Here is a 144,179-nt window from a genome sequence, read left to right as displayed (position 1 = left end):
ATATTGTCTTTTAGCACCAGAGAGTGTCAGAATCAGAAAAATCTTATGGGTCATCTAGCCCATGTTTTTGTAGATGAGGAAAACAATTTGCTTTTGATGTCATTGATGTTTTTAACAGTTTAACAATTTAATTTTCTTTCCTCTCATGTTCTGCCTTTGATTTCAGAAAAATTTTGGCCTCTGTCAGATGAGACACATGTTTCCTAGAGGAATTCAAACATAAATAATGGGCATTTCTGTATATGCAGGTTGAGGGGGAGGCAAGTGAACATTTAGAAGCTTCATACTCTATCATATATCTAGCTACATACTTTAATGTTGAATCAAGTCAATTTTGCTGAAATCACATTACAAGTCAGCATATACAGAATTAGTAAAGTAATGTTTACATTTTGGTAGAAAACTATTTCAGGTGTCTGTGAAGAGTCATTGGATTAGACTGCAACCCCATATTAGCATGTGTTAGGAAGGAATACCATTAACCAGTAAGGGAAACTCAATCTCTCCTGAACTGGGAAAAATAATCCAAGAAAAAAGAATTCGGTTCTTAGTAATCTCTCTAAATCTCCCAGTATATGTTCAGTGCCTGCTCTGTGCAAGTCATGCTAGGTTTTGAGCCACATTGTCTCTTCACTCAGCTTACAGTTTGTTTTGAAATATAAATCATAAAAAGTGAGCTAACTACCAGATTGTGGTGCCAATACTTCTTTACTGTTATAACACGTTATGAAGCCTAATACTCTTATCAACATAAAGTCAGTTCTGTGATATTAGCCCATTTCCCTATTTTCCAGTTTCCAGCTTCTCATGGCCTTCATATTGCACAATTATGGGTTTCTCTTGTCCTCTGTAATTTTAACATGTTTTAGAATAAACAATGTAATTCTTAGAGCAAACAAGAATTCAACATTCTTTTGAAGTACACATGGAATATTTGGGTTTGCTTAAAAACAAACTTCAACAGAGACAAAATAAGTAAAATCAAACAATGTATATTCTCTGGCCATATTAAAATTAAACAAACAAACAAAAAATTACAGAAAGATCTCGAGAACATTCTCAAATACTTGAAATTAAAAAAAAAAAACTTCTAAATAACCTACAGTCCAAAGATAAAGTATTTGTGGAAATTAGAAAATACTTTTAAGTGAATAAAAATAAAAAACACAACATATGGAAAACAGAGATGTACTTAGAATTGTATAGCATTAAATATTTATATTAATAAAAATCAAGGTCTCACAATCTAAGATTCCACATTAATAAACTAGAAAAAGAAGAGAAAATTAAACCCAAATCAAGCAGAATAATAATACTAATAGTAGTAGTAATAGTGATAATAATAACAAATATTAAATAAGAAATATATTAAATAGAACACAGAAACCATAGAGAAAATCCATAAAACCAAGAGCTGATTCTTTCAAAAGAGCAGTAAGTTCTCCATTAAAGATGGCATAAAAGGAAAAGGCTGTACACACCTCCTCTAACAACCACATCAAAATTATAACAATACTACAGAGCAACCAGTACATGGAGTCACCAGAGGTCTGGCTGAACAGAAGCCCTACAACTGGGTCACCTCAAATAACAGGTCACATCGATACGGTAGGAGGGGCGGAGATGTGAAACGGAATGGTGCCACAACCACGATGGCAATCGAGAATCAGGAGGTCTGTCTTGGCTGCAGAGCCACCTCTCCTACCTGTGGAGTGAGGGGTCCCGGCCACACACTGGGCTCCTTAGTCCAGGGTTCCAGTGCTGGGAAGAAAAACCCCCACCACCTCTGGCGGTGAAAACCAGCGGAGGTTGCAGCTGAATAAAATGGAGGGCTGTAGGAAGCGAAGCCCTTCCTCTTAAAGGGCTCACGCCCGAACCTCCTTGCTGATGGATTCGCTTGCTCTAAGCTCCAGCTCTGGGGCAGCTGCTCAAGGGAAGCCAGGGACATATGGGGAGGTGCTGAGCTGTTGGGCTTCAGGGTGAGGGCTGGAGGGGTGGCTTACTCCGGGACAGAGGTGCAGGCAGAAGCCATCGTTCCTTTGTTGAGCCCAACCCCCTCCCAGCCTGCAGATGCAGGCACTGTCAACCTGATCGCTCCACCCAGGGGGTGCCCGGAGATTCTGCCTTTCTCAGCTTGCGGGCTCAGCCATGCTGTTTCCAGTGATTTATTCCATACAAATGGGCTATCTTGGCTCCTACTGCAAACTTTCATAAAATCTCTCAAAGGCTCACAAAACCCAGAGAAGTAGAATCTGACCTCCACATGCCAAATACCTCTTGCTGAGCAGTCCCAAGCCCCATACCAGTGGCAGCCAGCCCAGTTTCTGACTTTGCCCCTCGAGGCACCTATGAGCCCAGCACTGGTGTCAGCCATATGTGGATTGTTTGGTGACTCTTACTAGGTGGCTCCGGAGGTGCACAGGCTGTGGCTGAACTTGGCCTGAGGCTGGACCTTGGCCTCAGGTCTGTGCCAAGACCCCCAAAGCACACCTACTACATGAAACCACTCTACTAAGATGGGGAGACTTAGGAGCCTTACATAGAAACAGACATAGGTGGGCAGCCAAAATGGGGAGACAAAGAGCATGTCCTCCTGGAAAGAATAGAACAAAGCTCCAGAAAAAGAATCACCAGAGTGGAAACAAGCAATATATCGGATGCAGAATTCAAAACACTGGTTATAAGGATGCCCAAGGAACTTAGAGGAAGAGTAAGTGAACTCAGTGAGAACTTTAACAAAGAGATAAAAATCATAAAAATGGAAATAGAAAACATAATAGGGAGCCAGTCAGAAATAAAGAACACAATATCTGAGATAAAGAGTACATTAAAAGGAATCAACAGAGTGGATGAAATGGAACATCAAATCAGCAACATAGAGGATGGGGTAGCAGAGGACACTTAATCAGAACAGCAACAAGTAAAAAGAATCCCCTCCCCCAAATGAAGATAGTTTAGAAAGCATCTGGGACAATATCAAGCATAAAAACATTTGCATCATAGGGGTACCAGAAGGAGAAGAGAGAGTAAGGAACTGAAAACCTATTTCAAGAAATAAAGATGGAAAACTTCCCTAACCTGGTGAAGGAAATTGACATACAACACCAGAAAGTTCAGAGAGTCCAAACAAGATGAACCCAAAGAGGCCCATGCCAAGACACATCATAATTAAAATGCCAAAGGTTAAATTCAAAGAGAGAATCTTAAAAGCGTAAGAGAAAAGTAATCAGTTACATACAAGGGACTACCCATAAGACTGTCAATCGATTTCTCAACAGAAAATTTACAGGCAAGAACGGCTTGTCACAAATATTCAAAGCAATGAAAACCCAGGACCTACAATCAAGATTACTCAGCATAGTTGTCATTTAGAATCAAAGGACAGATAAAGAACTTCCCAGACAAAAAAAAAACCTCAAGGTAAAGGAATTCATCACTACCATGCCAGTATTACAGGAAATGCTGGAGAGACTTCTTTAAGAAGAAGAAAAAAATATGTATCAAAAGTCTAAATAAAGAATGGCAATAACTACACATCTATCAACAAGTACTTCAAATGAAAAAGAGTTAAATGGGCCAATCAAAATATAGAGTGGCTGAATGGATAAGAAAACAAGACCTTTACACATGCTGACTTTAAGAGACTCGCTTCAGATTAAAAGACACACATAGACTAAAAAATGGGATGGAAAATGATTTTTCATGATATACCTAGAGGATAGTGTGCTATGGAGTAAGTCAGATAGAGGAAGACAAATGCCATATGATTGAACATATATGCACCTAAAGAATAAAATAAACAAACAGAAACAAACTTATAGATACAGAGAACATTTTAAGGGTTACCAGATGGGGGTGTTGGGGAGGGTCGGTGAAAAAGGGAGAAGGGATTAAGAAGTACAAATTGATAGTTACAAAAAAGTCATAGAGATAGAAAGTAGAGCATAAAGAATATAGCCAATAATATTGTAATAACTATGTATGGTGTCAGAAGGGCATCAAATTTATTTTAATTTATTTAAAATTAAGAACCTCCAGCAAGAGTAGCCATGAAAACAATGAAAAGACACAAATTACCAATATTAGAAACAAAAAAAGTGACTACCATACACCACACAGACATTAACATAACAATAAGGGAATAAATAGTCTGAATAACATGATAATTACAAATTCAATAACCTAGATGAAATATACAAATTCCTTTAAAATCTCAAATTATCAAAGCACAGTTATAAAGAAATAGATAATTTTTTTTTATGTCTATGAAATAAATTTAATTGGTAGTAAAGAACTTTCCACAAAAAATTCTCCAGGCCCAGATTATTCCAATGATGAATCAGACAAGACATTTGAGGAAATAATACCTTAAATAATAAATTCCAGAAAGAGAAAAGGAGGGAACACTTTCCAACTCATTTTTGAGGTCAAGATTACCCTAACACCAAAGCAGATAATGAAAATAAAACTACAGACCAATGTCATTCTTAAACTCATATGTAAAAATCCTCAACAAATATAGTCAAATTAAATCCAGCAATGTAGAGAAATTAAAAACATCATGGCCAAATGGTCTCTATCCTAGGAATGTAAGTTACTTCAACATTCGTAAATCAAAAATACAATTTACCGTATTAATATACAAAAGAAGAAAAATCACATCAGGAAAAAGCAGAAAAGGCATTTTACAAAAGTCAGCATCCATGAAGAATTCATGAAAAAACTCTCAAGAAGCTAGGAATGCTATGCTGTAATACAGAATGCTTTCTTCCTAAGATTGGGAAGAGGACAAGGATGTCTATCCTCAATCCTTCTAGTCATCATCATTCTAGAAGCCATGACCAGTTCATTAAGGCAAGAAAAATAAATAAAAGGCATGCATATTGAAGAAGAAGAGATAAATCTGTCCTTTTTTTTTTTTTATTTTTTGCATGACATGATTGTCTAAGGCAAAAAAAGCCAAAAGAATTTAAAACACAACATTCTGAGAATGTATTTAATATTAATAAGAACACAAAAAGATGTTCGACACCATTTGGCCATTTGGAAATAAAGATTAAAATCACAATGAGATGCCACTACACATATATTAGAATGCCTCAAATTAAAAACAAAAAAATTATAATACCAATTTCTGGTGAAGATGAAGGCTAACTGGAACTTTCAGATATTGTTAGTAGGAATGCAAAATGAAACGTCCACTTCAAAAAACAGTTTAGCAGTTTTGGGTGAAGTGAAGGAAACTCAGAACTTAGTACTTACTTGAATGATGAAAGAGAAAAGTGAAAATATAAGGAAAACTGAGAAATTAAAAACTTAAAAATGTTTCAGTCACAAGCTACTGTTAAGATATAGCAAGATGTAATGGAGTGAATGTGAACTCCTGTCCCGAAGTCCCTCATCTACTGATTTGTGTCTTTGGCCATGCTCTCTATGCCTAAAATTAATGTCTGCGAAATAGAACTAGTAGTACAAGCCAGCCAAGAATGTTATAAGATATAAATCATTTAATAAATTTTAAATAATTTGTAGTTTTTTTCCGAATTAACCGTAGACTTATGATACTTTGACATTCATACTGAAAAAGTTGAAACTGGTTTTTCTATAATCTAAAGAGAGTCAATCTGTTCTCTACAATAAGAACATGATTTATTTTTAAAGGTACCAGTATGCTGAATGTATATGGGCTTTGCTTTCTCCAGAAATGTTACCTCATATCCATTTCAGTGGAAAAAATGAAAATAGGCCACCAAAAGGGGCATTATAGTATTGAAATGAGTTGAATGAAATGATCACTTTGTATGAAATGCCCATAGAACAAAGAGAAAAATATATATTTGCTCCCTAACAAATCTGGATAAAATCATTGCTGCTATTGCATCTTAGTTTTGATACTTTTTTTGGACATTAATATATAAAGAATTAAAACTGAGAAAAATACAGAGCTGTATGTTATAAAGAATTTCAGAGATTTTATAGAGACATTTTTATGCCATGTAATTACTTAACTTATCCAATTCCACATTATGTTTTTATTGGCTAAGTTTTGTTAACTTTGTGTACATGTGTGTTTGTGTTTTATGCGCACATGTGTATTTAAAGGCACCATTAATCATGACACCACTGCTGAAAAAAAATTAAGCAGCTAGACAAACTGTATGCTGTGAAACTATGAAACTGGATGTTCTTATAACTTCAATCTACTTATTGTGGAAATAAACAGATCTGTTATAATTTGGCTACAGAATAAAATGTAATAAAACCCAAAATGTTTATAGAAATGCAATTGATAAAATTGAGAGAATGAAAAATGTAATTAATATAGATCATGACAATGGCAAAGAAGAAGGAACATGAAGGTAAATAGTTGATAAGTCAAGAGAAGAAAGACATTTAGACAAAGTAATTTGTGAAAAGAAATTATTACATAAAATTAACAAAGAGAAAACTTTATTAAATTTTAATAGCTTTCTAACAAAGTATATGAAGAAGTAATATACTACTTGTAAAGAAGTCTAAATACTATAACAATAAGAAAACATAAAATATTGCACAATAATTGAAGATGAATCATGAAGACAAATCCTACCTTCAACTTCTATACGTTTTGGTAAGATCTCTTTAGTTAGAAAATCTAAGCTATAAGCTTTCTTCATCAATAGTTAAACTAACATGCATTCTTGATTGTAACTTTACTATAAATTAATAATGTCCTCCTGAAGCTTTCTTTTTTTTTTCTTAGCTAACCTCTTAGTGACCTCTGAGGTAAAATTACTATTTTGTTTCTCCTTTCACACTGAGAAATAGTTTTCTTATGGTTAAGCGGGTTTCTTGATTTCAAGATTGTTCTAGTTTATTTAATCCTAAAATAGTTTAAAATTAATCTGCAATAAAATGCAAATAAGATGAATTCTAATTAAAAGCAAATTCAACAAGTTCTCCAAGACTAATTTTTTATTAAAATCCTCAAGCTAAATTTCACGCCTTATAATACTATAAAATTGTTTTGTTCCTGTTGCAGAAGTAAAACTAAACTTCAGTGTTTCAAAAAAAAGGGAGGGGGGCAAAAATAAACCTACTTAGTATTAGAAAGTATTATAACTCCAAAGTATTTAGACACTAAATAAAAGTTCAAATTATTTTAATCCATATACATTTAATATCTCCACTCAAGTCCCTCAATCTTAATTTTTTTAGCAAATGCTATATATGTTTTCATTGTTATAGGAAAAATATGGGATATAAAGTAATAATATGCTTGATTTCTACCCTACAGGAGTTTACAAAATCTATTTGTGAGCTGAGACCTCATATAACAATTCAAATAACAAGAGTAGAATTAACACTTAAAGAATAGGAAAAGTGGTCCTTAATTGCCAAATAAGTGGTACAGGTAACAAACACATGTGAGTTTGAAGGAGGAGATACATCTGAGCTTGAAAGTTATAGTCACATCTACGTGATGCCAAGGATCGTGCTGTATAGTAGGAACTCACAAAGAGTACGGCATTTGAGCCTACTTGTTCACAAATCCTATCACAGGAGCAAATGTTCAGAAGGAAGTCCTTCATATGTTTTATGTGAGCAGAAAGTTAAGGCTCACCTCTCGTTGGGTACAGATCCATAATTGTAAAATCCTAAACCTCATATATTATTTCTGTATTAGGCTTTGTTTATTTGTTGAGATGTAAGAAATTACCACAAAATTTGCAATTTAAAACATACATTTATTATCTCACAGTTTCTGTGGGTCAGAAGTCTAGAACAGCTTAACTGGGTCCTCTGCTGCAGGTCTCCCTGGCTACAATCAAGGTCTGAAACAGAGCTGCATCCTTATCTGAGGCTTGGGCCTGCTTCCAAATCCATGATGTTGACAGAATTCATTTCCTTACAATTGTAGCACTGAGGCTGTCAGCTCCTAGAGGTCACTTTCAATTCCCTGACACATGGCCCTCTCCAGAGGCAGTTCGCATCTTAGCTGCTTGCTTCTTCAAGGCCAACAGGAGAGTTCGTTACTCAGTCTCCTTTTCAAGGGCTTTCACTTGATTTCACCTGTTAATCTCTCTACTGATTATTTCATAATCATTTATTTGGGACCTTGATTATACACCTTTGCCATATAACATAGCATAATCAAAAAGGTGACATCCCATCACTTTTGCCATATTTTACTGATTAGCAGCAAGTCACAGGTCCTGCACACAAATTATAAAAAAGCATGCAAGAGTAATGGTTGGGGGGATCACCTTAAGTTCTGTCTGCCACACCATCTGCTGCAACTTTGTACAGGTCTCCCTTCAATTTTTCTCTTTAGATTAAATACAGAAAGAAGAGTAGTAAAGGGTAATTTGGGGTATATAACTCCTGCTTATGAACCTCTAACTAGAGAGTAGATATGAGAGAAGAAAATAGAAAACATTTGGTAAGGGCAGATATCGGTTAAAAGCTGTGTCTTAATTTGTAAACTTGAGGCTTGGGCACTGAGCCAATACCAGACACCATTTTACAAACCTCTTGTCACACAAATACTGTAGCACATGAATTGAGCATAATTTGCTACACCAGAAGTTGATGCTATAGACACAATGTCATGTGGATTGCAGGAACAGTAATGGTAGAAAACAATTTGAACTTCCTGTGTCTACTAGAAGAGATAGCAAGTAAAAAGCCATTCTGTCGATGGTCTGTTTTCAGAAGAGCCTGTGGGAGAGAAGTTTGAAAAGGGTTGATTGATTTGGACAGAAAAATGCAGTAATGGATAATTGAGTCACATGACTCATATACTTTGTACAATGTTTGAATTTCTAGTTTGACTAATGAGGAAGCCTAGAGGAGATTTTCCAACATTCATTGGCTTAGTGTATGTTTATTGCTATAGCGTAAGGGAAGCCAAACAGATCATTGAGCCACTATATACAATCATGGAAGTGCTGTTTCATGGCAGTTCACAGACCTCAATCTAAAATGCATAACAAAGATCCATCCAAGTATAAGCCTGTCTTCATCTCCAAATCAAATAAAATTGGGACAACAATTATTCTCTGACATGTCCAGCATAGGCTTGGTTATCACTTTAGACCTAAGGATACCCACTTTGCTCCATATCCATATCATTCTTTGCTCTGATAAGTATCCCTAATCCAGACAACAAAGTGGCTATTGACTTTTACTTTCAACCACTCAGATAAGTTCATCCTCCTAGTGTAGGGAGAATGGAGAGTTTGCACTCATGAGGATCAAACGTTACTTAGAAAGCCAAATGTACCAAGGGATTCCGAGTCCTCTACATAGAGAATGAAAGCTGGAAGAGTTACTGCAATAACTCTAAACTACCTACTGGACCACAACACACCCATAAACTTCAGTTTTCTCTCCAGCCATGCATCTACTGCTGTAATGACATTCTGCCCCCAAAAGAGCCTAATCTCTACACAAATATTTTTTTAAGCAACAAACTTTAACTTTACAGTGTTCAGAGAATACTGTATCCAATTATCCTACAGGCTTTATAAAACCTAATTTATAACCCTAAAATTACATCGTATTCTCCACTTGCCCTTTTGGGCTTTCTAGATATACCTAATCCCCTGTTCAGTGGAATCCTCTTACTGAAGAATTACCAGGCTCATAAGCCTTTAAAAGAAATTTTACCAGAGGGAGTCATACTGCTATGATAGAGTTGTCCTGAAAAATGCTGTCTTTATGTATTTCACCATTCCTGAAATACTCTTCTTATAAATCACACTGAGTATATCACTGGCTCTTATTAGGGAACTGAAATGTACTGCTACCCTTCAGGCATAATAGAAAATAACCACCTTTTCCCATGTAAAATCCTTTAACAAATCAACTCAAAATTTTAAAATCTGGAAGCCATGACTTTCGTACTATGTCATGATCATAGACTCAATTTCAGAGAGAATTTTTTCTCAAAATACTCTGTTTCCTGAAGTTTGATTATCACAGATTTATAGATTCATACCATAGATTACTAAGTCAGTTTGACTTCTTGTCTTAAAAGTTTACAAAAGTCCTAGAAAAAATGCCAGAGAGATAAATAAAAAGTGACAAAACATCATATGTAAAAATAAAGCTGATGAGTCCTTAATTCATAAAGATACTATTACTGGAGGTTAATATTCCTAGAACAGTATCCACATCACATGAAAATCACCAATCAATTTTATTTAAAGAAAAATCGATCAAAACTTCTATAGCAAGGTAGTGTAGTGGCTATAGGTATATAAAAAAAAAAACCCTCCACATTAATACTATATAAAATAATAAAAACAATCTTTTTTCAATGCATGACTGAGTTTACTTTAAAATAAGGAATATCCTCAAAAGTAAGAAACAGCAAGGAAGAATTGAACCCAAAGAGTGATGCAGAACATCAAACTAGGCATTTTCCCTGGGCCTGAGTACCGGAGGCAAGAGATAAAGCTTTGAGACTAAGAAAGGTAGAAGACCAAGATGAACACTTCCACATAAAAGAAGAATCCCTAAAGGAAAGGGCAGTACGTTCACAAGGTCCACTAGGTAAACACTGGCCCACAGAAGAAAAGGGTAAATGGAAGGTCTATATCTTCACTCTGGGTGGAGCTAAAAAAATAACTTCAGCTTGCCCGTTCCAATTCTGGGTAAGAAGGAATAGGCACACTGCTACACCCTGTCTCACCCACTGAATGCAGCAATGAAGACTGGACAGAATGAATGGACTCTGAAGCGTAGATGATAGCAGCTGGATTGAAAAAGATGACCAATATTTGAAATACCAATAAATTTATGGTGAGTTCCTCCTTTTTGTCCCAAGGTATCACCAACCTGCAACCAAGACAGCTCAAAACACAGTAGTGCAAGTACCTGGGAGAACAGAGAGAGATCCAAAAATCCTCAAGTTCTGTACTGAAGAATGGGAAAGGAATCTCATAACACTCAGAGAAACTGGAGTTGGGTGTGGGGAGGAGGATCTTTCTATCGTTCTCTGTTCTCTCATACTCTAGTCATCAAGCAATCCTACTGCATGGGAGAAACAAGAGCACCACTGGAAATAGCCAGGGCCAGAGGTGCCTAAAATGTGAAAAAAGGGAACCTTTCTCTTCCATCAGAGTAGTGATGATCATAAGAGGATAAGGCAAGCAAGCCTCCTTTATCTGTCCTCCCATCGCTTGACCCCAGACACAGGCCTGTACAGGCATAAGCACAGTCACAGGAGGTGGGCAGCAGGGCAGGATAAGTAAAGCCTCAGCTCTGGGCCAGAAGACTGAAAAAAAGAGTACCAGAGAATCTTTAGGGAAACTAAGAATTAGGGAACTTCTTTAACCTGAGAAAGGAAATCTATGTTTAGAAAAAACAAAGGTAGTTGCAGAAAACATCACAGAAAATTGTGAAATGTTGAAAGCATTCTATGTAAGTAAAAAAAAAGTCAGGTATGTGGTTATCACTTGCCTTTTTTAAGGCTTAATAGTAGATATACTGGTGTTTGCTTTATTATTACTATTGCTATGTAAAATGTATATTATTTCGGACAATTTTATCTTTATAATGCATTTTAGGAAAAAGTAAGAAAAATTATAAAGCAAATAAAAATCTGTATACATTACTGTAAATATAAAGTCCAGATTGTACCTAGGGAATACACTACATCGAAAATTTGAAATCAAGGTTTCTAGCCTTCACCGTCACTATTTGCCTGATTTGTACTAATTATTTATTTAACACTTCAGAGCCTTGATTTATTTTCTAATAAATTACCTGATATTGCACTTAATATCTTTAAAAATGTAGTCACACCTTCTCCTATTCTTCTAAACTAACTGATCATCAGCTCTGGGTTTTCACTACTTTATTTGAATACTTTCACATATTTAGGGTACAACTCTGCATTCTTGACAAAGACTGACAAAACAAAATTAAATAAAATTCAAATTTCAATGTCTACAAATAAAGTTTTATAGAACCAACCATGCTCATTGTTTATGCTTTGTCTATGAGTGCCTTTGTGTTAGAACAGCAGAGCTGAGTACATGCAACAGAGACCATATGTGGTGTTACTCATTACTTTTCTCTGCTGTTCAGTGCACAAATCACAATAACATAGTTATAATTTGGCAGCTCTTCAAATGCCATTCATATTAGCAGGTTAGGACTTTTAAAAAAAATTTCCACTGCATACCCATCATGTAAAAACAAGAAAAGTGGACTTTGTACTTTAAAGGCACAGTGAAGTGTTTTGCCATTGAATTAGGTCACCAAGCATTGTATTTATCATGCAATGATACTATAGAAGTGCTAAAAGATTACAATATATGTTGATGTTACCAGATTAAGTACTAATCGCAATAGTGATTGCAACAGAAATGTGTTAAGAGAGAATAAACTTGTTTACAACTGTTAGCCTTTCTGTGAGAACAGTTGTTCAAAGAAATGAAGATATTAGGAGAAATTTCAAATAGTCAATTTCTTAAAAAGGAAAATGGTTCTGAGTGCTCTTCCATAGCTCTTGACAAATTAAGAAATGTTACCTTATACTACTCAGTTGTTTAAGGGGTCTATTCTGAGTTTAAAGTGACTGAAAAATTAACCTCTGTGAATAAAGTGGTTGGAACAACTACAGATGGGAATATTTTAAAGAAATTAAGAAAACACTAATTTGTAACAAACTAAAGTAGAATCTGCTAAGATGTGCTGCAGTTGATAGCAGTAAAAATAGGTTTGGAGGAGAAAAGTGTTTAGTTTGACAGATTTACAAAGCTTGTATAAATGTAAGATGTTTAAAGCCTATGGTTGTTCATTGTATTTTTTTCATCAAGTATTCTGCAGAAATATTTGAATTTGTCATATGTTACCGACCTAGCAGTGTCAACTGTGAACTTCACTCACTTTTGTGAACTGAACCATCATCAGTTCCATGAATTTTTGTTAGAAATAGAAGCTGAATATCCTAACTTGCCCCATTATACAATAATCTGATGGCTTGAAGTCTTACTGCAATTTTTTAAAACTTCATGCCATGAATAAATTTTTTCTAAATTAAAAGAACTACCCTCAACTTTCAGTACTGAAAACTGAATGGATTTGGAAACTAGTGTTTGCTATAGATTTCATCATTTTTCTTTATGAATTCAACCTAAAATTTCAAAGTAAACAACATTTATATACAAAATTTATTCTATGACAAAGCAATTACAATGACAACTAAGGAATCACATGTAATGTCAAGTTACTTTATATACTTCGAATGCTGTCAAATTTTAAAACAGAAAGTGAGATCACCATTTTTGTACAAAGTTGCAGTTGGCTTATTTTATGAGATCAAAATACAATTCTGGCAATGTTTTAGGAACCTTTATATAAGTGCAAAGAAAATGTTCACATTTCAAAATATACTTTACCGTGCAATTGAGGAGCTTTCACCTAACCGTCAATTAGCAATGATTAATCTGCAATGAAATGACATGCTAAAAGATAAATTCAAGAGAAGAATCTAATAGAAATACATAAATGCCTTGCAAGCATTCCATGTGCTCAATTAAAATCCATGCTCATGTATTTATATCAGTGTTCAGCAGTACCTATTTGTATGAAAAGACATTTTCAAAATGAAATATATAAAATCTTATTACAATTCAGCATTAACAGATAAACATTTGCAATCAATTCAGATAATGAGGACTACTAACTTTGAATACCAATTAAGCAAAATGTTATCCCCCCAAAATAAAACAGTATGCTACTTTTCTCATTACTAGACCTGTATTACAAAAAAATTATACTCCATTATTATCATATTTTTAATTTCGTTAGTAAAAACAGTATAGAAAATTTTCTCTATTATTGTATAAACACTTATCTAATACCTTTGATTTAGCCTCTTGGCCTGCAAAGCCTAAAATATTTTACTATTTTGTCTTTTACAGAAAAAATTTGCCAACTCTTAGATTAAATTAAAAAATTAATCATCCCCTATATAGCCTACATAGACTTTATTCATGTCTTCTTTTACACATTTGTTTAATCAACACACCTTGATATTTTGCTGGCTAGAAAATTTCTGCTTGGCTATCGCCCATGGGAACATAGGCTATCACCCATGGGAACATAACATTCTAACAATAAGCTTTCTGCTCCTGTATCCCCGCTTGCACACCTGACCTGTGGGTTGACAGGTAGTGAATAGGAGAAAAATAGACCTTTGTGTTTAAGATAGAATGAGGAATGGGATTTAGGGCTTAAAAACCCTGTACCTTTACATTTTGGGGCTACTTAATTTGGGGTCTGCATACCCCTGGCAGACCCAGCTGGCTGAATAAAGAGCACGTTTCCTATGACTCACTGATTTCTGGTGGTCCGTGTGTCTTTCAGGGGCTGGTGGCTACAACACTATGTCCTCCTTATCAGGGAGCTATCAACATGATGTCATCGATATATTTTATGATACGACAGAGGATGGGAAAGTTGCTCTAATCCTAAAACAAGATGAAGGTATACTGCTATGCCAAAAAGGTGAAAGCAAACTTATTAACTTATTAACTCAGATTTTTAAAAAAATTATATGCACTAGATCAAGTCCCATAGACTCCATTGTAATATTTATCTGCTTCACCTAATATACCATAGCTGGACTACCATCTGCAATTACAATCATCCTTTGATTAAGTTTATTATAATCCATTCTCCTCCTATAGGATCCATCTTCTGCCAATTTAAGTAGGTGTATAAAAGGATCCTCAACCTTGTATACACCTTTTAAGACTTTGACATTTCTACTAATACCTCTAACTCCTCAGGAATCAGGTATTAACTTTGATTTATTATTTAGGTAATAATAAGAAATTTCCAGAGCTTCCATATACCCCTTCTTACCATAAGAGCCTTCATTAGTTGGTCAGCTGGGGATTCAATTCTGTCAGTTGCTGAATATATTTATTCCTCTTATTAATTAAAAAACTGGAAAAAAAAAAGTTTTCCCAGACCTACTAGGCTCACTGTGAGACATGGATTTGGGCCAAAACTCCACTTACCTGAACATCTTAATTTCCCCACTCTGACTGGTGGTACTCAATAACATCCTGAATCTGTTACTTCAGGAAAAAAATGTTTTAAAATATCTTCAAAAGTCTTGGTATATCACTTTACTTAGTCTGTTACTACTTTAGTAAATGAACGCAGGTTTATGGGATGACAAGAGAAAGATTTGTAATACATATATGTAATGGGTCCTCCTCGAGGCATCTAGCCACTCTTCCATTAGAGAGATGAGGGTCTGTGAACTGGCTTTCATTTTAGTGTGAGGAGAGACCATAAGTCAGTTGTGATGACTCAAATCAGCTTAGAGTACTTCTGTCTAAACAGATCAAAGTAGGAACTTTATGGACTGTCCATAGTTTTCAGTTCTAGATATTGCATAATCAATTGACTATTTTGAAAAGTCAGGGAAAGTCAAACCCTTCTGATTCCTTGGGTCATACTCTTTTTGGTAACCATGTCCTCCTAGTCAGTAATAATTAACGGATCTTCTCTGTTTAAATTGGGTTGTTCATTTTACCGGCAGCATTTCATACCTTTTCCCCATTTCCAAGTCCAAGACAGCCACTAAAGAATTCTTCAGGAAAGGTGGTATTCTCCTCATCAATGTAGCTCTTGGTATTTTGGCAAAAGGGAAAGTCTTCTGGGTCTTCTCTTCCTAAACATTTGGATTCCATCCTCTACATTTCTGTAGGAACTTCTGACATCTCAAACTTCATTTATTGTAGGTTTCTCTTTAGTCCAGTTTTAGTTAACAAACCAAGCTTCCCTCATTTGCTCAAGCTAGAGCAGTGTCTCTTTTAAGAGCCTTAGATTAATAAATCCAGCCTTATCTAAAATCTGTTCCCCTCTCCCTGTTCTAGCACTCTCAGTATGCATTGCTTCATGAATCTTCCATATTTTAGTCTTAGAAATCCTTTCATGTGTAAATCTTTCCTCTAGGGTTTGAATTAACAATTGACCTTGTTCACCATAGGGCATTGTTGGAGGAGGTCATTGAGAGAACATGACCACTAGTTGACCCCTGAGCTGTACCCAAGCAATTAGAGGCTCCTCACCCCCGACCCAGTCCCTGGAATGTATATTCTGCCCACTTTTCCCACAGCCGAGCCATTTTCAAGATGCAGACGAGAGAGTAAATGACTTATTCAGACTATCTAGACTAAATTTGTGACTGAACCTAGTGAGGGCCTCTACATAAATTTTCAAGATTCCAGTGGGCAGGTGAGGAGACCTACTTGTCCTGCAGCCACCCAAGACAAGCCTCACATGTAAGTTCCCGTGCTTGTTAAAACTGCCACCTACCAGTCTGGAGTGGCCTGCCTCTCTCTTCTGTCTCTCCGTGCCCTCCCAGGGGCAGTTTGATAAACAAAAGGCATTCTGACTCTAGTTATAGGAGGAGGCAATGAGGAGTGACAGGGACTAGAAATGAGAATTGGCATCTGCTTGCCAGATAACAAGCTCACGTAAGTTTAATACGAGCAATGCAGACCAGGTCCTCAGACAAATGAAGGACAGCTTCTGCTGATATGGGAAGTTCCGTGAAATTTTAGAGTTTAAGTTATCCTCCAAAATACCCCTTCTGTATCTCAACGTCCCTCCCATCCAGTAAATCTTAACTTCCACAAGAGATAGGTTGAGACTAAAATTAATCTGTTTAAATTAATCTTTATTTAGGAAATGACAAAATCAGATTCTGCACCTGGAAATTACCTACATAAACCCTATGGCAATAAGAGATGAGACTTTTTTATTGTTGTCATAAAAAATCTTTTGATTATCTTAATACTGCCTTGAGTATAGAATTAAAATCCCTGAGTCTATCATTTTCTCTATAGCAATTTACAAAAACTATTTTACTCCATAGTCTGTATATAACTTATACCTATTATAATATGCTGTAGTAACCACCATTTGGTCTGTCTTTAATATTTTAAAGACATTTATGTCATGCATTAATATATAATAATTTCATGGTAACCTACTCCTCAATACCTTCAAATCCAACTAGGTCAAATAATAAATCCCTAATAACTAACTTGAGGTCTGTTACTTATAATGTCCTCTGGTACCAGATTCTGTATTGGTTCACTCTAACAGAGAATACTCTGGGTGTTTTAAAAAGCAAAATGTTTGATATAAGGAATTGGGTGTTTACAAAATTGTTGTGAGGATTAAAGAAGTTCTCTGTGGTATATTTTCAAAAATTCCTTCCAGGAAAATATCACAGAACCAGCTCCCTGAGGAGACACCTACTCTGTTACATTCAGGTAGCCTCTGACTCCACTTCTGGCTTCAAGATTAAACAATCTTGCTACAGTTGAAGATCAGAAAACTACTCCTACAACCATTTATTCATTGAATATTTGCGAAATGTCTATGAAGGAAAGATGCTTCTGTGGAGATCACTGAATAGCCAGAAAGTAGAAGAAATTATGAAATATGAAAATTATGAAATGTGAAATTATGAAATTATGGTATGATAGGAACCAAAAACAATTTAGGAAACAAAAGAATGAGAGAAACCCTGAACACAAACTTTATAAAATATTCTATTTTGTGAGGGAAAATTCTTATTCTGAGTATCTGGTTTACATGGCAGAAAATTGAGTGATAAACCATTAGGTGGGAATGCTTATACCTCTTAAATGAATATAATCACAGCAATTTACTTCATAGTTACCTTTTACTTTTTCATAAACATTGCTAGTAAAATTCTTAGATTAGATAAAATGGTAAATAGAAAAAAAAACAGAAAATAGTGAAGACTTTTTATTTTGTTTGCCTTCTTCATACGCATTTATCCAAGTTCTCAATTTTTTTTCCACTGAGTAGAAAATAAATACATAGACAAATATTACACTTAAAACCTGGGGCTCTAAAACCAAAGCAAAAAATTAATGTAACTAAATATTTCCAGTAAAAACAAAAACAAGCATAGTAGTCAGAAAGTTTTAAAAGTCAAAATAACTGAAATCAAATGGTATATTATGTTTTAAGTGGAGTTCTCCCATGACCAGACCCTGTGACAAGAATTTGAATGCAAGTGGCTTGCCTTGTTAGGTGATCTGAGGAAGCACCAGAATGAGAGAGGGAAAGTGAAACTGGAAAGAGAAGAGAACTAATCAAGGGGGTACTAACGAACCAGTTAACTGCTCTTGGCAGTAGAGCTTCAATTATCTTAGGGGCCTCTGAGAAAAGGTGTAAACTCATCTTGGAATTATCCCACCCAAGGAAGCTGGCATGTTTATCTTCCAACTCCTATCATCACTGATGGAGACTGATTCTCGGGGCATCACTGCCCAGAATTCCCAGCCTAAGTAGACTGAGCACAGAGAGAAAACGCCTGCTGCGGAGTCACAGGTGCTTTGAGTAAGGAGTCTAGGAACTTCTCCAGCACCTGTTACGCGCGCGTGTGTGTGTGTGTGTGTGTGTGTGTGTGTGTGAATTATTTCAAGAGCTAGTTCAGTCATTTATTTTCTTTTAATAACAGAGATTGTACCTCCAGCAAAAAGTCTTAATTGACTAGTTAGTTTGATGCTCTTAATTAAAAAGACACAAATAAATTAAATAGCTGTTGAGGGAGAGAGTAACTAAGTGGTTAATTTTATTTAATTCTCTGTTCCTTAGAAAATTTGATTTTCTATGTCATTACCTAGAAAAAAATTTTCTAGTGTAAAAAAATGGTATCCTCAAATATCAGTCTTTTTCCTTAGTTAAATATACTGCTCTTCGATATCGAGAAATGACTATGAAAAAAAAAAAGCTGTGAATTTAGATTACTTAAACACAAAGTAAATCAAAATTAACCTAATATGTCTTTTTCTTCTGCCTTTATCTCCTGCTGCACTTTATGTCTACTATTCCACTGTACTTTTAAATACCACTTCACTGAATAACAGCAAAACAATTCTAATGACTTTCTTTAAAAATGATTATCAACATTGTAATCTAGGGCTACAATGTCTGTCAGGACACATAAAACTTTTCCACTTAATTAGTAATAAACAAATTTTAGAATTATTTCAGTTGCAACATTTGTCTCTAGATTTGTTTGTTTGTTTGTTAAATAAGAATCAACAAAGCTGTATTTTTGGATTAGAAAATTCTATGAAAAAAACTTCCATTTGACTTTTTTTACATTTTCATCTGTGACAGAAGTTGATAGTGGCAGCAAACAAATATTGAATTTCTTTTCAAGTTGTCTCCTTCCTAGAGGAGTCTATTTTTTTTTTTTTATGAAATTGATCAATCTGGAAAGATTGTTCTTAGTACCTTTCCTCCAGAAAGAGAGTGCCAGTGAAATTTAGCAAGGAATTAAGTCATAAAAAGCAAGTCATTTTATTTCTAGTGAAGCCAGAGATATCACTTTTGTGATTGAACTACAAGGGAATTACAATTGCCATTACCAACCTGAGTATTATCAGGTACGAAAAAAAATACATTTCATTTGTTTTTAAAAACAGACATATAATCATATATGGTAAAGATGATATCTCTGGTCCAATAAAAATTTCATTTACATGGCATTAATCAAAAGGTGAGTTTTCAAAGTTAGTTAAGTAGAAATGCTGAATATAATGATTTTCTTAGTAGTGAATTATTAGTACACATTTGGTTACTATTAAGGAAATAATTTGGCAACCTTGTCACTAAAAATGACTCCGCTCATAAAAATGAGTACCCAGAGAGATTTTTGTGCACACTCTAATTCCATGTTATAAACAAAGAATTACTCTAGAGAAATATATTACTTTTTCGTGTAGGTAGACAATGGCATAAGTCAACAAAATCTAGCAATGGTAGGCATAGTTTGGAGAAGAAAATAAAATAGCAGTGAAAACCCATATTATTAGAACCACTGTTGGCCTACCTAATATCTACTCTCCCCTTCATTCTTACTTACAGACTTTGTACATAATGGTAATTTGCCAGCGAAAAATCAACATTTTGCAGCCTTTCTTGGTGCAATGATGGCCATGTGACACATTTCTGATCACTGAGATATAAGCTATAGTCTGCTAAGAGTTTCTAGAAATGCTTTGCATTACTGAGATAAGCAATTCTCCTACTCTTTCTTTTTCCTTCCTTTTTTATGCCTGGGATGTGGTGTAGAACTGAAGCAGTCATCATAAAACCATAAGTATAAGAACCACGTGCCAAGGATAATGGGGCATAAAGCTACACACTGGAAGACTAAAATTTGGGTGGTCTCATGGGGCTGCTACCTCAGAATTGAACTACTTGTGTCAATAATTCTTATATAATGCAAATAAATAAATAAATAAATAAATAAATAAATAAATAAATAAATAAGCTTCTTTTTAGCTAAGCCACTGTAGTCAGGTTTCTGTTATGTCATGCCAAATGCAACCTAGTAATTGATAACCATCCTCAGTGTAACTACTAAAAAAATTTTAGCGAATGCCTTGAATGAGGACAGCTACTCACGTGAGCATTTATCATGGGTCTTCAGTCATATTAGTGAAAGAAAACTGTCTACATAAGAAATCATGACCTTCTGAAATGGTCTTCTTTGATTTTTTTTGCAGAATGTTATAGAATCCATTATCCAATAAAGTGGGATAAGTTAACGTAAGATGAAAATGCCTCTCAGCAGATGCCTAAAGTTCATTTGCTACAGAACCAAAGAAAAGAGACATCCTGTTGAAGCATCTTTAATGGTCATGGCTTACATTCCTTCCATTTATCTTCATAAAATGCTTCTTCAGCTAATCATGTTCCTCTTTCTTCAGACACATGTGACTACCATCTCAGAAGCTCTAGAAGTCTGTCCTAATATGAATAATATACATGCTTCTCAGAAGTCCAGGGATGAGGCTTTACCACCACATCTGCTGGTAACTGGATGTGGGCTTCCCCCTCTCCCCGAGAGTGAAACTATCTCTGAGTGTGTCAGTTCCCACCAAAGAGGGTAGTTCTGAAGGAGGGAAGCAGCTGTGGTCCGTCAGCAGCCAACATTCCCGGTGGCTGGAGGAATGAGCGTCTTGACCGAAGGAGGACAGCGCATCTCAGAAACCTTTCTCATCAACATTTATTGGAGACATAGCTCTTATCATACTCTGTGCCCATAATATATATGTTTCACACCCAAACATCCTTGTTGTCAATTTTCTAATTTTTTTCTTTCCATGTCTTTGGATCATTTGACCAACACTAGTCTCTACCTTTGAATCACTGCACGTCTGTAGCTCAGGTCCTCTTACTTAAAATGACCAAACTCACAACCCAAAGTGTTAGCCATTGAAAGGATTATTTTCACTGCTTTTAGGACCAATTCTGCTAAGAGACTATATAGATATATATAAACATTAGTCCTTACTTTTCCACAGCTATAGATGGAGGAAGAAATGAAAAAGCAGTAGAAAGTAGTACAATTTGTGATTCTGAATCACCTGTTTTTACTTCTCTACCTTTAGAATTTGCTCAGATCCAATTCCATTATATTATATCCATTTTATACTGGAATACTGCTGTGCATGTTGAGCTGTATGGGTCTGTCAAACAGATAATCTCTAGTTCGATATGGACATAATCACTTGACTGTGTATCAAGTGAGGAGCAGTTTTTCAATTGGTTGGAGTGGATGAGAAAGAAAGAGAGGTTGAGAGTTACTTGAAACTCATAGGAGATGATGGTAACAACTGATATCAAACAACATGAATAGTGAAAGAAGACATTGGCTAAATAAGGTAAGTATTGGATTGCAAGTATGGGAATGAGGTTACTTTGAAAGGAGTCTTCATGCATCTTTGGCAGAAGACCAGGTTCTCTTTGGAAAGTCCCTACTTTTAAAAGGCCACACAGGGAAGGAAAAGGAGGGAGAGGCAACTGTATAGGGAAACAGAACAACCACTCAACTGTGATTAGCCACAGAGCAGAGGCAAAAAGAAAAAAAGTTAAAAAAAAAAAGCCCTTTTTTATCTAATGTTGGGTGACCTACATACTCTATCTCATCTAATGAACACAACATACTAGTTTTAATTAATCGCCCAGCAATTACCAATAAATGACAGATGAATTTGAAACACAGACCTGCTAGCTCTGAAGTTTACACTGCCCTTACCAGGTGGCTTGCTCAAACAATTTGGCTGATTTCATAATTTCATTTGGGGCAGAAATGCATTCAATCATTAAAGACATTCTGTAAGAATTCTTATTATCATGCAGTTGCCTTGGCAAACTTGGACTGTCATAATTTTAAGAGAGACTTGGAGAGTTCATTGAAGTAGGTATACTCTTAGTTAGAGAAAGTTAAATTGCATCCTTTGCTTTCTCTAGTTGAAATTTTCAAGGCTCCTTGACTTGAAAAGCATTGAGGTATGAGCCAGAAAAATTGTTCACAGAGATTAGTAACTTCGGTTGTTCTTCTTCTCACTCATGGCCTTTAGATATGTCAACATATGTCAACTATATAGTTTGGATTAGGTTTGGAAACAACAGAGAGGAATTCTTCCAGGCTGAGGAAACATTTGTGTTTTGAAAATACTTTCTTTCTAATTACTCTACAAAAACTATTCTACTTTTAAGTGTTAAGATGTCAATCAATTCATAAAGCAAAGCACTGTCATTTGAAACTTATTGAATTACGTTTCTGTAAAACAAAAAGGATTAAAATTATTTTTCAAAAAGTCATCAGTTTCATAGAATTTTACTGAAAGGGTAATCAATTCTTTTTCATAATTAATATGTCGGATCTTATACAGAGTACATAAGTATCACTGAAGTGTTTGTTTCATTATCATGCATGAAAATTAATGAAAATACAAGAAATCCCTTGTTATATGTTCTATTTTCCTTCTATTCTATTGACTGACTGTGATGCACAGCTGACCCTCAAGAGTATTAAAAATTCACCACATCCTAAGGTGTCAGAGGACGAAATTCTACCATCTCAATACTGAACAAGGAATTTTCATATTTGTGGGTCTAGCAGCCTATTCAAAGACCAGGCTCACCTTCTATATATGTGAGTTTGGATAGACAGCCAACTGGAATGATTTGGAAAACCAAGAACATTGGGGCCAAATATCTTTCCGCTGGAGATCTTTACATTAGCGAGCTCAAACTGGTGGACTCAGGGTCAAATCTGTGTTTTGTTTGGCTGTCACAGTGTTTCGATTTGAATTTGAATGTCTTTATGTAGGCTGAGGCCCCTCTATTTTGATATAATACCTATCACTTCTTATTGTCTTGTATATATCCTGATTCAAACAATGGTACTCCCTACTGGACTCTAAGAGCAATTAATTTTGTGCAGAAGATACTTCAGATTTCAGGAACTCTTTGTCAAAACTTTAAAGATTAATGATATCTAGTTTTGGCAAGTGTGCAGAAAAACAGCTCTCTTTGTACATTTTAACAAAGAGAAAGTGTTTTTGGAGAAGAATGCAAATTTTTAAAATTTGCACCATGAATCCAAGGAATTTTTTTCTAACGAAATAACGTATAGGCACAAAAACTTATGTGCAAGAATGTGTTTGGGTGCATTGTTCAAAGTAGCAAAATCTTGGAAACAATCTGGATGTGTATTTATAGGAGAATGTTATAGAAATTATAATATAGTCATTATATATGTATGCATATACCATACAACATATATGTCACATATATGAACATAATGCATACATGAAATAGATGACTATATGTACTATATGTGCTGGGAAGGAAAGCTGTCAAGATACACTGTTAAGTAAAAAAAGCAAGTTGCAGTTGAATGTGTATAGGAAGAACACATTTTGTAGAAAATAAAGTAAAAAGTTTATGTACATATGTATAAAATATATGAGAAAAATTCATAAAAATTTAACAATGATTACCTTTGGAAAGGTGATATAGTGATTTTCCAAATTTTAGTGTATATAATTCTAAATTGCTTGAGTCACTTATAATTAGAAAATTTTCATAAACCACTTGTATTATAATAATAAAGATAATTGAGGGGTCCTCAGTTAAAAGAAGGTCCTAGGAGGAATACATTATTTATTAACCACCAATATCTCAACATGCTTCTCAGCCCACTCTATTTGATCTCTCTGCTTGAAACATTCTTTTTGAATTGTTACCCCATGCCTACCTCCCCATCTAGTTATTATCTGCTAATTCTTTAGATTTCTCTCAAATACCATCTTTTCATGAAAGACTTCTCTAGCCATCCCAGTCATATACTCCCAAAGAAATCATGTTCCCCCATAGTTGTTATCATGGTTTATAATTATATTTCCATTTGAGAAATTATGTTTTATAACCATCTCCTCAACTAGACCGTGAACTTCATCAGGTCAGAGACTTTATCTATTTGGTTCTTCATTATATCTCTAACACCAAGAACAATGTCAGGTATATGGTAGAAACAAAAAATACTTTTGAATAAGTTAATCATGAGTGAATTTATCGTTCAGCTGTTGTTATCTGAAAGCTTAGAATAAATCTGATTTTAAAAGTCATGTAAAATGCATGAGAAGAAAATCAGATTTTGAAAAAAGGATAGAAAGATAGCCTAACAATTTCAACTAGTTTTAAATTTCACAGGCCTTGATAAACTAACCCTTCAGATATTTAAAATTATCTCTTTGTATAGAGATTTGGCATTAACTTATCCATTCAATTTATTCATTAATACTATTCGTTAAGCTTTCAGTCTTTTCAGACAGAGAAAATTAATCAGGCAGTCTTAGATTCTTTGTAGTGTTTCCTCCTTAGTTCATAATCGACTACCTAAGAAGAAAAAAAAATCCTCTTTTATTGTTTTCTCAGCTTTTAAAACCACTAATTCCAATGCTTATAAGCCTTATTTACATTTTCATCTTTTTGAGTTTTTCCACTAATAACTCTATTCAATCCAAAAGGTGTTTTAATCAGCACATCTCTGATTTTAATTTACTAATTTCTTCCTTTTTAAAGCTGTTTATTTCAAGATTTTATTTATCTATTTTCAAACTGACATTTTATTGCTATTTTCCTGGTCTCAGTCTATTTGAGGTTTTAAAATGGTTGTGTCATTAGATAATAGTTAAATACTTACTGATTTTTCTGTTTAATCTTAGAAAATCTAGTACCGTTTTACAATAACTACATCTCATGTCACTCAGGGTGGGTCAATGTATTAATTTAAGGTAAGGTCCCCAGGTTCTTTTGAGGCAGAATCCCCTACTTACACCCACCTCCCAAGTAGAACTTGCCCATATATCTGGAATGTTGAATAGCTTCCTTTATTAAAGATAATGTGGCTCAAGGGCCTTGTTTACAGAAAATTAGTTTGTGCCCAATGCTCTGAGTTACATCACTCTCTTTAATTTGTTAGGAACATGGAAAATGATAAATATCATTTTCTATTACTTTGTAGGTAAATTCTTTGCTAATAATAATCTTTTCTTTGACACGCTGCTAAACTGATTATGATGATATCTCATAACTGCAAAGCTCTTTATGATTGCAAAATATTTTTATATCTTACTTGTGTCATAACTTTTTACCTCTGATTCTAGTTTGGTAATTCAATTATATAAAACAATCATGCAATGAGGGACTCCTATATTTAAGCTTTATACCAACTCTTCAGAGTTAGCAAGAATGAGATATAGTCTCTTCCACTTGCAAACCCTTAGAAACTTGATATTGATGCATTTGAAACAAAGAGAAACTGTTATTGAAATATAGGATACTACAACTTAGTGAAATGAAGCAAAACTGTAATATTAATATTCAGTATCAAAAGTGATTAAGATGGACAGATTTATATTTGGCTGGAATTAATGGTAAAGGTGAAAAAAAAATTGAACTCTGACTGCTTTGCCTTGTGGCTGTAATCTCAGCTATCTTCTTGAATTACGTTTGTGATTGCTATACTTAATTCTTGTCTAATATTCTGCTTTCACTTGAACGTACTCCCTAGCTTGGATCATGATATCAATTCTTAATATCTACCTTTAATATCTAAATCCTAACTTTCTCATTTATCTCTTAATGCTCGATGTGTGATATGTATAATGATATAGCACAAGGCTGCGAAGACTCCGATATTTTTCCAGACAAAATCACTCATTTATCAACACTTTTTTTGGGCCATTCCAATGTGCCCAGGACTGTGCGAAACCTCTAGAGTTGTTATAGAGTCAACACTCTTAAGAAATTTATAGTCAATCAGAAGTTTACAAGTCTGGAGTTTGCAACCCAGACACAGTCAATTAGAAATTGTTTTCATCAATAAAGAAATATATTAGGATTTTAAAATATATTCAAATTTCCTTGGTAAACTTTCTGGCAGTCTTTAGTATGTAAAGGAAACTAATACTACCCTGTATTAGGTCATAATTTATGAAAATATCAGATTAGCCAGCTTACTAGATGTGTGGTAAATAAAAATCCAAATAAAAATATCTAACTTTGATGACGAAGGAAAAATGAATTTGAAGGTATAAAAAGGTAAAAATTTATATGACCCATAGATAAAATACACCATATGCCAATACTGGAAACACACTAATAGGAAAATTATTGAGCGCCAGCCACAAGATTGTCAGAAGGTTGATAAAATTGCTTTTCTTATGAAGTAACAGGAATTCTCACTCATTGCTGGTGGAACTGTAACATAAACTGTAATGTTTCTACATGCATATATCAATCCCAAGAACAACCATAAAATAGGACATAAATAAATAACAAGGTATAGTTAAAAAGTCAATGTAGAAATAAATAGAAAAATCATAAATATTTCACAATAATCCAGAATAAAAGAAGAAAGAAGAAAAAAATAGATATGACAACGAGAAAACAATTAGCAGTATGGTAAATTTAAAACCAACAATATAAGTAATTTCACTCAATTTAAAAGACCTAAACACTCCAAGTAAAAGGGAGATATTATCAAACTGGAAAAAAAAAAGCTAGAACAAATCAAATTCTGTTTAAAAGAGATATACTTTAAGTGTAAAGAAAGAAGTCAATTTTTTTTTAAAAAATGGAGAAAAATGCATATCATATAAATATCAAACATAAAAATGCTGAAGTGGCTATATATCAGACAATGTAGACTTCAAGAGAAGAAATATTATCAGATATAAGGGGAAATATTATGTAATAATAAAAGGTCATTTCATTAACAATACATAACTATTCTAAATAAGTATATATCTAATAACAGAGGTTTAAAAACATAAAATAATAACTATAAAACTAAAGAGAGAAACAAAAAATACAAATTATAATTAGCAATTTCAACACCCCAATTTGTAATTGATAGGACAAGTAGATACAAAATATGAAAGATTAAAAAACAATCTGAGCAAATGCTTCTAATTGAAATTTATAGAATGCCACATCTAATAACTGCAGAATGTACATTATTTTTGAGAGCTCGTTAACGGTCACCAGAATTATTATAAACTGGACTTTAAAAAAAATCAACAAATTTCAAAGTATTAAATTCATTATCAAATATGCTTTCTAACCACAATAAATTCAAATTATATATTAATAACAAAAAGATATTCATACAATTCTAAATCACTATAAATAGTTCAAAGAAAATAATCACAGTGGAAATTTTAAAATAATTCAAAATAAGTGATAATGAAAACATAACATATCAAATTTTGTGGGATACAGCTACAGAAGTACCTAGAGGGAAAGTAAGTCTTAAATGCTTATATTAGAAAAAAATATAATTAAAAATCAGTTTTATAACCTTTCATCTTATGAATGTAGACAAAGAGAAAATTAACACAAAGTTGAAGAAAAACATTAAGAAAAGTAATAAATGAAAAAATAATAGAGAAAAAATAATAAAACTTAATTTGTTTCTTTGAAAAGGCAATAAAATTTATAGCCCCTCTGGCTTGAAATAAGAAAGACAAAGTACAACCGATCAATATTACGAATGAAGGAGGAAAGACTGCTGTACATGTATGTATGTATACACTACTGTGTATGTATATGTATATATATATATATGTGTGTGTGTGTATATATACTCACGCACATATATATATACACACATACACACACACACATATATATGCACACACACATATATATGCACACACATATATATATCCTATGAAAGTTAAAAAATAACAAGAAATTATTATTTAAAAAAATTAAGCCAAATTTAACAAACTACCAGTAATATTTATTCACTGAAAGATCCAAATTAACTAAGTGTATAGTATACAATAAATAGAAAAATGCTAACAATCCTCTGTCAGAGAAATTGAATATGTAAATAAACACCTTCCCACAAAAATATTTCCAGCCCAGATACTTCACTGGTGAATTTTATCAAACATCTGGAAAAACCTATTTCAACCCTAAACAAGCACTTACAAAAAATAGAGGAGAAAAAATATTTCCCAACTCATTTTGTGAAGCCAGAATAATCCTGATACCAAACTTTAAGTGAATATTACAAGAAAAAGAAAATGAACAGTAATAGATCTCGTAACAAAATATTAGTAGTAATCTCCAGTAATTTATTTAAATCATAACTAATAGGGTTAACTTCAAGAAGTTAGAGCTGGTTTACATTTGAAAATCAATCTATGTAAATTATCATGTAACAGAACAAAGTATAAAATACTACCTTTGTCTCAATAGATATGAAAAAAGGCTTTTAGTCATATTCAAAATCCATTCATAATTGAAAAGAAACTTCAAAAAACTAGGAATAAAACATTTCTCAATCTGACAAAAAAAATCAAGTAACTTATAGCTAACATCATACTAAATGTAGAAATATTGAAATAATTCTCTCTAGCTTTAGGCATAAGACATGGATATCTATTTTCTCCACTTTTATTCAATAATGTGTTGGAGACCCAATTTACATTTTTTTCTTTTATGTTTCTAGGTTTTTGTGTTCTATCTAATAATAAATCTTTCCTTAATGTATGATCACAGATTTGTTTGTGTGCTTTCTTCTACAAGTTTGCTAATTTCGGATTTTACCTTAGGTTTATAATGTATTTGGGTAATTTTTTGTATGGTGTATGATATGAATTGAGTTAAACTTTTTGTTTGTTTTTATTTTATTTTATTTTTACATATGGATGTCCAATTATTCCAGCACCATTTGTATGAGTGGTTATTCTTTCTCCATTGAATTGTCTTGACACTTCTGTCAATAATTAATTGACCCTATATGTGTCAGTCTATTTCTTTATCCTGTTTTACTGATGCATGGTAAAGAGATAATTTTGTTAATACCACTGATTTATGAAATCGTTTTGCTAAAACCACATTTTATTGAATAATGTAGCATTATAGTAAATCTTGAAATGCAGAAATATGTTTTCCCCCTGGAATTGTTTTGATTTTTCTAGGTCCTATGCTTCTCATAACAAATTTTACAATCAGCTTAAAGATGTCTAGTAGAAATCCTTCTAGGATTATTATTTCCAATTTTTATGTCTTTAATAGCTTTTTTTTTTCCTTAGTGAATTAACTAAGACCCCATTATTTAATAAACGTGGTGAAAGTACTGGTCTTATTCCTGACCTTACAGAGGATTATTTCAATATTTTTACATTGAGTATGATGTTAGCTGTAAGTTATTTGCAGACTTAAAAAAAAAAATCAGAGAAATCAACTTCTTCTTTAATTAATGATATCATAAAAGTCAAACATAATACCCCGGAGATACTCCTAATGGCATAACTTTTAATTATTAAAAACAACAACAACAACTCCACAAAACCTGAGACTGCATTTGCATCCATGATGTTTGTTAATGCACTGCAACAAGGGTCCTCTCTCTTGTGATTCATTAGTTCTTTCACCACTGCTCAACCTCCTCTGATTGCTGTTTTATTCATGTCCCACTGGGATGCACTGCTGCCAAATGAAAGAGGATGTCAAAGGAAAGAAACAAGGTTCTGCCCCTAAAGATCGCCTGGGCCTTCATTAAAAAATGTGGAGACTGGCCCTAATAAATTATAATAGGAGAACCAAGTTGGACAGGCCCTGATGTCACCTAAGAACATCTCTCCCCAGGACAGGAATCTCTTCTACAACTTTCTCAAGTGCTAGTAGTTCAGCTCTCACCTGGATATAGCAGTGAGGGAGAACATACTTGCTTGCGATCTACATATTTTCTAAACATATTTTAAATGATAGCTTACTGTATATTTTATTTTATATTCCATTCATTTGCTTTAACTGCATGGAAATCAAAGAGGCTTCAAGTACTTCCCTTGTTTGCTATTTCTGGTCTTCAAAGTCCTTTAGAGTTATGTACCATACAATAGAATATTCTCTTTGATATTAAAAGCTTTCGTCTGTCAATCAGCATTTTCAACCAAAATATACTGAACCCCCACTGTGTTATGCACAGTCAGAGAAAGAAAAAGGGAATCAAAGGATCAGATTCTAGCTATTAAATAAGTTCCTAATCCAAACACAGGCCTAGAAGGATCCTTCATCAATAAGATAATGGCAAGCAAAGGGAATCCCAAAAGAGAACAAATGGAATTAGAGAAGGGAAGATTCTCTTCCATCTCCCACTATTAGATAAAGAGAGAAAGAATGGTTGCATTTATTAATAAAAATAAAAATGATGTGACAATATGTTACTTAAGGAAAGAGGAATAATTTGAAGCAACAGTTTGTCAAATACTTGAACAGTTCTATAAAAATAATTGGGAAAGTAAAAGATTAGAAAGTAAGCTATTCGAATTTAGTGTCTGAAATATCTCTGTTAATCAAAGCCAGGAAGGGGAATTATCTTCCCTTATCTCTTAATCCCGCTTTCTCCAAGTCATTTTTTCTTCCCTTCTCTCCTTCCCTCTTTCCCTCTCTCCCTTCCTTCCTTCTTTCTTTTTTTATTGTGGTAAGAACACTTAACATGAAATCCAACCACTTAACAAATACAGTATTGTTAACTATAGTCACTGTGTTGTATAAAGCAGATCTCTAGAATTTAATCATCTGCATCAACTGAAACTTTATATCCATTGAACAACAGCCTGGGTCATATAAATAAACCTGACATCTCAGATCTTGCTAGTGGGTTTCCTATCTATCATTTTTTAGCAGAACTTAAGCTGAACAGCAAAGAGAGAAGAGCCCTAATGAAAAAGGGAACCCTAATCCTTTGTCCCCACTGATTTGATTCCATCTGCCTTGACCTTCAAAAGAAGCACTCCCTGAAGCTTCTAGGAAAGTAGCACTGGGAACATGCAGTTTCAGCAAAGACCTCTGCACAAAACTACACGCCCTCTCTCCAGCTCACTCTTAACGGGAATCAGAGTGACTTTGCTGAAACTAGACACATCTAAAATATATATATATATATAAATAATGCTTGTAACTGAATAATATGCCCAAAAGATATGAAAATAATTTTCTTCACAGGAATCTAAATTCTCAAGAATCTAAATTAGATTAGAGACTCTAATCTCTCTGGGCATGTTTATATTATTAATTTTCTCTGTAAAAACTTTTTTGTATGGACTATGAAAAAGAAAACTTCAGTCCTATTAATGACTACATTAGTTTAGAATATAAGCCAGGGGAGTCAGTTGAGACTTTTTAAAACTGTAGATTAAAAAGGTTACATGTCCTTTCCACTGTGTTCTGTTTAAAGTGCTGTAGTGCTAAAGAATGTAGGGGTTGGGGGACAAAGAACAACTTTGTCCTATACTTAGTTTTTTCTGGCAAGGGTCCAGCAACACAGCAGATGTTAAAAGTAACATTTAGAGTTCTGGGAACCAAACCTGATGACACACTACCACAATGTGCCACAAAGAGATCCTGGCCAGAACTACTTCTGCAGTCAGAACACTGAATTCCCCCTGGATGCCTTGAAAAAGAAAAGAATTGCTAAAGTAGGGGATGAAAATAACTAAAATTCAGCATTTGGACCAAAAAAAAAAAAAAGGGTGTTTTAAAACTGTGGCTCTGGAAAGCAAGTCATAGTCCATTGTTGAGGGAAAAGCAAGGTGACAGAGTGCAGTATTTAATGTGAACCTCTCTTTTTTTTCTTTTTTATTTATAAATATATGATATACAGATACGGATATAATATATTTATGTAAATATAGCACACAAAAGAAAAATACCTAAAAATAAATTTCACAAGATGTCGATAGTGCTTAGAGTGAAGTATGACTTTCTTTTGCCTCTTTTTAATCATTATGTATAGTCCGATGAACCTTCACATGTACATAAAGGCTTGTGTTGTATATATAGCTTTGTAACACAGTTAACATTATACTGCCATCTCTCTTCTTCAGTAATCTCTGAGCAACTTGAGGCCAGGAATAGGGTCTTATATTTCTGCACGCCCAATTTGAAAAGAGAGGAGGCGGGGAGAGGGAGAGAGAGATAATTAATTGTATATACTTATCAAACTTAATTATTATAACAACTCTGTAATCACTACCATCCCCATTTTTATAAATGAGAAATTGAAGTTTAGCAATATTAACTAATATAGCTAATGATTTTCAGTTAAGAAGTGCTAGGGCTAAGATTCAGGTGCACATCTGTCTGACCCCAAACTAATGTTGGTGTTAAAATTGGAGGTCTATTAAATAGAAGAGAGGAAGGAAGAAGGGTAAGCCATATAGATCTGGGAAAAGTTTAAAGCTATAATGTAAATCAAATGAATAGAATATACAATAAAATATATAGTAAGCTATCATTTAAAATATGTTTAGAAAATATGTGGATCGCAAACAAGTATGTTCTCCCTCTCTGCTATATCTAGGTGAGAGCTGAACTACTAGCACTTGAGAAAGTTGTAGAAGAGATTCCTGTCCTGGGGAGAGATGTTCTTAGGTGACATCAGGGCCTGTCCAACTTGGTTCTCCTATTATAATTTATTAGGGCCAGTCTCCACATTTTTTAATGAAGGCCCGGGCGATCTTTAGGGGCAGAACCTTGTTTCTTTCCTTTGACATCCTCTTTCATTTGGCAGCAGTGCATCCCAGTGGTATGTGAATAAAACAGCAATCAGAGGAGGTTGAGCAGTGGTGAAAGAACTAATGAATCACAAGAGAGAGGACCCTTGTTGCAGTGCATTAACAAACATCATGGATGCAAATGCAGTCTCACAGGTTTTGTGGAGTTTCTTAATAATTAAAAGTTATGCCATTAGGAATATCTCTGGGCATTATGTTTGACTTTTATGATGTCGTTAATTAAAGAAGATATACCCATAGGTAAATGCTGGCGTATACTAAGAAAAAAGGCTCAGGTTATCCAACGTGCAGATGGAGTTATTGATTTCTTATCTAGGGCTTATATTTAGAATACGTTTGATAAAACCAGTTGTCAAGAAACTCAAAAATGTGAATATGAATTAGAGAGCTGTAATATTGCAATTTATAGCTAAGTATTGTCTGTCTAAGGACACAGTTCTAAGTTTGCCCTGACTTTGAGGTAACTCCAAGGTACGAAGGTTGGGATGAAAAATGGGAGAATCCAAGTTGTTCATTCTTTGAATGTTTCTCAGAAGCATGGCTAAAGAAAACTGTTCCATTCAAAGAATGGAACTTGATCTTTTTTCCTACATCATGAGTCACATGGAAGCTAATATTTGAAGTACTACCTATAGTATTTAATAAATAGAAATGTCATTATGTCATGACTGTTTGTAAATTTTGACATTCCTGAGTAAAACAAATATCTTGGATTCTCACAATATAAATCTATAGAAAGTAGTATATCTTTTGAATCTATAGAAAATGGTATGTTTTTTTAAAAACTATAGAATGTAGTATATCTTTTCACCTATTTAATTTTTACCTAATCTCTCATTTCTTATCTAGACCTTCAAAGCCTTTGATCTTTACAAGTAGCACAAAATAAATATGTCTGGCAGAATCAAGTTCAAAAAGTCCTGCCAGAATGAGACAAGGAAAGATGTTTTTCTCCTGAGAAGTGTTTTTGTGAAACAGTAATAAAGGATTAATTAATCTTATATTCCAGGCACTCTTGTGGGCTTATGGTATGCAAAGATGAATAAATAGCCCTGCTCACAAGGAACATATCATCTATGAAAAATATAGGCCCATAAATAGATACGTTTTATACCTATAAATAAAACTTTGAAGTAGGTATACTGATGGAGACACACATGTGTGTTATAGGTGCACTAGGAAATGGCCCCTAACACAGGCCATTGGGTAATTAAAGGGCTTCCTGAACAGCCACTTGAGCTGAAATCAAGATACGTAGATGTTAATAAGGCAAAAAGCTGGAGTCTAAGTGAAGTAGAATAGGGAAGGATACGCCAGACATAAGTGGTAATATGAACAAAAGGTAAACAGTAAGAAAGTACAGTCAGGACCTATGAATAGTTGTAAGTTGCCAGATTGTAAATTATAAAACAGAGGATGAAGAGATATAGGGCTATAGAGTTAGTCAAGGGACAGATCATAGATGGGAATACTGACACATGAAAGAATTTTTCCTTGAAGTGTTACTGAAAGATTTAAAGCACTCAAGTGGTATTATCTAACCTAAATTTTAAATGAATCCCTTTGGGGGTCACATGGAGAATGCATGTATAGGCTAAGAGCTGCAGGTAAAGTAGGAAGTTTGGAAATGAGAATTATTTTTAAAGAAATGCAAAAAGAAGAACCCACAAAGAGGGCAAAGGGGACAGACTGAGAAATATCAAGAGAAATTACAGTGTTACAACTGTCAAAGAAGTAGAATGTTGTTTTGAAAAGTCAAAAGAGATCAACAGTAGCAAATGAAACAGAGCAATTCAATAAGGCAATTAACGAAAAATGTCAAATAGAGTTCTAACCAGGAAATCAGTCATGCCTTTAACAAAAGCAGTTTCATTTGAACAGTAAGTGCTGAAGCAAAGTGCCATGTGTTATGCTGTGGATGAGGGGTGAGGAAGAACTGGTGACAGAGGGTGGATAAGATTGGGAGAAGCTTGTGTCAGAAGGGAAAAACTCTTGGGTGACAGAGAATGAATCTGTTAGCAGGGGCATGAATAGAGGTGAGTGAAACAAGCCAAAAGAGAGGGAAAGTTTGAAGATACAGAAAAGAGAAGAGATGTCTTAAAAGATAATGTCTTAAAAGATAGAAGAGGTGACACAAGTAAAAGGATTGAACTGATGTCCAAGACAACTTTGGTTTGTCTGTATTGTTCATTCTTTATAGAACAAAATATGAGGCTTACACGGGGAAATTTGGTTAGCAGTTTCAAAGAACAACTGGAAGATCAATCTCTTACCATTAGCACAGCACATCTTTCTCTGAATATGCATCTTCACTAGTGAAATGTTTTCGCCAAATTTAGTACGCATGCATGTCCTCTTCCCTGCTCTGAATACTCTTACACCCTTCTTAGGAAGACGATCCAACCATTCCTCACTTTGCAATGACCCAGGGTTCATCCATGGGAAGACATTGGGGGAGGCTGAAGATTATTGGATTTTGGATTCTTCACTCCTAAGAAGTCTAGCAATCAGCAATGTCCACATATCTTTTTCTTACCCCAATATCTTAACTTTGGAGATATCTGTAGACTCATTCGAGATTTTTTTTTCTGGATTACAGAAACTGTGCTCAAGGATTTACATATTACTGCATTCAATCCTCACAACATGTCTATGATATATTTGTTATCAGTCTCCTTTTGCAGAAAAATAAACCAAATTTTTATTCAAGTATCTATACCAGTTAGTGGCAAAGGAGACCCAAGGAGTCCAAATGACCAGCTAATTAAAGGCAGAGCCAAACATAAAACTCAAGTCCCTGACTTAGTAATGCCACTATAGTAGGCAAACAGTAGGCTCAAATATCTAATCTCTTGATAGACTTACAAATTTAAATCTCCAAAGAATACCCTTGGCATTGATTGAAACTGACATTTTCAATACTGAGGATGAGCTGTCTTTCTTCTCTGGAGACAGAATGCTCTGAAGTGTGAAAATGATCAGACACCGAGTCTGTCTGGTAAACCTGAACGATTATGCCCCAAACTGCACTATCCCAGGTTTGACTGTAGCTTATGATAACTTCCTTCTAAGACCCCTGTGTGTGTGTTTCCTCATAGAATCAGCACGCAGTCCCTCTGCACCAGTATCAGCCATTGCTCTGCTAATCTTCTCAGGACTTGGCCGTCTCCATAGCAATAGTCTTTGGCTCTTGCTCCCTGTCCTGTTTGCACCTCTCCAGTTTCATCTCTCTAGCTCTAGCTCTATATTTTCTGCCATAGTGAATTTCATAGCAGAGCTCGTTGAGTCTTTACTGAATTAGTCTCACCATTCGTCTTTTCTCCTGTGGGTTAAGGGAGGTGATGCGCAAAGCACATCTGGGTGTTAGAGTGTTCTAGCATATTCTCACCAGTCTCTACAGCAGCATGTGCTGCACGTGACAGGCATTCTTTTCACGCATAGAGACTTTTACAGTGATGTTTTTTTTTCATTTTCCCCATAATTTATTCTTCTGTTATGGCTGAGTTTGAAGCCTGTATCATTTAGGAATCTTTCAGGTGCAAACAAATGAATGTATATGACAGCCTTAAGCAGACAAACAAAAAAAATTGGTTTATTTGCTGATGTCTGACATCTGACTTCAGGCACCAGCTTGATTTCAAAAGACATCTACAGAATCTCTTTCCTTGGATTTGGCTCCACTTTAGGGTTTTACCTTGTGTAACCACCCCTCTCCAACAACTCTAGGCCCTCTACCTTGAGAATGAAGCAGTTCTAAGCTTCTCTTAATGCCAGAAGTTTCTCATTCTCATCCTTTCAAATAAAATGCCTGTGATCTCCTCTAATTGGACTTTGTAAAAATCACTTAGTCATCTGTAACCAATCAGTGTGACTAGGGAGAGGGCTATCCTGGTGTGTTTAAACCATTCAGAATCTCTTCTTGAAACTACGAGTTTGAGGACCAAGGTTGAGAGTGGAGGTTTTTCTCTAAAAGAAATCTGGGGTGTTATTACCAAGAAGTATGAGGAAAATAAATGCTGGACAACAAGGTGTCCAACTATAGAATTCTAACTGTACGAATAATTGTACATGTCAAACCTCTCAGTACATTCAGCCCAGTTACCATTCTTTTTTTGTAATTCTAATTCAAAACCAAGATGTGAACTTTGTTCACCTTGTAGTTTATTCCTGATACCTGTATATATGATTCGGCCTGAGATCAGTTAAATTCCTAGATCCCCGATATCAACATTATTCTAGGCTATCTCCATTAAATGCTTATGTAAAGTTTGCAGCATCTACTAATGATGAGACAGACATCTTTCTATTTTATAGCCAATTTAAAGTTTGTTAAAGACAGGTGTGTCTGGCCTAGAAAGAAATGAGGTCCAGCAACTTGTTTATACATGTGTTCCCTGGACATTGCCGCCTCATCAATCAAACTAATACTTCCAGGGAGACAGGACATTATGTCCAGAGCATTTAAATAGTGCTCATCGTCAGTTCTCCCACTCTCATTCTTGGTACCATAAAATCCTTCACCTAAGGGGATAAATTGGCATGAGCAAATTGTACAGTTATTTTACTGAATATTTCAATTGCTTATCAAAATTCTAGGTTAAATCTAAGGAATTTCATCTATTTATGAGAATTATGCATGATGTCTAAACATGACATTTGCTCACCTCAGCCTGTTCACATTTCATTTGTACTCACTAGCTTCAATTCATAAAAGAGATCTCACTAAGACTAAACTAGTATGACGTGTACCGTTACATTACCAACAAGTGGCTCCAGGTAACATAGGCATCTGAATCCAATTTCAAAGAAACCACATGTTTCCTGCTCAATTTATCAAATTGCATATCACACGACACCTATAATTCTATTCAGATAAATCTCAAGTTCAACTAACATTGGAGATCTTGCACAATTACAAGGGAGACAAAATGGTAGAGTAGAAAGTAGGTTTTTACATCAGACAGATCTGCGTCTTCTGAATGCTAAGTCTAAGATTTACATACTAGGGTGGGAATGTTTTTAAATTTCTCTCAATATCAGTTTCCTCAACTACAGAAATGCAATTGTGAAAACATACCTCTTTAGTCTACAGCCATGCTACCCTGAACAAGCCCAATCCCATCTGATCTCAGAAGCTAAGCAGAGTCGGGCCTGGTTAGTACTTGGATGGGAAGACCAGGTGCGGTAGGAGTTAAAAATAAAAAATAAGAGATTGTAAACTGACAAGGTCCTTGCAATCTGTGAAGTCGACCAAGGGTTGCCTTGCCTAAAAACAAACAAACAAACAAAAACATACCTCTTTAATTGATTGTGAATATTAAATGAAGTAATACATAAAATGGACCTGGTAGATGCTCAATGAGTGTTAGTTCCCTCGCAGTCCCTTCAAATAGCTACTTGATGTCCTCAACATCAACAGTAATAAGTTTATGTTGATAGTCTGTATTCTTGATATGATGTGATAAAAATGATACTTTATTGCTGTAGTGTTCCTCCCAAAAACATATAAGCCCAAGGCGATCATGAGACTAACATCAGACAAATCTCAAATGTGGGACATTCTTCAAAATATCTGAAGTGCAGTCCTCAAAAGTGTCAAGCATATCAAAAACAAGGAAAGTCTGAGAAATGTTGCAGTGAAGAGGGATTTAAGGAGACCTGATAAATAATGTAATACAGTATCCTAGATGGGATCCCAGAGAAGAAAAAAGGACATTCAATAAAAACTAATGAAATATGAATAAAATATAGATTTTAGTTAGTAATTATGTTTCCAAGTGGTTCATTAATTATTACAAATGTATCATAGTAAGGTAAGGTGCTAATAGGAAATATGGGAACCGTTTGTATTATCAGCTCAATTTTTCTATAAATAAAACTGTTCTAAAATAAACACTTTTATTTAAACTATACATTTAAATAAGACACCTCTAATTTTGAAACAGATGTTAAACAGTTTCTCTGAAGTAACATTTCTCTACCTGTATCTTCCTTCTTCTTTTCTCTCTCTTCCTCTAAATTTAATTGCTAGGACTATGGCACCTTAGAAGCCTAAGGCTAAGATAAGAGTTTCCCGAGGTCCATTGAGAAGGATCCACAAAGGGAGGGCATGCCAAGTTCATACATAAGAAGCAGGGTATTCGTTAGAGGGAATCAATTCCTGGCAAAGTTCTCATTAGCTACCATACCATGTGCTGAGTACTAAGCTGGGTGCTTGACATACATTATCTTTTTATATTTGTTCTCACAAAAATCATATCGATAGAGATATTCATTGCAGTTTGTAGATGAGGCTTAGTTGATCATGATCCCACAACTCACAGGAATCAGAATTAAGCTCCACATCCCAAATCCCCTGGTTCTGACCACTACGATGGCCTCCCAAGGCCACAGTAAAATGACTGACTTGCCTTTAGGTCTGGCTCACTTCCGTTTTTGTACACCTCTCTTGGGCAACAACATCTGATGCCCACAAAGCCATCCAGCTATGCCTCTTCCTTTCACTAGAAAGAAAAATGAGAGCAAGGGGGTGAAAAAGGTGTGAGGGAAACGGGAAGGGAAAAACAGAGCAAAGATTTGTTGAGCAGTTACTAAACACCAGCATACTTATTAGATACTGTACCCACTTTAATTAACTAAGCCCTCACAATATCCTCATAAGAACATACTTTTCATTTTTAGGCCCATGGTTACTCAGTGCTTTTACCTCAGATGTCATGAAGGGAAAAGTTCTTCCTTTTGTATCACTCTTCACTCTTGCCAGATTCCTGCTTCACCTTGCTCTGATCTCCCTGATTTTCATACACCACTGGACAGTTTTCAAGTTCCCAATGTGTCAAGGGAGTTTTCTTTGTCTCCTTTTGTCTTCCCCTCTACCCTAAGCTTCAGAAAGTACTATTGCCCCTGCTCTTCTCCCCCAGTCTTTGTCTAGCTAACTTTTTCTCAATCATGGATCTTCACTTACATGTCACTTTGACAGAGAAGCCCTTCCAACATCCCATATTAAATAAGGTCACTATTACCCCTATTAATAGTAGTCTGTTTTCTTTAACTGAAGTTAACACATGTATTATAACTATGTATGCAATGATGAGTTTATGCATTTAATTTCTGTCCCTAATCTGAACTGTAAACTCTATGAAGATATAGACTATGACTATTTTTTTTCACATGTGCCTAGCACAATGCCTGGTACATAGTATGGCTCAATAAGTATTTATTGAATATAGTTTTTAAATAATAAATGGGAAAAAATAAAGGAATTTTTTTTTCCTTTCTGAAATATTCCTTTACTTTTTTCAAAGTATACATCACCATGTACCTTATATTGAAGTTATTTATGGACTTACATTATTTTCTTAACTAGACTTTAAGCTCTAAAGACTAAAAGTTCTGTAATATTCCTGTATATCCTCTATTCTACACACATACACCAAGAAAATTCTATGTGGTAGATGTCAAATACTGATGTCTTAAATAAATGAGGAGGGAAAGTATTTCAAGGTAAGTAGAGAAAAGGTGGCTCTGGTTTCACATGTTCTCTTTTCTTGGAATATTTGAACTTTAAAAGAGCATTACTGAAGAGCTATGCCTGAAATCCACAAACTGGCTCTGAACGATGGTATTAGAATCATTAATGATAAACCAATAGGGTTTCACAGAGTTCAGAGACAATCTTTCACTTTGTTCAAATCCCATTCCATAAATAGGCTCCAATTATTAGACGAAAAGTGAAGTTGGCTTTGTTTGCAAAAACTATAAATGATCTTAAAAGTATTTTCACAGTCTCCCATCTCCCTGTTCTTCTCTTCAGAATGTGATGATGCCCATAAATCCCACTATTTGTCCCCAGAGGATGTCTTGATCAACATCTCTCAGCTGCCACTAGCAGCTTCCTGGCTCAGTCATGACCTCGTTCCCCTGTTCCACCCTGATGATGAAATCCTTGCCTGATGTCCCTCCAGCAAGATTCAGAAGCATTTCCTCTGTCAAACAAACATTTGTCTGATCACTTTAATTTCCAAGAAAAAAAAGCAGGATTTAATTTAAAATGTAAGAACACGTTTATCTCGCATTCCTCTATAATCAGAGAATGAGCTCATTCACTCTGAATAGCACACTGAGAGATGAGCTGGATGTTAAGTAACATCATCTGTCACAAAAAGATTAATGTGTCCAATTATCAGTGATGGCTCGCCCTCGGTTGAGTGTAAACTGAAGGGTAATGGAGGAGAGCTCCTTAGTTCCAGGGCTGGTGGTTTTGTGACCTAACCTCAAAAGTGAATTCTGCTCAGCACAGTATGAAATATCCTGCTCTTTTCCTAGTGCTCTGTGGAGCTTAAGATAATCATGGAGCTTAAGGTAATCAATTCGCAAGCATTTATTAAGCACTTGGATTTGGGATTTCTCACTGTGCTAAAAGAGCTCTGGTTTGGTGCTTTCCTTTCTCTGATTCATCCAATCCCATGCCAGGGCTGGTGGGGTCCCTGCACTTGCTTTGCCAGCAGACTTGAGTATGTGTATTGAGAAAGCAAAGATGGTGTAAAGGGAGAGAACACAGAAGCATCGGAACTGAGTGGGAATAAAATAGGACTGCTGATATTCCTGATATGGGGTGTTACCATGTTCACCAAGAATTAGGCAATGGCTTTAGAAGAAAGGAGAGAGAGAGGATCGTTAGTACTTGAAATATACTTGTTCTACCAAAAATCACCCCACATTCTACCATTGGCATCTGTACTTTAGGTAGTAAACCTCTCCCCATGCCTCCATTGTTAGCCCAGAGGCACTGAAGAGGCTGCACATCAAAGTAAAAATGCAAAACAGGGTATGATTCAATTCACCTTATGAAATAAAATGAACCTGCCCTTTCATGGTATTATACTTATAAATACAAAATATAAATACAAATATATAACACCAAATAATAACTTTCATAATGTGGATGTTTGTATTGATTGCTATAATGAACACTGTTTTTTGACTGTCTAATATGCAAGCATTTTCTATTTGAGGGGAATCTCAGAGTAGAGATGGGGCTTCCATCTTTACAACCTGAAAAAAAAAATAAAATAAAGATTGTCTTTCCCAGACCCCTAACACCTAGGGCATGGCTGTCAGGCATGGTATCAATTGAGAATTTGAGCCTTTGAATCTTGAGAGATTAATACAAAAAATTTCAGAGAAAATTAAGACCTCTATGAAATATTAGCAAATAGAATCTACATCATATAAAAAGAATTGTACACCATGACCAAGTAGTTTAACATCTGAAAATCAATCCATGTAACTAAGGAAAACAATAATAATAACCTTACAAAGTATATATTATTCATCTTATTTTTATATGTAAATCAACTAAAGTTAGGTGACACGATTGCCTAGGACAGGGCAGACTACAGATGGAAATCCAGATATGCCGAGTACAGGTCTTAGGCAATTTCTACTATATTAAGCTGCTTCCTTGATTTTCTGTCCTCAAAACACAGAAAGCATGTTAGCTTGCCTCTATCTACGGAGGAAGAATTGAGGTCAAGTAGACATCACACTAAACAGTATAAAAGCTCAACAATTGCTCACAAGTTACTTACATCCAGTCAAGGGAATGGGAAGCAGTCATTAACCCGTTTTCCAATAATATTTAACAACATTATAAAATAACATAATATTAGTTGAAAATTTTAACATAATATTAGTTGAAAACACTGTCAGAAACAAATCCATTTGTGTTATGTGCATACATGGATGTGTGTGTGTCTGTCATGTGTGTGTGTGTATCAGAAAGGTGTTATGTAAAACGCTAATCATTAATAACAGAAAGATAAGGAAGAAAAAGAGGATAAATTTCTAGGAGAAATAGGGGTAGTAGGAGACAGGCAATTACAAAGAAAATAAGTAGTTCTAGTCTTGGCCATGAAGGAAAAGTCTGGGCCAATGGAAATTCTACTGTACTACACTCACCAAAAGCCTATTTCATTCGCTCTCTCTTTTTTTTTTTTTAATTAAATTTATTGGGATAATATTGGTTAATACAATTATATAAGTTTCAGGTGAACATTATAATTTGACATCTGTATAGTCTGTTGTGTGTTTACCACCCAAAGTCCAGTTTCCTTTAGCTACCATATATTTGATCCTTATCCACTTCACCCTACCCCCACCCCCCTATATTTGACCCCCTTTCATCGTCTACCTACCCCTTCCTCCCCTACCCCTACCCTCTGGTAACCACTAGTCTATAGTCCATTCTCAAGTTCCTGAGATAAATACCACAACTTTCCTTTCCGCCTTAAAAATTCCTATCCCTCCTTAATTGCTTGCAGCTCTCATAGCTTTTCCAAATAGCCAAGTAGTATTGCCATATCTTTCTGAATGCTGACCTCTCCTGGCCATCTCTAGTATTACAACTTTTTTGACCTTGGCACACTTAATATTCAGGCAGCTATCAACCTGTTCTCTTCACTGTTACAGATGAGCTGAAATGACCAGAGGTGCCTGAGAGGCTAATACTGTTTGAGACCCACTGCCAACAATCCTAGATCCCCTTGATGTCATTTTGCCTTTATAAAAATTCAAGTTCACGATGGGCGGGCACTCCTAAGAGCTCTCTCACCACCCAAACCTGGGCTCTGGAGATTTCTCTGCTGTGGTCACTTTTAGGTTCAGGCAGTTTTTGCAGACTGGGTTTCCATCATTAATTTGAATTTTCTCATCTGCGTTCGCTGGTTTCACACCCTTTTACTCACACTGTGTCCTCCCTCTGCCTAATTGAACAGTATGACTCACTTTGATAATTATGAGTCTCTACAAGATGATAAAAAACTGAAACTGACATTGATATCAATTATGAGAGAAAGAAGGCTGGGCCCTTGGACATCAGAAATTCCATCTGTCACTTTGGGGAACTTTCAATGGAAGAGGATCTGTTCAAATATATGAAAGGAGGCTCCAGAGGTCTCCAGTGATGGCTGAAAACAGAAACTTCAATTTGGTCAGTTCCTATGGACAATCACTATACTACTAAGCAATTTCATGGGTCATAAACCATTGCAGCCACTAATGATAAGTTAGCTCTCCTGCCAGCAACGCAACCAGCCCATTACAATCACTTGATAAGGGCATTTGTCAGTCATTGAAGCAAAATTTTCTCTTCACACTAAGAGTTAATTGCTGGCTAGGACAGAATTAGAAAGCAAAGCTTTAACAACGAAGATTATTCAACTGGTAAAATGTATTCGAAGCAATTTCTATTATGGTTGTAACCCAAAAAACAATTTTAGATGGATTGCTTTAGGTGACACAGGTTTTCAATAATAGCCTTGGGATTTTCCAAGGGCAGTCTCCTTAGAAAGCAAACGCACGATTTTGAGTGTTTTGGAACATATTTGTGGTTAGTCGTTCAAATTCAAATTATTATATAGCCCATTAAATTACATAAATTTGATACACTGACCCCAGGAATGAGAAAGAGGACAAGAAAGTAAAGAAGAATCAAGCAGTTACCACGATGAAGCACGTGGGGGAGCCATTTAAGCAAGAGGTTGCAAAACTGCATTTCCAGTCTGCAGAGCTATAGTTGGAAGCACTATCCTGGATTATAGTTTTAATTTTCATTGAATCTTTGTATTTTGTCTACAGCATGCCTGCTTTCAATTTAAGTCTAGTTTATTTTAGGCCTTGGGCCTGTAGAGTCCTGCTAATGACATTATCATATAATCTGTACGGTCTGTTTTCCTGGGGCGCAATTTCTTGATTTTTGCAAGGAGTCTAAGAACATGAATACCCATTTCACAAAAATATGCAGTGAAGATAAGTATAATTATAATCAAACAAGAACCTAAACTTGGTCTTGACACTGTGAAGGATACAATAGGAGTATATATTAGTATTAGTTAGGATTTATTGGGTGCAAGGAACAGAATATGCAGCTAAAATCAGTTTAATTGATAAGAACAGTTATTTTCCTCCATAACTAAAGTTCTGGAGGCAAGGCAGTTCCAGGGTTTGTGTAGAATCAGAGATCCATGTTACTTAAAGCTTTCTGCTCTGCCACCTTTAAATTACTGGCTCTCATTTTTGGCTTTCTCCTTTGCAGTAGCAAGATAGCCATCACAGCTCCCAGCAATCACAGCAAGGCAGATAATACAGGGTTTTATTTTTGTGCATTTTTTTTTAAATCTGGGAGTTAAATATTTCCCAGAAACCATAGAGCCTGTTTCCATTCAAGTCTCATTGGGCTAGAACTGGGCCTATTGCCCAAGTCCTAGTTGCTAGAGATTTGGCAAAGAGAATATTTAGGCATTTTCAGCCAAGAAAGCATGAAGAAACTTGTAGGAAGCAGATAGCTGGCACGTAAGCAATAGACACAACCTGCCACACAGTCTAAGGTACATTTCACAAACAAAGAGCTTACAATCGACTATTAATAACATCATTTTGTATGATGATTGACAGTTCACAAAGCACTTTACTTCACTTAATCATTATATTACCTTGCAAAATAGGTTAAATCACTCTTTCCATATTTAATGAGGAAAGTGACTCAGTATGGAAAAAGACTAGTAATATAGTACAAATTAAGCCTCCTTCAACTTTGTAAGTCTAGTAGTATACAGACTTAGAAATCAGGGATATCAATTAGAACTGGAATGAAGACATTAAGACCAGAGACTGAGTCAGAGAAACCGGGCACTACATAACCAGATCACTACTGAAAATTAACTCATGGTCTAGGAAAAGAGAAATATTAGCAAACAGGAAAAAAAACAGCATCCAACAAATGGATAAATTCTAAGACAGGAAGCATGAATGCAAAATCAGCTGAGAAGTTTAATTCTACAGTATTTACTGGGCACCTACGTACTCTCTGTTTAGACTGGAGAAAATCAATGTGAATTAGATTTAGTGTCTATTTTCTAAGAGCAGAGTCAAACAATACCAATTAGTAAATGCTCTAATAGAATATGAAGCTCAATATTCCATGAATACATGGGGAAAGATGAAAAAATATAGGCAGAATATAGAGTGGAGGCAGGATCTTTGCTTAACATTGAAAAAACGATAGAGATTAAGAGAAAGTGTACTACAGGTGAAGGCAACACTTATTTGCAAAGAGCTATAACAAGAGGGACTGGAATTTATGAAAGAATAGAAAGGGGAATCTACAAGAACAAGCAGAATGTTTGGATAGGTAGGAACTAATGATCAAGAGAGGATGGGGAATGGCATCTTCTGTGTGTCATCATAAACATTATTAATAAATTTTTTTAAATTAAGTGCCCTTTGGCTGAGGGGAGCAATTTCATGAAACAAAACATACAAAAGAGGCAGCGAAACAGAAATGGGACATTTAAATATACTTGACTCTGTTGCCCCTCAGAGCTGATGCCAAAGGGTTGGACTCTGCGGGGCTGCAGTCAGTTCTACTCTGTAGGATTCTGTCAACCTTCTTAAACAATGAGCCTCTCCCCTTGTGTTTACCCTCTGAAAGATGCCTCCGATTTTAAAGCTCTGATCTCTCTTATGAAATTAAAACTCCAGAACAAGCTGAAAATATCATGAGTAAATTATTTTGGTGTTTGGGGAAATTCTTGATCAAATATTTGGAATGCCAGACTCCCTTCTTTTTGTCAGTCTTGTTGCTTTACTGATTGTCTCTATAAGGCAGGAAGTAGAAGTTGCAAAACCTCAAAAGACAAAGAGACCAAAGTGCATTACCAAAACAATCCCTTTTTGTTTCCAACTCAAAGTAAAATTAAAGAATAATCATATTACTTGTGTTGGTTTTTCAGGCCTCCATAAGTGAGGTTTCTCTTGTACTTCAAAGTACTTGGAGAGACTACCTATCTTAGGAGAGGTGGACATAGATAAAGCCGTCTGAGAGAAAGTTCCAAGCATATCACCTGATTACTGCTCACCTGAAGCAAGGCCACCTTGCTCCCTCTTTTATGACCAAGACGAATGACCATGCTGCTATAGCAGTACAGCTTTTCTCTTAAAATTTAGAGCACAGAGAGGGAACTTCTATTTTTTAACAGAACGATGAGTATTAATGTTAAAAAGCATCAAACCAACAATATCGATCCTGAGAGTCAATTTGAAATTAGTATTAAGATAGGTGCGCACATTGAAGCGACCCGAACATTAATCAGTAGAAGAGCTGTTTCATAATCATAGTTCTGAAATGTCATGGAGAATTAAAAAGAATGGGGTGCCGTACACATTGATACAAGACATATTAAATTTTTATAAAAGACAATTCAAAGAACCACACATATAGAATTTTCCTATTTATACAAAAACAGTGTAAAAGCATACATAAATTCTACACATACATTTTATAGCAAATATACCTGGAGACTGAGATGAAGGATTTTCACATTTTCTCTACCTATTTTCATATTGTTTGCATTTTATATAGGTGTCTGTCACTTATGTTACATGAGAGAAAAGTTTTGTATCTGTACGTAAATGGTGACATGGCAGGACTGATCCAAAAGGGCCATATTCAGAGTCTGGCTTGTCTGAACACAGATAGGAGAGTTTGAACTGGAAGATTAGGGAGAAGATGGAAGGAAAATAGGTAGAATTTCCTAGGATAAACAAAAGACACTGAGGTGACTTCTGGCTGCAGTGCAGAGGCTGTTGACAATTTGTCCTGCTTCACACTGTTAGCTTAATATAGACATCTGAGGGCTCATTCATTGCTTCACCACAATTTGCCTGTGAAACTTTCAGGAACTTACTTTACCCTTCTAAGTGTCAATTTTCTTATCTGTTAGAAAAGGAGAGGGGAAAGAATAGACTATGGAAAATGTCACATGCCTTGGTAAAATTGAATTCGAGGGAATTGTGCTTGTCCATTTCAGCTCCTTGGCCCCATCTGCTGTTGTAGTACCCAGTTCACAGTTCCCTGAATAAACAACTAGATTTTCCTGTATTCTAAAGATATTCAGAGTATCCTGGGCCTTCTTCACTGTGTTTTAGTCAGTTCCTATATCTTCTGGATTATCCCTCTGTTGGAGGAGGTTTTTAAGGGCCCGTGACCACAAGTTGACCCTCAAATCAGATCTGGGCAATCAAAGGCTCCCCATTCTCTCCCAACTGTGGAATGTACGTTCTGCCCACTGTTCCTATAGCCAGAGCCGTTTCAAGGGCTCAGCCTTGAGAGAGTAAGATGTTGTTGAGACCAGTCGGTATACATGACTGAACACATATAAACTTTGTATAAACTTAAGATTCCGGCTGGTTGGTGTGAAGATCTACTTCTCTTGCAGGCGCCCAAGACAAGCTTTATATGTAAGTTTTCTTGTTTATTAAAACTGCCACCTACCAATCTGGACTAATATGCCTCTTTTTTCCACTGCTCCTTGCCTTCCACATATGGGACCAATTCCAGATTTCACCTGTGAAGCTCCCAAGCTTTCAAACCAACATTGTCTGACCTTCAAGTAAAAAGAACAAATCCAGATTTGTGGTCATGTGAACGATATCATACACACGGTATTTCAGAAAACATTTCAAGGAACAATCCTCCAACTTATCATTTAGTATCTTACCCAACAATAATAACTGATTGCATGTAAAGGTGAAAATTGTTGCTGCGATGTGTGCAGTTGATGGAGACTAGAAGCAGCCTCCTCAGTAGTTAATAAGAGGCCATCTGGAGACACCCTTCAATGCTGATGTTACATTTCATTTTTTTAATACACTAGAGAGTGCATGGAAAATTAGCTTTTGCGAAAGCTAGCAAAGTGGCATGTCTGTTGTCTTTCCTTGGGACTTTGTCATTTATATTTATGATATTGTTTCTAAAGTGACAAGGTGACGCAAATCAAATTCATTAGCAGAGCTTACTTTGGAGGTGCTGCTGTAGATTTCTATATATCACAAATCCACACTTTGGATACAGATTAAATAAATAACATACTTTATCTACTAGTGTCCTCCGATATCTTTAATAGTCAAGGTAAAATAAAAAATCTGATTTTTTTCCTTCCAGTCTTAACTGAATGAAAAATTTTATTCATTGCCTTATTGGATAAACCACACATTTTTTCTCTCCCTTAGAGAATTAAAACTAAAATTTTTCAGTGTTTACTCTGACTCACACATTCATATAAAAAACATTCAAAGAGGATATTAAAGTATTAAGGAAACTGAGGCTCAGCAGGACAAATAGATAACTTGCACAGAATCCAACATCTGGCAAGAGGCTGAAATAGAACTAGAACCTGGGTCGCTCTTATGTTCAAGTTCTTGCTCTTTTCACAGCTCAATATGTTCACTGAAATTGAGATGAGATGCTAAGTCTTAGGTGCACAACCATAAAAGACTAGATCAGAAATTCGATCAAGTGGACAGAAAGCAGGAAAGAGAAATGTATTTGCAAATTGGAATCTGAATCTTAGAATAGAAAACCTTATACCTGTCCATACCCATAATTAAGTTACTTCCACATCACCTACACATCTTCAATATCATTTTACGGACTCTCAGCAAAGATATAAAGTAAAAAATGTTTCCTTTTAGTCCACTCCCCCGCCCTCCTCCCCACACACAAGGTACATACACAAATACACATATACACATCTGTTAAAAATACTTAAGTTATTTAATGAAAATAAAGAATTTGACAGCAGAAATGCTGTCAAATCTCCTCTATACAGAGGAGATTTACGTGCAGCATTCCTTAGCACACTATTTTCTTTCCACTCTTGGTTTCTATGGAGAGCACGGTTGTCGACATTCTCTTCAGGAAATGTCCTATGATATATATGTTGTGCCCTCCTTGTTTTCAAACCAAATTTGGGTTCAGTAAAGCTATATTTTCATTGAGAATTAAGAGTGGGATAGTAAGGCAAATGAAAGTATAAACTATACACAGGCAATTAAAAAAATTTTGCTGCCAACTTCACATTGTTCTGAAAAACCCATCATAAGAATGTGCCTCAACCTTCCCTTCTGCTCTGCTCCTTCCCCAGTTCTATTACACAAATACTTTTTCTACACCCTTAGCTCTTTTATAATGTCTCCCAGATCAAAATGTATATGTGTAAAAAGAATCTGTAAACATTGTTAATACCTCTCCCAGAGTTATTTACAGTTTACTCTCATTTCTAACTGGAATAAAGATGCAGACTACTGTTAAAGGAATTTCCAGCACAACTAAGCATGCAGGAAAATATACTTTGGGGCAGCATCTTTGACATCATACTCATTGAGTATTACTCTTTTTGGTCTACAAATTTATTGTCCAACTGAATAGAGGCTTTGATGAGTCAAAACATTTGAGTGAATAACGTGCTATTTTCTATCAAGTAAATCACGGTAATTCCAATTGACTACAACTTCAGAAAAAAAGATCGAGGAATGATATTTCACAGAACCATTTTAACTCCACTGCAGAATGATTCATATTCACCGATTGGATAACAATGAAATATTTAAAGAATCCTTAACTGGATTCTTAGCAAACGAATTCTAAAATTATCTCAAATGTCATCTACAATAAGGTCTGGCATTTTGGAGGACAGAAACATCACTTTGAATCTTGAACAAAAAAAAAAATCCTTTTCTGCCCATTTTTTTTGATTGATGATCAAAATAAATCCTCTAATCTTCCAGTCAAAAAGCCTTGTTCACAGAGAGAAATGTCTCTTCATTTGGGTAAGTGATCGAATTCTCTCACTCAAGAGCCAGTAAACACAGCTTGTCTTAATTTTTTGGCCTGTTGCAGACACCATCTCGTTATATGACTGATGCTGCGGATTCAAGTACAGTAGGTCCTTAAATAAAAGCGTCTCCTTCAGTGTTATTTCATTATAATGTTGATGAAGAAAAAAAGTCGATTCCCCGCTGGGGCCACTGTCCGTGGGAGTTTGCATACTCTTCCTGTGTCTTTCTCCAGTTACTCCGGTCTCCTCTCACGTTCCACAGATGCGCACGTTAAGTGACTCAGCATGTCTAAATTGTCCCAGTCTGAGTGTAGGTATGTGAGTGTGAGTGGCCCTGTGATGGACGAGTATCCTGCCCAGGGTGTCCAGCCTTGGGCACCGAGCTGCCAAGATGGGCTCTAGCCACCTACACCCCTGAACTGGAATAAGCAGGTTGGAAAACAATTACCTTGTTTTTATTAATTTTTCTTAAATGCATGTATACCTCACATTTATTTCAATGTTTCATATTAGAGGTGTTCGGAGTATTTATTTAGAAGTTTGGTGATGTTTTCGTGACCAGAAATATGTCATAGAAACTTAACTCTTGTTTATATCAATTAGCCCATGGTAAAATTGGTTTCATTATACATTGCTTTGTTTAAAGTTGCAGTTTCCAAGAACTTTTTGACATCAAGTGAGGTCTTGACATCATAGCACATATGAAGCACATATCTGAAAAGTTTGTTTTTCCTCTGAAAATGGAATGATTTTCCAGTGATCCAGTTAACAGATTTCTTGGTGACCAATAACACGTATTTAGTACAACGTGGTGACCCTGGGTTTGAGTGTGGGATTTAGGAAGTAGACTGAAAGTAAGAGATCTATTCTGAGCTAAAGTACATTTTTATGTGCAATCATACAGGATTTCATAGCAAGTGGGCCATCAGCCACAATTTGAGAAATAAACTCCTTGGTCAACCCTAGGCAGAAAGGAAATGCAAAATGTCTCCCTGTGCCTGCTTCAATGGCACTTGAGAAAGCTATTATCCATCACAAAGGCCTTAGTTATAGAAAGGATGTGAAGAAAAATAGTTTGTATCTCAAATTTTAAAAAAGTATAGAATTATTTGGCTACTTCAATATACAAATATCTTCTACTTGAAATCAGAGAACTATCTGAAGGAAATCGATTCTTAAGAAAGAATTCACAGTGATATGTTAAATAGTAATATACATATCCTTTATTTCAACTTTATCATGAATTTCATGCTTCAACCACATCAACTGCTTCCATTTCCATGATGCTCTGTTACCTCAGACCTCTGTTACGCACAGTCATGCCTCTGCCCACTTTAGTTCCTTCCTTGTTTTGGGCTCTAGTTGTTGCCTCCACTTTGTAGCTTTCATTTCTCCCACGGGAGAAAATTAGCAACTCCTTTTGTGTTCTCACAGCACTATGGGGAAACCTTCTTTACAACATGTAGTCAGTTTTATGAGTTCATCTTCTGCAAATTGGCTACCAGCTCTTTAAGAAGAACCATGTTATATGCATATATTATTTTTATTTCCAAGGGCTAGCAGTTAGGCTAGCATAAAGTATAATAATTACTCTAGAAAAACATTTATTCATTTGTTACTGTATGTTTCATGGTTCAAAGCAGGTTATATGCATTATTTCATTTAATCTTTAAAACAATCATTTTACGTGGGCTCTATCATTACCCCTCCTTTAAGATGAAAAATTGCAACACAAAGTATGCAGAACTACGACAGTGTGTAACTACAAAGTAAATAGCTCCCCCTGGAGCTGGGCAGTGTACGACTTGTGCACAATTAGCAAAAGGCCACTCAGTCAATGCTTTTAAAATAAATTTAAATGTTCGATTCAATATTAGTCCTTTAGCAGATATATCTACAATTTTACAGGTCTTGATGCTTTAAACCAAAGAACATGTTAGTGACAAAAAGGGCCATCTGCCTAATGTCCTTCAAAATTTACTGTCTAGATAATCATTTATTCTGACAGAATAGTGTCATTAACATTGCTTTGATGACCACATGGTCTAATTAGAATGACAAAACTAAAGGGGACAATGAGACACACTGAAATCAGGTAAATACAGTCTAGAAAGCCAGAGAATATCATTATCGTTACTCTACTCTTCTACCCTTCTAAGCAAGCTCTAGCTTAAGCTTTCCATTCACAGAAAGAATTGAACAACAAAATGTCTTTCTTCTGTAGACATATACAATGCTTATTTGACTTATTTAAAATGAGTCAGTGTGAATTAGGGATGGATTTACTAAATAAAATTCAATAATAATCTCATATCCGAGGTCATATTCTAGTTTCACTGCTAATGAACTAATCATTTTAACTTAAATGCAGCAGTTTGTGAACAATTACCAACATTAAGTTTTACTAACCACAGATCACAAAGGGTGACATTAGATGCATCTAAGCAGATTATTAAAGAGATGTGCTTTTTATGAGAGTGTTTATAGCACCTACAGGTCTATAGGATGGGCATCATTTCAAATATTGTTTCAAGGACATAGAAGAATCCCGGACTTAGGGAGACACCTACAGGTACAATAGAAAAATATAAAATGAGAATCTGAGAACCAGAAAAACAATATCATTGTTTAATAAGAAAAATCAAAATGATGTTTCTTTAAAAATGTTTTTGAGCGCTCAGAGCATTTTTCATAAAGACAAACACATATTAGACAATACCTTAAAAACAAATATATATGGATATAGATACAGATTTTTAAAATTTTTTCTCTCACCTTTAGGCTACTTAGAAAATCAGCTTTGTCTAACGGCCTAAAGGATGATCCATAATTCTTTGGAAATGGGTCAGGATTTACCTATTAGTAGAAATAACATTAGTTATCATCACCATCATCATCATCATCATCTTTACTATCTACCAAATAGCAATAAGTATTCTTAGATATTCTTTATAAGTTTTTCCTCATTTAAAATAAAGTATCCCTGGTAAAATGAACAATCCTACATAGATATTTATGCCTTAATATAAATGGCTTTATTAGGTCTCTTTTTAATTTTTTAAAAAGGTTTTTAGTATGAAGTGGATAGGAATTTAAAGATACTAGTGGAGGGTGATGGTGACTAATGGCATAATATTGTTTGTGGATACATAGATCCAGAGGTCTTTAACAACTCCTCTTATCTCTCCTCTTCATTACAAAAATCCCCCTTTCCTGAAATGGAAATCGAAGGAAGGAGAATTCATTGTATTTTCTGTTGGTTACTTTCTCATTCCTATTTCCATTCAGGTTTTGCTCTGAAAGAATTCTTCTTCAAACCTCTTCCTCACTTCCTATAATACTATTATATTTATATAACACTTAAATTTCCATCAGGTTGCACAGAAAGGATTTTGATGTCTTCAGAGTGCCCTAAAGACATCATGCTAGTACACTTCCAAAGCCAGAAAAGCTTCTGCAGCTCCAGTGTTAAAAAAAAAAAAAAAAATCACTAGAAAACAAATACGGTAATTTTACTTTTTCCTACTTTTAACATTATTCCCATGTATCCAGTCATTAAATCACTGTATGTTAAAAAAATGTCCACAAAAGAACAACCAAAATCGGTAAGGGGACATAGCAGATTCCACACAGCAAATACCTAAAAATTAAGAGCCTATTTTTTTAAGATAAAGCCAGATTCTGTTGATTCAGTCTTCTAAAATATGATATCCTCTCCATTGTTGCCATCTCTGAGCAGCACCTAAGCAGGTTGTGTCGATAACTTAGAATTTCTCTATTACATTTTTCTATGTCTCTTAACTCTTATCCAGTCTCACCCCCGTTAAAAAGCATCTTCCACACAGCTGCTGTGCTAAAACATGAATCTTATCAGATTATTTCTTCAGTTAAAACCTTTATACGATCCCCTATCTTTATCTTCAGGATAAAATCCAAATTTCTTAACTGTACAAGCCTCCATACATGATCTGGCCCATTTACATTCCCAGTTTCATGCCTTACTTCTCATTCTTTTTCAGTAAAAATAATAGTAACGATTAATGTTTATAAAACACGTAGCATGTCAAAACTGTCCTAAGTACTTTCTTATTGTGGTAAAAGTTACATAACATAAAATTTATCTTATAAACCATTTTCAAGCATATATTTCTGTGGCCGTAAGTATAGTCACATTGCTGTGCAACCATCGCCACCATTCATCTCTGGAACTTTTTCGTCTTCCCCAGCTGAAATTCTATACCCATTAAACACTAATTCTTCATTCCCTTCTCTCCTCAAGACCTGGCAACCACTTTTCTCTTTCTAAGTTTGACTATTCTGTTACCTCCAAGTGAAATCATATAATGTTTGTTCTTTTTTGACTGGATTATTTTACTTGAATGTCTTCAAGTTTCATCTATGGTGTTGGAATGTCTTCCAGGTTCATCTATGGTGTTGTATGTCATAATTTCCCTCGAATAGTATTCTACTCTAAGTATATACTTTTTATTTATCCATTCATCTGTCATTGGACCTTGGGTTGCTTCTACCTTTTGGCTATTGTGAATGCTGCTGCTCCGAATATGGGTATACAAATATTTGTTCGAGTCCTGCTTTCAACTGTTCCGAATACATACACTTCTGGGCCATTTGGTAATTGTTTTTTTAAAGAGTCATATCATTTTCCACAGTAGCAGCATTATCTACAGCAGTGTATTCCAGCAATGTATAAGGATGCTGTGATAGATAATTTTATGTGTCAACCTGACTGGCCACAGAGTGTCCAAATTAAATATTATTTCTGGATGTGTCTATTAGGATGTTTCTGGATGAGATTAGCATTTGAATTAGTGGACTTAGTAGATTGTCCTCCCCGATGTGGGTGAGCATCATCCAATCTGTTGAGAGCCTGAATGAACAAAGACAGAGGAAAGAGGAATTCCACCTTTTTTTCTAGCCTAATTGAGCTGGAATATCTCATATTATTTTCTCTGGCCATTAGGCTGAGATTTATACTATGGGCTCCCCTGGTTCTCAGGTCTTCAGACTTGGACTGAATTATATCACTGCCTTTTCCAGATATATATATACCATAGCTCTTCTATACTCCCAGCTTACATCATCATTCTGAAGGAAGCCATATTAACAACCAAAGCACTTTCATTTTACAGAAAAGTCATAAACATCTACTCTCTGGGGTCTTGAGCCAATCCTAGCAATAACAAGGTCACATGTTCGTGCCCAGAAAGAAAGTGAATCAGACCTGAAGAAGTTTTCTGCCATTTCCCTCCTGTTCCAACCTTTGGTTCTGATTTAATATTCTAACTGAGGTAATTCTAGTAGAGTTTGTCTGAGGACCACAACCACAATATATTTCCCTACATAAATACTCTCGCACTATTTTTTTCCAAGATAGATGTAATTATTTTATTCATATATGGATATGAATAAAATGGATATTGCTCAAATCAATATAATGCTAAATTGAAAATGAGACTAGTCTGATTTTTTAAGGTAAATTTTAATCCTTAAAATAAAAAGTAAATAGATTTATAAGTAATATTTCAAATAAATATCATGATTTTTAAAAAGAATATCTTTGTCTAGAGTTTCTGGTAAAGAATTGAATATGTGTGTTACAGAGAATTTTTAAGGATAATTTTTTAAGTGAAACTGCACATACACACTTATAATATGACAACATTCTTGTAAGTCAAGTACTTTAATGTAAAGCTTTCAGGAAAGCCTTATCACGTATTGAATTAAACTGAAAATATCTTCTTTGATCATCACTGAAAGAAAATTTGAGAAAAAAATCTAAAACAAAAACAGGATGTTACATAGATTGCTGCTTCTTTTCCAAACACTTCTCAATATCATCAAGTACTTGAACAGCGGCCTTTGGAATTCGAGTCCCAGGGCCAAATATATTGGAAACACCAACTTCAAGCAGAAATTCATAATCCTGTTGAAAGAATTTGTTTAAATTAATAGAAATAACAATATTTCTAATTTCAAGGAAATGAAACAAGGATAATACATGCTTTTCTTTTTTCTTTGTCCCAAATACTGCAAACTTTCTGAACTGGTACACAATTCTCATTTGGGGCTGAAAAATTCTTCCTTGACTGGGACTGCTACTAATAGCCATTAGCATCATCCTCATACTCCAAGTCATTAAAAGAACAAAACACATTCTGCCCATTTTCCAAATAACCCAGTGTTTTGTTTGTGGTGAAAGCAGTACGGTCTACTGCTTGAGAACTTCTGAGCCCTAAATTATAATTTCCTCTCACTTAAATTTTCACTACTTGTCATTATTTGTGTTAAATTTAGCATCATGTTATAGCTTTGAGTTTACAGGACATTTACTCCAAGGTATTTTGTCTGTAGCTAGTGAATGGTGGTACTCTGAATATGGTTTCATGATGAAATTAAATTTTTTATAATGAAGATTAGCTCATTTTTAAAAAATTCTCTGTTGTTGATGCTGCTGTTTGTCAGTTTATTTTAAATGCAGTCAAAGTTTGCGTGAAAATATTCCCAGGATACAAATACAACTCCAGGCTTTAGGCTGTTCTGACACTGGAATATTTGTAGCTATAACATTGAGTCTAGAACATGCTTTAAAGCTCTGATCCTCAACCACTAGGGTGATTATTTATTCCAGGACATTCTGCTTTGTGCTTACTGTTGCAACACTCATTTTTTCTCATTGGCTTTTTTTTTTTTTTTTTTTTTTGAGGTATAACTGATATATAACATTATATTAGTTTTAGGTGTATAACATGATATTATGTTATATATTTATGTTAAATATTTGTTTACACTGCAAAATGATCACCACAGTACGGACAGCTAACATCCATCACCATATAGAGTTATAAAATTGTGTTAGAAACTTTAAAGATTTGTTTTCTTAGTAACTTTCAAATATGCAATATAGTATTAATGGTTATGTCAAATATTACAGCTCTATGACTTACTTATAACTGGAAGTTTATAACTGGAAGTTTATATCTTTGACTCCCTTCACCCATGCTCCACCTCTGGAAACCACCAAGGTGTTTTTCTACATATAAGTGAAATCATATGGTATTTGTCTTTGTCTTACTTATTTCACTTAGCATAACACCCTCAAAGTCCATCCATATTGTTGTAAATAGCAAGATTTCATTCTTTTTTACGGCTGAATAATATTCCGGTGTATGTGCGTGCACATTTGTGTATATATGTATGCATGCATGTGTGTGTGTGTGTGTGTGTGTGTGTGACATTTTCTTTATTCATTTATCCATTGATGGTCACTTAAGTTGTTTCCAGGTGTTGGCTAGTGTTCATAATACTACAGTGAACACGGAGGTACATAGTTTTGTTTTCTTCAGATAAATGCCCAGAAGTAAAACTATTGGATCATAAAAAAGTTCTATTTTTAATTTTTGAGGAACCTCCATACTGTTTTCCATAGTACTTGTATCAATTTACATTCCCACTAAGAGTATACAAGGGTTCCCTTTTCTTCACATCCTTGCCAACACTTGTTATTTCTTGTTTTTTTTGATAACAGCCCTCTAACAGGTATGAGGTGATATTTCATTGTGGTTTTGATTTGCATTTTGCTGACAATTAGTGATGTGTGATGCTGAGCATCTTTTCATGTACCTGTTTGCCATCTGTATGTTTTCTTTGAAAAACTATCTATTCAGTGCCTCCACCCATTTTTTAATAAGTCGTTTTGTTGTTGTTGCTGTTGTTTTGTAGCACTCTTTTTAATAGCACTTATTTTCATTCTCAAAAGTGATCACATTTGGATAAATTACATGGTCATGCTAATTAACTCCAACTACTTCTTTTCTGTATCTATTATTTCCTTGTACTATTCTTGTAATACTATAATTCTGAAAAGGCACTTAATACATCTTATTGAACTTTGCTTCTTCTAGTCTATGAACTTCTAAGGACAGAGATTATGTCTAATCATCTTTATACCCTTTACACTTGACATATACAGGGACTCAAAATATGTCACTGTTCTTGAGCAGGTGCTACAGATCCAAATGTAAATAAGAAAGTTTGATGAAATGTGTAATTACAATTATCTCAAAATTGGGGTTGGTCAAATTGATAGGCTATCTTTTTCTACTTTCCTAATAATGCTGTATACCTTTTTTTTTTTCCCTGACATCTGAGTTATGGATTTGGAATAGAAGACTCAACTGGGAGAGGACTGTGAAATGTTGCAACTGGAGAAAGGGTTTTTGACTTACCTAGGCCTTACATAAGCCTTGTAAAATATATTTTAAAGAGTGGGAAAAATGTTAAAAACAAGTGAATTTGAATAAACAGAATACAGATGATCTTTGTACTATTTTCATTTTGTACCTTATCTATTAGTTTGAAATTATCTCTATATGAAAAGTTATTATTGTAAAACATCCTCCACTGAGCTGGGCCAGGAATATTACATTGCCTGCTTCATGATGGAAGCAGGCATCATGAGGCTACTAACCTTTCCTAAAATACTTGGAAGCCACTGCTGTCCAAGTTCGAGTAGAAGACCCAGATGGCAGTTACACATACTGGTGAGAACAAAGCACATTTATTTATTTGGGCTGCAGAAACTGTAAGCTCTGCAATGGCAATGGCTAAATCTGTTTGTTAACCACCATATATTAGTGGTATCTAATTTAAAATCTAAGTGTCTTTCAAACTAATAATAACATTTTATATATGTGCTACAAACCTATAATGAGAAAAATGCATGGCTGTTGACTTCTATGATTATATTTAAAGGATACCCATATTAATACTCAAGTGTGTCATTACAGAAAATGATCCTAAGTCTTTAAACTCATGGGGAAAAAGGTATGGCAAACATTTACAGATGTTCCAAGTAATTCAAACTTTCAGAGGGTTAAAACAACTTGTGTGAAATGTATTTCTTGAAAATGTCAGCTTACTTATATAAAAGGCCTGTGGTTTTATCTCAACTCATATTTCAATTCCACTATTTCATGTTGCCTAATTATTTTGATTTTGAAAGTTTAATATCATGCCCAAGAGCTTAAATATTATAGACTCTAAAACTGCAATATAGATAAAAGTATTCTATAGATAGAGAGCATTAAAAAATAAAAGCCCTTTATATTCTCTAATAGTAAACAATATTTATGGGAAAAAAAGTATGTTAATAAAAGTAGTTTTATGTTGACTATTCCACCTTTAAGAACTGTGTTGTTAGAAAGAATAAATAATAGTTTGCTAGCCCACATTATTACCAGTCTTACAACCTCATACATATGTATTTTTCCGTTTTGTAAGGGATATATAAAGTTACTATTGTATATTCTGAGTTGTAATGGAGGGGGAAAAAACTGTACACCTGAACATAAGATCACATTTCACTGATAGATTCCTGCCATACATGATTTATAGATGGTATAAATCATTTACTTAGAACAATCTCATATACAGTCCTTCTAATTCAATAGTTTTTCCATTCTCAGTAAAAAAGAAAATGATATAATTGAAAATGGGATTGGAAATAGACCTAACTTATGTCTTAATTAATTATTTTAACTGCTAGGTAAGGTAATAAATGGAAGGAGTCCCCTACCCCATTAGTAAATTGACTGTTACCTGGCATCCACTTCTCCTCTCCTAAGAAGATCCAAAGTTTTATTCAAGAATCCACCTCTTCCCCACTCAGCCAATAATTTTCAGGACAGGCTAATTCCATTTATGACTGATTTAGGATATTTTTGGCTCTAAGAAAACTATACCCCAATCAAATTAGGTTTAATAAAAAGGGATTTTATTGGACCACATAACGATATAGCTCTGAGTTAGAGCAACATTTAGGGATGGGAACATAGAGGAAATGAACAGAGGAGCTACTCTAAAAAAACAGAAGCAAATGCTACTGATTAGCTAACTAAAGGACTCACTTTATTATAAGGAAAAGGAGCGTTCACTATACTTTGTCTAGGGGCTGATATATGCACAGTGTGTTTACTATTCTCTATTTCAGCTGTTAGATTTTATTACTTTTGTCCTGTTTCTTCATCATCACTATTTATTGAATATGATGAAAGCAGATCTCCATCTAGGTCCTAGTTAGCAAGGAGGTAATTCTCTCAGAAGCTTTGGAAATTGTTAAATTAAATTATTCAGAATGAATTATAATGTAACTTGAACAGAAAACAACATTGTCCATGTTTAGATTTTGTAGAATTTACTTAGTAAAATCACCAGGAAATAATTTGGCACAAAATCTAGAAAAAAATGTACCTTAAGTAAAAGTGTATAGCAAATTAAAGAGCTACATATAAGCTATTGTTACTCAGGATTCCTATCATAGTACTAGAAAAATACAGGAGATGAAAAATACCTGTGGTGGTATCACTCCTCCACACATGACGAGAATATCTGGCCGTCCAAGGGAGTTAAGCTGTTTGATGAGCTCAGGAACTAGGGTCTTATGGCCAGCAGCAAGTGTGCTCACACCCACAGCATGCACGTCTGCATCCACAGCCTGCTGGGCCACTTCTAGGGGAGTCTAAACAATTAGAAAATAGAAACGAATCATCATTTATTCCAAAAACTAAATGCTGTCTACTTAATCATTCCAAGATTTTCCTCATTAAAAACCCTGAAGAGAATGTAACTTCATATTCCATCATTCTCAAATCATAAATACTAAACACCAGCACTGTATTTGCTTCTAGCACTAGAATTCATCAATTAGATTTAAGTTACAACAAAATATAGTTCCCTCCAAAAATCTTCACAATAAAGAATATAAGCAAAATATACTATCTCCTCATTGTAATTTTTTAAATTTAAATTCTCAAAGTTATTGTTTTTAGGATAGATTCATTCCGGCTATGAAAGAGAAACTTTCAGAAAGAGAAAATCAGAAGAAAGCCTGATTTTCTAAGATCCTTTTATCTTAGAAAAAGCTGTTGAAAAAAACAATCTAAAACTTGTTTTACAACTAGATAGGTACAGATGAATAATGTCTTCCATAAAAGATACCAAAATGTTATTGTTTAAAACTAATGAGGTACTGTGGGTAAGATAGGTAATCATAAAATACCACAAATAAATTTGGATTTTGCACATTATCTGTGACAATGTCATACAGGTCTAGGTCAGTAGGACTTTGAGGGTTCTTTTTAAGGAGGCACAACTAAAGACTGATATCCATGTGTGTAGACTTCAGTAAGTACTCACATGTAATACATGTGCTTTGCCTCATTTACATCTGGTCTTGGAGTATGTATTACTGGCAGAATAACTGGCATCAATGGCAAAATAGTAACCTTTCCATGGACCACAGCATTCTTTCCAGCATAACTGCAGTTAAAGGCATGTTGATTGACATGTGACAATGAGTCAGCATCTGTCCCATGAAAGAGTTGTATACCTATTCTTAGAATCCATGATTCTTTTTTTTGTCCAGTAGCCCTTTCAGTGACATGGATTCTATATCCTCTCAGTCAGTCTCAAGGTAGCCTCTTCTGTATGTCCCCAATTGTAGGACTTTAATTTAGTTAGACTTCAGGCGACTCCCATAATTTAGTTATACTTTTGATGTGGTTGTGAGAGGAGGCAAGCACAGTGTTTACCTACTCCATCTTGACCAGAAGCCTATAATTTTTTTAAAATACATGTCTTCATTATTAACATTTCTTGAGTTGTGCTGTACACCCAACATGTTATAGTATCTATGAAGATGTCAAAGACTAAACATAAAAAATAATGTGAAAAAGTAAATCTTAATTAATAGAGAATGGGAAATTAATAGAGAATGGGAAAGAGTGATGTCTACAAGATGATGGATAGGAAGCTCCAGGACTCATTCACCCAAGGAGACACTAAATTAACAGAAATATATAGATCAAAATAATGTTGTGAGAAATATAGAAAATAATTAAAGAACTACAGCAACCACATAAATATGTAAACAAGGGACAGTGCCAAAGGGGATGTGTTTCTCATTTATTAACTAGATTTAACCAGTTTGGGATACAGAATCATAAAGGATATTTTCAAACATTCAACTATAAGTTGAGTTACCCAACAAGATCATATCCACTCTCTGCAATGAGTTTGAAACATTGCTTTGATAGGTCACACGTATTTAAATCATTGCATATAATGATGCCTTCAAGTTTCTCATTGTGAAGAAAATGTAAATTGAGAAATTTGGGAAGGATAAGGCCACCTCAGAAATCACCCACAATTGTAACCACAAAAAAATTATCAAAATCTGTTAATTTTCTGAGTTTGACAAGATTTTTAGGCTCATAATTTTAGTGTGGAAACAAGATTCTACACTTTCAGTAACGAAACCACATTCAAAAAGATCTCTCTAGGTAAGTCACATAACATATAGGTAATTTTATGTTTGTGAAAAATACAAACATAAAATTAAAACCTTTAAGGAAATTGTGCATAGTCTTGCCATTGATTGCTTAAATTTAACTGATTTAAGCATGATTTGTCATTCATATCATCCATGTTACCAAAATTGATTAGGTTAAAATTCCATTTTAACAATTCAGTTCCATGTTTTATATTTATACAACCTGTATTTTATGTTGAAAATTTTAAAACTTCAAATCTAATTTTGATTAGTCATCAAAGAGAACTGCAGGATTGTAACTTCAAACACAGATAAGTTTTTTTAAATAACAGTATTATGTTAACAAAGTTGTGGTGCTAAAAGGAAAATTATGTTTTTATACATGAAATGTAATGAGGAAATGAACTTTCAGCTTTTAAAAAATTATTTTATGTGCCAATGGCTGAGAACAATTTTTTAAAATTATTTTTATTTTATGAAAAAATATTTCCCAGAAGGTAACTACTAAATATTGGAAATGCATTATATTTGATTGCTATTTAAAACAAACAAAAAAAAGTAAAATGGTAGAACATAAGTACAAAAATATAAAAGTATTCAACTTAAATGATGAAAGCAATCTAAATATATACATTAATTTAATCCAAAATACATCTGAGGTTCTGATTAAAACCTACTGTAAATGTATAAGACTCTAAACATATTTTGTAAATTTACCTACCAACACAGTTCAAGGACATATCTCCAGAAGTTTGGGCTAACTTTACAGTAACAATTGCTTCTAGACTCTCTAGAGTAATACTCAAAAATTCAAAAAGGGAAAACTCTTATGGAAGATTCTACAGAGGCTGGGCCTCTTCAGAAAGGTTTACTTCTTCACTGGTAAAAATGCAATGAATACTCTTTTAGTCTTTATCTTAGTTGATGTCGCTGCATTATATAATAATAGTACCTCCCCCTCCTTGAGACTTCTTCCTTAGTTTTTATGCCATTATTTATCTCATTTCCTTTAGCTCCTTTGCTGCTTCCTTCTACTCTATTTCCTTTTAATGTTCAAGTTCTTATCTCACTGTATATACTCTTAATAGAAAATTAGATCCGTTTTCATGGTTTTAAGTAACATTTATATATTAATAAATCTCAAAATCTTGTGTATAATTGAGGCCCCTCCTTGCTCTAGACATGTATATCTAACTTGCATGTATAATTGAGGCCCCTCCTTGCTCTAGACATGTATATCTAACAAGTCCATCTGAATGTTCCACAAGCTCGTTCTCCTAAGCCTGTCCGCATATCTATAAACATCTCCTTCATTAAACTTTCTTCAAAACCCTAGCTGACTTTTTGTTTCTGCGAATACCCTCATACTGCCTTAGTTAAGGCCTTTGTTGTTTCTCACTCTGATTACTGAACTGGACTCCTTGCACCTAGTCACAGCTTCTCTCAATCCACTTCAGAATGTGATTTTACTAGAAAATGAGTTTTCTAAAGTATAAATTTGATTGTGTCACTCTATCCATACACATTTGGAATCAAGTTCAAACTCTTTAAAATTGCATATAACCCTATTCTTTATAATCTATGCACCATCCTAAGCACTGTATTCTAATTTTACCAAACCTCTTGCAGTTACCTGAAGGCATCATGTCATCTCATAGCTCTGTACCCCTGCACCTCTGCTCAAGCCAATCCTTCTTCTTAGCATGCCCTTCTCTGCTTTGTTCTCCCAGTGACTGAAAGGCATAGCTGAAACATAAGTTCTCAGGATATTTGTACAAACCCTTTGTCCCAACTTTAATTATAGTAATTATCATTATGCTGTGATTACTGGTAAGTAAATCTGTTAGGAGCTTCTAACCTCCCTGAAGACAAAAATTCTATCTTATTTAACTCAGAACCTAGCATCTGGTAGATGATCACTAAATATATAATGGATAACCTTTTACTCTGCCAATTTTTTTTGGGGGGGAGGGGCGGAAGTAGATGATTAATGTCTCTGTACTCTATTTACAAATTCAGCTTCATTTACTTCCAACAAATTATTTTCCTGCAAGGTCTAATATTCTGTAGTTAAATAAAATACTACTAGAGAGTAAAAAAAGAGAAAATCTAATTATAAATCAAGCTCACGCTGATGCTTGATTTCCCTTTCAAAACACTTTCCAGAAATTTGATATGTGCTATCTTTCCCACGAAATATTAGTCAAATCTTAATAAGTAGTACAATAAGATCTTTGAAACAAATCTTTACAGTTTCAGGAGCATAATAAAAATTTTAGTTCAGAATTAACAATGATTTTTACAATCTGAGTAACAAGTACATTAACATGAGTTAAGTTTATTCTTATTTCTGTCCTAATTAATTACGTTATATGCATTCAAAAATAAATTGGGGAATTTTTTTGAATTCAAGTTCTTCTTTTACAACTTTAAAACATCATCATGGGTCTATTATCTTTTTATGACTTTTCCTAAATGAAAGCGACTTATGATATACTTTTGAAATCAGCTCCAACAATTCTCATTACCTGAAAAAGAGGACCTATGTCCACATCAAAACCAAGATCAGCAAATCCTGTAGCAATAACTTTTGCTCCTCTGTCATGTCCATCTTGTCCCATTTTTGCCACAAGAAGACGAGGTCTGCGACCTTCACGTTCCATGAATTTATGAACCCTGAAGAACATTTAAAATATAACTACAGTTATATATTAATTACCCAAAGTTAAGATATAAAAACTGTAAATTATTCACAGCAAATCAAGTTTAGTGCCTGCTTTTGCAGCACACATATGAAAAAAAATCTTTCAGGTTTTATTTAAAAAGACCTAATCTTTAAATCAAATTTTCTTAACATCTCTATTTTACATTGCGAACTTCATGAAAGCCTGAATATGTTTACCATCTCCCCCTTACAGGAAAATCTGAAAGATGGCACAGCGTATGAGCCCCAAACACTGAGAGCATCACAGTAGAGAAAGATGAGAAAATGACAACTTTTCACCTTCTTAAGCCAGTCTCCAGAGTACCATATGCAGAAATATTTAAGTATAAGTGAAAAAGTGCCTTTAATAGTTATTTATACATATGACTCATTAGCAGTTTTTTTTTAATTAATTTAATTAGTTTCAAGTATATTGGTTATACAGTACATTGGTTAGACATCTATATAGTTCATAAAATGATTCCCCAATTTCTCCCTCCTTCCCCATATTAATGCTAACTGCATTCCCTTTGCCATGTTCCCCATCTCTGTGACCATTAATCAACTAATTTGTACTTATTTAATCCTTCATTCTCTCAGCCCCCCAATCCTCCCTATCTTCTGTACATCATCAAACTGTCCACTATATTTGTAAGTCTGGTTTTGATTAATTTGTTCTTTTTATTCTTTAGATTCCACATATAAGTGAAATCATATAGTGTTTATCTTTCTCTGTCTGACTTTAATACCTTCTAGGTCCATCAAAGCACTATCTGTTTCCATCCCCTTCCTTTTCATATGTAGGGGTCTTGTTTTCTTATCCTTTCAGCCACTCTATCTTTTGGTTGGAGCACTTAATTCTTTTCCATTTAAGATACTTATTGATAGGAATGTAGTTGTTACCATTCTTTATTCCTGTTTTTGATACATGTTTTTTCTTCCTAAAGAAGTTCCTCCAACATTTCCTGTAATACTGGCTTGGTGGCGATAAATTCCTTTAGCTTATTTTTGTCTGGGAAGCTCTTTATCTGTCCTTCAACTCCAAATGATAGCTTTCTAGGTAAAGTAATCTTGATTGTAGATCCTGGGTCTTCACCACATTGAATATTTTGTGCCAAGCCCTTCTGTCCCGCAAAGTTTCTTTTGAGAAATCAGCTGCCAGTCTTATGGATGTTCCCTTGTAGGTAACTATCTGCTTTTCCCTTGCTGCTTTTAAGATTTTTTTTTTCTTTGTATGTAACCTTTGGCATTTTAATTATGATGTGTCTTGGTGTGGGGCTCTTTAGAACCTTGATTTTTGTAATTCTCTGAGCTTCCTGGGGTTGTATGGCTATTTCCTTCACCAGGTTAGGAAAGTTTTCCAACGTTATTTCTTCAAACAGCTGTTCAATATCTTGCTTTCCTTCAGGTACGCTAATGAGATGGATATTTTGACCTTTAATAGTGTCCCATATTTTTTTATAGTCTTGGCATCTTTTTTCTTGTCATTGTATTTGAATGTCTTTGGCTTTCCCATCCTCTAGATAGGTCATTTGATCCTCTTTCTTTTATTGTTATATATTTTTTTATTATTTATGCCTATAGCACCTGGTCTTCCTAGGTGGTCTCCCATCCAAGTACTAACCAGGCCAAACCCTGCTTAGCTTCCAAGGTCAGACATCGGCTTGTTCAGGGTGGCATGGTTGTAGACCATGAACCATGGCTCCGCTGGGGGGCGAACCCAGTACCTTCTGCGTGTAAAGCAGACGTGCTAACCGCTACACTATGGAATCACATCCCATTTGATTCTCTTCTTTATTCACTTTGTTTATTCCATTTAATATACTTCTCATCTCAGATAATGTGTCCTTCATTTCGGACTGGTTCACTTTTATAATTTTCACTTCCATTTTTATGTTTATCTCTTTATTGAAATTTTCACTCAATTTATCTACACTTCCCAAAAGTTCACTGAGCATCTTTATAATCAGTGTTTTGAACTGCGCATCTGCTAGATTACTCGACTCCATTATTTTTGGATCTCTATTCTGTTCTCTCATATGATTTCTGCTTCTTTGTCTTCCCATTTTGTCCGCCTTTCTGTGTCTGTTTCTATGTACTAAGCAAAGCTCTTAAGCCTCTCGGTCTTATTAGTGTGGATTTGTGAAGTAGGTGTCCAGTGGCACAGTCCTGAGGGGTTCAGCGCAGGCCAAATTTAGCCCAAGCCTCTGCCCCTCCGAGGCCACCTGTTAAGATTAAGCAAGCAATCCACAGATGCTGTGCTTATAGTTGCCTCAAAAGGCCACACCAGAAACTGAGGCCAGCTGCTTCCAGTGTGAGTCTAGTCGCTGCTCAGCAAGGAGCACTTGACTCGCTGAGGATAAGCCTGGATGTGGCTTGGGTGGGACTGAGTTGGGGTAGGCGGGATTTCAGAGAATCCTCTGGGCAGAGCGACCTCTGTTATCCAGTTGGATTACCTGAGGGCTTTGGCAGTGCTGTGTCCGCATCCTGGGATGGGGGAGGGCTCAACAGGGAATAATGGACACCGCCGGCACTTCTGTATGGAGCAGTCTCACCTCGGCCCTCACTCCAACAATGTCTCCCTGTCAGTCCCTGGTGCCCCCTTACACAGCTGAATCGGCACCGGTACTCAGAGCAAGCAAGTCCATCACCACAAAAATCCGCTCATAAATGCAGCCCCTTTAAGAGGCGTCCGCCTCCGCTGCTGCCGCTGCCACAGCCTCTGTCTTAGCCACTGGAGACCTGGCAACCCTGCGTCCTCGGCCCGTCCTACCTTCTGCCATTGCAGGGTGATTTCTTGTATTTCTCCCTAGTTGTATGGCTTGTTCCTCTAGATCCCAGGTGATTTTTCCTTGCTGTTTGCTCCTTGTTTCCATCACAACTTTGATTTGGTTGACAGAGGGATGAACAGAGCATCTATCATTTATGCCATTTTTCCCCTCATTAGCTGTTTTGAACTGTCCATATCTCACCGATCCTTCACAAGTGTGAATTCCCCCAAGCTAACTGAAATGTGTCTTGTAACAATGTATAATCAAAATACTTACATACTTAAATCAATAAATTTATACCTCACATGAAATTAGTGGTAAATTTATTATGCAGTTTGAGAAAACCAATCATAAGGAAGCTACTTCTCACACTTGAGAAGCATGGTCAATTTATATTAATTTATATTTCCAAATCATGTTTGACAGTGTTATTATTGTCAGATCATTGAAGACTGATTTCAATTTATGCATATAGAAGGCAATCAAATATTTACTTTCAAATAGAAATATTAATATTTTTGTAATTATGTGAGCAATTAATATAAATAAACTTAAGAAAATATGAAAATGTACTGGAGTAAGAATGAAATTTAAGTACCTGGAGGAGATGAAGTAATATCAGAGTTGTTATTTAAACAATTATTTGTTTGAAATGAGAAACTCCTCAAGGGGATTATGGTGAAAATTCTAAATATTATTTTAGTAAAACTACAGGCTAACAAGAAAGTCAATTCAAATATTTTCTAAGAGGTATGTGAAAAAATTAAGCCCACAATAGATACATGGGGATTATAATAACAGAAGAGATGACATTCTGGTTTAAGAAATCTCACCTCTTGATAGCAAATGATATCTCTTTACTTTCTCCAAATTCCTGGCGATAGGCTCCACTCACCATACGATCATTAGCTTTATGTTCACCAAATACCTTTTTCATGGCATCTGTGATTTCTCCAACTGTACACCTAAAATATTACATGGCAGTTCTATTAACATCATTATTTGAGATAAAAATATTTATTTACATTAATATTCAATCTAATTAGACATTTTAAGTAAAAAGTAGGCTGTCAAAAATCTAAATAAGTGTTTTTTACTGCATTCACGGAAGCATCTTTCCTCGGAATATTTATAGAAATTATTTTAAGATGGCTTTTCAAAATTTGTCAAAGAAAAAAATGACGGATCTAAAAACTATATAAGCATCTAAAGGTTACTTAATAATCCAGCACAACAACATAAATGGGCAAAGAGCAAGACTCTCACTGATATTTTTTGATTAAAAGTAAATATTTTAGCATATTCCATCTATTTGATTAATTCAATCAACATGTACTGAGTACTAATATAGAGTGAGTGAGATACGCTGATATATAAAACTGAAAAAAAAAAAGGTATGTGCTTTTATAGAGCTTATCTTCTAGTCAGAGGATACAGACTATAAATAATATACATGCAAACAAATTAATAAGATAATTTCATATGGCAATAAGTACTATGAAGACACTAAAATAAAAAAATGGAGTGGGGTAGCAGGGAAAGCTATTTTAAGGATACTGAAGACATGAAGATATGACTTTTACACTAAGACTTAAATGATAAGAAGGAGAATATAAGGGGGGGAGTATTTGAAAAAGGAACCACTAAATGCAAAGTCTCTGAGAGGTCATAAAACATGTTTTGTATTCTAAAAAGAAAGATATTGGGGACACAGCATAATAGGTCAGAGGTAGGCAAGTCATATCCATCGTGGACTTGCAGGCCATGGTAAGATTAAGTTTTAATTTAAAAGGCATGGGAGAACATTGGAGGATTTTAAGCAGATGAGTCATGGTACTTAAGAAAGTAAAACTGAAAAAAAACCAACCCACACACTATTTACCCATTAAACACTTTTAAAAACATATTGAAAAGTTCGTTATCTTAAGCAAAAATACTAAAAGCAAAAATAATTTATTTAGTGACATCATCATATACTGGGGGAAAAGTTTCTGTGGGTCACTCGCTTTTCTACACGGCAAAACAGTGATGGCCCTTTATTCTGGATTATGTCTTCAAAGATGTCTATATAGTGAATAGCCTTGAAAGACAGACATATAATCTACCTCTGGACAAAGGGCAAGTTTGCTTACTGTCCAACATAATGTCTCTCTATTCTTGAAAGCACATCGAACTTCAACCTGTAAATCAGTGACATGGATTCATTACAGTAGTGTCAAATATCCTGAGCCTCAGGGAAACAAACAAGTATTAATATAGTCCATTCAAAATATATGCATATTTGAAATGCACAGATGTTTAAGGAAAACAAGACTTCATTTCATTTCTAATATTTTATTTTAGAATAACATGGTTTATAGGATTAACCTTTTATTTTAATACACTCTGAAAAGCTAAACTGGTCAGCTTCTGTCTGGAAATCTCCAGACTTACATATCCTCACCTTGCACGAGCTGCATCCACTGCAAGCGCCAGAATGTTCCCATCTCCACTGGCAGCACATTCAGTAAGCGCTGCAAGGCACCGTTCAGCCAAAGCTTGGTCTCTGCTAGATTTGACCTTAGGGAAAAGTCAAGGAAAAGGACAATTTAAGTGAATAGAGACTAAAACAGAGATGAGGAGATTAGACCCTGATATATATCACGTAGAAATTGTTCCATAATTCTAACCTCAAAAACAAAAGGAAAAAAAAAAAAGAAGAGAATATATATCCTAGTTCTGATATTCCTTTAATTTACTCACCTACACATTCCATATACATTTAAGGACTTCCTAAAATAATGCTAAATTTTGTATAACCCTGATAAATCAAAAGTGAAGACAATGATAATCATGCTTTTCTAATGTAGCAAAGCACTGAAAACAAGTGGCTCTTTTATATTAAGAACTTAAAAGGCACACTAAAGATTACAGTGACAAGAAGAAAAAAGATTACAATTTAGAGAATAGTTTAGTTGCATTTTAAGTTTCTCTTAGCTAATTAACAATCTTTTAGTAATACTATGTATGCATATTGTTATTTTTTGTATTTAAAGATAATCTCGGGGTGGCGGGGGGGCATGGCACGTGGAGAAACAGAGAAACAGAGAGACAGAGAGACAAAGATCATGAGAAATATTGCCAAAAAAGAAAGACAATGAAAAGCATGTCAAAAACTTTTACCCTCAGGTCCTAGCTCTGCTCTGCTCTGCCAACAACCGGTCTAAACAAAGTTATCTAAAATCCATTTTTTAACAAGTTTTCACCACCTATAAAAGTTCAAATACACTGCTCAAGATGTCACTAGAATTACATAGCATCTATAAGCAAAGGTGGACCAGAAAATTTATATGAAGAGCAAGGAAAAATCCAACTCCATTATTAAATTTCTCTCTCTTGCCTGAAATATGGTTTATCATCACTTATTGTAAATGGAACTCCTCAAGCTTGAGGGTATAGAGTTAATAAAAGCCTTAAGTATAAAAGAGAAAAAGGTTTCCCAAACATAATAAATATTGAGGCTTTTGTGAAGGTGAAAGAGAAAATATCAGTAAACATCTGCCATAACTCTAACAGAAAAAAAAAAGACAATAGTTATGCATTCAATATAACTGGACAAAGTCTATCAGATTTTTAAAAAACATTTGAACTGGGTTGGGTGGAGGGTAGTTCCTATCTTAAACAATCACAGGGAAAGTAAACAGAGAAAAGCCATTAAAGAATTTCAAGTTTCCTGCCTTAGAAATAGCAGTAATTACAAAAGCCAGAGATTAAGAGACCAAGGTAGCTTCATAAAATAGAAATGTATAGGTTATAACAGTATAAATTAATGTTTTATCTAGTTTAGTTATTTCATATACTTTAGATCACCTCAGTGAAAAAGTGGAAATAAAAAGGAAAGACAGTATTTTAGTTTCCATCGAAATAAATATAGTTCATTATAAACTGTAACTTACTAAAGCACTACCAAATACATTTTAATTAAATAAGAAAACAAAACAGAAGGCAAATGATTCATAGTTGTATCAGAAACCATGGTCTAGTGGCAATAAGTTGCCATGAGAAGCCCTGGGTTCAAATACTGACTCTGAACTTTATTTTGTTTTTAACTTTCAGTAAGTTACATAATCATCTAAGCCTCATTTCTAATCTGTAAATTATGGGAGGTATTAATATGGTGTGGTTTTAATAACATAGAAGTTCCCCAGTGGTAGATATCATAATTTAAAACATGAATTTTTGATGTCAACAGACCTAGATTTGAGTCTTGGTTATTCAATTATTTATCCAAGTTTCTCAATCTCCCTTATCTTTAGTTTCCTTATCTTTAAAATGTAGGGAAATAATACTCACCTCATGAGGTTGTTGTTAAGGATTAAGCAGGACAATATAAGGGCTTAGCCAGTACTAGGAATATAGAATGATAGCTATTATTACCTTCTTAAGTTTTTCAATCTGCTTGTTACGCACTGAAGTATTATCAATCATCATAACATCCACAGGTTCTTCTTGTTCCAGCTGGTACTTATTTACTCCAACAATTACTTCAGAACCTGTTAATTTCCCAGAGGAAAATAATATGTAGATTCAATTCACAAAAAATTGCCTAATAGTAATAATCTGATCATCATGTATTTTCCTTGTAAGTTTAATATTTTTAAGTAGTATTCTTAACTCTTAATAAAACTTCAGTATAGATCAGCAAATCCCAGTATAAGATGGGGATGAAAAGAGAAAGAACAGGTATATATCAGAATCTCTAAGGGCAGGTTTTTATTATTCTTCTAAACAATATGCTTTTCCAGAGTTTTTGATGAACTCTATTCTAACACTTGTGAAAATCAAAACACTAATAGCAGCTCCCATCTAAGATTTATAAGGTAGCAAATTAACACCTAATAGGTTTTCTAATATTTTCTTGAATTTTCTGTGGCCAATTGCTTTTAAACAAAAAATATTTTAAAATCTATATATAAACCAAAATTACAAAGACATTTCCTTAACATGATAAAGAATATACTTTGCCTCAAACTTCTAGATTATTAATCTATCAAAAGACATTCTACCACCCCTACCCCAGATTATATGCCTTCTTACTTCCTTCAAAAAACTTAACAAAATCTATAATTATTTTTATTTACTTTTTACTTATTCATTTCCTGTCACTCTTACTAAAATATAAGCTCTATGGGTGGAGAAATCATGCCTGTCTTATTAACAGTTATATGCCCAATCATAGTATGGTGTCTCAAAATCCTAAGACTAAAAAAATATTGACCAAACAAATGAATAAATACTCCAACGCAGAGTACAATGACCAATAATCATGTCTTCTTCAAAATGTTGAAGATTCCCACCCACACACAAGTACATATACACAATGGGCATACCACCATACAAACTTTGTATTCTTTGTACATGTGCTTGCCCATGTGCATCCATGTATACAAAAAATTGAAACACGGAGATATATAAATAGAAAAATAGATAGATTTAGATGAGAAACATTTTACCCAGTTTCATTTTTCCATCATTTCTGTTTTTTTTAACTATGCACGTTATCGTCAAACAGAAATTAATATTTATTTTAAATACTGGAATTCATATATAAACTTTTCAACTCTATCCTACCAGAATCTATTCTAGCTTGTCTTCGGGCAGCACATTCTTCAATTCGAAGTTTAGGTATTCCCTCTGCTACAGCTTTAGCCATTCCACCCATTTCTTCAATTTCATTAATGAGCTAATAAGAAAAACAGATTAATAAAATGAGAAGCAAATATGAATATATTTTTATAAACTATTCCACTTTCTTATGTTACATAATTACCAATATTAAATTATTTTAGTGGTATATTTAAAGATTCATAAAAAAATTAACATCAAGAGCATTAATTAAAAATTCTGCAATTAATAATACTGTATTATATACTGGAAAGTTGCTAAGGAGATCTCAAAAAGTTCTTACACAAAAAATTTTTTAACTATGTGTGGTGATGGATGTTAATTAAACTTATTCTGGAACTATTTCACAACATACACTTATATCAAATCATTATGTTGTACACCTAAAATTAATACAATGTTATATGTCAATTATATCTCAATTTTAAAAAAAGAAAGAAATTCTATGCTTAAAGTTGATTGAAAAGACAACATAAAAACTAACAAGTATATTCTGGAAAATAAAACCTCTCACTCAAGTCTTGGGAGAGAACTAAAGATAACATCAATTCTCTAATCTTTATTTTTAGTACATAAATAAAACTTTCATAGTTACATAAATAAACTTTAAAAAATAGATTTCAAAATGCAATTTTACTTTTGATTTGAGCAACAGGAACCATCTAAACTTTTAATAACAGCCTTCTATATAAATGAATTGGTGGAAAATAGATGGTGGAATAGTACATGACTTAGTAGAAAGGAGCAATGTCAAACTTGCTTTCCTCTGAAGAATTTAAGAAAGAGGAATCTGTATTGGATTCAAAAGAAGTCAAAGGTAAGATAGGAAGCTAAAAAGAGGAGGACTACGTAAGAATTTGCAACTACCACTCTCCAATTCTGTCTGGAGAAGCAAAATTTACTGTCTGCAGAAAATGAACTAGAGAGGCAATGCACTATCAAACACCACGTATGGAGAGAGGCAATGGTAAGATGTCTTACTGAAATAAAAACCTGCATTCTGAATAATAAGACTAAAGACAAAAGGCACACAGAGTAAACAGATGATACAGAATGTAAAAAAAGCTTCAAAAGTAAAATATCCTCAGAAAAATAAGAAGAGAGTCTATATTAATGAAACAAAGTAGTATGACATACAAGAGGGAAATTAGAAAACAAAAATAAGCTCTTGGAAATTAAAATTATGATATATGAATTTTAAAGTACTTAAAATTGTTTCAAATTTTTTAATTTTATATTTAATTTAAATTTTAAATGGACAACTCTTCAAGATAATACAAGACAATTTCCTAGTGCTATAAGAACATGAAAAGGGAAAAGATGAAAAAGGTCCAGTACAATGGAGGAACTATACACAAAAAGATACATCAACACGAAAATAAGAAGAGATCCTGAAACCTCCAGAAAGACAGATTCTGAGTAAGAATGGCATCAGATTTCTGAACAGAAATATTGGAAGCTAGAATAAAAAGCTAGAATGAAAAATAGATCAATGCTTAGAGATGTGCTTATAAACTCCCAAATGAAAATAATTTCAAACTCAGACCATCAGTCAAATACAAGAGTAGAACAAAGACATTTTCGAATATCTAAAGTTTCAAATAATTACTCTCTCATGCACCATTTTTAGGAAGTTCCTATGAGATGTGATTTAATAAGAAGGGATAAATCAACAGAGATAGTCAGGATTCAGGATACAGATTTAACACAGCAGAGAGTAAAAGGAATTCCCAGGATAACAGCAAAGGGAAGTGAAAGGACAGTAATGCAGCAATGGTCTAGAGAGAAACCATTCTAAATCAAATGAGAACATTAGTAGACTTTAGGAAAAACTGATATTGAGATATAATTATATTGGTAGTATGGGACGAGGGGAAAAGGGATACGAATCAGCTAAAATACTAAACTATCAGACTAGCAAAGCAATAGATAATGTCTAAAATTGATAAAGTTAAACCAGTATATACATTTCAGTTGACCATTAAACGACACAGAAGTTAGGGACACCAACCCCGTGCAGATGAAAATCCACGTATAACTTTTGATTCCCCCAAAACTTAACTAGGGCCATGCTTCAGTATCCGTGTAGGGCGGGGTATCATTCCTAGACCCCCCACAGATACTAAAATCCACTGATATTTGAGTTCCTTATCTAAAATGGCCTAGAACAATACATGTACTCGGCCCTCTGCATCCTCGGATTCCCAGCTGGTGATGCAAAACTCGGGATGTGGAAGACCAATTGCATATTTACTGAAAAAAATCCATGTATAAGTGTTCCTGTGCAGTTCAATCCCATGTTGTTTAAGGGTCAATTGTGATTCTAAAATGTGGAGAAAAAAACAAAAGACGTAGCTAACTCAAAGAAGTGGAAAAAAGTAAGTGGAGCACAGAGGACTACTGTTTTTTAAGCCTTTTAGTACTGGTTGTCTTTTTAACTCTAAACAAAATAACACAAATGCACATGTATTTTAAATTAAGTTTCAGTATCAAATACTATAAAGTCAAATCTAAAATTCCCCTTTTCTCTCATTTTATTAATCTATAAATAATTTGATTTATAAACCTATAATTTGATTTATAAATCTGTAAATAATTGATTTATAAATCAAAATATATATCTTTATAAACCTGTAAATCTTGAAAGCAAAGTTTCAAAGAGAAGAAACTGACCTTCAGGGCAGCATCGTAAACATCATTTGTGAGAGATTCCATCATATATGAACCTCCCCAAGGATCAGCCACTTTAGGAATCCCAGATTCTTCTTGAATGATGATTTGTGTGTTCCTGGCAATTCGAGCACTTTTTACAGTTGGCAAACCCAAGGCTTCATCAAAAGAATTTGTGTGCAATGACTGAGTCCCTCCAAACACTGCCGCCATAGCTTCTATTGTGGTACGAATAATGTTATTGTAAGGATCCTAAAGTATTTGATGGGAAAAAAAAGGCAGCAGTTAATATATATAATAGCTATAAAGAAAGATACGATTAAATGTGGCTACTGTGTACTTTCTTTGCCGATGTCTATATTAGGCTTCAGAATATCAAATAAATTTAGACAAATGAGTAAATGAACCAGACTTAGAATTAAGAATCAAAGTGTCTAGTCTATGTTTAGGCACTAAAATATCGCTTCTTTAATCCCTGAAATATGAAACATTTATTGTTTTTACTTTTGTATTGCTTAAATATTGTTCTCTAAGTATATCATGAATGTATCCTTGTCTACTTAGATCATAATATCCATTTCATAATTAACTTTCTCCTAATTATTTTGTATACCTTGAAGTACCTATCACAAGGATGTACACAAAACAGTCACTCAATAAATGATTATTAATAAATTATTAATAAAACAGATGAATAATGGACTGAGATAGGAAATCTGGGTTCTAGTTTACTGTGTTCCTAATTGTGATTTGGGCAAGTCATTGGACCTTTCTGAACAATTTCCTTAGCTGAAAAATGAGGAGGTTAAGACAAAAACGATTATTAAAGTTCCTTCCAACCCTAAAATCTATACTTCTCCATTTATAAGAACATAGTTATATTTAATATGGAGTACGTCAGTTTTTATTCACCTTTAAATGTATAAAGCAATCTAATTTTAAAGTTATAAATTATTTTTAAATGTATCAAAATATTTTAATATGTAAAGAAAATGCATGTTAAAAGAATCACCATACCATTTTTAATAGAATGAAATTAAAACAAGTTACTCAAGTAATGACAGTTTTTTAATGGTCTGTTTACAGGCATGCTTATTTAAACATATAACTATAATAAAAAAATGTATGTATAAAAACAAATTTAATTAGGCAGCATTATGTTATGAATTTTAACTCTTAAAATTATTTGACTATATTTATTAAATTATGATTTGTACTTCTTCCTCATCACATTCTTTTTCACTTTTAAAAAAGTAAAGCAGCACATGTAAGCTGATTTAAATGGTTTCATATTGTTAACCACTAGAGGGAACCAATTTTATTCATTTGTTATGTGTAAAAACAAACAAGTATGAATTATGCTTCAGAATAATTATGATTTTTCAAATATTAGCAGATAGGTTCTTAAATTTATTTCTCGATTTTGCCACGTGGCTTAGAAAAAAGAGACTTCATTAAAATTCTTCACTTTAAATTATATACAAACCTGCTCAGTAAGTGACCATCCTGAAGTCTGACAATGTGCTCTTAGAAGAAGAGATTTAGAGTTTTTAGGCTGAAAGATTTTCTCTATTAAGTGAGCCCAGAGTTTTCTCCCAGCTCTCATTTTTGCTATTTCCATATAGAAGTTCATCCCAATTCCCCAGAAGAAAGACAACCTAAAATAGTAATGTTCAGTCCAGAATTTGATTATACTTAATATAAAATGGAAAATAAAACTAATTGTATCCCACATTAAAAACAATGTCAGATATTAATTTCAAAAAACTTAAATTAAACTTAAGCACCTCCTTAGCACAGTAGGGAGCGCGTCAGTCTCATTAATTAAAATCAAGCATATATACTTCAGTAACTTTAAACCTAATATATAAAAGTACAGTTTTATGCATATAGAAGAAATAGCTGTGATTATTGGCTTCAGTTAAGAGTTATTCACTTTACAATTGATTTTCTTTAGGAAAGAAGCTCCTCTTGTGTCCTTAAAAAAGTGTTCACTTTCTAAAAATATATATATATATGTTTTAATATATGTTTTATATATATATATATATTTTTTAAGAATAGATATATTGTGTGTGTGTGTGTGTGTGTGTGTGTGTGTGTATAATTTTAGGAATACTCAAAGGCAGGGGTCACCTACGAAGGAATTAAAACCATAAACTTGCTTTGTTTGGATAGCAATAAAGCTTTTTTAAAAAAAGAATGATTTCATTTGGTCTAGACATATATTTTTCTAATTGTTGCCAACGCAACAACTATATCCTGTATACATTTAAGTTACTTGCCTGAATCTAAATCACAAAGGTTGTGAATCCCTATATAAAACAAGGTGAGCCTCAAGTAAAGAAACTAAAACTTAATAAAAATTCTTGATATACAATTGGTAGAGGTTCTTAATGCAACAGTTCTAAAATATTTTGGTCTTAGGATGTCTTTAAATCTTAAAAATTATTAAAGAAAAATTTTTCCTTTGGATAATATCTACCAATATATTATATATTAATTCATTTAGAAATAACAATAAATCTACATGTTAACATAATATTTTTATGAAAAATAATACTTTTCCAAAAGAAAAAAATAAAGAAATTACTAAAATTTCTTTAATACTAAAACTTATTAAAAGAAAATTACTAAAGAAAACTTTTTCATTTAGATAATATATATCAATACTTTATATATTAATTCATTTAGAAATATTAAATCTACATGTTAACATAAGTAACATTTTTACGAAAAATAATACTTTTCTAAAATAAAAAATTATAATAAGAGTCATTGTTTTAGATTTTTGCAAATCTTTTTAATGTGTGGCATAAGGGAATACATACGCTTCTACATTCAATGTTAAAACATCGCATGTCATATAGTCTCTGGAAAACACCACTGTACACTCTTGAGAGAATGAGAGTGAAAAATGATAATATAATCATGAAAACTGTCTTGACTCTAAGACCCAGGAAAGGGTTTTAGTCACTCCCAGGAGTTTTTGGACCACAATTTGAGAACTGTTGTCATAATTCCTGGTACAAGGAGCATTCACTGGTCTATAAACTCCCTGAGTTCAGAAGCCACTTTTTTCACATGCTGTATTCCTAGCATATAAGCTAGTGGTTGGCCCGCAAAAAAGCTTCGTAAGTGATTGCTCGTCAGACTGATTTTTGACCTCTGAATTTAAATACTTCACAGACTTTATTTAAGTTTTTTTCAGGTTTTTCATACAACTTTATCAACAAGCTGTTTTGAAACAAAAACGTTTTTAATAGCATTTGCATTCTAAAGCACTTATAAGTGGAGCAGGAAAAAAATAATAAAATGTAATAGATGACTTCTGTATTTAAAATGAACAAATTAAAATAAAAGCAAATTTGTCTTAAACATTATGTTTACATTTTAATATTATTTGCCAAAATGTGCCAGTCAATTGTGTTCTCTGAGACAACTTTTAGCAGGAGACATGATTCCTCTTATTTACCAAGAACTATGGTCAAATTTAATTCTGATTTTTAATTATAAACAGTATTGGTTTATTCCCTCATCACTCAGATAAAACATAATAGAATCTTGTATAACATTTATGTATACAAATTCACTTTATCAATATATTTTGCTATACACTCATAAAATGGTCCTATGCCTTTTCTTAATGTTGAGACAATATTTGAGTTTAATTTACTTACCTTGGTGCAAATTCATCAATTGTCAGGCCAGCTTGGAGCCCAGTTCTACAGTACTCCAATCCATCTGCTATAGTATAGGCCAGTTCCAGAATGGCATCGGCTCCTGCTTCCTGCATGTGATATCCACTAATTGAAATTGAATTAAATTTTGGCATGTGCTACATAAAATAACAACAAAAAAAAAACCACAATGAATAAAAATACAAAAAGATTCTATTAAGCCTACTTTCTAAAAGACAGTATTATTTTTAAATGATATTTAACTCAGATATACTAAGTAGCTTATAATATTAAGTGAAAATATTTAATGCTTACTTTATTATAGTTAATTCATTTTCCAATTTAAATGACTGATTCAATGAACCATCATAAGGACTGAACCCGTTTTATTTTTCTAGACAAAGGAATTTGCACCAACCATTCTTTAGCATGAAAAGTTTACTTCGAAATTAGCTGGCTGAGGTCAGGAATGTAATCTTTATCCTGAGAACTGAATGAAGACATCTTTAATTCAAAATCAATGACTTCGACCTCATGAGAGGTTCTAAGGCCTCATAACTTTGGGCTAATATGCTGAAGATGTATAAATTTAATTATTATTTACTAGTTATTAACTATTTGAATGAAGTCATCAAACATGAATAAATGCAGGAAGAAAAAAGGAAAATGATTCAATTCTTAGTACTGTATATTGAAAGAAAATAGGATAAAACATACGGCTTAAAAATCAAAGATTTCAGTTTGATTTACAATGACACTTAATGCTAAACATATTTCAGACAGATTTTCTATCATAACCACTAAAAAATAGCATTTCTACTATTCCCCTAAAATTTCATGGTAGGTAAAGCATATATCACAAATATTCTGCAGAGCCAAAGAATTATTATCCTTCCCCAAAATTAACCACACATAAATAATAAAAAAATAAATGACAGAAAATCAATACAGTGGTTAAGAACATGGGCTCTGCAGTCAGAGTGCTCAAATTCTAGCTGTCAAGTTAACTAGCTATGAGACTGTAGGCAAGTTTCTTAACCTTGTTATCACTAGGTTTCCTAAAGTATAAAATACAGATAATAATGGTACCTTTCTCATGGAGTTATAGGATTAAATGAAACAATTCATCTAAACTACTTAGTATTATGCCAGTACATGGGAAAAAAACAACAACAACAACAACAACAACAAAAAAAGAATAGTTGTTGTTAGCATATGATATGAATTATCTGCATTTTACTTTGCAAATATTTTATTTATGACTAACCAAAAGCTCTTTAAAAATATTCCATCGCAAAAGTAATATGGGGAGTGAGTTACACGGAACTGAGATATTACTTGAGTATATTTGGAGTCTACAAATAAAAAGCAAGGAAACCAATAGGTGCTTCTCTATCAAACTTGTAGTAAAGTTCTTTAAGAATAATAGAAATACTAGAATACTGAAATATCATTCAGTTTTAAAAAGGAAGGAAATTCCGATACATGCTACAACATGGATGAATCCTAAGGACTTAATGCTAAGTGAAATAAGTCACAAAGAGACAAATACTGTATGATTCCACTTATATGAGGTACTTAGAGTAGTTGAATTCATAGACAGAAATTAGAATGGTAGTTATGTGGGAAGTGAGGCAGAGGAAGGGAAGAATGGAAAGTTATTATTTAATAGGTACAGAATTTCAGTTTTGCAAGATTAAAAGAGCTCTGGAGATGGATGGTGGCGATGACTTCACAACGATGTAAATATACTTAATGCTGCTGAACTGTACATTTAAAAATGATTAAGATTCTAACTTTTATGTTCATGTGTATGTCCATTGAGATATAAAGTAGAAATTTGGGTTGTTCCTTCTGGAAATTCACCTTTTATCAGAGGAGCTGGGTCCCTTTCCTCACACAAACACACCTGGCCCACCAACTTCCTTAACCATGAGCTGGCACACTAATGAGAGAGGAAAAGCAAGATGAAAGGATACTGGAACTCTGATGACTGTGGTGGTTGCATACAACCAAGTCCCTGACAGCCCACCTTACTTCTTTTACATGTAAGAGAACTGCCTCCTATTTAGTTTAAGCTACTGCTATTTGTGTATCTGTGTTTGTCATATGCTGCTCAATGCATTTCTCCTGTGCATGTTCTTGAAATCGAAAAGGTGATAGAAATATACAATTCTATACAATTCATATGGGCAGATGGAATCTATGAAAATAAAATTGCAAAATGTAAAGGCTAACTATAAAATGAGGAGAGTAGGCAATGCTTGCAAGAGTTCTGAGATAATAGCAATTATAAAAGGTGAAAGAGATAAAGGTCTGATGGTAGAAGAGAGATTTGCCCTTTACTATGAAATAATGGTCTAACTTTAGAGTTGGTAAGAAGGAGAGCATTTCCAGCAAGAAGCAAAGTGTGAATGACTGGGGAAATACACATGAATTACTCAGAGGAAAATAAAGCTCTAATTTCCCTGTGGAGGGACTGCTGTTAATATAAGAACACTATAAGATCCTTATTTTCCCACCACTCTGATTAGGGAAGATGAATCTAATTCAGGGGTGAACTATTAGGGACCTCGTTGTGGTTGCAGATATAAGTGATATCTTCTAATCTAGTTTTTAGCAAAAATAAAGCTAATATTTTGATTTCCACCTTTCCATACCAGTGTCTATTCACAACTGAATGTGAACTCCTAAGAGAAGTAAAGTATAAATTATGAGCCCTCCCTGATTATAACAATTATCAGAGAATAAAAATTTTAATGATAAAGAAAAAATAGTAAATGTCTAGTGTCCAGATTCTACAGGTAATGACAGACCATAAAATTACTACATTAAAGACCAAAAACTAAAACTAAAACTATACACACACAAAAACAAAACAAAACAAACAAAAAAATCCACACCCTGACTTTATACTACAGCTGTTACGACTCAGTTACCAAATTCAAATTAGGTTATGGTATTTTACAAAATTCCCCACATTCAAAGACCTACAGAAAAACTTATAATAACCACAAAGTATACCTTTGCTGTATATTGGAAGATGTCAGCAATAATTTTCATGGATGGTTCTGGAGGAAAAATATAAGTATTTCTGACCATAAACTCCTTTAGAATATCATTTTGAATTGTACCCGTAAGTTTCTCTTTAGGTACACCTTGCTCTTCTCCAGTCACTATAAAGTTTGCAAGAACTGGAATAACTGCTCCATTCATGGTCATGGAAACTGACATTTTTTCTAAAGGAATTCCATCAAAAAGAATTTTGGTATCTTCCACAGTGTCAATAGCAACTCCGGCCATTCCAACATCACCACGAACTCGAGGGTTGTCTGAATCATAGCCACGATGTGTTGCCAGATCAAAGGCAACTGATAATCCCTGCTGACCGGCTAAATGTACAAAGAAAAAATAATGTAGGATTAAAGAGTCTGGCAGATAAATAACTTATTTATCTATCACTAGTAAAAGTGTTGATTCATCTAATCATAGTATACTTTTATAACAAAAATATTTTTGTGCTCATACGTGTCAAAACAAATATAACTACTTTATTTCCTGAGAGTCAGTTGTTTCCCATATGCTAAAATATAAGAACTGAGTTCCAGAACTCGCTATAAGGATGAAAGGAACAAAACCAAACATCTCACTTATCTCAAGTCCATCTGAGGATTTTTTTTTTAATCTTTAACAGTTTTTGATAGAAATATTTTTAAGAGTCGTAAAGATCCGGCTATTTATATATAGTTAACATATTTTAGTATTTATATGTTTGTATACTTATTTTTGTTCTTTTATTTAATAGTTATTAGAGGATGTCTTGGCTATTCAAATATTCTGAGAAACGACTATAAAAATCATGTGAAAAACTAAAATATTCTACACTAAATATAAGTTCAATCCTCTATGGCCAATACAAACTTAAAGAACCGCAAGTTTAGCATTCAACCAATATGGTTTTATTATAGATCAGAAAGAAAAAGTAAGTATGATTTTCAGAGAATGAATGCCAGATTACACTGAATATATTTGTACCATATTATTATTTATTACTTTCTTTGGGCATCATTTAAACCATTTTCTCCTCCGATTCCTATTCTAATAATGTTAAAAGTTTCTCAAAGGATAAGCCGATGTCTCTTTTCTTCATACAACTTCACCTTACCTAATTTCTTTTACACAATGTATACGTAAGTATTTGCTTTCAAGAATTCAGTATGTTATTCTGGCTCACCTATCTTTTGACCATGAAAGTTGAAAAACATTCCTTTTATTCAGAGTATAATCCAAACTACAAAATTATAAAATGACTATTACCTATATAGAGATTGACCCAGCCTCCCCTCAGAAAAAGCCAAAATTAGAAAGTGTTTGATTATAAATATTATATCTCATATTAAAATCTCACCTTTAATATTGTCCTTATAGAACCTATTGCTCTCTTCGACAGTACTAAAGCCAGCATATTGGCGGATGGTCCAGGGCCTAAAGGTGTACATAGTGGGATATGGTCCCCGTGTGAACGGCTCCACTCCTGGAAGTTCTTCAGGTAAATCCTTGGTATCCCTGCTGGAATATAAGGGCTTTATGGAGATTCCTTCTGGGGTGCGCCATATTAGGTCTTCTGGATTTTTGCCTTTCAGCTGCTTTTTAGCAAGGACAGCCCACTCTGGGTGAAGGGGCTGTTGCTGGTGTAGAAGTCGCTGCCATAAAACCCTGGAGACTGATGACTCTTTTAGTTGCTTCAAGTGATGAGGTGAAAGCAAAAAGAGCCGAGTCTTAGCCCTCAACATGATGGAGCATGGAAAACATCCAACAGAAACAAAAACTGACCTAGAAAAAGAAGCACAGTGTATATTAATTTACAAGAGAAAGGCAAAATGGGAACTATTGGTGAGAAAAGAGAAGGAAGAGGGTATAATAGTATGATTTCATCTCTTCTCCTTTCCTGCTTCCTGTACCTGATATTTTATAACTTTGGCCCCTGTTCTCCACTACTACTATTATTCTATTCTTCTCCCTCAATAGTCTCTTGGTTGGCCATTCTTAGCCCCCTCTAATCTATTCCACATACTGACACCAATACAACTCTGATGTCACACTTCTCTTAAGATTTTTCAAAGGCTCTGCATCATGTAGATGATATAATATATAGACTCCTAATTGATTGTTTTCCATTCAAAAAGTTTTCATTTAAAACTTACTTTATGAAAAGCATCAGGTTGGGTGCTGGAGAAAAAAGTGGTAAACAAGACAAACAGGCATTCAAGCCCTCTGTGACCTGATCCCTGCTTATTTCTTAGATTCATCTTTCTCTTTGTCCTCTATGTATTTTGTATTCTAGAAATACTAAATTACCCACAGTTCCCTGCAAATGGCAAAATTCTATGACCTGCTCTTGCTCTTCCACCTGCCTAGAATGACTTTGGTTAATTCATCATCTTCAACATGCAGGGCCTTCTATGGGCCAGGCACTGTTCTAAGGAATTTATATAGAGAGTAACAATTTAACAATTTTAATTTTCACAATAAAACCAAGAAAAAGGTACAATTACTATCCCCATTTATAGACTAGGAAACTGAGACACAAAAGAGCCAATATCTGAACATAGGCAGTCCCATTTCAAAATCCTTGCATTTAACTAATATACATACTCACAGCCTCTCCCTGAATCCACAAGCTGGGCTGAATGGCCTCAATAATCTACAGTATTCTCTTTCCCTGTTTATACATCTATAATCTCCCACATGATGATATATTAGACTACTTTCTTATGCTTATATAAAATACATTTAAGATCTATTTAATATTTATATAAATACATGTATATAGCATCATATATACATCTCTCTCTATATTAAATATATCTTCTATGCTAGTCTATACACTGTTCTGACATTAGAGCTGTATATTCCCTATAACTAGCACAGAATCCTACACTCGGTGTCTAAGTCTGATTATGTCTGATTTCATCATTTTACATATGAAGAAATTAAGGTCTAGAGAAATAAAGAAATAAAGTAGCTTGATTAAAATGCCACACAGCAAAGCAATAAACTGTTCACCTGAATTACTATTTGTTAGAAACTAGTATTTTAAAAGATTTTGAGATGTAAATTTTATTAATATATATACCATGCCATAGTGTTTTATAGTAGATAAGTCAATAAGTAATGTGAGCTTAAAATTCTATTTTCCATGCCATTTCAACTTAGTAAAGCTTAAAAGAAAATAAAAATACCCAACTTTTGTTAGCGGGTTGTGAAAAGACATAAACCATGGTTAGGAGTAACTGGTTTAACCACTTCGGAAAACAAACTGGTAATCTGCACTAAAAGTCTCAGAAACAATTGTGCCATTTCAATGAGGAACACCACTCCTGAGAAAGTTACTACATAAACGTTCCCTATAGTTTTACTTCTAATAAATAAAACTTAGAAACAGCATCAACAATGTAAGATGACTAAGTAAATTATAGTATATACAAATGATAGAATTTTATGTAGCTATTAAAATGTTTTTTAAAAATAGGCAAAACTAATGTGATGTTAGAAGTCAGAAGAATGGTTACTTATGGTCACTAATACGGAAAGGGAGCAAGAGAGGAGCTTTTCAGGTTATGATCTTGATCTGAATGCTGATTATGTAGATGTATTCAGTTTATGGAAATTTGTCAAATTGTACAAGCATGATATCTGCAGTTATTTGTAAGTATATTATACTTAAGTTAGAATTTAAAATGTTATGCATAGTTTCTTTAAAAAAAGGAGACGGGTTCAAAAAGCATTAAGAGAATCAGGATAAAAAATTGTAAATACAATATGTTCGACTAGGTAAAAAGTACATAAAGTCTAAATGGAAATACAACAAAAACAATTCCCATTATTTTTTTAAAGCTATTATGATTTTTATTCTTTTAAATCCATAGGGTCTTTGTCATCCATCCTCTTGTAAGCCATACACTACATGTACTAGTTTAAAAAGTGGGTAAGAAAAACAATTGTATTATAAACGAACCATTAGGATTATAACGATATAAAAGGTAATTTGAAAATTACCTGAGACAATATTATAGACAGGAAATATCACATTTATTTCACACAAAATACTCATGAGGCTTTCTTAGACCTGAATAAATGATTAAAAAGAGCTCTACGTAAGTGACTTCCTGAAAACCGTATGGCAAATTGGTAAAGGCTAGAAATAAATATCGTTTTTAGATAACACAACTACTGATGGCAACAGGACTTTTAAACTTTCTCAAAAGATCCATCGAGAGGCTTCAAGCATCCAAAGAAGCATCATGCAAAGCAAATAACTTTTCAAGTTTTGACTGTTTACATGTAGCTCACATAAATATTCAAGAACTAGCCACCTCCAACGTTCAGTCAATTTCGGTTGGAGATGACAACATAGAGCATGCAAATTAAATTTAATATTAGCATGAATAAGTCAGTTAACATTAGGAGAAAATCATCAAATGAATTAAAACTTTACATACACTATCATGGTTTCAAGCTTCTGAATGACTGTTCTCTAAATAAAACTGAGAACTAGTAATTTACAATTTTATGTCAATTTAGACCTGTCTTACTCCACCTCTCACCTACCTCCGCCAGTATACTGAAGTATCGTCGCCTCTTACAAAAAAACCCTCACACAAACATGTGGAATAAACGCACCCGTCTGGAATCTTACAAGAAGTGACCCATGCCTAAAGGAATTTCAGGGAGATTGGGTGACCAGGGAAAATGGCAACGTGGCCCCTGAGGCGTTAAAAGCACCTTCTATCCAACAGTCCCTCCGAACTCCCGAGGACCTCACTCGTCGGTGGAGAATCAATATCTAAGAATAAGGTAGAGGAGAGCGGGATCCTGTCACAATAGGAAGGTAAAGAAGAAGGAAGTTGGGAGGATAGAAAGAACAGAGGCTCAGAGGACAGGGGTCAGGGGAAGAATGGAGCCAGAAGAATAGAGGATTTGAAAGGCAGACGTGCTCCAAGGTGCACTATCCTACTCACTGGCCGGTTTGTCTTGGACCTCGATTTTGGGAAAGCGCGGCTAAATTTCGGGGTTCCAGCCCCTACTAGCTAGAGGTCCACACAACTAGGCCCGCTACGGAGCAAATGTAAAGCCAGCCGTAGTGTCGGCGGGCGGGGGAGGGGGGCCGTAGGCCGACAACACCCTCCCTTCAGCCAATTACATCTCGCTCTCGTGGGCGCGCCTCTGATGACGTTAGGGGTGAATAGCTGCCCGCCTCTCGCGTTTCCGGTTTCTACCAGCCACTTCCGGATCCCCTCCGCTTCGATTGTTTGGGCGCGAATTGCTCTGAGCGCGGCTCCCGGAGTTCAAGAAGAGTGGTTGGTGAGTAGTGAAAACGCTTAACCTGCCAGTGGGCCTAGGTAGGGGAACGAGGTTTGTGGCCAACACGTTTGTGGCAACCTCCGCAGTTTGCATTTGAGGCGCGTGAATGCATTTTGCATTCAGAAGGGAGGGAAATCCGAACAGGTCTGTCTTTGGTGGAGCCACGTAGTAAAATATTTGATTTGCGAGGAGAGAGTGAAGTCACGCTTGGTTCTTCCCTCCTTTCCCCGAATCATCCTTGTCCTCGTCGTATCTCTCCAGCAGACAGTCGTATAGTGAAATGCAGCCTTAGAGATTAGTGTCTGGCTTTGAGGTTGCTGCGATCGGCAGCGTCTTTCCAGAGGCGTCACTTGTCAAGAGGTAATCATTGTGTGTTTGTGCTCACCTCTTGTGCCCATATAGAGGCCTAGTTTGAGGTACTTGGTTTTCAGTAAGCTAGTGAGGAAAACAAGACGACGTAGGATGCCTCCCTGTTTCCTACACGGTAAAGAATAAATTCTTTACTGCAGTATATGGTCCCGCCGCAAACCACCGCTCAAGTCATTTCCGTCCATTCCTGCCATACACGTTAAAAGTCTCGCCGAACTTTTCCTGTCCCTAAACACACCAGTTACTTTCAAGCTGCGTACCCTGCCATCAGGTTTTTGCTGTTTTCTCGAGAATTCTTCACGCCGCCCGCCCCCCAATCTGGTTCAGTGTTTCAAAATGTAATTCAAATATTTTTTTTCTCTGAATACTGTATATTCCGCCTCCCCCCCACACACACCATTAGATAGTCATTCACTCATTTGTCTAACATTTGTCATATTGTGTATAATCGTATGTAGTAATTGTTTTCATATCTGTTTACCCACTACTATTAGACTGTGGTTTCCTGTGGATGTAAAACAAGGCAAAATTTATTCCTTTTTGTATGCACTACAACTGGAGCAATAGTGGCAGAAAATTATGGGTTTTATTTAGTGTTCTTACTATGTCCCAAATATTGTTTTAGGCATTTCATGTATTCTGTACAAAATTTTAGCTTTACAAAAGCCTTCGATGTTGATATTTTTAACAACCCATTTTACCATTGGGGAAAGTGAGCAAATTTATGTGTCCAAGGCTATATATAGCTAATTAAATGGCAGGGCCAGGATTGGGAACCTGGGCAGTTTATCTGCACCCCTGGCTCATTCTTGGCAGTGGTTCTCGACCCCGGGCGATTATACAGCAGGGAACATTGATAATGTCTGGAGACAGTTTTGCTTGTCACAACTGGAAAAGGTACTACTGATATCTAGTGGGTAGAGGCCAGGAATGCTGCTAAACATCCTATAGTACACAGGACAGCTCCCACAGCAAAGAATTAACCCATCCCAAATGTTAATAGTGATGAGGTTGAGAAACTTTTTGTATTATGGTTTATTGCTACAAGTAAGTATCAATGAAAACAGTGCTTCTTTTTAGCAGGAATGAGTTTGATGTAAAGGACTATTAGATAGAGAAAAGGAGTTATTCTGAATTTTGTCATTGATATCCCCATCCGCACTCCTGTGCCTATTGTAGTTGGTTGAGAGAACAGCGGAATCTGTATACTTTGTGCTCTTGTTAAAATACACATAGTCCACAGAGAGTTTTGGCTCAAATCCTTATGAATGAATTTTCCACATGAATTTGCACAACATAGGTTCATGGTATAATCCTAAAAATTATTTCCTTCTTTCTTTGTCATAAGTAGAATGATAAATCCATTTGACTTCTAACAAGAAGACCTGAGAGATGTCTGTGAGATAACAAATATCATAGTTAATCTGTGACCAGAGTAGGACAATTCAGCACTTTATATTTACATTTTCTTGGATTTAAACATAGAGATAATGAAATTGTATGGGGGAGTATAAAGTGCAAAAGCATTTTGAAAATGATTTTTTACAGCAATACAAAAGGAAGAAATTTCTAGGAATGAAATTGGATAGCCTTACTGTTATACGAGAACCATTATTATTTGTTATATAACAATGTTTAAATGGTTTAAAAAGCTACTTTGGAATATTTATAGGTAATCTTTTTAACAAAATATTATGCAAGTATTAAACATTTTTATGTGTCCTTTTTATCTTTACAGATTTTTTTTGAAGCACAGTTAAAATTGTTCTGTTTAGATCAAGATGTCTAGCAAAGCAAACGCTACCAAGAAAATGCCTCAACAGTTAAAAAGAAATCGAAAAAGAAAAATCGGTCATGAGGAAGTGGAGTTAGCAGAAAAAGAGGTAATGAAAATATCTAGTTTATCGTCCAGAACTCTTTATTACAAATTTTGTCTGTTCTATGTATAGGACTATGTGAAGACTAAAAGTCAGTTTTACTGCAGATTATAGTAATTCATACTGTTATGTGGGAGCTGTTGCAACATTAAGTAAAAATTATTTACTTCAATTCTGAAGATATTGATCAGAAGAGTGGGTCATAGGACATTGCAAAGGTGTTTAAATGGAAAGAATAGGAATAAAGTATACAAATTCTATGGCATTCATATATTAAAAGATAAGAGAATCTGTCAGTTGGTGGAGGAGATTTTTATTAACATAGAGAAAAATTAGTTTGGTAGGAATTAACTTCTTCCTACCATGATTTTGCCCATCTCTTATAAAACAATAAATGAAATAACCACATTTTTTTTCCATGTTTTACTCTTGTTTTGCAGGTAAAATATGGAACACTATTTCACTGGCAATATGAGTAATGATTTAAAACATTGTTTGATACCATGTGAAATTCTATTATACATTATCATAGCTGTCCAGGAATTATTTTAGTATATCCTTTGCCTGTGATAAATACATACCCTTTTTCTATACAAGTGGCAATATACTTTACTATCTAACCAGAAAGGTATATGACTACTCATCAACATAACATGATAGACCTATTGCAGAAGCAATATTTTTTTTTATTGGTGTTTAATTCTCTGTATATGTGCATGTGTTTTCCTCTCTAGGTTAGAAACACAGCAAAAAAAAATAATCAACTAAAGTGTCTGTCTTCTGAAGGTATTTCTTTTCTGTATCTTGTTTGATGTCTCTTTCACAAGCTTCCTGTATTTATGAAGAAATTATCAGCATCTTGTTTATGAGTTCTGCAAAAGCCAAAGATAGTAATAAACAACCGCAGTCTCATTTTTGCAAGAATAAGTAGTACTAGTTAGTCAGTTATTTTGGTCAACTGAAATTTTACTTAAAATCTTTAGCAAAATACTGTGTCAAGTTCTAAATTGATAGAAACCAGAGAATATCAAAGTATCCCACAGTCTGAATTATTATTGATCCGTGATATATAGACATATCAAATGATTTCTCTTCAAAACAGATATTCTTCTGTTCTGTCACCACTGTATAGATTAGTTTGGAACCACTACCTAATTTTATTTAAATTAGTTTGGAATATTCATCTTTACTTAAACATTACTTCTCCATAGAAGAATTCTCAACCTCTCCCCCAGGACCAGGTTACATCCCCTGGTTTTATACATCCATCGTGCACAGCACTTTTGTTTTTGTAATTCTTTGCATTCTTGTAATTATAATTATTTAATTTCCTTTCTCTCCAGAACAAATCTTTATGCCAGCCAATAGCATATCTCCTTTGTTTATCCCTTGTTAGTAGAACAATTAACAAACCTACTAAACACTGACGATCTGTTTCTGTTTTGGTTAATCTCTTTTGTTCCGGTTTCCATGCAACATTTGGTAAAAAGAGTTTTCTAGTCTTAATGAAGCTTTTTAATTCAGGTCATTTCTGAGAACCAGACTTTTACGTTGAATCCTAATAATTGTAGCTTGGTTCTTCCTTTAAAATTGTCTTGAGTTTGTATCTGCAATATCAGTTAATATTATTTTAGTTAGCCATATATAGCATATTTATACTTAACACCTGGCATGTTATGGCTGTTCAATAAAAAGGATATTAAAGTTTATTCAGCTTTATAATATTTTTGGATCTCATAATTCCATTAGGTTTTTTTAGATAAATTTATGCTTCAATCACTTTTTAAGTAAAAACATACAAACTGCTAGATTGACCAGATTCTCTTCTTTCACTGGAGACAGGACAAACAAAGGATACTAGTCTAAAACAGGTTAAGATAGCATCCAGCAAGAGAAAAACCTGGCAGCCTCTTTCAAAGAGTAGCAGAGAGTATTTGCAAACTATGATGGAAACAGTAATAATGTGAGTATGAAATTTTTCTCTTTCATTTTTTTTATTTCTACTTATGTGTTTCTATAGACAGTATCCTTTTAAAAGCTATTATCTATTTTATGGTGATAGGGTGTTTTTCTCTTTCAGAAGAAGATATATTTACTGTCTTTTAATGACATTAGCTTTAGCAAAAAAGTATATGTGGCCTGATTTTCTATCTAAAACTTTTAACCTATTCTGTCAATAGGGACACTTTAGGAAGAAGTTGAGTTCAAATTGACACTGTATATGGAAGTTACCATGCTAGACTGGATACAAAGAAAATAAGACATGATTCTTTCATATGAAGGAGGTGAAATGCATCAGAAGAGTCAGGCATATAAATTAATTACAACAATATAATATGATAAAAATAACTTTGATTATACTTCTGCTTAAAATGCATTTAATATCAAAGAAAAAGTGATTGATTCTGCCTGGTTAGTAATGAGAGGCACTTGAGAGAAATCAGAAAAAGTAAACAGATTATATTAGTTGTGTTACATACTAATATTGATTCAATTCTTGTTTCTTTTCTAGAGCAATTTTGAGTAACAGTGGTAGAGAAAATGAACAAATTCAATATCAACTCAACTGCCTGAAGAAAAGGTAATATAGTTATGCAATACGGCATGGTTAAAACATATTTAGTAAAAGTCTAAGCTGTTCCTGTAGTGCCAGAACAGACATTTATAGAATATAAAAGTTTTTCATTTTGTTTTTTTTGTTGTTGTGCTTGTTGTTTTAAGAAGGGGAACAATTTGGGAATATATATTCTACCCTAAACTGCTGCTGCATATGATTCTGAGTTAAGTTCAAGAGAATTTATAAAAAAGAATCTGAAAATGACAAAACACCTTCTTCCACAATTCACTTTTCTGTTATTGGGATTTGAAAGATATTTTGTCAACTTGAACTCCATTCAATGTCATTTTGAACAATATAAAGTTAAGAGTTTGCCACTCTTACCTGATATTTATCCTATTGCTGTGTTTTTCCTTCACTTCATATTGTATTACATTATTTGAACAAGCAACAAGTATAATTTTCCAGGATATTACTGCTCTTCACCTTGTGGTAAGTAACAAATGGAGGTTTATTTTCATGTGTTCTTAAAATCATACCACTGCCAGTAATTTTTAGTGACCACTTTTTTCTAGTATTTACACAACTTTTTCTTTTCAAAGAAGAATATTCTGCATCTCATTTACAGGTTTGCCTGGAAATGTTTGTCACCTACTATGTTATTCTTGGGAAGGCTGAAAACAAATTCTGCTTACTTTAAGTATAATTCTCAAGGATGGTAGCAAAATAGAAAAGGTGGGGTGCGGGTGACAATTTGTGGAGAGAGATTAAAGAGATTAAAGAAAAGACTGCTAGCAGGCCTTTAAATGGTTTATAGGAATGATAGCCTAATATTGAAGGAGTGCACTAAAAAGCTAATAAATATGATAATATGTAATAAAAGTATAGCTGTGTATGGTCTTAATATAGGACATGTTTGCTGTGTAAATGAGGCTATTTATCACTCTGGGTCATCAGAAAATATTAAATTCTGTTCAACATATAAGCTGTCTCTTCATCATGTAGTAGCCATGGAGACATATTTCAAAGACTGCCTGTTTTCTCTTCATTTTTGCTTTACCACTCACTCTCTTTCATTCCCAAATTAGCAATACTCAAGATACTTTCTCTTTTAATAATATAGCAGAGTGCAAGCTTAGCAAATGATTCTCATCAAATCTATTAATAAATTTTTCTGTAGCAATATTTCTCAAAGTATATTCAGAACACTTATTTTAAAATATAACTTGAATAAAAGTGATATATCTAGTGAATTATGTTTGGGTACATTAGCATATTGAAAGTCCTGCAGTAAATAAATCTATTTCATTTTGCTTAACCTAGCATCTCCTAAATTGGAGTTTACCACAGAAACTATTTTATATATTAGTTTTATCTCTGCTTCGGTCTGCATTTTGACTTTATTCTTTGAGAGATTGTCCTGACTAGATTAGAACTGTAGACATAGACAAGCTCCTTATTTATCTTTTTAGCCTTGTGAAGAAAGAGGAGAAACAAAATGCTTATCTTCTTAGCTTCATTTAGAAAATCCTGGGAGATGGACTCTTGATTGCCCCAGCTTAGGTAATGCACCTATCTGTGGACTGATTTTGTGGCAAGAGCTGTTATGATTGATATAGACTGGGTCATATGCCTACCCCTACGGTCAGACAAACAGTTGCTAATCAGACAAAATGATTAGCTACTATAGTTTCTAGGGGAACATATTTTGGGAAAGTTGTCCCATAGAAACAATGTTATAATGATTAGGTGTTATTGATATAGTAGGGTACATTCATGTTACACTTTTAGTTTAATTAGATTTTGCAAGAATCCTGAATATCTAACCATATTTAGAACATTTATAACAGTGGATGACTCTTCCACAAATTGACTTAATACACTTTTGGAAGAAAATTCATAAATGGAAACTTTAAGTTGAGAAATCAAAAACTTATCCCTCTTGGGAAGACTTAGACAGACAGATTTATATGCTTAAATATGATGTCCTAGTGATGATTTTCTGGATAACTGAAGTTTATCCCAGTAGATTAATGAAAATTATGATTGGTGTTTATACTGCCTACTTTTTTCTTTATAAAAATTAGTATTTTGAATAAGAGCCCAGGAAGATAAGTCTTGGGTTCCACTATTGTTCAAATTAAGTAGTAAGACTTTTTAGAACCCCAAAATTCTCCTATTAGATAAAAGCAACCAAATTTAGATTTTCCTCCTTGATTCTTCATATGGAATTCAAGAATCAAATCTAGGAAAGCTATATTGCTCTCTGCTAGAAGTGAGGGTAGTAAAAGTTCAGTGTCCATTGGTGAGCTTATCAACCCAAATTGAAGGAAGATTTTTTTAACTTTAATATTGAATATTCATTTTGATAGTACTTTAGAATAAAGCACCTTAATCTTAGTGTTTTATTTGCCTTAAAGTCAACGGGACTCAGTTTTCTTTAAAATCATTAAGTTAGAGTAACTGATGTAGAAGTTCTCTTTTATTGGTTGCATTGTTTGAAACAATAGATTTAGAGTCCGGGTTCATAGTTAAGACTTAGAGAGTAGTACTCTCTCTAGAGAGTAGTACTGTAGTAGTACTCCAAAACCCAATAATTCAAGATAAATGATAGACTTATGTGCTGGAATATTTAACACATTTAGAAGACATAGTGAAATTTTGATTTTAAAAATGTATATAAATAATTGTTAAATGTGTAAAATAGAAATTTTTTCTTTTATGAAGCAGCCTAAGTTCCCCATCGTTTAAGATAAATCTTATGAAAGGTTAAATGATGATTTGCTAGAACTTTTCTGGGGAGACTTACTGCTAAGGTTAGCTATTGTTAATAAAAGAATATTATAACCCTTGGGACTATGAGGGCAAAATAAAGATGGCAACAGTATTTCAAAACAAAACAAAATACTAGTGGTACTCAAAAAATAAGCAAGTAATTATGTTTTTATTCTTTCCTTAAGATTGCTACAACTGTGTGAAACCCTAAAAGTCCCTCCCAAAAAGCTGCAAGATTTAACTAGTGTGTCAAGTCTACTGAAAATGGAAAGGGCAAAGTACAGAACTAATGAAGAAGGTCTGACATTATTGCAGGTATGAAATTTGAACAGGGAATCCGTAATTAAGGGGAAGGGGAAGAAACCAAAAAGTTTTCTACATTATCATGATATTCTGATGATAAACACTAGATCTTGAACCAGGTTTTTCATTAAAATCTTTTATTTTTTTTTGTAATCAAGGCAAAATCTGCCTAAACTTTGGGCCTCTAAAATTAAAAGTATTTCTAATATATTAATGATTAAGTAGCAGTTTTATTTTTTTATCAGACTATGTAACCATCTTAGTATTTTTGGTTATCAAATTGGAGAAACTCATCATTAAATACTATAGAATTTCAAAACATTAGTTTTTCCATACTTTATTGTCAGGAACACAGTCATTGTCATTATTGTTGTTATACCTAACAATAAGGCTGTCTCAGGAGGGAAATGGGGCATCTTGCCTCTGGCGAGAAGAAAGAGGAGGTAGGAGGGCTTTCTTTGTTCTAGGCACTGTTCTGAGCACTTATAGTTATATCCCTTAATCCTCACAGCTTAAAGAGGTTTGTACTGTATTATCCTCATTTTACAAATGTGAAAAAGAGACTTACTGACATTTTTAGCTGAACCTTAGACAAACTGCTTAAAGTTATAATATGAACCTAGTCCATCTGACATTAGAACATAATTCCTAATCATTATCCTATAGAAGCTAATGGGAGATATCATTAGCTATCATGATTAACTGTATCTTTTTAATTAATGGACACTTGAACGATCAAGAAAGCGACCTTACGGGCTTATGAAATAATTAAAACAGATGGGACTATATATCCCTTAGCCATTTCAAAGTTCTTTGTAGATATGGTGCTTAGGTTTTTGTTAGCAATTCAGTAAATACAAGGTGGCAGTAGTTTATGCAATGAATGTATCCCCAAGTAATTCTAATAATTCTAAATTCACAAATAATTTATTTCAGTTTGTCTGTATAATTGAGATAACATTGGAATGATTTGAGCAGTAAATCTACATATACTATATATTAATAGGATGATATTTTTTAGTTTGCCTCACTTCATAATGTGAGATGTTTATTTTTCATCCCAATGTTACTACTTTTCAAGGTTATATTTAGTACTGGCATTAGTTCTAATACTTAGTGAACAGTTAAATGAAATTATTTTTTTTTTCAGTTAATTGAAGTATAATTGACAAAATCGTAAGATATTTAAAGTGTGCATCATGGTGATTTGATAATATGTATGCATTGTGAAAAATTTCCCCCTTTAGTTAATTAATATATCCAACACCTCACATTATATATCTTTTGCGGGGAGAGTGGGGTAAGATCATTTAAGTCTTTTTTTAGCAAATTTCAATTACACAGTACAGAGTTATCAGTTATAATTACCATGTTTTACATTAGATTGTCAGACCTTATCATCTTATAGCTGAAAGTTTATACCCTTTTGACATCCTCTTCCTATTTCCCCTACTTCCCAGCCCCTGGCAATCACTTTCCTACTCTGTTTCTATGAGTTCAACCTTTTGTAAGGTTATTTTTAAAGGTTTTAAAGTATAATAATGGTAAATGTTACCTTAACATTTAATATTTCCATAAATCACTTAAAAGTTCTCAGAGATAATAAATGATAGTGTGAGTTTTGTAATACTGGGAGGCATTTCTGTTTTACAGCTATAATTGGACCTCCATGTGCCAAAAGCCTAATTAACAGTTAAATGGAAAACACATTTTCTATGCTCAACACTTATAACACCAAATGTGTGGATTTTCCACACCAGCTAGGTGTTCTACAATTTAATTCAAATCTGACACTATCTGGAGTTAGCATAGACCCCGCAGATTAGAGACTGAGTCTCATAAGATTGCCTCCTACTTCAGATCTTAGTTGCAAGTCTGAGCCTCCTCTACATCTAACCGACCAAGTATAAATCGGGTTCCTGTGACCCCCCTCCGAGGTTCAATAATTTGCTAGAACAACTCACAGAACGTAGGAAAGCATTTTACTATTACCTGTTTATTATAAAGGACTCAACTCAGGAACAGCCAAAAGGAAGAGATGTATAGGGCAAGGTATATGGGAAAGGGTTCAGAGTTTCCATGCCTCTTCTAGTGTAACATCCTTTCAGCACCTTAATGTAATCACCAACCTGGAAGATCTCCAAACCCTGTTGTCGAGAGTTGTTTGATCTCCTTCTCAGAGATCAAAGAGTAGGACTGAAAGTTCCAAAGCCCTAATCATGGTTTGCTCTGGCAACCAGCCTTCATCCCTGAGCCATTCATTATCATAAAGTCAGGTATAGTTGAAAGGGACTTATGAATAACAAAAGATGCTCCTCTTACACAAATCACTCAGAAAATTACAAGAGTTTCAGAAACTGAAAGGAACTAGGACAAAAAAATGTTATAAGAAAATATGCTGTTATTCCCTCCATCACTCAGGAAGTTACAAGGATTTTAGAAGCTCTGTGCCTGGAACAGGAAATGAAGACCAAATATATATTTATCTCACAACAGTCTGTGATTTGCTTGACAGTCAGTCGCTTAATGGAAGTACTCTTGGCATCTTGGGCAAAGTAGTTCATTTCTGTAAGAGAGTCTTCGAACTAGGAGTTTGTAGAATTTGTCTGTATCCATTAGTTTTCTCCCGTATGCCATACTTGGAACCACTGCTTTTTCCTACTGCAGCCTAGTTATTGCTGGTGGTGACTTTCTAAAACTTTTGTCAGCTATCAGTAACAGAAGCTGTGTTCAACAACATGTTTATAGAGCTCTCACTCAGTGATGGTGGGTGCTAGAGAAAAGGCAGTGGTGAACAGTCTCTGAGAGATTCTGAAAAGATGGTATAGGAACCCGTGAGACAAAAGTTTTTAATCTCTCCGGATCACATCATACCATAGAATTTCACAGAGTTAGCATAAGAAAATATAAGAAAAGGAACAGAAAATAACATTCCTATAGACAACAAAAGCATGCCAAAAATATGTATTCACAAAACAGATGAACACTAACCTGATTTCTCAAGTGAACTGAAAAAATGTCAGAAAAACAATGGATGGTATGGAAAATATCATAAATCAGTACTATAAATACCTTAGTCCTCAGGTTCTGAGAAATACAGTGTCAGTAAATTCTTGGAAACTATGACTTTAAGCAAAATGATATATAACAAAGCCAAGTTTACTGTGGGCTAATTGATATAAATAAGAGTTAAGTTCCTATAGCATATTTCTGATCACAAAAATATCACCAAAATTCTAAATAAAGACCCCAAACAATTCTAAATCATTGAAATAAATGTGAGCAGTACATATATTTAAGAATGATTGATAAAAACAAGTAAGATAATTATTTTCCAACATATATTTCAGTTCAGAGTTGCAGGTGACTTGATCCTATCCCAGCAGCTCAGAGCAAAAGGCAGGACCCTGGACAGGACACCTTTCCATCACCAGGTGTAGTCACACCCATCCACACTTAGTCTGGGATAATGTAGACACACAGATCACCTTACATATACATCTTTGAGATGTAGGAGAAAATTAGAGTACTCAGAAGACTCACACAGACATGGGGAGAACATGCAAACTCTACACCGGAGGTAGCCCCAGTCAGGAATCGATATATATTTTTTTTTCATAATGCTATAACGAAATGATATTTAATGAACTGATATTACTCAAGGACCTGCTGTACTACAAAATGAAGTTACAGAATTCAGGAAAGAATTAGTAATAAAAAGCCTTTCATATATTTTGACTAAATTAGGAGTACTAAAGCAAACACAAGAGACAGTGCTTATAATAAATAGTAAAATAAGGAGAAAATTTTAAAAATCAAAAAGTTTTTTTTAAAGGTATTGAGAAAAAGTCACAAATACAAAAGTTTGGCAAAGAAGATACAACATGAATATGGTAGGAATACCCAAAGAAAATAACCAAAGCAATGGAAGAAAATTAATTTTTAAAAGTTAATAATGGAAAAATTTAGTCCTCATTATATTAACTCTTCATTCAGTGCAGTTTCTCATTCCCTTCTATATGGGTTGAATGGTGGCCCTTAAAAAGATATGTCTAAGCCCTAAACCCTGGAATCTGAGTATGACCTTATTGGGAAAGAGAATCTTCCCAGGTTGGATTTAACTTCAGGATAGCCAGGTAAAATCATCTTGGATTACTTTGGATGGGCCCTAAATCCAATGACAAGTGTCCTCAAGAGATAGACGTATCCTTATAAAAGACACAGTAACATGAAAGAAAAGGCCACATGAAAACAAATGCAGAAATTGGAGTAATGGAGCTACAAAGAATGCTGACAGCCATCAGAAGCTGGAAGATGCAAGAAAGGATTCTCCCCTAGAGCCTTCAGAGAGAACACCGCCGTACTAATACTTTGATTTTGGACATGTGCTTTCCAGAACTGTAAGAGGATAAATTTCTGTTGTTTTAAGCCACCAAATTTGTGGTAATTTGTTATGGCACACATGGAAGTTAATACGTGTGGTTTAAATTTTATTTAACAGTACTCTCTAAATCTAACAACCAATTAATAGGAAATTAGGGCTAAGGAATAGTTTAAAATGGTAGAGCCACTTTGGAAGACAGTTTGGAGGTTTCTTACAAAAATAAGTATGTCTTTTGCCACACAATCCAGTGATCATACTCCTTGGTACTTACCCAAAAGAGTTAAAAATTTACGTCCACACAGAATACTGCACATGAATCTCTGTAGCAGCATTATTCACAATTGCCAAAATTTGGGAAAAAAACAAGTTATGCTTAACTTGGAAAAAAGATGTTTTTAAGTAGGTGAATGGATAAACTGACACATCTAGACAAGAGAATATATTCAGCATTAAAAAGAAATGAGCAATCAAGACCTGAAAAGACATAGAGGAAACTTAAATGCATATTATTAAGTGAAATAAGCCAATCGGAGAAGGCCGCATACTGTACGATTGCAACTATATGACAGACTGGAAAAGACAGAACTATGGAGACAATAAAAAGATCAGTGATTGTCAGGGGTGTGTAGTGGGGGTAGAGATGAATAGGCAGAACATAGTGGGATTTTAAGCCATCAGTTTTTGGGCGCCCTGCTCGATTAACATGGGTCTTTCAGAATCTCTGATATTAGCAGTTTTGCTAAATTTTTGAGGAAACATTCTTATACATGGATGTATCTCCTTGTTCCGGGGATATTAAATTTCCTTATAATGCATTACTACATTGGTAAATTAGTTTCTAGGAAGTCTATTTTTTGAAAGAAAAGTGAAAATATATTTGCCAGTTTCTTTAAGCAGTGTTTCAATATGAGGTGTTTTAAAAATATGTATATGTATATATCTTTGGGTTTCATTTAATAAAATATTTAATTTAAAACATTAACGTTCTCTTTCTGACTCAGGAAGAAATAGATAAAATAGTAGAGACCACAGAGTCAATGACTGGGAGTATTCAGGCCCTAAAAAATAAAATTCAAATTCTGACAAGTGAGGTGGAAGAAGAGGAGGAGAAGGTAAAACAGGTAATTGTTTAATGATGTATTGCTAATTGTTTAATGATGTATTGCTAGATTCTGACAAGTGAGGTGGAAGAAGAGGAGGAGAAAGTAAAATAGGTAATTGTTTAATGATGTATTGCTAGGAGAAGGTAAAACAGGTAATTGTTTAATGATGTATTGTTTAATGATGTAATTTCTAATGCTTGCATTCTACCAAGACAACTTTTGAGTGTACGAAGATGAAAGAAATTAGTCTTTTGAAATAATCTATAGCTCCCTTTTTTTACTTTAGATGTTTCAAATAGATAGTGGAGTACTCTCTCTTCCAGAACTTTCTCAGAAGAGTCTCAAAGCACCCACACTTCAGGTAAGTACCAATTGACTATATTGACTATATCACCAGTTATGAATTGCATATATAAAACCATTCTATCCTGTTTCTTATTAAAAAATAGAATTTATGATATAAACTTAACATTATTTTTCTCACTTGACACTATAGTATGAACATCTTTCTTTGTCAGTTCATGTAGATCTGTCTTGTTCTTGTCAATAGCTGTGTAATATTCCATTGTATGGGTTTACCATAATATAGTTTGTGAATTACTGATGGAAATAATGTGTGCAATTACAAGTAGTGCTGAGTAAACCCTTGTATATATATTTTTACAGATTTGTGTAGTCATAGCTATAGGATAGATTTCTGGAAGTAAATTCTGACAGTTGCTTTTGTTTGTGCTTATAACGATGGCATGTAACTTCATAAAATAATATTATGTCTTATTTGTAGAAGGCTCTACACTGGTAATTTATCTTTTTTTCAAAGGGCCCAAGTAGATATTGTAAATGTCTATAGTGGTAGAAAGTCTTTATATTTTCTCAAAAAGTAATTTGAAATTTTCCTGTCTATAATTCACCCGGGGTGTAAGGAACGGGAATAGGCAGAAAGAAAACAGAATAACATAGATTTGAAAAAAGAACAACGAGTTGATGGTTATTGAAGTTGAGTGGTGGGTACATGAGATTTGTTATATCTTTCTCTCTAAGTAACATCATTTGATCCTTTTCACAGAAAGGGTTAAAAACATATAGACAAAGATGGTCAAAAGATACAAAATCCCAGTTGGAAAATAAGTCATGGAGTTGCAATGTACAGCGCAGTGATTATAGTTAATAATACTATATTATATTTTTGAAAGTTGCTAAGTAAATTTTAAAAGTTCCCATCACAAGAAAATTTGTGATAATGTGTGGTAATGGATGTTAACTAAACTTATTGTGGTCATCATTTCACAGTATATACAAATATTGAATCATGTTACACACCTAAAGCTAATGTCACATGCCAATTATATCTAAATAAAAAACATTTTTAAGTAATTATACTATTGTACCCACAGAAAGAAATTTTGGCTCAAATTCCAAACCAGAACCCTCTCCTGAAGGACTTGGATGTTCTCCATAATTCATCCCAGATGAAGAACTTGTTAACTTTCATCGAAGAAGCCTATGAGAGACTGGATGCCTCTTAAAGAGTGTTTTTTAGAGTATCCCATAGTAATTTATGAATTTATAAGTTTGTAAAACTGTTTACCTATGATGATATTGCAAAGGCTGAGGCTTCTTTAGGATTAATTATTTTCCAATATGCAGTTTAAAATTAGCCTCTAAATCTACCATTAGCATATAATGTAGTACTGAAAACACTGTGTTTAGCAGTTGCCAAGCCTAGGAACTCACATTTATGTTGTTACTTTTCCATTTATTTGCCCAAAGCCATAAAATAAGAACAGCCAGTCTCATGATTTATAATGGCTGAATAGAGCTCATTTATTGGTTAGTGCAGAGGAAATTTGACACAATAACTTAATATATATAAAGTGTTTATAGGGCCTAGTTCATAAAACTAGTTCATAAATGTTTTCTATTGTTATAATTCCTTAGCTGATGACTTGCATTTTCTGTCTGGTCATTTGGAACTTGAGAAATCCCCAAACACCTTTATTTTTTTTTTTACGTAATTCCCTAGACTTTGTGATATAATTAAGGTTTGCCAGGTAACTTTACCTTTGGAGGCAGCATGAACATTTTATTTCTTTGGTTAAGTTAGCGAATCGATGTTGAATACTTGTTTTCCCCTGCCATCAAAGCATACTTTTATTTCATAAAATTATTTAAAAGGGACATAAGCACATTTATTCCCTTAAAAGAAAATTCAAACAATCCTTTCTAGAACTTCTCTTATTGTGATGATGATATGTATATACATGTGAATTAACTGTCATTAAAATATATCAAAAATCATTTCTAACCAACTATAGTATGTTGTCTGGATTGCTTTTATCTATTTGTAAAATAAATACCCGCAATTATTTTTTTAATCTCCCCGGGAATATTTTTTCAGTTAATTTAGAAGGTGCCATAATTCTGTCATTATCCTCCAGGCAGACACCGCCAGAAACATAGCTTTAGTTAAACAAATTGAGTTTAATGCTCATTACAAAGAGGGAGACCAGACGTCATGAGGGAACCCTAGGCAGCTCAGTAAAAGGGTCAAAAGCAATAGCCTCTTAGGAAATAATGGTCAAGAAGGACATTAATGGATTTTAGAGAGAAAGTCTTCAAGAAAGAAAACTTGTGAGGTAGCATGTAAAGAAAACATTTTTATATATTTTGGACTGCCTGCTACACACCAGACAAAGCAACTAAAAGTAAAAAGATTTTACAAAATGTCTTAAAACTTAAAAACTCTTCACTTGGAAACTCAAAGCTTCATGTTTTTAGAGTTGACTAATAGAACCCTAACTCACTGATTTTGGTCATCAATCATGGCATTTATAGTAGCTTTCGATGGGGAGAAAGGAGAGACATTAAAAATCTGTTTTCCCTCAGAATATCTGTTTTAACATTATTGAACATGAACTGAAATTTTCACTTACCTTTGTTAGTGAGTGATAGTTCATCATGCATGAACTGGTCATACTACCCATTTGTAGAAATGAAAAGTATGTGATCTAATTTTGAGAGAGCAACAGTATCTTCTGGCATGTTGCCGGCAATTCAAAACATACACAATATTTTTTTTAAAGGCTAAATTTTGGTATACTCTTCATGAATAACAGGTAATTACAGACCCAAATAAAATTAAAATTCAACTGCACATGGTCCTAGTAATTCAAATGGCCATCTTCTCTTGTAGTATCCACACCCATCTAAGTCCTCATTTGCATAGGCCATTGCTAACTATGATACAACTCCTCTCCAGTAAGGAGAAGATAAATGCCAATGCCAGAAAATAAATTCTGAAAGTACACATTTTGGAATAGAGGATATATAGTGTAAAAATGTAGACCGTGAAAAAATAGCATCTCAGAAAAAATGCAGAAAAATATTCAATAAATGGTCTTGAGAAAACTAACCACACCAGAGATGGTGGCAGAGAGGCAGCAGTTAATATTCCTACTTTATACCAAAACATTCCAAATAAAGTTAAATATAAAATAGAAACTTAAAATATCAGTAACAAATACCAAGAGGAAAGTGGTCAATTCTCATACATAAATGGTCAAAAAAGTATTGGAAGATGATCAATCTTATAATAATCACTTAAATGCAAATCAAAATGTTTTCACCTATCAGACTGAAAAAAAGATTGGAAAAGGCTAAAGGGGGAAGTTGTTTAATACAGGAAAATGGGTCCCCAATAATCCTGCCAAAGGAAGGAAGGTAATTGATATAACTTGTATGTGTGGTGGAGTTTGAGGAGAGGCAGCCTGTACAGATACGTTGCAGAACCTTAATATACAGTCGGTCATTTATAATTCGTACTTTATAAGTCCCTCCATTTTCCCCAACTCTCAGGGATATGTTTAACAAACAGGTTTTATTTAAATATGACACACCTGCACTGGAACCTAAAATTAAGGGATTTACTTTTATTTGGTTGGATAGAATTTCCAGGTATTGTCTGTTTATCAAAAATAAATGCAGGTGCACCTTCAAAATTAGCATTTGAATCATTCAGGTTGGCTTAGTTTCCAAACACAAGTCTAAATCCTCTCATGTTTCATTCATTATTAAGAAATATTCAGCTTTGAGGAAAAGAGAGAGGAAAGAAAGCAAACTCAGAGAGAAATTTGAATTTCCTTCTTGGACTTTATCACGTCTAAAGTGACTGAGCCCTTTTTATGTTATAACCAGCTTTTCTTGTTTAAAGTTGCTGCTGTTGAATGTAGTTCTTCACTACTAAATCACTATGGAACCACTTTCTCTTGGCTTAGATATTCTCACTCCTCATTAAAGTAACCTCTGCTGTTAATCAAGACTGAAATTGCTGTAGCAGTCATTTCTAAAGATTGGTTATAGTTGTTAAAATTGGGCAAAGAGGAAAAGGAAGAAGAGATGTTTTTCAGAGTCAGTGAAACTAGATTACTTTTTAAAATTGAAATTGTTAATTTTTTTAACTAATAGAAACAAATGTGTGTTTGCCAATTTCGCCCTCTTTTATACCTCCAAGGAGGTCCTTAAAATTAAAGTTGGTTTTCAAGTGGGACAACAGGGCTATATAACAATAACAATGATAAAAATGGCTGACATTTAATGATGTGTGCTATCTACCAGGCACTATTCTAAGCCCGTTATGTGTATGCATATATTTATGCCAGTGTTTAATTCCAATAACAGTATGGGCCTTAAACCCCATAACAGTCACTATTATCCCCATCCTGCCGGTGAAGAACCTGAGGCATAGAGTCTAAATAACTGTCTTGAGATCACTCAAATAGTAAGTGATAGAACTTGGAAGCAAAAACAATTGTAATTTTGACCTCTTAGCTGATGAGCTACAAACAGAAGAGGCTACTGAAGCTGATGAGAAATTCTATAACAACAATGTACAAATCGATCTATTTTTCTAGGTAGAATGGTATTATGAATTCATTCACTTGGGTTTATAGAATAAAATCTCTAAATTTATATTAGTAACCTCTTTTTCTCCTTTTTCTTTTTCGTTTTAATTTTAGAGTTAGAAGTTCAGTTTAGCTTGATGGACATATTTCAAATTTAATTATCTTCAACAATACGGTTTCCCTGGAAAAATAATATGCTTTGCTTTATTGGTTACTAGGCAAAAAACAACTATTTTAATTAGTCCTGATGTTTTAGAGAGCAAAAAACTTTGAAAAAAGAATAGAAGTTTCTGTTTTGGATGTCCTTGGGAACAAGATGTAGTCTAAATCTGGAAAGACATTTATATGTCTCTCAGGTCCATAAATAACTTGACCCTGACTTTTGAAGTTTTTTCTGATATTGTCTAAAATAGATTTTGTTCTACAAATAATAGCTTATGTTCACTTTTTTAATTGATTTTCCTCAGTACTTAGAAAAGACTAGATTTACATAAGATCCTTAAGGACATACATAGGTATATGATGCCTTCAGTAACATCTTTAAAAAAAAAAATTATGAATGTACCAGGGTCAAGAACACTCTTATTTTGACATCCAGTAATTGTCATCTAATACAATTTCTCCAGTAACTTTCTACTATCAATTATCTTGCATTACTTAAACGAGCATCTTCAAGACTGCCCTAACCTACTCCTTTTGCTCTTGACTTTGTGAGAGGTACAGTGGTAAACAGTATCCTCCCATGTGACTGCATTCAAAATGAAGCACTTGCCATTGCCTTCTGAGACATTACAGTTTATTATCTGAAAGTTCATTGCATTGTGTGCTGAGATGCCCATATAAATATTTGTTTGGTGCTTAAATTGCAGCCATTTGAGAGAGGAGTAAACTGAATGATTTTTCACTTAAAAGAATGGGGTAAAAGAATTAAAATTTTCAAAAATACTCTCAATTTCACAAGCATCCTCTTTAGAGATGACTCTGAGCCTTGGAAGTTTAGGGCAGCAAAACCATTTTCTTCAGAATAAATAAAAATATAAAAGTGGTCAGTATCTGTATTATTTTATAGTACCCTGTTTGCCTGGGTCTCATTCCTTTTAATCTTTTTCCATGAGATCCTGACAGATAGGTTTGTGTCTAGAAAATGTCCATCTCTAAATCAAGATCAATATTTACTGGGTTTATACCACAAGACTAAATGTAATAGAAAAAAACAGATGGAGTGAAAATACTTTCACTGTATGTGTAATAAATTTAACCTGACATCATAAACTCCTCCCTTTCTACAGGTGCAGACACTTTTTTTTTTCATCCCTCCTCTTTCCACTAAGGATTAATTAGGGAAGTAGGCTTGAAGAATAAACTCACCATTTATAGAGAAAGCTGCTGCACTAACACAGAGTGAAAGACCTCAGTTTCAGGCAAAGTCAACACCAGGTAAGCATTTATTCATTAAAATAATAAATTTCAAATCATTGATTATAATGACAAGAAGAAATAGAAAAAATAGACGGATAAAATTCAACGTTATATAGTAAGAATAAATTTAAATAGAGGAAAAGATATTTCTTTTTTTTGGTGTTTTTGTTTGTTTAACTTAAATAATGATATAGGGAAAATAAGTATTATGAAATATATTTTTGTATTATAATATGGGTACAACTAGGGAAACAAATAAGAGAAATCTTTCTAAGCAAAAAATCCATCATCTGAAAAATATTTACTGGCATCAGATCGCAATGCTTTAAAAAAAACAAAAAATTTCTTTCCTCATTAACAAACGTCCACAATTATATTGCAAATAATGTATTACACTATAAAAACAGAGATATTTATTTATAAGAATTAAAAGTCTACCAAGAGGTTATCATGCTTTCATTGTCTAGTTAATTTTAAAATATTTTAGGTGCTTACTGTGTGCTGATGGACACTTGCTCCAAAGAAATTTCAGTTTCTAAAAGTTATATGAGCATGATAATTTTTTTCTACAAAGACTTCAGTTAGTGAGTCTGTTGTTAATAACAATTTGGCTAGAGGATCAACAAAACTTTATCGTCCAATTCTAGAACACATTAATTGTGGGGAATTTATAATTGAGTGGTAAAGATATGGTAATCTAATCTTGTAGCCTTCAGAGTTAATAGTAGTCATTATGACTTTCTAATATAATTCAAAAATATGTGAAAAATATTTTCTGCATCCAAGAATTCCTGCATCCTGTTTGTGGCCTTTAAAGATGATCTTTGTATTTAATAAAAAAGAAATATCCTTATAAAATTCATTACTGTTTACTGAAAGGATATTTTCCAATGTTCATTAATTATAGTATCCACTCTTTATGAATCCCTGGGAGAAATGTCTCTGAATTTAATGTCACAGAAATTTTCACCCTGAGTAATTTGTGAGTTGCAAGAGCTGCTTAATCTAGAAAGATATATTGAAGCCAGTTCCAGTAGGATTTTGAACATTTAGAAGTTAGAAAACTGGCCTTTATTTAGAGATGGTATAAGTGAAGAGTCAAGCAAATACTATGGTAAAGAGTGTAAGGGTAATTCTGTGGGCACACTGAATCGTGTAACTATGTTTGTTTCTCTTTGTATTAACTGCTAGAAAGCTTAAAGTAAAAAAAAAGCTCTCACTTCCTTTAACTATGGTCGATTCTCATTGTTCATAGACCTTATATTCAATAACTTCTCAGAGAACACTGCCTTAGCAAATTCTGAACCATTGCTCCTATGGAAAATATACAGTTAGATTCCTACAAGCCTCTGGTCACATTTTTATTAGCAGATCAACACACAACCTTGTTCTATGTGTATGTATTTCTATTTAAAGAAACATTATTTAATATATATCATTGATTTATTATCACTGAACTCACAGTCAAGAACATTATAACTCATGCCTGAAGGAAGCTTATCTAATGTATACATTTTCTCTGTAAGGCATATTACAGCCGTTTTGCACTGAGGAACACTAATCAGCACTTAGGCACTATGCTTGGGGGCCATTTTTAACAGTGAAATTATCAACAAAAATCAAAAACCGCAAAAAAAGTGGCACTAATAGACTGCATAAAGAACTTGTTTATAGTACTTGAGTTGAAACAAGAAGTCGGCTTTTTCAACTTAAGCTGAAACGTTGGTGTTGGGAGACTCAAATTTTTCACTGCTCTATGTGTGTCCACAAATGACTGCGAAAGCACTGCTAGTATTAATTTTAGGGGCTACAAATATAATTTAGCAAATAGGTGAATTTATAAATGTGGAATCCATGAATAAAGAGGATCAACTCTACATGTAGGACTGTACTCCATACGCTTTGCCTGTGGAGCTCACTCTTGACTCCATATTACTTTTGTACCTTTATTTTTACCCATGCTTGAATTTTAATTTAAACTTAATTTATCTTGATATATTTTTGTCTGTGTTTAGAAGTGATTTTCAATCCTTTGGGGAACAAACTGGCAATAAATAAGTAAATCATCAAGTACTTAGAATTCCTACTCTGCACTATCCACTTTGCTATGATTAGAACATAAAAGGATCTCTAGACATCAAATCTAATAAGAGACACATGATCAGCTTCCCTTTGAAATAATTTAATTTCATTTTCTCGCAAAAGACTGAATTCGAATAAATGAATGTGTTTAACATGAGAATCTCCTAAGAAGTTAAAATTTTATTTAGAGATAACATGAGTGAGTGAAAAGTCAAGCAGATTCAAGGGTGAAGAGTCGATGGCTACACTTCTTTCTTTGTTCAACTTGAACTCTGGAAACTTGATCTTTTCAAAGTTTCTAACGTGACCCAGACTGAGTTCGAGGGTCCAGAAGCCTGATTTTCTGATGTTGCCGTGGCCCTTAGTTCTCTTCTGACTCCTGTCGAGAATACAACACCTTAGGTGTGCCACTCAGTGAACTGGAACCCACACCGCCTGATCATAAGAAACATGCCTCTTAGAAGTTCAAACTCATGTAAACTTTATGATAGGGTTTAAAGTGGATTTTAAGTAATCACAATCGAACGCTCTGAGTATCTTATAGCTACAGGGATGCCACATAGGGAAATCAAGTAGCTTTCTCTATTTGGAAAATGTATTGTAAAGGAATAATCCACCACAGTCCCGGAAGCACTAGGATCTCGTGTCTAGCTGAGTTATCTTTGCCATCTAGTACCTCGCTTCAAAGAGTAGGTAGATGGGCTCTACTACATTGAATATGGGATAATATGTTTTTTTTCTTTAATTTAGTCAACACATGACTGGAATGTTGGAAAAAAAATTTTTTCTTGGGAACAGAAAGCAGGGGAGATAGAGCCCCCAAATTTAGAAAATATAATTGCGTCAGAATGCATGAAGTTGCATAAGTTATATTTAGGCCTTTTTTTTGTTCCTTAATTTTATTTGACTGAAACGAGCCTCGGCCTTTGCCCACATCTGAGTCTTCATCTTCGATCTAGGTGTTTCTCCCCAAGTTGTTCCTCATAACCACCCAACACCTGACCCACTCAAGTCTTTCTCTCATCGTTGTCCTAGATTGTGAAAAAGTTTCCCTCCTTAACCCTAAGACTCTTACTCTGAGTTTCATATCATCCATTCAACAACTACTTAGTATGCTCCTTCCTATGTGCCAGTCCCTGTGGTAGGTGCTGCGGATACAGTGGAGCATAAGGCAGACGTGGGCCCTTCCTTTATGCAGCTCACAGTCTAGTTGAGACAGACATAAATCAAAGAGAACACGAATAAATGCAAAATTACAACTGCTATCATGTCCTGAAGGAAGAGTTTAGAGTACAATGAATGTGTATAATAGCAAGACATAATCCAGTATAGACACTCACATCTTTCTAGGATTAGGTTTATATGTTCTTATTTACCCATCCCAGTGCCTCCCTGTCTTCCTTCTTCCCTCTTCAGAGGGAGCAATGGCATTCAGAATTGTACCCAGTGAAAACAAGACTTCAGTGATGTTACTAGAATGATTCAGATATTAACAGGCAAAGGTAAATGTATAACTTCAAGTTTTTAATTAGGTGTAGAATTACAGAGAAGATGTTGGTGCTAAACTGTTTTTCCAAATTACTGACACTGGAAAAACTGTTGAAGAGTCACTTTCCTGAATCACTCAAGGTAAAGAGTTTTATTTCTTTATTTTATTTCTTTATTTTATTGATTTGTGAAATAATGTGGTTGTTGCCCAAATTTTTCTGATGATAAGGCTCTCTTGGAATACTTGCTAAACACACAGCTTCCCAGTCCCCACCTGCTGCAGACTGATTCAACGGGCTGTGGCTATGGCCCACATAGGTATATTTTTGACAATCACTCTACATGGCTCCTAGGAAAATTTGGGTAATGCTGGTCTAGATTATTTCTAGGGTAAATTCAGAATTGTACCCAGTGAAAACAAGACTTCAGTGATGTGCCTAGACAGATTCAGATATTGACAGGCAAAGGTAGATGTATAACTTCAAGTTTTTAATTAGGTATAGAATTACGGAGAAGATGTTGGTGCTAAACTGTGTTTCCAAATTACTGACACTGGAAAAACTGCTGAAGAGTCACTTTCCTGAATCACTCAAGGTAAAGAGTTTTGTTTCTTTATTTTATTTATTTTATTGATTTGTGAAATAATGTGGCTGTTACCCACATTTTTCTGATGATAATTTTTCTGATGAGCAGGACCCAACAGTCCTGCTCTCAGTCGCCAACTGTACAAGACACTCAGCGCTGAAAGTCCTGGGGCTACGAACAAGGGATCCTTTGAAAGTACCCACCCTTTACTTATTAAACACACAGCTTCCCAGTCCCCACCTGCTGAAGACTGATTCAATGGATTGTGGATATGGCCCACATAGTTATATTTTTGACAATCGCTCTACATGACTCCTAGGAAAATTTGGGTAATGCTGGTCTAGATTATTTCTAGGGTAAATTTGAGTTCTAATTTTTTTTTAATGACAGAAGGGTGGCATTGCTGGTTAAAAACAAACAAACAAACAAAAAGCAAAAAGCAAAAAACATAACCTAGGTACACAATGAAAATGAAATTTAAAGGTTGTTATAAATTTTTTCTGTTTATTTCAAAATCTTTTTTTGAAATTTTTTCAACAGCTTTGTTGATTATCAAGCTTATATTGGTCGAAGTCTTCTAAAAGTCTAAGAGTGCTTGTGGATAACTCAGAGTTGCTGTGGAAGATGACATTAACTAAAGATTATAACTAAAAATAAGATCAGAAATATTTTAAGCACTTGGAGAAGAAAAAGTACAGAATGCAAGAAAATTACATTTGAGGTCTGAGTTTCTCGAGCAAAGAGATAACCCAACAGCAATGGTTTTCAAATGTGAGAAGCATGCTAATAACCTAGAAGATATATAATGAAATCATAGTTTCTGAAGATAGAGACCAGGGACCTGTATTTTTAACAAACATCTTGGATAATCCTTATTTACACTAAAATTGACCAAAATTGACCTAGAGAATGTCCTAGTGCACTGTACTGGGCTGATCAAATCTAGTCATCTTGCCTTACTGATTGTGCTTAAACTATATCTGGTGGGGAAAATTGGAGTAATAATTTGGGATTATACAACTAAAAAAGTACCAAATGGACAATCTGACCCAAATTTTCCCATTTTGAATGCTGACACTGAGGTAAATAAGTGGAATGAGTCGATATTGCAATAACTTTGTACAGTGACAGATGGTTACCAGACTTCTTGTGATCATTTTGTAAGATATATAAATGTTAAATCACTATTTTATACACCTGAAGCTAATGCAATTTTGTATGTCAACTATACTTTAATTAAAAAGTTTTATATACCAAAAATAAAAATAAATAGAATGAGATGATCAGCTACATTTTTTTTGACATGTTTGACTAACTCTTGTGCCAAAGAGAACAAAAAAGTTTTGGTGACCTTCTCAGGGTCATGAAAGATGTTATAATTATCAAGACAAATGATGGGATCTTAAGTTATTATATTTGCACTGTATTTAGCATACAAAGAATTTAAATATTTTGTATTTTCAACCACTTTGTAAGATGTTTATTAACTCATTTTATAAATGAATAAATTAATGTTCAAAGAAGGTAGTACAGCAAATAAAGACACAGAGTCAAATCTCAGTTCCTTTAATTTCATATTTGTTGCTTTTTTCACAGCAACTTAGCTACCAGATGGGTAGATATAAATGTTGAACTTTTTTTCTTTTTTTTACCCCTCCTACAGTGCTTGGCACCCGGCTTTGCCCATGATAATTCTCAATAAACTGTTATTGATTGGTCACCAGGAGCTTTATACAATAATTACTTATTTCTTAACTGTATAAATCTTATTTTTAAAAGCTTCTGAATTCAGATTAGTTGACTAGATCTGAACAGAATGTACAGATTTTTTTTAATTTTCGCACTATCTCATTTGGAGTCATCAAAACTAATATTAATATCTTCGTAACATCAATACCTTTGAATAGACAGATATTTATATTATAATTTTACAGATGATGTTACTGTCAATTCTCCATCTCTAAATGCTAGAGTTCAGATTTAAATCCAGATTATCAGATTCCAAACTGACTGTTCTTTTGAAATGTTTGCCTCTCATAGCACCATTTGAAGTAAGAACTTAAAAATGAGACATGTAGGCACAAATTGAGGTCTTCCTTATATAATTATCTCTTTAATAGCTGTTTAGCTTGGTACTCCCAATTTCTCATTTTCTATACATTGAGTCTCTTTATCCCTGGATCCATTTATTCTTCTTCAGTTATTGCATCATTATGTGATGCCTATCTTTAGTTCTTTGTTCATACTTTGAAAATACTCTTTTGGTTATACTATGTCCTTTAGAGTAAAAAAAGATAAAGAAAATATAGTTTTATTGTTCACCCATTCTTTGGAGTTATGGCTATGCATTTTATAATCTCACTTTAGGGTTAAAGTAATTAAATATCTCTCCAAATTTCCTTCACAAACTCTAACTGATCATTCCTCTAGCCTCTTTAATTTCCCCTAGCTACTTCCCATCTCCTCTCAACACTCACCCTTTGAATGGACAGCTATTGGAAGGGTTTGTTTATTTTCAGCCAATGCCAAATCTTTCAATTGGTTCCAAATCTTTGACAAACAAGTTATGTTTTTTTTTTCCTTTCGGAATCTGAATATTGAAAGAGTTTTTTCCTTCTAAACATACCAATCATATTTAAGCTCCATTATTTAATAAGGATGTGTGATTTCCTGGTGTAAAACCACTTATTTATTACTAATGCAATTTTGTATTTATTACTCCATCGTAAATGTAAGATAAGCAGCCTCAGAATTTAATGATTAACAGAACAAGTCAGTTAAACAACTACCAACAGAACAAGCCATGACTCTTACAGTTTACTTTAGTTCTTGAATTTTCACTAAGTGTAATCCATGTTACACATTGTTATCAGCCAGACTAAACTGGGAAATATACGTTCTATGAGAGGATTTGAGTGAGGTCCCAGATTGGGTATAATAGAAGAGAGCTGGGAAATGTTCTAGGCATTGAGGTGAGCTGATTTGCATTACGATAGTGATAAAGGAGGTAAAATATATGTTCCAATGTTCTCATAAAGTTTTTTCATTGAAGTTTAACACATACTAGAAAGTGCACATAACATACTTACACAGTTTAATGAATTTTCACAAAGTAAATATCTGTGTAATCTCCACTCCAATTAAGAAAGAACATTACTTCAGAGGCTACTCGTCCCTGCACCACCACCAATCAATAACTTCCCTGCTCCCCAAAAGTAACCACTATCCTGACTTCTAAAGCTAGCTATAATTTAGTTTTACATGTTCTTGAATATAATATTAACTAGATCACACAATATCTTTTTGTATGTAACTTCTTTTGCTCAACATTATGTTGCTGTTTTGTAATCCAGAATATGAATATGCTACAATTTGTTTATTTTTTCCACCTTGGATAGACATTTAGATTGTTTCCAGTTTTTATCTATTATGAAAATGCAGCTATGAATGTTGCCTGGAGCTCATTACCGCCACAACTTTCTCTTCTCTAGAAGCACATACATAACATATGAGAGTTGCTTTTTAGGACAGACATTTTTAATTCTTAGAAGAGAAAAAAATATGAAGGGCTACAGAACAGAATTCTAATATTACTTCAGTATTGTTTAGCCAAAAAGCATTTGATCAGCTTTGTCAGGCTCCATGGATACCATAGTGAATGAGACATAATTACAATCCTCAGGTAATATGTATAAAGCCTTGCTCCATCAAATTTGAAATACAGAAATTCAGGGAGGTGTTTTTGGCCTTTTGGGGGAGGCCTTTTTTGAGGGCCAAACATCAAGTGATGTTTAACTGTAATTCAGTATTAAAGGAGTAGTTGCATTTCACAGGTTATTTTCAGATAGCATAATAAACTTCAAAAGCAGCTGAGCATCAAAATTATATGTGGAATTTATAAAAAACGTGTGAGGTCTAAATCCATACAAGAGATTCTGATTGAGCGAGTATTTATTGCTGACCTATGTGCCAAGCACCTATCCAGTAAGCGTATTGATTTAGTACCTTCCACTGTTATACTATAAAAGAAACTAAGTTTGGGGAAAGTTTTCTTAGGCTTTCATAGACTTTTTACCAGTTTTCATGTGCACTAATAAGAGATAAGTTTGTATGTGTGTATGTTGTGTATATATTTATAACTTCCCCTCCTGTGGCCATAATTCTACATTAGAACAAGTGATAGGGTAATATAAAACTGAAACAGCTGGTGGTAATGAGGTTGGCTTGTCTCTCCGGGTTCTCTGATTCAGGTTTATGGAGCAGTAATGAACATAAATCGTGGGAATCCCTTTCAAAAAGAAGTGATATTGGATTCATGGCCAGACTTCAAAGCTGTTATCACTCGGCGGCAGAAAGAGGTACAGCTTTGAAAGGCAAGAAAATAAGAGCTGGCATCAAACTAAAAGAAAAGATTGGTAAAGGGGATATTATAACCATCATAGCCATATACTTCAGCTTGATGAGCTACATATTTTACCATTAGCTTCTAATTTGACTGGCTTTGGAATATTAGACATATGGAAACCTCTTCTATAAATGCATTCAATAAAGTGTTTCTTTAGTGTTCCATAGTCACTAGAAGCATAAAGCATATATACTTGAACATACTAGTTTTCCCACTAGGTTGACCATTTCTTATAATCGATGATTTTGGTCATGTGGGTAAATGTGTAAGAAGATGGAAAAAGACAACATCTGCCCCATTCTGCCTCTGAGACCAAAAGGAGGCTCAAGTGATCAAAAATGTGCTGCCCTGACCACATTAGGAAAGTTCTGAGAGTTCTATTTGATTCTTGTATGTGAGTCCATTGAGTTACACTTTTTCATTTTTTGTAAAGAATGTCTTACAAAAATGTGAAATAAATGTCTTCAAACCTGCCTAATACTAGAAGAAATAATCAAGCAAAAGCTCCAAATGTCTCTTCTTTCCTTCACGACAGTATATTGCCACATTCCCACTTAGCCATTGTTTATAGGTGGCTAATTTTGCTACCATTAGCCAATTATCTAGATGCACAGCTAATGGTATCTAATCTATCTCGGATTTGAATTATCTAGAAGATATATTTCTGGTTTTATGATTGTATCTTCTGTCCTAGGCTGAGACAGATAACCTGGACCATTATACTAATGCCTATGCTGTATTCTACAAGGATGTCAGGGCTTACCGAGGGCTGTTGGAAGAATGTGATGTTATCAACTGGAACCAAGTTTTTCAAATACAAGGTGAGGTCAAGTGCAAGATACAAGGCAATTGTTAAATCCTTTTTGTCATATATATCAGATAGATATGACGTATTTCGCATATGTGATGTGCATACACATAGATGCGCAAATATATATCAATACATTTTATATATTTACAATTTATACATTATGGTTTTGTAAGAACACTTATTTTTTTACTCATAATGAGGATTGGCCTTTGGGATAGGCAGAGGCTGTTTAAATGGGGCTGCTTTTAAGTGACTTTTTCCTACTGTTACTGTAATATGGCTATCAGTGAGTATCACAGAATATTTTTCCTTATTATTCTTAACACTTTGCTATTACAATCTTTTTAAATAACTCTAATTTAAGTCCAAGCCAATAGGTGAGCTTTTCTTCTTTCTGGAGCAAATAATTCTAGAAAGAGATAATGAACTGATCTGCGTAGGATATTCTGAAATGATTTTATAAGAAAAGAGCTCCTAGGAGATAATTGCATGGTCATCAATGCTAGTGGGAGAACTGTAGGCCAAGATAGAAGCCCATTAAGAGTTTCTGATAGTTTGGATGGACAGTTTCAGCTTCAGTGTATCATTACTCTTTCAGTCTTTCATAATGATTAGAGGTTAATACAGGTAATGAAATTATTGTTTATAACTGTTTTAGTGAAGTGAGCCCCTTGATCATTTGACAAGAAGGCAGGGATTCCCATGTTAGAAATATAAAATCTGGTCATTTTTTTCAGCCACAAATAGCTGAAGTCCCCTCACAAGGAAAAGTTTCTCTCCATCTTCAGACAATAACTAATGCATATTCATAATCTAAAGACTCAGGATGTTATATAAAATTCATTCATAAATGCTCAAAGAGACCTTCGAGAGGAAATTCTAAACTATCTCTCACCTTTACAAATTTACCCATTATGCTGGTTAGAAGTGAGATGTGGTTCTACCGCTTGCTTAGCCAATTTAGAAAAGTTTTCTCTACAGTATTACTTTAATGTGGAAATGGGTATACCTCTTCCTTGATATGAAAAATCACAGCAGTAGTTGGATGGATATTGGTGCTATAGGCCTAATATCTTCAAATCACCTGAATTGGAAATTATGGGGAAAGACTATCCCCATAATTGCCAGTATTTTTTTCAGAAGGCTGAGCTGGTAGCCATGAGTCAGTTATAGTCATTTAAATTGACTCAATCATCCTTCCTGAAGGCTTGGTGGTAACTGATGTGAATTAGTAGCACCTAATATAGCTAGAGTAGTAAAGGCCCCTCATTTAGCATGTAAGTCAGTGCAGACATTAATTACTTGTGGCTTCTGAAGTGGTCTGACTACAGGCTCCTGTGGCAATAACTGTAATCTCCTTGGAATATTGAATTGAATAGCTTCTAAGAAGTCACCAGTATCTTTATTATTTTTAATCAGAGAATCTAAAAGGGGGCTGTTTCCATAACATTCCCAAGTCATAAACAAATCCAAAAGCCTACCTACTGCCATATAAATGTTCAGTCTTTTATCTTTTGCCACAGCACAGGCTCTAGTCAGGGCTGCTAGTGGGGGTGTCTGGATAGGCCAAGCACAGGATGGTGGAGCTACTTCAGCACTGGGTGTTCAGAGCAACAACACAACCTGCACAGTGATGCCTTTGCCATTTTTAATCTAAGAGCCACCTGTAAAGAATATGGAATCAGGGTTAGCCCACTAACCTACTCAGAGGAGGCAATCCTTATGTCTGCCATGTGAGGGCAAGAAATGAAAAGGTATGCAGTTACCGAGACAAGTCAGGCTCTTTCGCTCACTATTGGTTACACGGATGAGAGGAGAGTTTATCTATGTGAATACTAACATAAATGTTTTAGTAGCCTGTCCATTGGTAACTGTGGTCCAATAAATGTCCTGAATCTGCTTTTCTCTTTGGCTAGTTCTCCCTTTCTAAGGAGGTAGGGTGGACAAAGGCAGAGCAATATGGGAAGTTTCCTTTCTTCTATGAGAAAGGAGAAAGTCATTTGTTACAAGTGGTAACCTATTCAATGGGTAGAAGAACATGGTCAAAAACACTGTGGAGAGATAATCAGCAAAATCCAGACTCTAGAAACTTTATTTAGCAAACAACTGGGTTATTTAACAAATAAATTTTAAAAATTTTTAAAAGGGGAGGTGAGGATTAAAAGAAAACCTGCAGATAAAAGGCTTACAAGACAAAAAATGGGTAAAATCAAACTATGTTGTTTAAGGATGCATACTTGGATAATAAAGCTGTAAAAAAAAAAAGGTAGTGATTATTATAAAAATGATGATAGTGTTTATTTTTAGAGGAGAGAGAGGGAATTGTGTTTGGGAGACTGGTAGATAGAAAGTGGCCAATAAATCTCTATTTTGTGTGGCTTTAGTGGTACATAATTAAAGCTACACATTTGATTATGCAGTTTTCTGTATCTGTTACATCTTATAATCTTAAAAATTTTTTAAAGAAATGTTCATCTGACTTTTAGAAAGAACTGGTTCAGTCTAATTTAGGAGAAAAAAATTCTATATTAATGATACGTAGCATAAAAATACTGTCACAGATTTCCTTTTTGTATATTCAAATGTAATATCCACATTTTTTCATTATGTCTTACTATATACAGGGCTGCAGAGTGAGTTATACACTGTGTCCAAAGCTGTTGCCGCCTCAAAGCAGTTGGATGTAAAGTTAAGCTCCTTCAAGGCCATTTGTTTATCTCCTCTTTCAACCCTGCCAGACACCAGTTCTGTGTATGCAAATTAAATTTCTGCATTTGGGTCAGGACTTACTGCTGTAGAAGTACAAAGAACAGTACCTGGAGAACTTAATATCATTAAGGAATATTTAGGTGCCTTGAATTTGGGCCATTGAGTCTAAATTTATGTCTATATGTATGTGTTTGTGTGTCTGTGTGTATGTTTACTCTTTTCCTTTCTGCCATGCTTGACTGCTCACAATTTTTTACAAAATCAAATCAGTGTCTTTGTCCATAGTAGTAAATGAACTCAGAAGTCCTGTTTTTTTCACAGTATACGCAGAAAAATCATTCCTTGGCATCATCCTTCCCTAAATAATTCTAAACACTCTCTCCTCTGTTGTTTGAGCCTAAGGTTGATTTTATTGGGTTTTTTTTTCTTGTTTATTTTTTCCTTGTTTTTTTTTTTGTTCATTGTTTCAGGGATGAGGGTATCCAACTGCCAGGCACTAAATGTTTTAAATACATTTCCTCTTGAATCTTTTCCACAACCCTGTAAAGTAGTATTATCATTCTCTTTTTGAATAGAGTTGGAGTAACACACAGAAGTAAATTATAGAGCCAGAAAATAAATCCCAAGAATCTGATTCCAGAATCCAGTCCTTCAAAACATTAGCTGGTTCACACCTACATTCTCCTTTTCTTACTTTGGAGCCTGTACTTTGTCATTTACTGGCTACCTTCCCTTCTGCCTAATCTTTCTGAGCCTCGATCAATTTATTCTTCTCTAAAATTCATCTATGTCTTTCTTACATATTTTTTGTAAGCAAATGGAACATGATAGCCTGAAAAGTACCCACTCCAGTGAATGTTAGTTTTCTTCACTTCTATGGAATACATCAAAGGAATTATTGAGCAAAACAAGACTAAACCTAAAGAAGAATGGACTCTTTAAGTTATATAAAGAAACTGAACTTTGTTTTTATTTCTTTTCAGTTATGAAAATTTTCAAACACACACAAAGATTGAGAGACTGGTATAATGAACCTCCCATCGATATATGGGTTATCTTGTTTCATCTATATCTCTATCTCTTTCCATCCCTTGGGTTATTCTGAATATACAAAACATTATTCCATTCTTAAACATTTTAATATATTTTTCTCCAAAAGATAAGAATTCTTTAAAAAAATATACTAACATTACATCTGTGACAGAGGTCCCTGAGACCACTCAGAGGCTCAGTGATTGGCTAGTCGGATACAGAGGCCTTAACATACAATCATGACTATGATTTATTACAATAAAAGGATACAAATCAAAACCAAAACCAGCGAAGAGAAACCTACATTCACAAAATCCAGAGGAAACCAGGCACAAGCTTCCCAGAGTCCCCTGCCAGTGAAGTCACACAAGACATACTTAATTTCCCTAGCAATGAGTTGTGACATGTGTTAGGATTTTTAATGGGGAGCACCCTCTGCATAGCACATACCAATGTCTGAGACTTCCAGAATGAAAGCAGATGTTTAGTATAAACTGCATTGGTTGTACAAACAGGAACAGTGAACTACTCATATCAGTTCTCAGAATGGCAGGAACCCTCCAGAAATTCAAATTGCCAGAAATTCAAATTGCCAGACACCAGCCAAGGGTCAACATGGCAAACAAACTTTTTGAAAGATAATGGCCTCAAGCCTGCTATGTAAACTCTTCTGCACCACCCTTTATACTTCATTTCCTTAAAGTACAGTAATCAGTTAGTAGTCACATTCCCCAAATTATCATAATATTTTTGGCAGTTTATTTGTTTTGAATAAGGACCTAATGAAGTTTACACATTGTAGTTGATTAATACCTCTTAAGGTTCCTTTGACATACAGGTTCCCTTTTCATCCTTTATATTTCTACATTACTTTTTGTTAAAACAAACAAACAAACAAAAACAGGCTACTTGTCCTTTAGAGTTTTAGAGTTTCCCACAGTCTGTTTACTGTCACATTCCTGAAATGTTATTTAAAATTTTCCTTTATCCCCAGCCAGGCCTTTTAATATCAGTTTTTGACTTAAATTGCTCCCTTTTTCATAGAAGTTAAACAATTTGTCTTTAACAAAGTCATTTTCCAGTTTTGCACACTATTTTGGATACCCAGCTCTTCAGATACAAGGTTATAGTCTCTAGGATAACTACTCCTGAAATGCTTGCCTTAGCAATGTTTTTATTTGGATACATTTGTGCCTGCTTCTTTGCCTTTGTATTGAAGTTCATTTTCAAGAATTAAAAATTCTATCAGCCAGTTATTGATTTTATTTGTTTATATTTTACCCCTGCTTAGTGGTTAGGTGATTGTCCCAGTGCCAGAGCCAACGATATGCCTGGAATGTGAGCTAGTCCTGCAGAACCACTAATGAAAACACAAACTTGGGTTTTGTAAAGAAGATCATAGCTAGAATGACATTAACGATCCCTGGGGATGGTCTTACCACATCGATAACTTCAAGAACAAAAGCAAATTTGAAGCACAACCAGCCCCATAGGCTTTCAACTAAGTAATCCATCTCAGTTCTTAGAAATTGCACCAGCCCCTATCTTTATCTTAATGCCATGGTCTTTTAGACCTTTTACCCAACCTTTTAGGGGAAGGTGTAGAAGAACTAGCATTTTTCGAACATCTACATATGCCTAGTATGTTACATAATTTGTATTTATGTTCTGGCCACGAATGCATAAAGATAGATGGTCTATTCTAAAACTGTTTTTTTGTTTGTTTGTTTGTTTGTTTTAACCAAGGAAAAAGGGACCCCAAAATCCCAAAATATGGACTTTTTCAAGGGCTCAGAGAGTGTCAACAGACTTAGGACTTAATATGAAGTCTAAGAATTGCTTTACTTGCCTTAATCTATACTGAGGACAATGACAAATGGTCTAAAACTAGAAGGAAAGACTTAAATTAGAAATAATGAGTATTTTTGTCCTATCAGAAATGAAACCCTGAAAGATGTTTGTAAGTGGGAAGAGATGCATTCTAATTTATTGCAAATGTCTTGGTATTTGTTAGGCACTATCTCTGAAATAGTTTTTCAGTTTGAATCAGTGTAAAAGAGTAGTTAGTAGGCACGTGATCCTGAGTTCATGTTTCTTCTCATATCTTTTTCTTCTAGAATGAGTTCTTCCCCACGACTAACCTACCTGAGTGTCACTGATGCTGACCTGCTCAACCGAACTTGGTCGCGGGGCGGCAATGAACAATGTCTCCGGTACATCACCAATCTCATCTCCTGCTTCCCCAGTATCTGTGTCCGCGATGACAAGGGAAACCCAGTCTCTTGGTCTATCACAGACCAGTTTGCCACCATGTGCCACAGCTACACCCTGCCAGAGCATCGCAGAAAAGGTTATAGCCGGCTGGTGCTCCTCACACTGGCCAGGAAGTTGCAAAGTCGGGGGTTCCCCAGACAGGGCAACGTCCTTGACGACAACGTGGCATCAGTAAACCTCTTGAAGAGTGTGCATGCCGAGTTCTTGCCTTGTCGTTTTCATAGGCTTATTCTCACCCCTGCAGCTTTCTCTAGAGAAGTTCCCCTCTAGCTCAGTGAAACTTCAGGAATTTTCTGTTTTTCCCTGAACATACACATACTTCTTAGCTGCCAGTGAGAAAAAAAATTCAAACAGATCAGGAGAATCTTGAGTTGTTGAAAAGTGCCTGGAAGAACACATGCAAGATCAGCCTGAGAAGCCTTAATTCTCCGTGTCTTAGGTTTCTGCAGTAAATAACTGTAAGAGTCAGGGATCGCTGCAGCTGAGAAAGAGGGTAAGTATCCTCTTTTGAGATCTACTGCAGGAAAAAGATTCTAAAACCTTAGTAGCAGAAATGACTCCGCGAGAACAAATGATTGAACACAGGAGCCTGTGGCTACTGCTTTATTATTGCTTCATGGGCTTCTGCTGTGTATTCTCACAACCACACCAGTTCCCCACTATCATAAATAACATTCCCCACTGTGCCCACACTGCCATGTCTCCCTGAACTCAATTTCTACCACCTCTGATCCAGTTCTCTGTAGACTATCCTGCCTTCCACCCTCTCCCGCCTTTAATTACTGGCTCTTCACTTCTGCCTATGACTTCAGCCTATGTTTTTCCCTGGGAATGTTCAAATGCAGTTGTTCTCACATTTTGGTGCACTTCGGAATCACCTGAAGGGCAGATTGCAACACCGATGGCTGAGCCTCTCCCCAACAGACCTCCTGTTCAGTGAGTTCTGAGGGAGGGCCTGAGAATTTGCATTTCTAACAAATTCCCACTACTCAGTTGCCTTGGATGGAGGGATGAAGATACTGCTGTTTTAAACACTAGCAACAGATGATGTCAGCTTAGAATCTTACCTATCACCTATTCCAGGCTCTTTGATTATAATTTGCTTTCTCATAAGAAACTAATATACATGTGATATGCAAATGCACATATACATATATATACACACATACATATACTTTCCTTTCATATAGTCTATATGTATGTAAACTCATAGAATTTTGATAAGATATTAAACTTTAATTCTCTTATTACATATGAAGAATTTGAGGACCAAAGAAAATAAATGACTTCAAGATTACACAGATAATCAGTGCTAGAGGCTAAGCCAGGATGTCATTTTGATTTCAATCTATTTTTTCACTAAATCATATATCCTTTTTGTTAATGAAATTAAAAATGTTTAAATAATTAAATCAATACATCCATTAGTCTTTTATTCTTGTCAGTACTTTTTTTTTGTTTAATTTGGCTTCCGAATGTTGTGTGTGTGCGTGTATCTTTCAAGGACAATAAAGGAAAAGATAAACATCTACAAGCTGTGTTCTTCCATTGGCAATTAAAGCAGGCATAAACACAATGGTTGGATTTGTCTAGTCTGGATAAAGTTGACTCGGACATATAGAAAATATTAATGTATTATACTATAGAGTTTCACAAAACCCCACCCACAAAGATAAAGGGAAATCCAAATTTTAGATGTTTATTCTGAGAAAAGTAAACTAATTAGCTGAAGGAGGGCATCATTTTCATAAAAAAAAACAAGACTCCTTGGGAGTGAATATACGCTTAGGTCATCCCGAGCCACAGGTTACCTGGAAACTTCTCTGTGGTGCGAGAGGGATGAGCACCAAGTACCCAGAGTCCACAAAGCCCTTTGGGAGAATATGGTCTAGTTTCTGCCCCAGGGATGCTCATTATCGTTTGCTTTAATTAAGCATGGTTTACTCCTGCTTGGTATATGGTAGTAATATAATACCTTATTTTCTTTCTAATAATAATATGCCTGCTGTTTGTTTAAAATTTAACTGTGTGCTAATAGTGTCAAATAGTAGAGATATATTACTTAATCCTTGTGAAGAAGAAGGTATTGTCTTATTGTGGGAATTCTGGCTCAGAGGTATTATGACTCACCAAAAGTTATACAGGTTTTAAGTGGCTGAGTCATGATTGAAAACTGGATTTGTCAGATTCTGAAGCCTGTACTATCAGTCATTATGCTAAGTGGTCCCTTAAGCAGCTTGGAAATCTTTGGGGGCAATTATTCCTTTGTTTTCTGTATTTTTCAGCTCCACCCCCACCCCAACAATGGACTCTATATTTTGGAAGAGATTTTTGCCCAGCACCAGATCAGGAACAATTGGGAGCAGAAGAAATTGTTTGTTCAGTTTGGGAATGTCAAGTTTTTCAAACACAGAAGTAAGGAGATCGATTTGGATATTTCAGTCTCAAAAATGGGTCACATACAGATAGTAACAGAAGCTATATGTTTGGCTGAGATTGACTACCACTAGACCTTGAGTACATCAAAGATTTAAGGTTGAGTGAGGGGAAGATTCTGGAATAGGAGTAGGAGGCACCAGAAGATAGGAGGAAAGGCAGATAACTGTCACAGAAGAGAAAGAAGAAAAGAAGATTGGGGATGGTAGGTGGTGTCAAATTACACTGAGGCCAAGAATACATAAGAAATGAACATTTTCCATTGCACTATCAAATATTTTATAGACATGTACCAAAAAGAAGCCAGAAACAAGAATACACACTGTATGATTTCATTTCTATAAAGTTCAAAACCAGGCAAAGCTAATCTATATCCTTAGAAGTCAGGAAGTAGTTACCCTTCCAAAGGACAGTAACTAGAAGAGAGCGTGAAAAGTGGCTTCTAATTTCTGGTAATATCCTGATCCTTGACCTGGGTGGGTTATACAGGTGTGTTCACTTTGTGAAAGCTCATCTAGCTATACCATTATGATTTATGCACTTTTCCGAATGTATGTTACACTGCAATGCGAAACGGAAACCATTAACAGAAAACAGGCCTGGTATCTGGGGTGGGAGGGAGATATATTCTTTTAACTCAACAATTTTACTTCTCAAAATTTATCCTACTGGTATAATAGCAAGCATGCAAAGATTTATATAAAAGCATATTCATTACAGTGTCGTTTGTAAAGATTAAAAAAATGAACTAAATATTTTAAACCACTCACTGATTAAATATAGAACAGCCATTCAATGGAATTCTAGGTGATGCAGAACAGGACAAATTTCCCTGAGTTGGGGGAGACCAAGCCCTGCACTGAGTGAAGAAAAGGATTCTTGGTAGAGAGGGTAGAAAGAATTCAACACACATGCCAAAGTTTATTAGAGAAGGGATAACACTATAGACAGAGCACAGTCTCCTCTCAGAGGCAGATTATGACAGAGACAATAGAGAGAGATGAGGACAGTTGAGAGAAAGGGTAGAGGCACTAAGAGGGACATAGTAAAAACATTTGAAAGGGACTCTGAGTGTTCAGGGAGTTCAGTTTATATATCATTCTTTAGTTCCCATGAGTTACAGTTTAAATATGTTGTTTATCTATTTCCTTTGATATAGATATATAGTGAGGAAGGGGATGGGGAAGAGTATGTAGCGTGAAAAGGTAAGAATATGTAGCGTGAAAGGCCTGCTGGCAGTTCTGAGCCTTTTAGTCCATAGGTTCTCTATGGATTTAGCCATAGAGAATGGAAAGATTTTATTTTGTGTAAGGCCCACTTAAATATTGTTTTTCCTGTTTCCCCTTCACAGGTGTGGGAAACGGGTTGTTAGCAATCCCAGCAGAAATCTCCCTTTGTTCTGCAGGTGTCCTTCTGGCCTGTCTGCAGAGCTGATCAGCATATTGCAGTCTGTGAATGTAGCCTGATTTAATGCTTTAGGTTCTCTTGCCTCCTCCCTACATTATAGGGACACTAGGTAACTGTGATAGCTGATACAGAAAATACGTATATGATAACACTAAATGAAAAGCAATATAAAGCAATTACAGAAAAGTTATATATCATCTATTTAAAATTCAGTTGTGAAGGTAAGGGTAGAATAAACAGAGAAGTAAATAACTCTGAAAAGCTAATGGCTTTTACTGGGAAGACAGGAGCCTTTGGTAAGAGATAGCAAGTATTTCGGGGTGTGGTCATGGCTGGATATGTTGATGAAAAGAGTCAATACAGGTAACATGCTCAGCTCTGGGTGGATGTTGATAGGTTTTCAAGCGTCTGTGGATTTTAGTAAGAATGAGTATTCACTCTGCTTTAGACCCACTAAAAGGAAACATAGAAGAACGATTGAGAATTCAATCGTTCAATCGTTTCCTCTGCTCAAACTTTGTGAACAATAAAGGCAGAGCAATTTGAGAGAACATTTACATATCTTTTAAAGCAAAATCTCTTCTAATATTGCAAGTTTTGAGTCTCTTCATTTTGCAAAACTAATCGCAAATTTGTGTTTGATGATTTGAATTTTGAGAAAGAACATGAAATAACTATGAATTAAATTTTCTTAAATTGTCCATGACAATACCTAAAGTTTTGTATCCATTTTCTCTCATCTCAATAAATACTAGGTGCAGGAAAAAATAAAACTAAAAGTAAAACACAGAAGATGGAATAGCATAGCACCAACTACAAAGATGATCTCTCCTTCCAGACTGGGATGTTGCATTAAAATTATTTCAATGGAGATAATGAAAGTAGCAGAAGTATAAAATAGAAATGGAAGGGTTTTTCTATATCAGTATAGCTAGAATTAACAGCGTAGTTCCCTTTTCCAAAAATTCTAAAAGCCCAACTCAATCTCTTATAGAAATCTTAGCTCCAGCTATAAAAACCAATTGATATGGCCCTTTGCTTTTTCTGATCTTGACACTTACTATACCTGAAGACCAAGACAGAAGAGCGAAGGTAGCTACTCCCAGCTTCTCTTCTTTTCTTTATCCTCTCCTATCTCAGCAGTGCTGGTGTCATGTATGTTCCCAGCCATGTTCTAGTTTTGTTCACTTGTTGAGAGAATTTATTTTTTCTTGAGTAAACTTTTTTCACTTCCCCTTATTTTCACCCTCATGATTTAAATAATTATGAATAAGAAGAGCTAACACCTGGGTATTCCTTTTACTAATTTATGTGCAGCTCTTTCTTTAGCTAACAGATCTATGTTTTTCCAAGACAATATATGCTCTAGGTTTTAAACACTGTTAAAAGGGATCACTTATAATGTAATAAGACTCTAAGACATTTAGTTAGTACCATGAAGTTACTGCAGTGAACACTAGATGTCAGATTTTAGTTCTAGATTATTTCCCAAACAGAGAGCTCTTGAATTGTTTCTTGTTTCATTAGAATTTTTGCTACATTTTGCACTATTTCCTTTCAGCAGATTCCTGGGCTAGACAAGTTTATTCCAGGGTTTAAAAGGAAAAAAAAAATACATAAGACTATCAATACGAATTATGAAAAAACAGAGTAAAAGGAGAGATTAACCCCACCAACATTAAAACATATTATAAGAATTATATAATTTATATGATGGCTAGGTGGATGGCCAAGGGAGGGAGGGAGCAATTGGGGGGATCATTTTATGAACTATATAGATGTCTAACCAATGTACTGTATACTTGAAACTAATTTAAATAAATAAATTTTTAAAAAAGAATTATATAATTTAAAACATAGTAATGGTACATGTTTACAAAGAACAATGAGATAGGAGAAAAAAGTCCAGAAATAACGGGTACCTAGGAAAGTTTCAAATAAATGGCAATGAGACAACTGGATAACAATATGAAAAAAGAAAAATAAAATTGGATGCACACCTCACACCCGATACCAGAATAAACTCCAAACAGGTCCAAGATATTCATACATATATACTTTTAAAAAGCAAGAAAAGGAAGTCGTACAAATACTAGAAGAAAACATAGCCTAGTTCCTCTAAAACCTGGATATGAGAAATACTTTTCCAAATTCAGAAAGTCCAAATTTAGAAGTAATAAAAGAAAAAAAATTAAATTTAATAAATTAAATATATAAATGTATACGTGCATGTATGTAATTGTATTCAATGGCAGACCAAAAAATGGGCAAAAGACATGATTAGTTCACAGAAAAAACAAAATGACACTTAAACATATGAAAAGATGCTTAACTTCATTCAAAACTATTATGTGATAACAATTCTCACCTATCAGATTAGCAAACAAAAAGTATTCAAAATACAAAGTTAATGAAGCTGTAGAGAACAGGCATACTCATACATTGATACTGGGAGTCGAATATGTTACAACTCCAGGGAGGAGAATATCTAATAAAATACATATGCATTTATTTAAGCAATTATATTTTTAGGAATTTATCCTGAATATTCCTCCATAAATATAAAACAAATGTTTGCACAGAGTTATTCATTCTGATATTATTTGTAATAACGAACTTTGGGAAACAACCTGAATTCCCAACCTTAAGTGTCTAGTTGAATGAATTACGATACATCCATCCACACAATGAAATACTTATAGTAGTAAAGAAATTCTCTGATATAATTTGGAGTAATTTCCATGATATATTTTTAAGTAAAAAAAGAAGCTAGATAACAAGAGATCGTAAGAAAGAATTAGAAAAGTTATCTATTAACATGGACCTCTGCTTATGTCTGCAAACAGAAACACAAGAAAGTTAAACCAGAAATTAAATTTTTTTAATTTAAAAAAGTTTAATTACAGTTGACATATAATATTATATTAATTTCGGGTGTATACATAGTGATGAGACATTTATATAGCTTACAAAGTAATCATCCCAATAAATCTAGTACCCATCTGATGACATACATAGTTATTACAATATTATTGACTACAGTTCCTATGTTCTTCTTTACATTCTTGTGACTATTTTTATAACTGGAAATTTGTACTTCTTAACCCCTTCACCTTTTTTACCCAGCCCCCCAACCTGTCTCTCATTTGGCAACTGTGAGTTTGTTCTCTGTATCTATGTTTGTTTCTATTCTGTTTTTCCATTTATTTTGTTTTTTAGATTCCATATTTAAGTGAAATCATATGGTATTTGTCTTTCTCTGTCTGACTTATTCCACTTAGCATAATATCACCTAGGTCTACCCATATTGTGGCAAATGGCAAGATTTCGTTCTTTACTACGGCTGAGAAATTGTCCATTGTGTGGACAATTCTTTATTTGTTTGTCTATTGATGGACACTTAAGTTGCTTCCATATCTTGGCTATATCGGTGGGATTGTAAATAGGAGCAGTCACTATTGAAAATAGTATGGAGATTCTTCAAAAAATTAAAAATAGACTCAGCAATTCCATTTCTGGGTATTTAGCCAAAAAAATTCAAAATACTAATTCGAAAAGATATATGCACCTTTATGTTTAGTGCAACATTATTTATAATAGCCAAGAAGAAACCAATTTTTTTAAGTGACCTATAAGTAGTGGAAATAAGGACGGGGATAAAACTTCTCTGAATATATCTCATTTATATAGTGTTGACTTTTGAACAATGTATGAACCTAGGATTTAAAAAATATTTTTCCCTTATCTCTGTTGACCAAAAAGGCCCACAAGTAACAACACCCAATGAACATTTATAATATTCAGATCTTCATTTCTAAATACCTTTCAAGGAAAATATGAATCTTGGAAAAAAGGCTAATTCCAGGTGTGTGGAAGGGATGGAACAACTTGGACAGGAAAATAAAAAATGTGGTTATGTCGAAAGGAAACAAAACTTGTGTAACAAATCTCCTTCTTTCCAAATTTTGTATCAAGTATAACAGCATCAAAAATAACAATATTGCTTGTGGATTATAACACATAGATTTTAAAAACTCCTCGAGTTCACAATGATATGAAAATGGAGGGGGGAGGGTGTAGCGCGGCAAGTAAAAGTCTTTTTTTTACAGAAGAATAACTACTAAGGAATGCAGAAGGAATGAGAAAATTGCTGTTTCGCAATATCCAATTTAATAATGGTTCAGGCAAGTATTATCAATGGATGATAAAATCAATGAATAAATGGCTGTTGGGAAACAGGATAATAACATATATCAAATTTTCACCCCACGATTTATTTATTAATCATAAAGGGTAAACTATACCTTTATAATGGAGATGTCTAGTGGTCACCATCTTAACCAAGTGATCAAACTTAGCATGAGCAATAGTGAAACAACCTACGGCTATGTGCCTTCTGATATAATACAGTGAGAAGTACAATATATCACCCATGTAAAATTCTTACCCGAACCATTTAACCTGAATCTAATCATAAAGAACAATCAGAAAAATCCAAATTTGGAACATTCTATCAGACAATTGGCCTGAACTCTTCAAAAAAGTCAATGTCGTGGGAAAAAAAGAAAAGATACGAGTGCTTTATTCTAGATTATAAGAGACTAATGAGACATAACTAACTGAAACTCATGAACATTTATTGAATTCTGGATTGGGGAATAGAACCTAAAATATAACTTTTGGGGACTATTTTAAATAGTTCCTAGGGAAGAGATGTATATATTACAGTTGTGTGTGTGTGTGTGTAGAGAGAGAGAGAGATAGATCGAATATAATAAAATATTAATATTAGTGAATCTAAGTGAAAGGTACAGCAGCTGTTTATTATACTATTTTTAATTTTTAATTTTTAAATTTTTTAAACTATTTTTTAAATCTATTTTTGTTTGAATCAAAACAAAACTAACAGTAAAAAGTTGCAGATTTACAGGCAGCCTAAATTGTGTGCAAATGACAAATATGTTAGTACAAATTTAATGTAAAATATAATATTTTAAATATTATTAACTTTCACTTTTCTTTGACTAAGGATTTCTTCTTTATCTTTTTATTAGTAACCTCAAAACTAATAATTATTCATAAATATTAAAGTGCTATGTTTTACTATACTCAAAAATTTTGAAAATAGACGTAAGAGACAATTTAGGTCAGCAATAGATGATGGAAACCTGAGCATCGAAAAACACAGAAGTTGAAATGAAAAGGTCTCAAGGAGGAAAGAAAGAGAAACCAGGAATCCAAAGGTTAAAAAAAAAAAAAATTGAAAGATAAGTGTAGTATAAATAGACTAATGATTCAATAATGGTGTCAGGTACCATTCCACTTATTGGGTATATAGCAATAATAGTTACATTGCAGTGAACAAAATAAACAAAATCCATGCCTTCATTCATTCATTCATTCATTCATTCATTCATTATATGGCAGATTGTTCTAGGGACTTTACATATTTTAACTCCATCTTAAACCTTATGAGATTGGTACTATTTTACCCCCAGTTTTCAGAGTAAACTAAGGCAAAAAAAAAAAAAAGGAAAATATGCTGCCCAAAGTTGTGCAGATAATGTATGGCAGGAGTAGAAATTAAATCCAGGGGGTTTGGTTCTTCCACTCACACTTTTAAATTCTGCAGTATATTACATTAGAAAGTAAGAAAGGAACTAAATAAAAGAAAAAAGAAGAAGGAGGAGTAGGAGAAAGTGCAGAGAAAAGGTAAAAAACACAAAGTGTGGTCAGAGGGAAAGATAGCGATCAGGAATATTAAACTGAAGGAGAGATGAATTCCATAAATTTCTTAATGATTTTATGGTATTGAAAATAAGAAAATAACATAAAATTGTCCTTCATATAAAAGTTGAGAAAGAGAGGGAGGTAGAGATAGGTGGTGGGGTTACTAATGACTAACTCAACCTACTGTACCATTTGGCCAAGCCTTGCCCTTGAGGGGTGAATTATGAAGTATGTGTAAGAGATAAAGAGGGATCATTACTAACAGTTTCTTTGAGTTCGTGTACATTCCAGATCAACTTGTTTGCAAACTTGCTAAACAAGAGACTCAGTATTTTCCACCCACTCTTTGCTTTCTTGATATAACATAGGACATTGTAACAGCTCAATACTTTAGGGATAAAGTCTCTCTAAAGTAAAATGTTATTGAGGATTTCTACAGCTCTCATATCATACCCCTAACCTGATCCCATGTACATTGATTAATACGATAATGTAATAGGAAGAAAAAGTGCCTTGCCCTTAAAAAATTTTTATTCTAACCTAATTGACATTGAAGATTAAGATATGACCTTTATTTTACTAATCCAAGTGATTATTTTATTTAGCATATTTAATAAATATTAATTCATGTCGAGTCAAAGTGATGCAAAACAAGGCGAATTCCCCCAGTGGTGACTCAAGTCCCACACGGAGAGAGGGTCCCACAGGAAAGAATTCAAGTGTGAGATAGAGTTAGAGACAGAAAGTTTATTAGAGAAGGACAGAGCATAAACTCAACTCAGATCCAGAGAAATGAGCCCTGGGTGTTCTGAAGAATTCAGTTTCATATCTGTTTTTCCTTTCCAGGTGTTAATATGCAGCATTAAAGACATGGGGAAGCAGTTACTAGTAATCTCAGCAGAAATCTTTCTATATGTTCCTAGTTCTTCCTGGCCCTATGCTGATCAACCAGTTTCCTCATCTAGCAGCATGTAACAGGCTCTGAATACAACCTGGTTTAATATTTAGTCAATTTGTATGATTCTCATACCTCTTTCCTGTATCAAAAAATATTGAACTTCTGTTTATGCTCAAGACGGACATAGGGTAAAGAACACTGGTTCTTTATTATCATCACTAAATGCTGACTCAGTCACTAATGATGCAATTTCCTGTTTAATAAGTTGCTTATTCATATTCAATGAGAGAGCCCAGTCTTATGTCTGGATCTCTGACAGGAGAGGATGATGATAAATATACTTTAAAACTTTGGATAATGCAGGCAGCTCACAATGAATTACAATGTTAAATCTCATTTAAGCAGCTATTACTCAGAGTGCTATATGAGTCATTCTTTGCAGTTGTGAGGACAGAAAAAAATATTTTTTCTCCCATCTTTCTAAGTTCTTCTGACTGGCATAATAATAAAATTAACAGGAGACAGATTAATAGGAGAACATGTCCAAACATATTTCATATGTACATAGTGGGGTACAATAAGAATAGGAGACTCCAGGACACATTGGGTAGTGGAGGCTTATGTATATGCCATTATAGGCTAAGGAGGGGGAGGCAGGGGCCTAGGATTTCAAAGGGAAGGTAGACAAGTCACAGGTAGATGAGAAAGAGCAAACATGTGGTAGACAAATTTTTGCTGGGCCACCCAGAAACAATGGTACACAGAGGGGAGTCTAACAAATAGGCTTTGCTAGATTTCTCCCTGTCTACCACATATATTCATATATGCTAAGGTGAATATGTTAACATGAATAGATAAGGTGAATAGGTCCCTTCCTTTAAGAAGGTATTTCTTTAGATAGGTAAAGGGAAGAGTTAAAGTTTCTTTCTGAGTCTTTCATTTCTTAAAAATAACCAGTTTAGAATAATTAATGTTCCAAAAGGCTTATTTTGGGGTGATAAACTTTGACCTCCCTCACAGTTAATTAGCAAATCTGGAATTCTTTGTCTTTTCACTCCAAATTTCAAAATGCCCAACTAATATCATTTAGGGGTTGCCACCTCTCTAGGAGTGAAAAGATAACATGTTTATCTTTTTTATTTTTTTAAATTAAGTTTATCGGGATAACACTGGTTAATACAATTATATAATTTTCAGGTATACATTATCATTTGACATCTGTATATTCTATTGTGTGTTTACCACCCAAAGTCCAGTTTCCTTCAGCTACCATATATTTGATCCCCTTTACCCACTTCACCCTCCCCATACCCCTCTATATTTGACCCCTTTTACCCTGCCTACCTCCCTCCTCCTCCCCCAAACCCTACCCTCTGGTAACCACTAGTCTATAGTCCATGTCCATGAGTTTCTATTCATTTGTCCTGTTCATTTGTTGCTTTTAGGTTTATATCACACATATAAGTGATATCATGTGATTTTCAACTTTTTCTGTCTGGCTTATTTCCTTAGCATGATTGTCTCGAGGTCCATCCATGTTGTTGCAAATAGCAGTATTTCATCTCTTCTTATGGCTGAGTAATATTCCATTGTATATATGTACCACAGCTTCTTTAGCCAATAATCTATTGTAGGACACTTCGGTTGCTTCCATGTCCTGGCCACTGTGAGTAATGCTGCTGTGAACATCAGTGTGCTAATTTCTTTACGGATATGAGTTTTCAAGTCTTTGGGGTAAATCTCCAAGGACAGCATGTTTAAATGTTTCATTAAAAAACTATTAATGTCAGGGCTACATATTAAGTAAACTTAAGCCTCTTTTTTCCTCTCCTCAAAACACACAAATTGGTCATTCAAAATTTAAGACAAAGATCTCATTTTATAAAATTTGCCTCAGATTCCATTTTATCTCGGACCACTGGGCTAAGCTGCTTGGTACTCACAAAATTGCCACACTCCCACTCTTCCTGTTTCCCACCTCCCAGTCCCCTGACTGCCCCACAATTTATAAATACCAACATTTGCTCCTCTATCTCAAGATTATGAGTCTGGTTCTCATTTCCTAGCTCTAGCCCTCAACTTCTGCACCTTTCCCTGAGGATCTCATTAAAAACTATGATTTGAGTTCCCAGTTCTAAAAACAATAAACTTTAAACAGTTAAATTAAAAGAATATTTTTTCAGGCTTCATGGTTTTCAAAGTGTTACCAGAAGTGTTTTATTTGATCTCCAGAACAATGCCGGGAAGCAAGCAGGACAGGTATTAGTTATTTCATGCAGAGAAGAATGTAGGTTTGGAGACAATGGGAGATGCTCAAAATAAAATGGCCTATCAAAATCTTCTGACTTGATTCAGTGTTGATTTTCTTTGCACAGTCTGAGTTCTCCAGATCATGAGAACCTTCGTTGTCAAAGAAATGTGATTAAAATCTCTTTTAAAAGGCTTGTCTTTTCTAAGATCCCTCTATAATCAGGTTCAATTTTATTTATATTGACTAACCTCATACTAGTCTCAATCTGTGCTTTGTACTCATTTAAGAAGCTCGTTTGTTCCTTCTTTTATTTATTCATTCAACTATATACAGTGACAGACCGGGGTATGATTAAGAAGATCTTTTATGCCATGGCTAAGAGTCTGACTTTATTTTTGAAGCTACGGAGATTGGAGAGGAAGAGACAGAAAGGAGAAAATGCATTTACTAACGAAGTGGCATCTACAACACTTGGTTAAATATTAGATATGTGAGTTGGGGGTAGCTGCTGAGGGAAAAGAAAGATAATGGAATTACCAGTCATGCTAATCTTTGAGATAAGAAACACAGAAGGAGGGGACCGATTTAAGAGAATAAATAATGAGTTCAATTTTAGGCATTTTGGGTTTAAAGTGACAGTGAAATATTCAGAAGAGGTGTCGAACAGAAAACTGAACATTTTCCACTAGGTTAGACTGTAGTGAGAAACAAGCCCCAAATATCATTAGTGTACAATAATCAAAGTTAATTTCTTGCTTAGAATACAAATAAGTTGCTGCAATTCTGTTGGATTCTACTCATTTTTGTTCCATGTGTTGTCTGCATTCTTGGATCATGGCCAAGATAGTAGCCTTTATTTAGGGCATGCCCAGAGCCAGCCTTGCAAAGACAGTTTAAGTTTCTGCTCAGCTGTATCCAATGTCACATCTATTTACATCCTATAAGCTGAAGCAAGTCTTATAGCCAAGGTCAATAGCGGTGTGTAGGAAAGTGTTTCCCACAGGGAAAGCATTGCTAGTCACATGGTAAACAATCCAGGAAGTATGATCCACTTTCAAGAAGAGAAAGTGAATAATTTGAGATGATAGTACAAATCTACCACAAGTCTGGAAGTAAGCATCATGGTCTACACTAGATACAGAAATTTGAGAATCATCATGCTTGCCTTAGAAGCCATGGGAATGTACAAAAGCACAGAAAGTATTTTAGATTTGTGAGAAGAGAAGCATTAAGGACAAAACAATTCTCTACACATGCCTCCATTGTGCCATTGCTCATAATGTTGCTTTATCCAAAATACCCTTCTTTTTACTCCCATATCCAAATTTTGTTTATAATAATGTGGTAGACAGTAGTGTAATTTTCAAAACATCTTCTTAACAACACCCTGACTTCTTTTTGGGAATATTTCCTCTCTCTATTGTACAGTTTTGTTAGGTGGTAACTCTAGCTGTTTGCTTTTCTGTCTCAGTAGCCAAGGGAGTCATCAAAGACTTTTTTTTACTATCTCTTTCCTTTTACCATCCTGTATTGTCAAGGAGTAAATGGGTTGCATAAACTCAACCAGTTGGATATTTCTGAGTGGGAATTTGACTCCTAAATGACACAAGGAGACTTAGAGTTCATTGAACCTAGCAGTAGAATCAGTTCCTATAGTACCAATTTCCTATCGCTCTCCAGCAGCTTTGATTTCTACCCATTTTAAAGTCTGCTACCCTGAACAACCCGATCCCGTCTGATCTCAGAATCTAAGCAGGGTCAGGCCTGGTTACTACTTGGATGGGAGACCACCTAGGAAGACCAGGTGCTGTAGGCGTAAAAAAATTAAAAAGTAAGGGATTGTAAACTGACAAAATCCTTGCAACCTGTGAGGTCAACCAAGGGTTGCCTCGCCCAAAAATAAAATGAAGTATGGTACTCCTGCTTTCCCAACAAATCTGTGCACTCCTGATATCCTTAAAATAAAGCCTATTTTCCTTAAATTAGTTAGAGCTGGTATATTAATCAGTGCAGGTTGCCATAACAAAATACCATAGTCTGAAAGGCTTTAATAACAGAAACTTATTTTCTCACAGTTCTGGAGGCTGGAAGTCTGAAATCAGGGAGTCTGCATGGTTGGGGTCTAGCTAGAGTTCACTTCCTGACTTGCAGATGGCTGCCTTCTTGCTATGTCCTCACATTGCAGAGAGGGAAGATCTTTCTCTCTTCTTCTTGGAATAAGGCCATAGTCCTGTCTGATTAGGGCCCCACCTTTATGACTTCATATAATCTTAATTACCTCCTAAAGACACTATCTTCTGATACAGTCATATTGGAAGTTAGAGATTCAATGTATGAATTTTGAGGATGACACAATTCAGTCCAGAGAAGTTGGTATCTACAGCTTCCAATTCAAGTATCCAAATGAATACAGATAGAATTCCGCTTATTCCATAAAGCCTAAACTACTCTAGCTCTCACACATTTTCGTCCCTTTACTAGATTCCTTTACTTTAAATTCTTTTTACTAATTGTGGTGCCTAGTATATATCTTATTCTTACTTTTTCTTTCCTTAGTGTCATAGCCTTAAAGATAATCTAAGTCAGTGGTTCTCTTACCTGGTGGCATGTTAGAATCATTGGGAAGTTATTTCTAACTTTGCCAGTGCCCCAAGCTGCCCCCATGCTAATTGAATCAAATCTTTTAGGGTGAGACAGATATCACTATTTTCTTTAGCACTCCCCGGGGGATTCCAATGTGCAATCAAGTTTGAAAAGTAATGAGGTAGTTCAAATTCACTCAAGTGGAAAATTGGGTTGTTTCATGTCTTAGATTTATCCCCCTAACCTGATCATAAATCCCTAGAAACAGAAATTCTTGTTAAGAATAACACAGTTATTCATGACGGATGCATATTTAGCAAATAATATAAGCTGCATTATCTAGTGGTCCATTAATCATTTCTAACAGGTGGCTTAAAAAAATACCCCTGCTTACACCTCCCCTGCTCCCTAGTCAGATTTATTATTAGCAGGAGAGGCCTGAGCTTCATGAACAGCCGTCACTGAGAACCACCACTAACTTATTTTTTGATAAAACTGATGTGCATGTGAGCACAACCTGTCATAATATGACAGACTCATTTATTTATAAAAATGAAAAGCATTATTTGAACAAATTTATTTATCAACAGAGCCAATAAGAGTAAGTGACTACTGGCGGAATTGTTAATTCTGTTGCCAAACTCACCAACAGGCTTTTAATAAGCCAATGCACCAAGGATTCCCATAGAATAGTATCATGATAAATTAGAACCAGATATAAAAATGAAAATTGTAGCCAATATGTTAAAATAGAAAAATTATTCTTTATCACTCCACTTTCCACAACTCTCTGCATCTCCTAAGTTTTAAAAATGAAACCTAATGTATTACTTTATTTGATCAATGTATAGATTCAGTAGATGTATTGATTCATTTCCTAATGCAGAGCCACCTAGAACTGTTTATAACCTAACAACTACAAATCCATTCTGGCCAGTTTGACTCCTCACTCTTCACCCGACTTTTCCCCTACCCCTACATTTATTCCTGTTTCATTTGGGGGCATGGCACTGTGCTGGCTGAAAAATTACTGTTTGGCTATCGCTCATGGGAACATAATGCTCTAACAATAAGCTTTCTGCTTCTGTACCCCCCCTCCTCCCTTCCACAACTGACCTGTGGATTGACAGTTAGTAAAAAGAAGAAAAATAGACTTGTGTATTCAAACAGGATGAAGAATGGGGTTTAGGGCTTAAAAACCCTGTACCTCTACATTTTGAGGCTGCTTAATTTGGGGTCTGGGTATCCCTGGCAGACCCAACTGGCTGAATAAAGAGTGTGTTTCTTATAACTCACTGATTTCTGGTGGTTCATGTGTCTATCGGGGGCTGGTGGCTACAACAGCACTATATGCTTTCCAAATTGACAAAGTTTAAATCCCAGCAGCCCAAGACGAGCAGGAACACATCTGTACTAAAACTTAAGTTAAGTTTCTTTATCTTGCTTCAGTAAGTAAAAATACACTTTGGAGAAATTATGGAACATTTCATTAGTAGAGTTGGGAGGGACTTCTCATAGAATTTATTCTTAAGCTAGATGATTTTGATGAAGCAGAAGCTAGTGCTTGATTAGATGTTATCAAGAACTGGGGTAACTCAAAGGAAGGGTACCTTCATAATTTTTATTTAGGAAATGAGAGAATTAAAACAGGAGTAGATTAGAGGTATCATTGGTAGGGCAGCCTTACTCATTTGCACTAACGGTTAATCTTTTTTTTTATAGCTTTGTAGTGGCCTTGTCTCTGGTCACAGAGTGTCCTTAACATGGACAATGTTTGTATTCTGTGAGTGTCAATTAATGTTCATTTGGTACCAACATAGCCTGGCTGCCAACGGGGCTGGGTTTTTTTTGTTTTTGGTTTTGTTTTTCTACAAGTAGAAAACTGTTTACCAGTTTTTTAAGTCAAGAATTTTAGATCTGATAGGGGAAGAAAGCTGTAAAGTATTACTATGAGTATAAAACAAAACCAGAGGCCTGCAAGTGGAAGGTACCTTCTAAAGGCAAACATATTAGAATAACTGAGAATGATAGTATAGTATAAAAATTTTAAATAATTTAGGTGCAGAAAAAGCGTTCAACAAAATCTAGCATCATTTATGATAAAAACTCTCAGCAAAGTGGGAATAGAGGGAACATACCTCAACGTGATAAGAGCCGTTTATGAGAAACCTGCAACTAACATCATACTCAAGGGGGAAAAGCTAAAAGCGTTTTCCTTAAAATCAGGCACAGGACAAGGATGCCCACTTTCATCACTGCAATTCAACATAGTATTGGAAGTCCTAGCTGCAGCAATCAGGCAAGAAAAAGAAATAAAACATCCAAATTAGAAAGGAAGAAGTAAAATTATCATTATTTGTAGATGATGTGATACTGTATATAGAGACCCTTAAAGGTTCCACTAAAAAAACTGTTAGAATTGATTAATGAATTCAGTAAAGTAGCAGGATACAAAATTAATATTCAGAAGTCAGTTACACTTTTACATGTCAATGATAAACTATCAGAAAGAGAAATTAAGAAAACAATTCCATTTACAATTGCATCAAAAACAATAAAAATACCTAGGAATCAAATTAACCTAGGAGATAAAAGACCTGTTCTCAGAAAATTATAAGTCATTAAAAAAAGAAATGGAAGAAGATACAAATAAATAAATACTGTGCTCATGGATAGGAAGAATATCTATACTGCAAAGCTACAGTAATCAAGACAGCACGGTACTGGCATAAAAACAGACACATTGATCAATGGAACAGAATAGAGAGCCCAGAAATAAATCTATGCATACATTAGTCATTTAATCTATGACAAAGAAAGCAAGACTATACAATGGGGTAAAGACAGTCTCTTCAACAAATGGTATTGGAAAAACTAGATAGATACATGCAAAAAAATGAATGAGACTGGACCACCTTCTCACACCATATACAAGGATAAACAAACAAACAAAAAAAAAGACTTAAATGTAAGACCCCAAACCATAAAACTTATAGAAGAAAACATAAGCAGTCAACTATTAGTAATTTTTTTTTTTCTGATATATCTCCTCGGGCAAGAGAAACAAAAGAAAAAATAAACAAATGGGACTACATCAAACTAAAAAGTTTTTGCACAGCAAAGGAAACCATCAACAAAACAAAAAGATAACCTACCGAATGGGAGAAGATATTTGCCAATGATACATGTGAAAAGTGGTTACTATCCAAAATTTATAAAGATCTCCTACAACTCAACAACAAAAAAACCAAACAACCCAATTAGAAAATGAGCAGATGACCTAAATAGGTATTTCTCCAAAGAGGACATTCAGATGGCCAATAGACATATGAAAAGTGCTCTACGTCACTAATTGTCAGAGAAATGCAAAACTACTATGAGCTATCATCTCACACCTGTCAGATTAGCTATCATTAATAAATCAAAAAAACACAACAAATGTTGGTGAAGATATGGAGAAAAAGGAACCCTCATACATTGTTGGTGGGATTGCAAATTGTTACAGCCAATATAAAAAACAGTTTGGATTTTCTTCAAAAAATTAAAAATATAATTACCTTTTGAACCAGCAATTGCACTTCTGGGAATTTATCCAAAGAAAACCAATACACTAGTTTGTAAAGATCTATGCATCCCTATGTTCATAGCAGCGCTATTCACAGTAGCCAAGATATGGAAGAAAGCTAATTGTCCATCTATAGATGATTGAATAAAGAAGCTATGGTACATATATACAATGGAACATTACTGAGCTATAAAAAAATGAAATCTTACCATTTGCAATGACATGGATAAATCTGGAAGGTATTATGCTGAGTGAAATAGACAGACAGAGAAAGATAAATACCAAATGATTTCACTTATACTCAGAATCTAAGGAAAAAAAGAAACGAACAAACTAAATGAAAACAGACTCACGAATACAGAGAACAAATTGGTAATTGCTAGAGGGGAGGTGGGTTGGGGAACTGGGTAAAAAGGCGAATGGATGAAGTACAAATTAGTAGTTACAAAACAGTCACGGGGTTGTAGAATACAGCATAGGATCTGCAGTCAGCATTATTGTAAAGGCTGTGTGGCCAGATGGGTGCAAGAGTAATCGAGAGATCATTTCATAAATTATATAAATATCTAGTCATTGTGCTGTATATCTGAAACTAATATAAAATAAAATAAAAAATTAACTTCTGAATCGAATAGGCAAAATAAGAGAGTCTGGTCCTTGGATGACTGGGCTATCAATGACAGGCTTCTTTTGACTCTACCAGGGCACTGTATTTGCCATCACTTTTTAGGCGCCAGGGATATAAAATGTTTTACTACCCCTCACTGGCCTTCATATTTGCAACTATAATAGGCAATTCAGATGGGAAGCTAACAGGTTCACTTTAGTACTCTTTATCAGCCTTTTAGGTACTTAGAGATATTAAAATGCAGCAGACACTACTATCCTGGAGGCAAACTATCTCCTTTTCTGGTTTATATTTTCAATTTTAGATTTTTATCTCTTTGAAGTTTAATTTATTTAGCATTTTCTCTTAATTTTTTTTTTATATATTTATACACAACTTCTTGACACCTAGAAACTCAGGTGCTATAAAATGGGTGAGTCTGTCTCATTTTGCAGCAAATATGTTTTCCCCATTTCTAAATACTGAAATATTGAAAGCAATAAATCTTGTGGTTTACATTAGACTTCCCTCAGAATACAGACTTTGTCATTGGAATTTCCCAATATTCCTGTAAGGAAAGAAAATGCAGCGTTCTTATTGCCACTTGAAAGCAGCAAAAAAGCCTAGTTTATCCGTGCAGATTTTTGGTGATGTTTCTCATAATGTTGTCCATGGGCCACTAGCATCAGAATTACTAAAGGTCTTGCTAAAAAATACATATTCTAAGCCCTATCCCAAACCTTGTTTGGGATATATAAGAACAATCTGAAAGTAGGATAGAGCAT

The 144,179-nt window shown here is 34.4% G+C and overlaps 3 protein-coding genes and 1 pseudogene across 14 annotated transcripts; 3 read left to right on the top strand and 1 right to left on the bottom strand.

The window, feature by feature from the left end:
- Positions 1 to 52,607: 52,607 nt before the first annotated feature.
- MMUT (methylmalonyl-CoA mutase) lies at positions 52,608 to 88,656 on the bottom strand. Of its 6 annotated transcripts, none has more exons than XR_005650752.1 (15): positions 88,501 to 88,656; positions 84,888 to 85,312; positions 83,504 to 83,871; positions 80,480 to 80,637; positions 78,286 to 78,457; positions 76,803 to 77,051; positions 74,076 to 74,187; positions 72,882 to 72,997; positions 70,909 to 71,024; positions 69,299 to 69,430; positions 65,519 to 65,666; positions 61,011 to 61,178; positions 56,461 to 56,585; positions 53,417 to 53,497; positions 52,608 to 53,207 (listed from the first exon to the last, which is right to left on the bottom strand). XR_005650752.1 is itself a non-coding variant. In XM_039853241.1 (15 exons), exons 3-15 carry the CDS (start codon positions 85,270 to 85,272, stop codon positions 54,067 to 54,069), a joined length of 2,292 nt encoding a protein of 763 aa, XP_039709175.1. In that variant the 5' UTR covers positions 85,273 to 85,312; positions 88,091 to 88,325; positions 88,501 to 88,655; the 3' UTR covers positions 52,908 to 54,066. The 6 variants fall into 6 exon arrangements, 5 of the variants coding, with proteins under 5 accessions (XP_039709175.1, XP_039709174.1, XP_039709177.1 ...); XM_039853241.1 differs by adding an exon at positions 88,091 to 88,325 and having other exon boundaries at positions 52,908 to 54,109; positions 88,501 to 88,655; XM_039853240.1 differs by having other exon boundaries at positions 52,908 to 54,109.
- Positions 88,657 to 88,742: 86 nt separating this feature from the next.
- On the top strand, positions 88,743 to 104,520 carry CENPQ (centromere protein Q). 4 transcript variants are annotated; one of them, XM_039853251.1, is made up of 10 exons: positions 88,762 to 88,843; positions 89,105 to 89,203; positions 90,951 to 91,095; positions 91,824 to 91,875; positions 92,932 to 93,052; positions 93,602 to 93,670; positions 96,607 to 96,736; positions 102,110 to 102,229; positions 102,498 to 102,572; positions 103,606 to 104,520. In XM_039853251.1, exons 3-10 carry the CDS (start codon positions 90,994 to 90,996, stop codon positions 103,735 to 103,737), a joined length of 801 nt encoding a protein of 266 aa, XP_039709185.1. In that variant the 5' UTR covers positions 88,762 to 88,843; positions 89,105 to 89,203; positions 90,951 to 90,993; the 3' UTR covers positions 103,738 to 104,520. The 4 variants fall into 4 exon arrangements, with proteins under 4 accessions (XP_039709184.1, XP_039709187.1, XP_039709185.1 ...); XM_039853252.1 differs by having other exon boundaries at positions 88,778 to 88,843; positions 89,108 to 89,203; XM_039853250.1 differs by lacking the exon at positions 89,105 to 89,203 and having other exon boundaries at positions 88,743 to 88,843.
- Positions 104,521 to 104,661: 141 nt separating this feature from the next.
- GLYATL3 (glycine-N-acyltransferase like 3) lies at positions 104,662 to 125,344 on the top strand. 4 transcript variants are annotated; one of them, XM_039853248.1, is made up of 7 exons: positions 104,662 to 108,549; positions 112,146 to 112,242; positions 112,599 to 112,695; positions 116,937 to 117,044; positions 117,786 to 117,912; positions 120,527 to 120,653; positions 123,761 to 125,344. In XM_039853248.1, the coding sequence occupies exons 3-7, from the start codon at positions 112,618 to 112,620 to the stop codon at positions 124,185 to 124,187; spliced, it is 867 nt and encodes a 288-aa protein (XP_039709182.1). In that variant the 5' UTR covers positions 104,662 to 108,549; positions 112,146 to 112,242; positions 112,599 to 112,617; the 3' UTR covers positions 124,188 to 125,344. The 4 variants fall into 4 exon arrangements, with proteins under 4 accessions (XP_039709182.1, XP_039709179.1, XP_039709183.1 ...); XM_039853245.1 differs by having other exon boundaries at positions 112,588 to 112,695; XM_039853249.1 differs by lacking the exon at positions 112,146 to 112,242.
- Positions 125,345 to 138,338: 12,994 nt separating this feature from the next.
- LOC120595248 (uncharacterized) lies at positions 138,339 to 138,455 on the top strand (annotated as a pseudogene).
- The last annotated feature ends 5,724 nt before the right edge of the window (positions 138,456 to 144,179 follow it).

Source organism: Pteropus medius, unplaced genomic scaffold, assembly GCF_902729225.1.
Source record: "Pteropus medius unplaced genomic scaffold, Ma_sr-lr_union100, whole genome shotgun sequence".
NCBI lineage: Eukaryota > Metazoa > Chordata > Mammalia > Chiroptera > Pteropodidae > Pteropus > Pteropus medius.
Note: the sequence above shows the minus strand (reverse complement) of the source record. Positions and strands in the feature narration are given on the sequence as shown.

What these genes read in the sequence shown, in the direction of transcription:
- MMUT (XM_039853240.1), bottom strand. Translation starts at nt 85,272, where the DNA reads ATGTTGAGGGCTAAGACTCGGCTCTTTTTGCTTTCACCTCATCACTTG. An exon ending in CTATAAGGACAATATTAAAG is followed by an intron (nt 83,872 to 84,887) that starts GTGAGATTTTAA and finishes TTGTACATTTAG; the next exon opens with CCGGTCAGCAGGGATTATCA. An exon ending in ACAAGCTAGAATAGATTCTG is followed by an intron (nt 72,998 to 74,075) that starts GTAGGATAGAGT and finishes GGAAATTAACAG; the next exon opens with GTTCTGAAGTAATTGTTGGA.
- CENPQ (XM_039853250.1), top strand. Translation starts at nt 90,994, where the DNA reads ATGTCTAGCAAAGCAAACGCTACCAAGAAAATGCCTCAACAGTTAAAA. An exon ending in AAAGTGTCTGTCTTCTGAAG is followed by an intron (nt 91,876 to 92,931) that starts GTATTTCTTTTC and finishes CACTGGAGACAG; the next exon opens with GACAAACAAAGGATACTAGT. An exon ending in AGGAGGAGAAGGTAAAACAG is followed by an intron (nt 102,230 to 102,497) that starts GTAATTGTTTAA and finishes TTTTTACTTTAG; the next exon opens with ATGTTTCAAATAGATAGTGG.
- GLYATL3 (XM_039853245.1), top strand. Translation starts at nt 112,165, where the DNA reads ATGTTGGTGCTAAACTGTTTTTCCAAATTACTGACACTGGAAAAACTG. An exon ending in TCACTCGGCGGCAGAAAGAG is followed by an intron (nt 117,045 to 117,785) that starts GTACAGCTTTGA and finishes CTTCTGTCCTAG; the next exon opens with GCTGAGACAGATAACCTGGA. An exon ending in CTGCCAGACACCAGTTCTGT is followed by an intron (nt 120,654 to 123,760) that starts GTATGCAAATTA and finishes TTTTTCTTCTAG; the next exon opens with AATGAGTTCTTCCCCACGAC.